The sequence below is a fragment of the Girardinichthys multiradiatus genome, chromosome 20 (genome assembly GCF_021462225.1).
Source record: "Girardinichthys multiradiatus isolate DD_20200921_A chromosome 20, DD_fGirMul_XY1, whole genome shotgun sequence".
NCBI classification, from domain to species: domain Eukaryota; kingdom Metazoa; phylum Chordata; class Actinopteri; order Cyprinodontiformes; family Goodeidae; genus Girardinichthys; species Girardinichthys multiradiatus.
Window position 1 is genome coordinate 25,942,229 of NC_061812.1, and position 123,946 is coordinate 26,066,174.

General features: G+C 39.4%; 10 protein-coding genes and 1 long non-coding RNA gene across 18 annotated transcripts; 5 read left to right on the plus strand and 6 right to left on the minus strand.

Moving 5' to 3' along the window:
• Window positions 1-12,481: 12,481 nt before the first annotated feature.
• LOC124856452 lies at window positions 12,482-17,538 on the minus strand. The gene is made up of 4 exons (XR_007035333.1): window positions 17,409-17,538; window positions 13,563-13,853; window positions 13,128-13,433; window positions 12,482-13,049 (listed from the first exon to the last, which is right to left on the minus strand). It is a non-coding gene; the product is annotated as an uncharacterized LOC124856452 (long non-coding RNA).
• Window positions 17,539-17,643: 105 nt separating this feature from the next.
• LOC124856451 (histone H1-beta, late embryonic) lies at window positions 17,644-20,289 on the plus strand. Its single transcript, XM_047346862.1, has 5 exons — window positions 17,644-17,872; window positions 19,197-19,456; window positions 19,545-19,653; window positions 19,739-19,785; window positions 19,986-20,289. The coding sequence occupies exons 1-5, from the start codon at window positions 17,779-17,781 to the stop codon at window positions 20,232-20,234; spliced, it is 759 nt and encodes a 252-aa protein (XP_047202818.1). The 5' UTR covers window positions 17,644-17,778; the 3' UTR covers window positions 20,235-20,289.
• Window positions 20,290-23,346: 3,057 nt separating this feature from the next.
• LOC124857304 lies at window positions 23,347-25,983 on the minus strand. Its single transcript, XM_047348520.1, has 4 exons — window positions 25,826-25,983; window positions 24,353-24,607; window positions 24,167-24,281; window positions 23,347-23,643 (listed from the first exon to the last, which is right to left on the minus strand). The coding sequence occupies exons 1-4, from the start codon at window positions 25,873-25,875 to the stop codon at window positions 23,365-23,367; spliced, it is 699 nt and encodes a 232-aa protein (XP_047204476.1). The 5' UTR covers window positions 25,876-25,983; the 3' UTR covers window positions 23,347-23,364.
• A 2,061-nt stretch (window positions 25,984-28,044) lies between these two features.
• On the minus strand, window positions 28,045-51,023 carry tmcc1b (transmembrane and coiled-coil domain family 1b). Of its 4 annotated transcripts, XM_047348222.1 has the most exons (9): window positions 49,588-49,684; window positions 48,673-48,730; window positions 46,999-47,156; window positions 42,718-42,761; window positions 39,990-40,764; window positions 33,975-34,394; window positions 30,651-31,135; window positions 29,421-29,556; window positions 28,045-29,347 (listed from the first exon to the last, which is right to left on the minus strand). In XM_047348222.1, the coding sequence occupies exons 5-9, from the start codon at window positions 40,587-40,589 to the stop codon at window positions 29,033-29,035; spliced, it is 1,956 nt and encodes a 651-aa protein (XP_047204178.1). In that variant the 5' UTR covers window positions 40,590-40,764; window positions 42,718-42,761; window positions 46,999-47,156; window positions 48,673-48,730; window positions 49,588-49,684; the 3' UTR covers window positions 28,045-29,032. The 4 variants fall into 4 exon arrangements, with proteins under 4 accessions (XP_047204178.1, XP_047204177.1, XP_047204179.1 ...); XM_047348221.1 differs by lacking the exons at window positions 48,673-48,730; window positions 49,588-49,684 and adding an exon at window positions 50,926-51,023; XM_047348223.1 differs by lacking the exon at window positions 48,673-48,730 and having other exon boundaries at window positions 39,990-40,252; window positions 49,588-49,734.
• Window positions 51,024-56,754: 5,731 nt separating this feature from the next.
• On the minus strand, window positions 56,755-61,081 carry LOC124857245. 2 transcript variants are annotated; one of them, XM_047348432.1, is made up of 6 exons: window positions 60,782-61,081; window positions 59,519-59,620; window positions 59,313-59,431; window positions 59,079-59,229; window positions 57,996-58,117; window positions 56,755-57,922 (listed from the first exon to the last, which is right to left on the minus strand). In XM_047348432.1, exons 1-6 carry the CDS (start codon window positions 60,813-60,815, stop codon window positions 57,848-57,850), a joined length of 603 nt encoding a protein of 200 aa, XP_047204388.1. In that variant the 5' UTR covers window positions 60,816-61,081; the 3' UTR covers window positions 56,755-57,847. The 2 variants fall into 2 exon arrangements, with proteins under 2 accessions (XP_047204388.1, XP_047204389.1); XM_047348433.1 differs by lacking the exon at window positions 57,996-58,117.
• A 1,743-nt stretch (window positions 61,082-62,824) lies between these two features.
• LOC124856433 (proline-rich transmembrane protein 3-like) lies at window positions 62,825-68,677 on the minus strand. Its single transcript, XM_047346834.1, has 3 exons — window positions 68,323-68,677; window positions 67,147-67,616; window positions 62,825-64,937 (listed from the first exon to the last, which is right to left on the minus strand). Exons 2-3 carry the CDS (start codon window positions 67,592-67,594, stop codon window positions 63,298-63,300), a joined length of 2,088 nt encoding a protein of 695 aa, XP_047202790.1. The 5' UTR covers window positions 67,595-67,616; window positions 68,323-68,677; the 3' UTR covers window positions 62,825-63,297.
• A 2,375-nt stretch (window positions 68,678-71,052) lies between these two features.
• On the plus strand, window positions 71,053-85,716 carry LOC124856947 (transcriptional regulator QRICH1-like). 2 transcript variants are annotated; one of them, XM_047347935.1, is made up of 12 exons: window positions 71,053-71,572; window positions 72,226-72,497; window positions 74,790-74,864; window positions 75,459-75,596; window positions 75,682-76,491; window positions 77,637-77,796; window positions 78,897-79,051; window positions 79,143-79,257; window positions 79,337-79,445; window positions 79,519-79,670; window positions 85,253-85,343; window positions 85,434-85,716. In XM_047347935.1, exons 2-12 carry the CDS (start codon window positions 72,237-72,239, stop codon window positions 85,621-85,623), a joined length of 2,256 nt encoding a protein of 751 aa, XP_047203891.1. In that variant the 5' UTR covers window positions 71,053-71,572; window positions 72,226-72,236; the 3' UTR covers window positions 85,624-85,716. The 2 variants fall into 2 exon arrangements, with proteins under 2 accessions (XP_047203891.1, XP_047203892.1); XM_047347936.1 differs by lacking the exon at window positions 71,053-71,572 and adding an exon at window positions 71,748-71,885.
• Window positions 85,717-86,467: 751 nt separating this feature from the next.
• LOC124856948 (mitochondrial RNA pseudouridine synthase rpusd4-like) lies at window positions 86,468-91,018 on the minus strand. Its single transcript, XM_047347937.1, has 6 exons — window positions 90,528-91,018; window positions 89,868-90,075; window positions 89,681-89,774; window positions 88,088-88,238; window positions 87,900-87,997; window positions 86,468-86,764 (listed from the first exon to the last, which is right to left on the minus strand). Exons 1-6 carry the CDS (start codon window positions 90,934-90,936, stop codon window positions 86,561-86,563), a joined length of 1,164 nt encoding a protein of 387 aa, XP_047203893.1. The 5' UTR covers window positions 90,937-91,018; the 3' UTR covers window positions 86,468-86,560.
• A 3,865-nt stretch (window positions 91,019-94,883) lies between these two features.
• On the plus strand, window positions 94,884-100,342 carry LOC124857185 (WD repeat-containing protein 82-like). Of its 2 annotated transcripts, none has more exons than XR_007035525.1 (9): window positions 94,884-95,258; window positions 95,337-95,437; window positions 95,553-95,619; window positions 96,276-96,375; window positions 96,549-96,665; window positions 96,756-96,911; window positions 98,313-98,382; window positions 99,604-99,664; window positions 99,748-99,888. XR_007035525.1 is itself a non-coding variant. In XM_047348341.1 (9 exons), exons 1-9 carry the CDS (start codon window positions 95,098-95,100, stop codon window positions 100,029-100,031), a joined length of 948 nt encoding a protein of 315 aa, XP_047204297.1. In that variant the 5' UTR covers window positions 94,888-95,097; the 3' UTR covers window positions 100,032-100,342. The 2 variants fall into 2 exon arrangements, 1 of the variants encoding a protein (XP_047204297.1); XM_047348341.1 differs by lacking the exon at window positions 99,604-99,664 and adding an exon at window positions 99,999-100,342 and having other exon boundaries at window positions 94,888-95,258; window positions 99,748-99,890.
• A 152-nt stretch (window positions 100,343-100,494) lies between these two features.
• LOC124857184 (twinfilin-2-like) lies at window positions 100,495-113,551 on the plus strand. 2 transcript variants are annotated; one of them, XM_047348338.1, is made up of 10 exons: window positions 100,495-103,600; window positions 104,202-104,279; window positions 104,370-104,548; window positions 105,251-105,346; window positions 105,442-105,546; window positions 106,951-106,992; window positions 107,089-107,214; window positions 107,351-107,501; window positions 112,682-112,803; window positions 112,892-113,551. In XM_047348338.1, the coding sequence occupies exons 1-10, from the start codon at window positions 103,576-103,578 to the stop codon at window positions 113,057-113,059; spliced, it is 1,092 nt and encodes a 363-aa protein (XP_047204294.1). In that variant the 5' UTR covers window positions 100,495-103,575; the 3' UTR covers window positions 113,060-113,551. The 2 variants fall into 2 exon arrangements, with proteins under 2 accessions (XP_047204294.1, XP_047204295.1); XM_047348339.1 differs by lacking the exon at window positions 106,951-106,992 and having other exon boundaries at window positions 105,442-105,579; window positions 107,101-107,214.
• A 3,422-nt stretch (window positions 113,552-116,973) lies between these two features.
• On the plus strand, window positions 116,974-120,764 carry LOC124856243 (cytokine-inducible SH2-containing protein-like). The gene is made up of 3 exons (XM_047346537.1): window positions 116,974-117,325; window positions 119,272-119,416; window positions 119,901-120,764. The coding sequence occupies exons 2-3, from the start codon at window positions 119,278-119,280 to the stop codon at window positions 120,398-120,400; spliced, it is 639 nt and encodes a 212-aa protein (XP_047202493.1). The 5' UTR covers window positions 116,974-117,325; window positions 119,272-119,277; the 3' UTR covers window positions 120,401-120,764.
• The last annotated feature ends 3,182 nt before the right edge of the window (window positions 120,765-123,946 follow it).

A 123,946-nucleotide genomic window follows, 5' to 3' on the forward strand; every position in this document is an offset into this window, starting at 1 on the left:
CATGAAAATAACCTGTTTGGGAAATGTCAGCAAGTTAAATTCAATCTTTATTTATATATATTGAAATAAGTTATCTATAAACTACTAATTAAGTGAGACATTTAAAAGTCATAATCAAGAAAAAGTCATACTTAATGTAAATATTTTTAATTTCAAACTGCATGTCCTTCACAGGATATATTGCACAACTGAAGCATACAGGCAGTGCGAACAAACCAAGTAATATTGTGTGTGTCTCTGTATTTATCAGCAAAAATTCACATTGATGTTGAAAGCAAGTAGAAAAGTTAACTTACCCAACAGGATGAGAAAAACTAAGCCTCCCGTCATGATGAAGACGGACTTAAACTGTTCATAAGCTTTCAGAGAATAAAGAGCCTCTGACTGAATAACGGTGAGAGTGTTGTACTTGCAGGAAAACCACAGAGAACATCAGAGTGACTCAAAGATAGAGCCCACAAACACACACACATCTTGGTCAAACGTTCCAGTACATGTTTAATATAGAGTAATTGTGCAGGTGGCTAAGACTTTCAAAAATACAAGCTCTCTTTACTTCTCTTTTTCAGTTGGTTTCTCATCTACACACAGTTTGACTCTTCTTCCTCAAAGTTAGCATGTGAATCTTTGTGTTTGCAAATAGAACTGAGAGAAACCATCATCCAGCACGTTCACATGGTGTTTTTGAATGTTCACATTCTGCTGCAATTAGCCCCCCTGTGATCCTAAACAGAATTAAGCAAGTGGAGAAAATGGGTGGACGCCTCACACGATGTGTTATCAACAGCTCCAACATAATGTTGTTTGCAACTCCTTATGCCTGTCTCTTCAGAAGTTCTGTACCGAATGGGAATAATTTTAAATCTAAATAATGTTGGACTTTAATGTAGTTTTCAACCAGTAGCTTTCAGATGTCAACTAGTTAGTAAGTGGAGTCTAGCTGTGTGTAGTATGTTCTTGTTGTTTTAGAGAATATTAGTTGCTAATCAAATGTGTGAGCATTTACACAGCAATGACCTGTTTGAAGAGTTTCAGTCAGGTTTCAGAGCTCATCATAGCACTGAAACAGCTCTGCTGAAAGTCACTAATGATATTCTTATGGCCTCAGATAATGGACTTGTGTCTGTTCTGGTTCTGTTAGATCTCAGTGCTGCATTTGATACAGTCGACCATAATATTCTCTTAAAAAGGCTGGAATATGCTGTAGGGATCAGGGGAACAGCGCTAGGCTGGTTTAAATCTTATTTGTCTGACAGATTCCAGTTTGTTCATGTAAATGATAAATCATCTTTAAACTTCAGGGTTAATTGTGGAGTACCACAGGGTTCAGTACTTGGGCCAATTCTCTTCACTATATATATGCTTCCAATAGGTCAAATTATCAGGCAGCATAGGATACATTTTCACTGTTATGCTGATGATACTCAGCTTTACTTATCCATAAATCCTGATGAACCCAACCAGTTAGATAGACTACAAGCATGTCTTGAAGACATAAAAACAAGACAAGACAGAAGTTGTCGTCTTTGGACCGGAGTCTTTAAAAAAGAAACTGCTGTCAATCACTTAACCTGGATGGCATTAAATTGACCTCCAATAATAAAGAAAAAACCTTGGTGTTATTTTTGACCAGGACATGTTGTTTAAATCCCATATTTAACAGGTTTCTAGGATTTCCTTCTTTCACCTCCAGAACATTGCCAAAATTAGAAATATCCTGTCCAGGAGTTACGCTGAAAAACTAGTCCATGCATTTGTTACTTCAAGGCTGGACTATTGTAATTGTTTACTATCAGGATGTCCACAAAATGCAGTTAAAAGTCTTTTGTTATGGTTTGCAAGATATAGGACCCTAGAATGCAGACCAGAAGGCAGCATGTCGGTAAGTAAAAATTTAACAAAAATTCACTCCAAGAAGAAGCAGGAACAAAACAATGAACGGGCAGGCAGAACAGGCAAAAAACAGACTTGGCCAGGCTGGCGAGACAGGAGTGGCATGACTACAGGACAAGAACATTTTCTGAATAATGTTTCCGCGACGAACAACTGAACAGGAGTGTATATATGGAAAGTAAACCAGGTGGAGCTAGGAGACAGATTTGTTTGAAGCAGGTGAACCAGATAAAGACAATTAATAGACAGAACAGAACGTGGCTGGAGCAAGAACAGAGATACTTGAATACAAACAAAAACTAAAACATGACCAGAAAAATAATAAACAGAAGCATGATTCAAAACCTTTGAGAGAAATATAAGAAAAACCCAAAAATCAAAAAACAAAACAACCCCAAATCATAACACCTTCAGCTGATTCAAAATGCTGCAGCAAGAGTTCTGATGAAAATTAAAAAGAGAGATCATATTTCTCCTATTTTAGCTTCCCTTCATTGGCTCCCTGTTAAATCCAGAATATAATTTAAAATTCTCCTCCTCACATATAAAGCCCTTAATGATTTAGCTCCATCATACAACAGAGATCTGATTGTTCCATATGTTCCTAACAGAGCACTTCGTTCTCAGACTGCAGATTTACTGGTGGTTCCTAGAGTCTCTAGAAGTAGAATGGGAGGCAGATCCTTTAGTTATCAGGCTCCTTTCCTGTGGAACCAGCTCCCAGTTTTAGTCCGTGAAGCAGACACCCTGTCTACTTTTAAGACTAGGCTTAAAACTTTCCTTTTTGATAAAGCTTATAGTTAGAGTGGCTTAGTTTATCCTGAGCTATCTCTGTAGTTATGCTGCTATAGGCTTAGGCTGCTGGAGGACATAATGACCACTTTCACCCCCTTCGCTACATTCACACAATACTCTCCAATTTTGCATTATTTGCTGTTATTTAAAATTTTAACTTTGTTCTCTCTCTTTTCTCTTCCTAGAAGCTTCCTAGACCAGGTGACTCTGTGACACCTGGCCTGACTCTGTGACATCTTTCTGGAGAGGGGCATCGTCCAAGCTTCTGCTGGCTACAACTTAATGCTCACCCTCTACCAATGATCCACATGGCCCTGTCTTTCAGTGTTTAACCCTTTCACTCTCCTAGACATGGCAATTGACTGAGCTTTTACTGTAACTAATTATATGTGCTCTCTTTCAGACTCTAACCTTGAAAACTGGCTCAGAGTTTATCTGTTCTTTCTTTCTAGGTGAAACGACTAAAGGAGCTACATCCATTAACATTTACTTTTCCTTCCCATAGAAAGTACTCCTGGATCAGTGCTTCTTTGTTCTCTTTGTGTCTCTGCTCTGTTCTCTCTAACCCCCAGTCGGTCGTGGCAGATGGCCGCTCACACTGAGCCTGGTTCTGCTGGAGGTTTCTTCCTGTTAAAAGGGAGTTTTTCCTCTCCACTGTCACTACATGCATGGTCAGTATGAGGGATTGCTGCAAAGTCAACGCCAGTGACTGTCCACTGTCTCTACATGCTCATCCAGGAGGAGTGAATGCTACAAGTCACTGACTCGATGCAATTTGCTGGGTTTCCTTAGACTTTTTATCCAATTTGAATAAATAAGTGAATCTGACTGCACTGTTCAATGATTAGGATTAATTGGAATGTATGTACCTGGCTTTTGTGAAGTGCCTTGAGGCAACATTTGTTGTGAATTGGCGCTATATAAATAAAACTGAATTGAATTGAATTGAATTGAATTGAATTGAATTGAATTGAACAAACAGCTTCATGAAGACCAAGCAACCACACAGACAGATCAGGGAGAAAGTTTTGATCATTTCAGAGACCACTGCTCAATCTGTTATCTGAAAATGGAAAGAGAACGGCAAAACTACATACCTACCAAGACATGACTGTCCATCTAAATGGACAAGCCAGAAAAGGAGTGAGCTAAGAGACCCATGATAACTATGGAGTAGCTGCAACGATCCGCAGCTCAGGTGGGGCACGAGTATGACATGATAACTGTTAGTTGTTCACTCCACTTTTCTGACCTTTATAGAGCAGTGACAGGAAAAAAAAACATTGTTGACAGAAACCCAACAGTCTTTTGAAGTTTGCCACAATAAATGCAGGGAACACAGTAGACATGCAGAAAGAGGCTCCTCTGATTAGCCCAGACCAACTTGAACTTTGTTGGCCCACATGCAAAAATGTTATGTATAAAGGGTATCTACCACTGCACATCACCTTGCCACCACCATGGATGGACTGTCCACTGTGAAACATGGAGGTGGTAGCATCATTGTGTGGAGATGTTTTCTTGGTCATAGTTGGTCATACTTGATGAGAATTTATCAGGAGTGGGCAACTCCAGTCCTAAAGTGTCCTCCAACTTTTAGAGGTGTCCTTGGTCTAGCACACCTGAATAAAATGGCTGAATTACTTCCTCAGTATGCAGTGAAGTTCTCCAGAGTCCTGCTAGTCATCTAATTATTTGATTCAGGTGTGTTGAAGCAGTAACACGTCTAATAGTTGCAGGACACTGGCACTTGAGTATTGGAGTTACCAACCCCTGAAATTGATGGAGCAAAATCCAGGGCAGTCCTAAAGGAAAACCGAATTAGAGACATAAAAAACATGAAATTAGGTTAGAGGTTTACCTTCCAGCAGGACAACAGCCCTAAACATACAGCCATAGCTGCAGAACAATGGTTTACAGCAAAGCATATTCATTTGTTAGAACGGCCCAGTTAAAGTTCATCTACAAATTGGACCTTATGAATAGGATGCCATCAAAGTTCATGTATATGGAAAAGTAGGCAGACAAATAATTTTGGCATTACAGTGTATGTTGTTCTAGAGACAGTGCCCAAAAAACTTGCAGTTGTAATTTTAACAAAAGTTGCTTGTCCAAAGTATTGACTAGGTGGACATGAATACAAATACACACCACACTTTTCAGATTTTTATTTTTAAAAGAATTTGAGAACCATGTATCATTTTCATTATTTGCTAATGTGTGCTGTATTATTACAGATAATCACTCATTGAGCTGTGTTATAGTAAAATAACACAATGTGCAAAATTTAAATCTGCCCTGTTCAACACTTTTGCTAGATGCTGTACCTATTTCTTTATGATCTTGGCCCTTGGTGGAAATTAAACCTGCTGCTAAACAGAAGAGGGTCACATCGCAAGCAAACTCCAAATGCTTTCTTTGCCACCAAGAATGAGAGTGTATTTCAACCTGGAAAGACTCACAAAGAGAAGACAGGGATGCAATTAGAAAAGTTTATTAGTGAATGTTTATTTATTTGGTGCTCGGACCACAGTGGAAGACTTGAATGCTGAGAATGACATCCGCTTGAATGAACATCTTAGGGTTAGATTTAGAGATATCTTCCCCCCATTGGGATCCGATCCTGGTGGTAGAGTGGAGGCCTGAGGAGATTTGGTGGAGGAGGGTCAAAGCTCACCTGCAGAACGGAGGGATCCATGGATGAAGATCTTTTAAAGTGGAGTCTTGAAGGATGATTGGCTGAGGAGAAATGCAGACTTGACGCTGATTGGTGGAACAGAGCCTCATTGAGGAGTAATTAGACGAAGCTGGCGGTGATGGTGAGTTTTCCATGTTGAATTTTTGTTTAAACTCCATGTGTAAACCTGCTTCATACTGCAGTCGATCTGTTCATATTTAAATCCATGCCAGTCTGACAAATTGTTTATAAGACTAATCAAAATACCTAGTGAGCTAAAACCTTTGTAACACATTTTACGCTGGAAGAAATTACCTAAAACATTAGCAGGAAGAAAACTAACAGGAATGTTTTGATTTCATTTTGGTTTTCCAATTACCCCTGATGACTGTAACAAATGGGATGTTTGTGAAGCACTACATACATATGTAATCAACATGTTCAACTCATTTATAGTTAATTTATTTATTATATGATCCATTTTAGTGAACAAGTAAATAAAAACTGAGTGTAAACAAAAGTGGAGTTCTGTATTCTGGATCTCCAGCAGCAGATTTATCATCACTCTGTGAAAATGAAACACAGCATTAATTCTGACTAAGAGATCACATTTATCATCATACTAGTGAGAAAGTGCATATTTGAAGTTTATTATTTTGTGCGAACAATGGCGTCATCAGGTGGCCGGTTGTGTGGCTGGTTGTGTTTGATCTGCTCAGAGTCACATTTGCTGTTTACTACATCATTAACTAGGTAAAGTGAGAACACTGTCACTCTACAAGCAGCTCAGTTAGAAAACTATATAAAAGGCAAATTAGTTCTATTGTAGAAACATAGAAAATCTGTTCCTGTGTCCCAAAACTTAAATAAAGTCAAATCCTGCTGAAACTAGGATAAACACAAAGCCTTAGAAAAAAAAAAACTTACCAAGGATGAGTTTTGCAATTGTAGGCAACAATGGTGGAGGTTTCATCACAATCAGCCTACAGATGATTAAACATTATGTCAGACAAAATAGAGGAAGAACAGTTTTACTCCAAGACACTACAGTCATTACATTTTAGAGATTTAAAAACAGAGATAATCAGCAACTCACCATACTTATCCCAGCACCTGTAAGGAACCTAAAACACAATTTAATGTTGAAAACTTTGTCCACATTACACGAGGAAAATCTCAACATGAAAATATATTTCTAAAATAATGTTCTGTTCGTTCTAAAATTAGGGGAGAAATCTAATGTTGTTTTTATCTATTTAAAGGGATCTTCCTGCAGCAGCAAATCTTTCTCTTTGCTTATAAATGAGGCTATCTCTATCAACTCTTTAGGATTTAATGCTCAGACAGCTTAAAAATATTTGGTTTTGATCAATTTCATCATTTTATTTTCCAAGTTTTGAATTGATAAAATGTTATTCCACTACATTTTTGAATTGTCCACTGCTGCCCAGACTGTGTAAAGCTTTAAAAAGATTTTAACCCTCACATGTTTTGTGGCTGTGTGAATTTATTATAAATTCCAATGGTTCATTTAAGTTAGAACAACAAATCAAATGTTTATTTATTATCTGTCGGATCAGGAAAACAAGCTTCCAACAGGTTTTCATATATCAAGTTTCAAACACTTTTCTGACATGCAGAAAGAAAGAAATCCCTTGCAAGGTTGACACAATGTACACTGCTCAAAAAATAAAGGGAACACTCAAATAACATTCTTGATCTGAATGAATGAAATATTCTCATTGAATACTTTGTTCTGTAAAAGTTAAATGTGCTGACAACAAAATCACACAAAAATCATCAATGGAAATCTAATTTATTAACCAATGGAGGCCTGGATTTGGAGTCACACGCAATTAAAGTGTAAAAACACACTACAGGCTGATCCAACTTTGATGTAATGTCCTTAAAACAAGTCATAATGAGGCTCAGTATTGTGTGTGGCCTCCACGTGTCTGTATGACCTCCCTACAACGCCTGGACATGCTCCTGATGAGATGGCGGATGGTCTCCTGAGGGATCTCCTCCCAGACCTGGACTAAAGCATCCACCAACTCCTGGTCAGTCTGTGGTGCAACGTGACGTTGGTGGATGGAGCGAGACATGATGTCCCAGATGTTCTCAATCGGATTCAGGTCTGGGGAACGGGCGGGCCAGTCCATAGCTTCAATGTCTTCATCTTGCAGGAACTGCTGACACACTCCAGCCACATGAGGTCTAGCATTGTCCTGCATTAGGAGGAACCCAGGGCCAACTGCACCAGCATATGGTCTCACAAGGGGTCTGAGAATCTCATCTCGGTACCTAATGGCAGTCAGGCTACCTCTGGTGGGCCCATGGAGGGCCATGCGGCCCTCCAAAGAAATGCCACACCACACCATTACTGACCCACTGCCAAACGGGTCTTGCTGAAGGATGTTGCAGGCAGCAGATCGCTCTCCACGGTGTCTCCAGACTCTGTCACGTCTGTCACATGTGCTCAGTGTGAACCTGCTGAAGAGCACAGGGCCCCAGTGGCAAATTTGCCAATCCTGGTGTTCTCTGGCAAATGACAAGTGTCCTGCACGGTGTTGGGCTGTAAGCACAACCCCCATTTGTGGACGTCGGGCCCTCATACCATCTTCATGGAGTCGGTTTCTAACCATTTGTGCAGACACGTGCACATTTGTGGCCTCCTGGAGGTCATTTTGCAGGGCTCTGGCAGTGCTCCTCCTGTTCCTCCTTGCACAAAGGCATAGGTAGCGGTGCTGCTGCTGGGTTGTTGTCCTCCTACGGCCTCCTCCACGTCTCCTGGTGTACTGGCCTGTCTCCTGGTAGCGCCACCAGGCTCTGGACACTACGCTAACAGACACAGCAAACCTTCTTGCCACAGCTCGCATTGATGTGCCATCCTGGATGAGCTGCACTACCTGAGCCACTTGTGTGGGTTGTAGAGTCCGTCTCATGTTACCACGAGTGTGAAAGCACCACCAACATTCAAAAGTGACCAAAACATCAGCCAGAAAGCAGAGGTACTGAGAAGTGTTCTGTGGTCTAGAAGCTACACCTGGCCTGACTCTGTGTCTACTTGTGACACCTTTCTGGAGAGGGGCATTGTCCAAGCTTCTGCTGGCAACAACTTAATGCTCACCCTCTACCAATGATCCACATGGCCCTGTCTTTTAGTGTTTAACCCTTTCTCTCTCCTAGACATGGCGATTGACTGAGCTATTACTGTGACTAACTCTCTGTGCTCTCTTTCAGACTCTAACCTTGAAAACTGGCTCTGAGTTTATCTGTTCTTTCTTTCTAGGTGAAACGACTAAAGGAGCTACATCCATTAACATTTACTTTTCCTTCCCATAGAAAGTACTCCTGGATCAGTGCTTCTTTGTTCTTTTTGTGTCTCTGCTCTGTTCTCTCAAACCCCCAGTCGGTCGTGGCAGATGGCCGCTCACACTGAGCCTGGTTCTGCTGGAGGTTTCTTCCTGTTAAAAGGGAGTTTTTCCTCTCCGCTGTCACTACATGCATGCTCAGTATGAGGGATTGCTGCAAAGTCAACGCCAGTGACTGTCCACTGTCTCTACATGCTCATCCAGGAGGAGTAAATGCTGCAAGTCACTGACTGGATGCAATCTGCTGGGTTTCCTTAGACAGAAAAACTTTTTATCCAATTTGAATAAAAAGCTAACTCTGACTGCACTGTTCAATGGTTAGGATTAATTGGAATGTATGTACCTGATTGTTGTGAAGTGCCTTGAGACGACAATGTGTTGTGAATTGGTGCTATATAAATAAACTGAATTGAATTGAATTGAATTGAATTGAAAATGAATTGAATTGGTCCCCACCTGCAGAACCACTCCTTTATTGAGTGTCTTGCTAATCACCAAAGATTTCCCCCTGTTGTCTTTTCCATTTGAACAACAGCTGTGAAATTAATTGTCAATCAGTGTTGCTTCCTAAGTGGACAGTTTGATTTCACAGAAGTTTGATTTACTTGGAGTTATATTGTGTTGTTTAAGTGTTCCCTTTATTTTTTTTGAGCAGTTTATATTGGGTAGGATTTTAAGAATGTTAGAGCAAAAATGTCTTCTTTAGCTTAGCAAATATTGAAATTAAATGTATTTTTGAACAATATAAGATTATAAGAAGAAATCTGTTTTTTAATAGGACTGAATAAATGTTTAGGAGAGTGAATGTAAAGCAGGCAATAGTAGCAGTCATGAATACACTCGCAACATCATTATTAAATTCAAATAATTCTATAACTTCTTACCTCCTAGAATGCTGTTTCTCTGTGAAAAAATAAAAGGGGAAGAAACATAAAATAAACTTATTTGCGTTAGATGTTTTAAGTTAATCAGTCCTTAAGTACTTTTTTTAAATCACGGCAGAAAACAAACTAATAAAGACATAAATGTGACCATTTCATTCTCACCAGTTCTGCAGAGACTGAAGAGAAATGTTGCTCCACACAAGATGGCACCCAAAGTCAAACCTGCTCCAACGCTCCATAAAAGCATCTCAGCATTAGAAGAGAGACATGTCCAGTGTCTACCTGCTGATATATAGGAGTTTGTTACATAACTACACAAGTCAGCTGATATGGGGCTGTGACTGCCTACCTAGTAACTCAGTGGTCTAACAGCGGTGGATTCGTAACCAGTAAGTAGTGACCAGACTTCTGGTTTGTAAACAAGCTTTATTGTTCTAGTGTTATTTTCAATCTGCTGAGCCTGCTGTGCCATCTGGAGGTCAAGTGAATGTACATTAAATATTGTCACTGGAAATACTTTGCACTGTTCTAACATATATACATTTACTATTGTAAGTATTGGTTTCAAAGGTTTTATGTTACACAAAGCTGAGATTTAGAAATGTGTCATATGATCTTAGTTGTTTTAGAGAATATTAGTGAACAAACAGGTTCATTAAGACCAAGCAACCACACAAACTGCTGAGCCTGCTGTGCCATCTGGAGGTCAACTGAACGTACATTAGATATTGTCACTGGAAATACACTCACCGGCCACTTTATTAGGTAAACCTGTCCAAATGCTCGTTAACTCAAATTTCTTATCAGCCAATTGCATGGCAGCAGCTTTATTTTCTTTGCATTCTGGCTTCTGTATAAGTTGATAATCATGCAAATAAAAAGGTGTCATTTAGTTTATACTTTGGAAAACCTTGGTGCTGCAGAAAATATCACATTTATTTTAATATTTCTGTCATCATTTTAAAAACCGTGTATTGTTTTCCTATACCTATATAGTTCTGTACTACTTTGTGTTGATTTATAACAAATCCAGTCAATTACAAAGCAGCTTGAGAAATAATCAAGGTGTTTGAATTATATCTCAAAATATTATATGTTGTAAACCATGGGTTGAGGAAATAAAGACACCTTGGCCTGTACATTTTAATTGAGTTGTTAACTCATATATATATATATATATATATATATATCATGTTGTTTTTCCACTTAAAAGGAGTGTACATTAGATTGCAGTGCAAGAAATGCCTCTTACATTTTATAGTCAAACTTAAAGTTAAAACATGAAACTGCAAAGCTTTCTTTGCACGTTTCTCAGATTAAAATGCCATAAAGCAACATTAAACTATATTAAAATAAGTTTGTTTATGTATACAGACAAATATATGTGTGTTTATATATATATATAGATTCTTCAAAATAGCCACTCTTTGCTTTGCTTACTTCTTTGGTATCTTAGCATTTTCTCTTATAGTCATAAACATAAGGAAAACCATTAAATGAGACTTTGGATCGGTAGTGTGGATTTTCATACCTGATATGGTTGAAGTGGAAACACTGGTCGTGCTCGTTGTCAGCTCTGTGGTACCTAAAAACAAAACATTATGCACCACTATGAAAACAACAATTTATTAATTGGTGGACATATTACCAAGCATTCATTTCAGAGGAAGATTTTTTTTTACAGTCAAATGTACAAATAAAAACATACCAAAATAATTAAAGCACTCAAACTGTGACGTTCTGTGATTCTCAGAATGTGAAAGTCCATTATACTGTGCCTTGCTGAAGTATTCATCCACATCGTGACCATTTTCACATGCTGTCACATTAAAGTATAACCACAAATATTAACATGATTTCTCACAACATAAAGAAAAGTTGTGCATAACTAGACAGAAAATTAAACATGGTTTTCCAAATTAAAAACAAAACATAAAGATCTAAAAACCATGGCATAACGTTATATTCAGCTCTCCTGACTCAACACTTTGTAAAACCACCCTTTGAAGCAGCTCAAGCTCCAAGACATTTAAAATATGTTGTTACCAACTTTGCACATCTAGAAACAAAACTTTGTACCTATTCTTCTTTCTTTAAATAGCTCAAGCTCAAACATACTGGATGGAGAGCATCTGTGAACAGATGAGGTTTTCATAGTGGACACGTAGTTTTCCACACCACGTAACATTGTGGTTTTGGACATATCGGCCAGAGTTTTACATTTTGTCTCCCATCTGACCTGATGACCTTATTTGATCAACAAACACAAACTAGTGTATAACTAAAAAAATATCTATTGACATCCTTTCTAATTCCTTACTAATATGTTTCTATATGGTAATTTATCTTATTCCCACCATGACATTGGTCTTGGAGGGAACTGTTTAAAGGGGAAATTGCTTTGACTAGACTGTTTAGTCTGCAACCTGCTGACAACCAACACATTTAGATACTGAGATTTAGATTTTAGTACAGATAGCAACACAATCTACTTTTTCTGAAACATAATTCATCCTTACCCTGGATGGGCAACAATTATCAAAATGAACCTGTGGTCTTCGTAAATCTTGTTGGTGTTATTCTCATCTCAGTTGTTTTTACAATACCTGGAATTAGAAAACAGATATTCTGTCAGTGTCAAGTGCAGCTAAATTAGGAATCTTTGTGTTATTTTCATAAGACTTCTTGAAAATGTAGTTATGCTTACTTAAGAGTTTTTCACAATTCATTCAAAGCTTATTGTAGTTTCTAATTAAATAAATAATAAATACACCAATCAGGCATACCATTATAACAGCTGCAAGTGCAGTGAACAAAAGTGATTATTTCTTCACCATTGCACCTGTTAGTGGGTGGAATACATTAGGGAGCAAGTCAACATTTTGTCCTCAACCTCAAGGGCCAAACAGTAATGGCTAGATGACTGGGTCGAAGCATCTCTAAAGGTGCAGCTCTTGTTGGGTTTTGCAGGTTTGGAGTGGTCAGTCTCTATTAAAATTGGCGAAAGCAACAGTGATGAACCGGTGACAGGGTGAGGGGTGGCTCGACCTCACTAATGCACGTGGAGAGTGAAGGCTGGCCCATGTGGTCAGAATAAACAGGTGAGTTATTGTAGCTCAAACTGCTGAAGAAGTTCAAATAGACTCATAAAAAGCTGTCAGATCAGTACATTACAGTTTGTTGCACATAGGGCAGCATAGCCACAGACTAATGAGAAAGCCCTTTTTCAGTACCCTGCAAAAAAATCACAAATGGTTCAGTAATGGTTCTAGGAGCTAACTTGGATTCCAAGGACTCTAATCCAGCATCTGTGGGATGGGCTGGTCAAAGAAGACTGATCCTGGAGGTTCCACCTCACAACTAACAAGACTTGAATGATCTACTGCTTACATCTTGGTGCCCGATAAACACTGCACCTTTGGGGGTCTAGAAAAGTCCATGCCTTCATTAAAAACGATCTATTCTTTAACAGTATTTATTGAATCAATGTCATGTTGGACTCACCAGGCAAGGTGTATGGATCACTACGAGGTGACAAAGATTTCCCATCACTTTCCAAACTGTAATCACAGCTGACCTCCTTCTGTTGAACTGAATGTAGATGCTTCAACAATTCATCTTCTTGTATCTCAGTCCAGCAGAACCACTGATTGGTCTCCGTCTTCCCTGTGGTTGTTGTTTTGGCTGGATGACTGGATCCTCCAAAGTACAGGTTACATGTTGTATCATGTTTCACAGATCCAGGCAGAGAGCAGATGAAGATAGCATACTGCCCCTTAAGGTATTGAACACTCATTTGTGGTTTTAGACCTAGAAAAATGTATGCAAAAGGCAAAGTAAAAAAAATTTTAAAAAGACTTTTGAAACCGAGTTCATGCTTAGATTTTTTATGAATAAAACTAAATGTGAATTTCTTTGACGAATGAAGCTGTCACTTACCTATAGTGATGTAGGATGTATCACTGTGGGGAGATGGAGAATCTACAACTCCATTTTTTACAATGTAATAACATCTCACTTCAACCACAGAGGATGAACCTTTCTTTGCCATCCTCAGCAGCTCAGTTCCTGTAAATGTGTTCATACAAGGGAATGGTGTCTGGGTTCCACTGTTCACATAGAAATGACACTTATGCACAGAAACACGAGCTGGAGCCTGACAGCTTAATGTGACTGAGTCTGTTTCTGTTATTGTTGATGAATTCACCGTCAGTTTAGCCTGAGGAAGAACTGAAACAGAGACCTAGGATCAAATATTTAGTTGCTGCATTAGAACGTAACATTACTTGTGAGAAATTACTTTTTTGATCTGTATATCAAAAGGAACTATATATTTTACTAAATCTTGTTTAAGATATTAGATCACCTAAATAGCATTAGGTAATAAATTAAACGTTGATAACACAAATGGACATGAGAAACCTCAAAAACTGACCTCGTACTTGCACTTCCTGAAAACAACCTTTTGGCATCATGTTAATAATACAAAATCATTATTTAAACTCCTAAATGTAATTAACTATCATTTCAAAGTCCGAAGATGGATAAAGTCTTAATTTGTGTAAATAACATCAATTCAAAACTCTACTAAACTGCACAAATGGACCATACAGGAAGTGAGAACGGAACAAAGAGTTGTTTTAAAATATAAAGCTGTTTTCATCAGTAGCAATTTACAAGAATGTTAAATGCGTGAAAAAATAACACCCAACAGGATGATAAAAACCAGGCGTCCTGTCATGATGAAGACAGACATAAACTGTGAACTTTCAGAGAAGATAATGAGCATCTGACTGTATGATGGTGGATGTGTCGTTCTGTTAAGTACTTGCAGGAAAACCACAGAGAACATTAGAATGAGTTCACAGACAAATTCACTCCCTGGCCAAGACAAAAAGTTGCCAACAAAAAGAAAGGTCACACTCTAATATTTCGCTGGGGCGCCTTTAGCTCTGATTACAGAATGCATTGTTTCGATAAGGTTCTGCAATGTCACAAGATTTATTTCCACCCAGTCTTGCATGAATTTTTCACCAAGATCTTGTATTGATGATGGTAAAGTCTGACCGCTGCGCAAAGCCTTCTCCAGCACATCCCAAGGATTCTCAATAGGGTTAAGGTCTGGACTCTGTGGTCACCAATTCATGTATGGAAACGATGTCTCGTGCTCCCTGAACCATTTCATAATTTAAATCTGGACTCTTTAGACCACGTGTCATTTTTCCAGTCCTCCAGTGTCCAATCTTTATGCTTCCTAGCAAACTGAGGCCTTCTTTTTTGGTTAGCATCACTGATCAGTGGTTTTCTCATCGCTATACAGCTGTTCAATCCCAATCCCTGGGGTTCCCTTTTCATTGTGCATGTGAAAACGCTCTTACTTTCACTATTACACATACCCCTGAGTTCTACTGTTTTTCTTTGATTTGATTTGGCCAAACGTTTGTAAAGCTGAGTGTGAAGCATTTTTTGTCATTTTATGGGTATGGCAGTACAGCTCCTGTATTTTTATGTCACAAATATCCCATAACTGAAGAGATTTTAAGGTGAGCCATTTTAGTAAAAGTCATAAGAAATGACCCCATGTGGTTTATTTTAAGAGCGTTTCACGGAGTCACAAATGCACAGGGAACCAAAATGATCCCTTTATAGTTGTAATTAAGAAAACGCAAATAAAATAAAAAAAAATTTATTTAAAATAATTGAAACTATTTTAAGAGGATAATAAAGAGCTCAGCTACGTTTAAACCAAGTTTGAATGTCTCACAGTAGTCAAAAATTGGTGTCATTTTAAGAAGGTGTTCACAGGAAAACCACAGCCAGCATCATAAATAACTCACTCATACCGAGCACAAAAAACACACTTTAAAATAGACCGCTCTGTTTCAACCTTATAAAACTAGCACCTCTGATGGACCACTGAGAAAATATATCTGCAGAGAGAAAAAGAAAAAGATGGCAGCTGCACGTGTCGTGTATAGGTATGTTATGAGTATAAGAAACCAAAAGACAGCGGTTTAGTTTGAGCTTTTTATACATTATAGGCTGTTCAATATGGGTTTTACATGTACACTTTTATACTCATAACTGTGCACAGAAATTGTTTGAAATTCAGTCATCTGAAAATTTACCAATGATCATATCATGCCCCGCCTTTAACCGTTTTTAACCTGGTCTCTACTGCTTTGCAGCTGTTTTTAGTCCTGGTCTTAAAAATGTGTTCAGTTTACATTTAAATAATTTGATCTGTTTAAAAATTATCTTTGTTTAATTAAAGTAATCCTAAACTGGATTCTGTAAGTAGACAAAGTCACAGTGCAAAAGAAAATTTAAAGAACTGCTACTTGTTTTGTATTAACAGTATATGTTTAATATAAAGGAAGTCATTTAGAAAAAGATTCCAATAAAAACTGTTAAACTATAATAATGTTGGGTTCTACATTCTGAGTTTTACAAGCCTGAAAAAGACAAATAAATTTACTGCAATAAAACCTAAAAGTAACAATGATCAAAAAGATTTAGCATTTTGCAAGTGAATTTCTCACATACTATAAAAGCAATTCCAATGACAGTCTCAATATCATTTTTTTCCTGTGTAACACAAATAAAAAAGTGCAGTTTGTGTCAAATATATTTTTGTTTTTTTGTGAGTCTGCAGGCAGGGACAAAACACTGACTACACTTCCCGCAGCTGCTATATTTTCACAAAATAAAATGTACACTACATACCCACCCAGACTCTTTTCTTCCTTGGGCTGCTGAGACTGGATGACTTTCTTCTCCAACATAGATTTAAAAAACCGATGAGTGTGATGAGAAAATAGTGAGGAGAGTATTAAGACCAAATAATTGATTTTTACATACCAAATATGAAGAGAAGAATGTGGTTTGGTATAAAGAAAGTAATGTGGTACTCTTGTTTTTGACTTTATATGAGTCAGTTTTGCTGTTAATTTATTTTAGAAACATTTAGAGGAACTAAATATTTTCAGAATAAAAAAACGATTTGAGAGAAAATATCACAAAATCGACTTTATCACATAGTGATGGAAAAACAATGCATACAAAATTTTCATAGAGATTTAGGTCCATGTCTGCCTTCGGCACACACATGGCTCAATGCCTATTTTCAAGAAACCCACTGCCAGGAACAAAACTCAACAATGGCATAAATTAATAATAAATAAAAATGTATTTAGAAAACTCTTTAGAAATATTGCAATGTAGGTAGGGCATCAATCTTTTTCACCAGTGTTTGGGCTTATATTACTTAATTGTTATACGTTTATAGATATTTTTATTGGCTTATATATATATATATATATATATATATATATATATATATATATATATAACAAAGAGGATCTCTGCCATGATTAATACATACTGATCACAATGAAACCGGTCAAAGTCAACAGGTGATAAAATCCAGCACATCACATATATAAAAGCACTTTCATGTTAGTCAAACTGTAAGAATGTATATTTATAAGGATATGAGCTCACAACAAAGTGGGCTAATATCTACGGTTTTCTGAAATTGGGAAGTTACCTAACGGAAACGGTGTGGAGTGAAGGGGTGCGCCTCATTTCTCACCTGGCTAGAAAACCGGTGTCTCCCCAGCATTTTGCTAGGCTGGTCAGCCAGGCATAATCTGGTCTGATTCAGAAGCCCGAATGGCGATAAAACGCATTACTTGTTTTGGTGATGAAATAAAACAAAATAGAGCTAACTTAGTAAATCTGCAAATCATAATTCATTTCATGAGCTCCAGGCTGTTAACCCACCTATTATCTATGGCTTTCCATATCTTGTTTTATGTTATCAGTGACTAATGACTTAATGAGCTCTGGGAATGTCGTCTCTGTCTCTTTTCCAGCCGCAAACTCGTTGTCTAGCATCTAAGAAGAAAATTCCTCCCACTCCGTTTCGCCAGCATTTCTGTCCAAGTCATCCACCGGCTGACTCATTAGGAATGGACCAATTCAGGCTTTAATCTGCTGACCTCAATCAGGGGTACGATGTGATTCACCTGGTCCACTGGAACCGACAGCATAAAGATGAAGCCACGCTTTTAGCTTTCCATGTTGCGTGTTTTGTTTTTTGTTTTTGTTTTTTTGTTGTTTGTTTTTGTCTCCGGTTGACTTGGCAAAAACAATGCCTCCCAAAAAACGAGCAGCAGAGTCTCCTGATCCTCAGCCTAGTTCAAACAGTGCTCCTGCAGAAGAGACGACCGGGAAGAAAATATCTGGTTTGTATAGACACAAAAGGGTAAAGTTTCAAATCTCTAATAACTGATTTGGTATGGAAGCAAATCGTTACCATATTTCAAATGAAAAAGCACTTTCAGAAATGTTTTTTCATTTTAAGAATGTGGCTGCATTGTTTGACTCAAATGAAATTAGTTATCAATAATCATATTTGCATTTTAATTTTCTTCTTCAAGACTGCTCATTCTTTCACTTAATTAAAATGAAAAAGACATTTGAGATTTATTTTTCAAAATGTACCCCAGCAAATAGATACCAAAATTCAATTTGAAATGTAAAATTTGAAAAGGAAAAAGCATTTCCAGAAATGCTTTTTCATTTTAAGAATGTGGCTGCATTATTTGACCCATAAGTAAAATTAGTAATCAATCAACCTATTTGCATTTTCTTCTTCATGACTGCACATTTTATGCCATAATCAAAAAGAAAACAAAGCAGACATTGCTTTTTCATTTTCGTGATCTGCCCGCAAAGTACTGCCCAGAACTCGAAAACGAAAAAGCATTCCGAGCTGCGGGCGCAGCAGAGTGACGTCATCAGCCGCTCTTCCGAATTGTCACTCACAGAAAATTATCAATAAATGCTTAAAAACACGCTGGATGTCCCAGGCCATGAGGCTGCCACCGGAACTACCAGTTCTGCCTGCCACTGCCACAAATTGAGCTCGGTCCTGCTGCAATTCAATCAATTTCTCGGCACGTTTGCAATGTAGACGTGCACAGCGCCCCCTACTGAACAAGATGGGTAGCTCGGTCAGCGGGGAGCTGAGGAAGAGCGGCTGATGACGTCACTCTGCTGCGCCGCTCGGAATGCTTTTTCGTTTTCGAGTTCTGGGCAGTACTTTGCGGGCAGATCACGAAAATGAAAAAGCAATGTCTGCTTTGTTTTCTTTTTGATTATGGAATAAAATGTGCAGTCGTGAAGAAGAAAATGCAAATAGGATGATTGATTACTAATTTTACTTATGGGTCAAATAATGCAGCCACATTCTTAAAATGAAAAAGCATTTATGGAAATGCTTTTTCATTTTCAAATTTTGCATTTCAAATTGAATTTTGGTATCTGTTTGCTGGGGCATATTTTGAAAAATAAATCTCAAATGTCTTTTTCATTTTAATTAAGTGAATGAGCAGTCTTGAAGAAGAAAATGCAAATAGGATGATTGATTACCAATTTCATTTATGAATCAAACAATGCAGCCACTTTCTTAAAATGAGAACATTTCTGAAAATGCTTTTTCATTTGAAATATGTTAACTATTTGCTTCCATAATTTGGAGCGGGTTTCATCACTTTCTCCTTGTAGATCCTGTGCTGGCGGTGCGCAAACTTACCCCTCATCCATCCACTGCGATCATGGTGAGAGAGTCGCTTAAAGCTTTGGATTCACGCAAAGGGGTTTCCTCCCAGGCCATACAGAGCTACATAAAGCAAAATTACCCCTCTGTGGATCTGGTGAGACTGAAGCATTTAGTCCGCAGAGCCTTGAAGAAAGGAATAGAGAGCGGGACGCTGGTGAGGCCTGCCAACGCCATCGTCACCACCGGCGCGCTGGGGAAATTTAGGGTAGGAAACCAAGATCCTAAACGTCCAATGAGAGGCGTCCAATCAAAGAACAATGCGATTTCACATTTTTCCTTCCTTGTTTTTAAAGCTTGCACCAAAAGCTAAAGAGGTGAAGCTGAAAAATGAGAACGGGGATCCAAATGTGCAAAAAGCTCCAAACGCGGCCAAAGATGGAGCCAAGAAGACCCAGACAGCAGGTATGAATTAACTAGTAAAAAGCACATCATTATAACAATGTAGACTCATGTTAACCCCCCCCCACCCCCCCTCCCCTTTTAAAAGTTGCTGCCAAAAAGAAAAAATCAGCTGAAAAGGCAAAGTCTGCAGAGGTAAGTTGAGACAACAAAACAAAGTAATATCCTTGGTAATTGATATATTTAACTACTAAACTGGATTGCCAGATCATGGCTCTTCCAATCAGTCCACACAATTTTAAAATCTTCAATTATTTGGAGCTGCTTGCACCTTTTTAGACTTTTATCCTTCCCGACTTTGGCTTCTACTGATGCCTGGCTTGTTTTTGTCATAGAAACAAAAGTCTCCAAAAACCTCTGGGGATGAGGTAGCTGCTCCTTCAAAAGTCTCTCCAGCAAAGAAGACGAAAGCTAAAAAAGCCGTGGCAACCGGTAGCGCTGACAGAAGCTCTGATTCAACCAAAAAGACTGCAAAGCCAAAAGGGGCAAATAAAGAAAAGAAGCCCCCACGCAAAGCTGCAAAGACTAGCAGTGATGCTCCTGCTTCTAAAGCAGCTGGCAAACGAGTGAAGAAGACTGCATAAAATTAGGAGCCTGTAATATTTTATATTTTTGTTTGCAATAAAACTATAGTTTTAAGTTTTGGCCTTTTCTCTGTTTGACCATTTGGCTCCTGTTTTATTCAGATGCAAATGTTGGGACATGAATCAGAACAAATGGGTCACTGTAAAGGGCAACAAATGACAAAGGATTATCAAGGTTTTAGAAGGTTAAAGGAAATGTTCTATAACAATCATACAATTAATATAGCAATAAGAAACTTTATCATCTCCCTGGGGTGAAATGAATTATGATTTCAGCAGCAGGACAGATTAAAAGTGCACCTCTAAGGTAATATTGGGAAGGACAAATGGAAACAATAACCATAAAAAGTGAACAAAAGTACAAAGCAGTACTGAATTATTTAAATATTACAGACTTTAAAATGCTTTACAAAATCTTGACAACGGTACAATCTAAACACTATATACATGGAAGGATGAGGTAAATAAGTATTTGCTGTATTGTACATGTCAGTAGCTGAAAACCAAACTGGTCATCTACAACGCTGTGGAGAAGTTCTCTGGTGTGCTGCTTCTGATCCCAGCAGGTACCAGAGCTGCTCCCATTCCTGGCTGGTGCCGGAAGCAGAGGGAACGACACATTGATCTGCTCGGGAATGCTTGTTTCACACCATGGTCCCAGAACCCAATCTATCTACCTTTCAACACTCCTCTCTTCTCCACCAGCAGGCTCTACTCCTGTTCAGTTCTGGGTTTTTTGGGGGTTTTTATTCTCCGCTTTGGTCATTTTTACCAAACTAAACCTTATTATACAAGGATATCACAGTAAAATGCAGAATTTGAATGATGAATTCATATAAAATAGATGCAGTATGAAAACAACCAGCATGGTGAGTATACATATGCAAATTTAAAATGACCATGTAAAAAAGCTACGTTCAAACCTGTTGTTTTGCAATTTACAGGTCCTTCTCAAAACATTAGCATATTGTGATAAAGTTCATTATTTTCCATAATGTCGTGATGAAAATTTAACATTCATATATTTTAGATTCATTGCACACTAACTGAAATATTTCAGGTCTTTTATTGTCTTAATACGGATGATTTTGGCATACAGCTCATGAAAACCCAAAATTCCTATCTCACAAAATTAGCATATCATTAAAAGGGTCTCTAAACGAGCTATGAACCTAATCATCTGAATCAACGAGTTAACTCTAAACACCTGCAAAAGATTCCTGAGGCCTTTAAAACTCCCAGCCTGGTTCATCACTCAAAACCCCAATCATGGGTAAGACTGCCGACCTGACTGCTGTCCAGAAGGCCATTATTGACACCCTCAAGCAAGAGGGTAAGACACAGAAAGAAATTTCTGAACAAATAGGCTGTTCCCAGAGTGCTGTATCAAGGCACCTCAGTGGGAAGTCTGTGGGAAGGAAAAAGTGTGGCAGAAAATGCTGCACAACGAGAAGAGGTGACCGGACCCTGAGGAAGATTGTGGAGAAGGGCCGATTCCAGACCTTGGGGGACCTGCGGAACCAGTGGACTGAGTCTGGAGTAGAAACATCCAGAGCCACCGTGCACAGGCGTGTGCAGGAAATGGGCTACAGGTGCCGCATTCCCCAGGTCAAGCCACTTTTGAACCAGAAACAGCGGCAGAAGCGCCTGACCTGGGCTACAGAGAAGCAGCACTGGACTGTTGCTCAGTGGTCCAAAGTACTTTTTTCAGATGAAAGCAAATTCTGCATGTCATTCGGAAATCAAGGTGCCAGAGTCTGGAGGAAGACTGGGGAGAAGGAAATGCCAAAATGTCAGAAGTCCAGTGTCAAGTACCCACAGTCAGTGATGGTCTGGGGTGCCGTGTCAGCTGCTGGTGTTGGTCCACTGTGTTTTATCAAGGGCAGGGTCAATGCAGCTAGCTATCAGGAGATTTTGGAGCACTTCATGCTTCCATCTGCTGAAAAGCTTTATGGAGATGAAGATTTCATTTTTCAGCACGACCTGGCACCTGCTCACAGTGCCAAAACCACTGGTAAATGGTTTACTGACCATGATATCACTGTGATCAATTGGCCTGCCAACTCTCCTGACCTGAACCCCATAGAGAATCTGTGGGATATTGTGAAGAAAACGTTGAGAGACTCAAGACCCAACACTCTGGATGAGCTAAAGGCCGCTATCGAAGCATCCTGGGCCTCCATAAAACCTCAGCAGTGCCACAGGCTGATTGCCTCCATGCCACGCCGCATTGAAGCAGTCATTTCTGCAAAAGGATTCCCGACCAAGTATTGAGTGCATAACTGTACATGATTATTTGAAGGTTGACGTTTTTTGTATTAAAAACACTTTTCTTTTATTGGTCGGATGAAATATGCTAATTTTGTGAGACAGGAATTTTGGGTTTTCATGAGCTGTATGCCAAAATCATCCGTATTAAGACAATAAAAGACCTGAAATATTTCAGTTAGTGTGCAATGAATCTAAAATATATGAATGTTAAATTTTCATCATGACATTATGGAAAATAATTAACTTTATCACAATATGCTAATATTTTGAGAAGGACCTGTGAGTTTTATCATGATTTACACATTTCTGAATCCTGTCTTTATTCTGTCATCAGTTAATTTCTCTCCATTGATTACTAGGAGCGCATTTGTTTCTTTTAACAACCAGTCACAACCCTTAGACAGCATCACACCTAACGGGGTCAACCACACCTACTCACTTAGGAGTTTCTGTCTCCTCGCTCAGTCGCTCTCACCAGAGAGCTGAATCAATCTTAAGCTAGGAGTCCTTGCCAGGAATTTTTAGGCTAAGATATTCGCTTTCTGACAGGACTCTGAGACCCTTTGTGAATACAGGCGCCTAAGATTACTTTCCAAAGAGCTGATAATGGCTTCCTCAGTCGTTATTGCAAACTGCATAAAGGTTCTCAAACTATATATGAACCCTTCTGTCAAATGTTCATGTTCAGTGGCTGATATAAATGTAGGAGCTTTAGGAACTAAAATAAAATTTTAGATATAGGAACTCTTAAGGATTTATTTCTAGCACCCTCTGGGACTGTGGTGAGCCTCTTTGTTTCATCCTGTCCTGTAGGTGCTGTGGTATAGCCCAGAGCTGTTAATCACACTGCTTCAAACTTTTATTTCTCATATCTTGGTAAGCTTAAGGTACAGAATAAGTCAAAGTATTCACGTAAACAACCCTGGTACTTCAACATGAGTGTGAGAAGGCCTCCTGAGAGCAGGGCAAAAAGCATGGGGCCAGATGGTTTCAGGGCCATGACAAAATGGCCCAGTGAGGACAGAGAGTTGAGCATTTTTCCAACCATGGTGTATTGAGGCCTTTTGATACTCGTCTGCTGTTGTGGTTGCTGCTGTTCAAGCTTGAGCACACGACACTGAAGACCCTCCAGCGCCTCCTACAGACAAGGAAACGTTTCACAAATTAGGAATTTGAATCACTAACGTTGTGCCTATTTTTTGCTTCAGTGTGGTGAAAATTTTAATTGATTCTAAGTTTTTGAAGTTTTTTTTTTTTTTTTTTTTTTTTTTTTTTTTCAAACATGTTTACTTTTTAAGACGACATACCATTTTACAAAAAAGGTCTTTGGCATGTGAATGGGAATAGATATTGCTACTAGTAAGCTTGCTCTCAAAACAACCATTTGTTGAATCCAGAACCTATGGAGTTCAACTGCTGTGAAAAAAGCTTCAGGTTGCCCAAGTAAATCCCAGGACCAGAGGATTCAACCAAGTAATCCATTGCCACCAGTGCAGAACTTTCCAAGTATAAACTTAAATCAAACTCCTGCTAATTAATACCATTCTGTAAATTTATAAAAAACAATGGACAAAAACATCTAACAACATGGAAGCAGTAAAGCTGTAAAAAGCATCAAAACCTTTGGCCACTGCTGTACATGCATTACCATGGAAACTTACATGAATCTCTGTTGTAGCTTCATGAACCCGATTCCCAATCATCTCCTCTTTGAAGTTCAGAGTTTCAGTCTTATAAAGTTTGAGGTCAGCAAGTTCCTTTGTTAAAACATCCTGCCTGCAAAATTATTACAGTTTATTACAAGCTGAATCAGGGTCTTTAAAAGGGTAGCAGTGACCATAAATTACCTTAAGTTTCCTTCTTCGAGGGCTTGCATTATCATAGTGTGGTCTCGGTAGTAGTTCGTTCTAAGGATTTGCAGGCAGTTCTCTAGTTGGATTTGGGTTTCTTTAAGCTCTTGGAAGTTGTCACTGTTACACATTTTTCTGGATGGCAGCTCTTCCTTACAGCGTGGCGATGAGAAACTATTGCCAATGTCTTCGTCTTCCTGGTTTTCATGAGCGTCTTTCATGGATGCAGAGTTGCTAGCTCTGCTGGACTTTCTGTGAATGAATAATAGGAGACATTATACTCCTAAACACCGACACCACAGATGTGTGCCTACAGAGAAGACCTATAGAAATCCTGTCACATAATTATGGTATATTTTAATAAAAACCAGAAATCAGAAATTCAAAAGAATTCTTCTTGCCACTCTCCCATAAAAAGTCAAATATATAATAGTTGACCTGTCAACAGCCAAATCTCTGCAGCCCCTCCAGACTTATTGGAGGGGCTTTTTGGCAGCTCCTGTGATTAATGCTCTCATTCTGCATTCGGTTAGTTTAGGCTGACAGCCATGTCTTGGTAGGTTTGCAGATGTGCCATACTCTTTTCATTTTCAGAAGATGTATTCAACATCCCTTACCTTAACCCAACTTTAAACATTTCCACAAATTTATCTTTGACCCATCTGCTGTAATTCTTGGTCTTCATGATGCCTTCAGCCAGATTTCTACAGAGACAACATGACTCTGGTTGCACAGGATTTTAATAAGGGGTCTCAGAGCAAAGAGGGGCTGAATCCAAATCCTTCCACTTCATAATTATGCACTACTTTGAGTTGGTCTAACATATAAAATCCTAATAAAATACACTGATGTTTATGGTTGCAGTGTGACAAAATGTGAACATTTTTCAAGATTATAAAAGGCTCTGTAACTGAAGCATATAATGAAAAACTGAAAAAATTATCCTGCGTCAGAACTTTAGTCGATATTTTTATTTATTTTCTTACAGGCATGACTTTCAGGAACTATTCATCAGTCTTTATAGTTTTTTAAGGCCAAACTTCCCTTTTTAACTGTATTTTTTAAACACAATGCTTTCAATGACAAGAATAAGAATTGGACAGAAAGACATTAAATAGGTAGATAGGAAACAAAAAAAGTGCACAACTATTGTAATTTTTTATTATTTCCTTTATTAGTATAATAGTGAGGTATCATCTTTATGATAATCCCTCTTGCTAAAGTCAATCTTGATTGCTTTAAAAGTGTTTATTTAAACTGCATTGAAAGAGAAATCAAAACAAATGTAACTATAACAAAAAAGTTTTTGAGGTAGCGTTCAAGAGTTTCTGTAGGACTGAACTAGTAAAATAAACTGTGGGTTCTTTATGTTTCTTTTTAGTTTTCCCTTGTTTTCCATAAAGATAACATGCATGAAAAGATAAAAATATAAAAAATTGACGTTGCTGGTCTGGCTGTATTTTTACTTACCTGGCTTTAAAGATACTTAAAAGGCTGTTGATTTTCGAAGTGTGAGACATTGCTGAGAGTTTGATTAACGTCAATAAATGAACCTGTTTCAGTGGTTAAGCTAACAGTTAACATTAGCTGCTGAAGAACTTTTTGATTCCTAACATGCAGGTTGTTGCGTTGCTAGGCAACAAATCATTTGACATTTGGATTTAAATGAAAATAAAAATGCATACAGTATTTCTGCATTTTTCAGAGTAGCTGATAGACAGTGAAGTTTCCAGAATATGTGGTGTTTGAATAGTTTAGCTGTTTCTGTTTAGCTGAAAAACATATGGAAAAGAATAATTGAAAACAAATCTTCATTAGTGCACTTCCTTCTGCACCCACAGCCACATTATTTATTTATGTGCCATCAGGGAAGAGGAAATTAATTAACAGAACAACCTGATAATTCAGTATATTCAGGAAGTCAGCTGAAATCTCTTTGGCACTTAATGTTGCTGAACCCAGACCTGACCAATTGCAGCAACCCCAGATCTTAGCACTGGCCCCACAGGCTTGAAGGCACTAAGCGTGATGGATGCATCACTTTATGCACCTCTCTTATTAGGCTGACGGGCCAATCCCTCTGGAACAGGGTGAATCTGGACTCATAGGTCCCCAAGACCTTCTTCTATTGCTCCAGAGTCCAATATTTATGCTCCCTCGCAAATTGAGCCTTTTCTTCACTAAGGGATTTTTTGTAATTTGATTTTAGCAAATGTCTAGGTGACAACAGGTACAAATGACAGATGGGTAGCACCCACCCCAAGTGCTAGTGGCGCCCCCTAGTTCATGTAATCCTGGATGAGTGAGCCTAACTCCACATTTCAGAAACTGCCTCTGATAACAAACCCTTAGGTCAGTTGGTTCAAGTGTCATTAATAGTCCAGCTTCTCTCCTCACATTTGGCAAAGGCCCAGATATTAGTGTTGCAGTAAAAAACACTAAAACTGTCCATCATACTTTTCTCTTGCTTGTAAGCTGTTGGCTGTTAAGAATTTCTTCAGATTGAAACAATAGCTACCCAACAGTCTTATCAAGACAACGCTGTTTTAAACCTACATTTGGGACGCTACGACCAGCATGTCTTTTAAGTAGCTAACTTCAGGCCGACTACCGGAGCAGATAGCCTAACTAATTAACCAACCAATATCTGCTTGTTACACCTGTGTTAATCTCTAAAGAGCAGAATTAATAAAAGAGATAATATTCGGAGTAATAGGCATTTTAAAACTCCTAAAACAATATATTATATTAGCTTGCACTAAGAATAACTGTTGCTTTCCTGTTTTACATAAAAACAAGATGTTATACATTTAGATGTTTTGTGTAAATACAGTATTTTGATGCCATAAAACCACTGTTTTTTACTCATGGTTCTACTGTGAGAATCTCCCACAGCTACTCAGTTGCTCCAATTCCCACAAGTCATACACAAGAATCCCATCATTAACTCCAAACATCTCAGTGACGGGATAATTCACTGGTACATAACACCGTTTGAAAGTTTCAGAATCATGAATCACTACATTAATTTCATTTCAATTCAAAAATACTTTATTAATCCCAAAGGGAAATTAAATGTTGTTATAGTTCATATTATGAAGGTTTCCTCGAAGAGCCGTTGTAGATGCTGATGGCTGTGGGCAGGAAGGATCTCCTGTAGCGCTCCGTCTTACAGCAGATCTGAAGAAGCCTCTGACTGAAGACACTCTGTTGTTGTAGGACAGTCTCATGAAGAGGATGCTCAGGGTTCTCCATAATGTTCTTCATTTTATGAAGAATCCGTCTTTCCACAATGATCTCCAGAGGTTCCAGAGGAGTCCCCAGATGATGGTAGAAGAGATCACACTTTCCACAACAGACTTACAGAAGATATGCAGCATCTTGCTGCAAACACCAAAGGACCTAAGCTTCCTCAAGAAGTACAGTCTGGTCTGTCCCTTCTTGTAGATGTCTTCACAGTTGCATCTCCACTCCAGTCTGTTGTCCAGGTGAACACCGAGGTATTTATACTCCTCCACGTCTTCACCGCCAAATGTCAGATTTTTTTGTTTCAGACAGATCATTAACTAGATGTATTTGTTCAACTATAAATAAAAGTGACACAAAGACAAGCTTTTTTTTTTTTTTGGTAATGTATTGTGTGATTGAGTTCTTGACAATTTCAGACAAATACAAGTTAGACCCTAATCTGAGCCTTTAAAAAACAGCAAATGTATTTATTTTTTAAATATTAAAAAACAAAATCAACTAAAATGTGTTACTATTTCAACGTCCCTAATAGAAACAGTACGGAAGCACTAAGTCTTTGAGCAATTTAGCCGCTCTTCAAGTATGTTAATTCAGTTCATAATTATTCATTCTGCAGTAAAAGAGCATCAGGAAATATGTAGCATCCAGTGGGAGGAGGAGGGGGTCAAATCTCCTGATAGTAGCATCCCGTTTGTGGTATAACCAGTGTGATCGACTCCACGAATCCAAAAGGAAACATTTTGACAACCCAAAGCTATTTGAGTCAGCAACAAATGTGATCTCAGAGCAATGATGCAGATTTGCAGGCACCTGATCTTTAGTGATCTAGCAGGAGGACTTGGTTACATAAGCTGAAATGCAGATATGATGAGAAAGAGGGGAAAAGTCAATTTAAAAAAATACATAATCACAAGACCAAAAAAAATAAAAAAAATAAAAAAACTGCAGAACAGACAGCTCCTTACAGATAAAAAGAAAACTGATCAAATTGTATTAAAAATAGCAGTGAATTCAAAACAATACCATTTGAATAAACTACAGATAAAATCTAAGGTGAAAAACAATGCAAGGTTTTCCACTTGTAAACAAATTCACTCAGAAGAGAGAAATCCAGTGTGCAGTTCTCTCAGCCCCGCCTTCAAATACGCCCTGACAGCGTGTGCTTGTGCCAACATTGCACCTGTGATAGAAAGTCCATGACAAACCTGCCAGCGTTTTATCTCCCCGTTCTTGATTTTAATCTACCAGATACAAAGTTCACAAAGTGGTAAAGTGACAAACCTCTGTTACACTCCTGAGTGTTTTAAGAGAAAGTATGATCAAGAACCGGACAATAAGACACAACCTTTTGTATATACGTCTTCCCTTTAATTGTTGATCTTCAAGCCTCAGTCTCTTTCTTCGGTAAGATTAGTTTCTCCCAGTAGGTCATCTGGGGTTTAGCAGGAAGTGATGCAGAGACTCTGAAATAGCCTCCCAGTGCCTCCAGAGGAAGGCGAGCAGGATCACCAGGAGCACCGTGGAGAGCGTGCGGCTGCGTGTTTTCATCAAGGGGACAACACAGTTGGCCACGGTGGACACAAACACCAGAAGGACAGCCATGACGGCCAGAAGTACATTGATTAGCTTTCCGAGAAGAGTCCGTGCAGTGGCGTTCTCCAGGCCCTCCAGCTGCACCACCTGCTGCTGCTGCTGCTGAAGCTCCATCTTGGATATGCGCGTCTGACAAGCCTCCAGCGCTTCCTGAAAAGTGGAAACAAAACGCGTCAGATATGTGTGATGATAAAACATCGGTGTTAAATCAAATCAAGCTTGCCTGTATGTCTCGTGCTCTTTCATAAGACTGGTAGGCAATCTTCTCCTCCATGCTTGCTAGTTCCTGTTTTAGGTTCAGGATTTCATTCTGGTGTAGTTCTGTCAAGTCATTGAGTTGTTCTTCTAGCCGTTCACACCTGCAAAAAAACAGATCAGGAACAAAATATGTTCTTATAACAGGGCAGATTTAATACAAATGTAACTTGTATTAATAAGAATATCAATTAAAAGTACATTTATTATAGTGATTCAACCCAAGAAGACCAACTAAATGTCATATTGTGGCCAACATGATCATGGTGGTCCAGCAGATGGTCACTGGCATCCACCAGAAGGACGGTAGGCCACAAAAGGTCACTGCTAAAGGAGCTGTATCCAAGCCTACTAACAGGAAGTTTAGTGGAAGGAAAAGGGGATAACTTCAACTTTGAATGGATCGTGAATCTAAGCTTATTCAAGAGTTTGGAGGAGATAAAGTGTGCACTGCAGCTGGAGTCAGTGCTTCAAGAGCCTCCACACACAGCCGTATTATGAACGTGAGCTACAGCTGTTGTGTTCATTGTTGTGAAGCCTTTCCTGAACCGGAGACCATGTCAGAAGCATTTTACCTAGGCCAAGGAGAAAAAGGATTGGACTGTTGTTCAGTGGACCAAAGTCAACCTTCAGAAGAAAGCTTCTTCTGAATTTATTCAGCAAAATCAAACGATGATGCCACACCTTAATGCAATTCATCACGTCTGATTTATCTTCCTGACAATTGTAGCAGAAATAACAGCACAGGTCTCTTTAATTTAAGTAAGTGACAATGTTTGTCTTGATACTGGCTGTTGTATTTAAACAGGATCAAGATATTATTAAAGAGAAACATCAACCAGGTTGTGCATTGAACATGGCTGCAGTTCCAACTGTAGTTTTGAAGGACTTTTTCTTTTAGCAGAATTTAGACTTATTTTGCTTTCTGACAACTAAAATTAGGACAAAAAAGGAAATTCTAGCAGTTTTTCTGGGATTGCAGCAATATTAAATCACAGGTTATGTGAATAAAGAGATCAGGAGAGAGCCAATGTAAATAAGATGATAAATTCCAGGCTGCAAATGCAACACAATGATATGTTTAATCTGCTGAGTTTGAATTCACTTAAGGATGTTTAAGTCGCAAACTGTAAATATCAACTAATTCAGTCCTAACCTGTGTAAGCTGAAATTAGAACCAGTTTAAGTGTAAACTTACCGGTATCGTTCTTCCTGCAGGGCCTCCATGATCATGGTGTAATCCCGCTGATAGTGGGATCTTAAGTTTTCAAAGGACTCCTCCAGTCGACCCTGGTTGTCCCGGAGATCATGAATCTCATGGAGTAAAGCTTCAAATCCCGAGCCTTGTGCATTATCCAGAGTATTGTCCCTGGAGCTAGGGGGGCCACCCGGGGCCCCTGGGGTGCTGTTAGCTCCGGCAGACCCAGAAGTAGCGCTCGAGCAGTCGTCCTCGCTGCCGTATCTGGGGCTGGATTGAAACTGTCCTGTTCCAAGAGGCCGTGACGCCCCTGGACAACCGCCCTCTTCTCCTTGCGTTTCTTCCAACGAGTCTTTCAGAGCTGCAATGTTGTCGGCACTCCCAAACTTGTTGCGGATGAGGGAAGCAATTTCTCTTGGCTTGGACACCACGGCTCCAGCAGCAGAATGAGTAGCTTGAGAGAAGCTGGATAGCCCCCCTGTTACCTGCGAATGGCATTGATTAAGTCAGTGTCCTGTTCATCAAGCTTATCACTGGCACTAATAAATTATTACAGACCGGTTTAAACAAATAACAGCTAAATAGCTGCATAATGGCTTCTATCAATTTCAATGGTCACTACAGTGCCAAAAATCCGAAAGATGTGGCAAAATTGAATGTGCCAGCTATTGCCTGCAAAAATGCAGTTTCTAGCATTTTTATATTAGTTTCCATAATACCAATAGATTACATTTCAAATTCTGTAATTTCCTTTCATCAAATGGACAAATATGCAGAAGGTCTGCAGCACAAACATGCTGGAGCCTGCATTAAGACAGCAATGACACTGTCAGCTTTATGAATGACTGTTAAATCTCATCTTTAACGTTATGTCTGCATGTTTGGGCTCTTATTGTACAGAGCTTTGGAAGAAGTGCCTCAGGTCCCCTGCTGTTCAAGCACTATTAAAAGGACAAAATAATGATGCACACAGCACCTCGTTTTGTGAAATCAACCGTTTCTCTGAACACAAGTACGCCTATAACGCTCGGACACAACGCTGAAAGTCAGAGAAGTTTAAGAAGCTGAGAAACATTTTCAACAGAAAAAAACACTGTTTACTAATTTAATTGGTGTTAGCTGGGAAGTACACACGTGGACAAAATCGTTGGTACCCCACAGTTAATGAAAGAAAAACCCTCAATGATCATAGAAATAACAAAGGTAATAATGAATAAAAATTCTATGAAAATGAACAAATGAAAGTCAGACATTGATTTTCAAACATGCTTCAACAGAATTATTAAAAAAAATAAACTCATGAAACAGGCCTGGACAAAAATGATGGTACCCCTGAAAATAATATGACCAAAGGGACATGATAAATCAAGGTGTGTCCATTAATTAGCATCACAGGTGTCTACATTCTTGTAATCATTCAGTGGGCCTATATACAGGTCCTTCTCAAAATATTAGCATATTGTGATAAAGTTCATTATTTTCCATAATGTCATGATGAAAATTTAACATTCATATATTTTAGATTCATTGCACACTAACTGAAATATTTCAGGTCTTTTATTGTCTTAATACGGATGATTTTGGCATACAGCTCATGAATGTTAAATTTTCATCATGACATTATGGAAAATAATGAACTTTATCACAATATGCTAATATTTTGAGAACGACCTGTATAGGGCTACAGGTAGTCACTGTGCTGTTTGGTGACATGGTTTGTACCACATTCAACATGGACCAGAGGAAGCAAAGGAAAGAGTTGTCTCTATAGATTAGAAAGAAAATTATAGACAAGCATGTTAAAGGTAAAGGTTATAAGACCATCTCCAAGCAGCTTGATGTTCCTGTGACTACAGCTGCATATATTATTCAGATATTTAAGATCCATGGGACTGTAGCCAACCTCCCTGGACGTGGCTGCAGGAGGAAAATTGAAGACAAAACAAAGAGACGGATAATACGAACGCTAACATAAGAGCTTCTTAATAGATTAAAGGTGAACTTCAAGCTCAAGGAACATCAGTGTCAGATCGCACCATCCGATGTTGTTTGAGGCAAAGTGGACTTAATGGGAGACGACCAAGGAGACCATTGTTGAAAACAAATCATAAAAAAGCCAGACTGGAATTTTCTAAACTACATGTTGACAAGCCACAAACTTCTGGGAGAATGTCCTATGAACAGATTAGACAAAAATTTTACTTTTTGGCAAGGCACATCAGCTCTATGTCTGCAGATGTAAAAACGAAGTATATAAAGAAAAGAACACTGTCCATACTGTGAAACATGAAGGAGGCTCTGTTATGTTCTGGAGCTGCTTTGCTGCATCTGGCACAGGGTGTCTTGAATCTGTGCAGGTATAATGAAATCTCAAGACTATCAAGGGATTCTAGAGAGAAATGTGCTGCCCAGTGTCAGAAAGATTGGTCTCAGTCGTGGTCATGGGTCTTGCAACAGAATAATGACCCAAAACACAGCTAAAAACACCCAAGAACGGCTAAGAGGAAAACATTGGACTATTCTGAAATGGCCTTCTATGAGCCCTGATCTAAATCCTATTGAGCATCTTTGGAAGGAGCTGAAACATGCCGTCTGGAAAAGGCAACCTTCAAACCTGAGACAACTGGAGCAGTTTGCTCATGAGGAGTGGACCAAAATACCTGCTGAGAGGTCCAGTTCTGACCTCACACTTCTCCTTGGAAAATGCTTGTGTAAAAGTTCTGTTAAATAAGGAGGCGCCCGACCATTTAAACATTTAAAAACCAAAATTAAAATCTTTAAATCAATTATAAAATGAACAGGCAGCCAGTCCAGGGAGGACAATATAGGGGTAATATGCTCACATCACCTCTTACCCATGGCCAGACTGGAAGCAGCATTTTGGACCAGCTGCAGGTGACATAGAAGAGAGCTGTCCAACCCAGCATAAAGACAGTTGTAGTGGCCCAGTCTATGGGTAATAAAAGCATGTATCACCCTTTCAAGGCCACTATAACATAGATAGGGTTTGATTTTGCTAATCAACCTGAAATAATAAAAGCTTGACTGGACCACTGCACTGAACAGTTTATCAAATTCCTGACAGCAGTTCAATCAAAAGAAGTTAAAGGTCCAACAGGATTCCTGCAACCTGAAAGCAAGTCAGTTGTGATGGTAACCATTAAAACTGGTAATGGTTTCATCCCTACTTGTCAGAATACTGTTGAAACTGCAGCCTGGCGGTCAAATCTTTCTCGTCTCTTGTTATTTGTCAACTTGGATAAAAAACAAAATGTAAATTAACCGTGTGTTGTCTTCATTGAGAAAGAAGCTCAAACATCTAACCTTGGCTCCAACACCTTTCAGACCCTGGTGCATGTCTCGAAAGACATCTTTGGGCTGGCGAGGGATGCCGTTGTGCTCCACCTCTCTGAGTTTTCGGTGGTAGTGCTCGAGCTTCCTCTGTAGCTGCTGGATGGTCTGAGCAGACTTTTGGTTCTTCTTCTCAAACACCTGTTTGATGCGTGCACTTTGCTGTTTGTCTGCGTTGTTGGCGAGCTTCAGGTACTCTGCCACATTGTCGTCACGAGCGGTTTGTTCGATCTTGATTTGTTCTGTGAGCTTCAGAATCTTCTGCTGCAGCTGGGCAATGACCTGCTTGGTGCGCTGGGGGTCCGGTGTACTGTCGACCATGTCATACCCCTCGGCACCGTAGGGCAGGGCGTTGGGTGACACAGCAGGGCCTGATCCATCGTACCGATCCGACTGTTTAGAAATAACAAACATGAATAAATTCAGATTTTCTGCAATCTTCAAAAATCCCATTAAAATCATTTACAAAAGACAAAATGTTTTCTTCGAAAACATCTAAACCATGAACATCTAAACAGGGTTCCTACATGTTTTCTTGTCTATTCCAGAGTTAGATCTCCAGAGTTCTTCGTCACCTAGATCCGTTTTAAAATAGAAAATACTTCAGTTCACCATAAATTTACAACAAGTAAACTATACTTTTTAACTTTTAAATATGGAACCTGCAAAAGCCAGAGACGGACGAACAGACGGACGGACAGATGGAAGGAAGGAAGAAAGGACACATGGAAAATACGAAAAACACAAGGAAGGAAAGAAAGGGTACAAATGAGGAAGGAAGGATGCAAGGAATGACACAGGGAAGAACAGAAAGAAAGGAGACACATAAGAGGAAGGAAGGGCAGAAGTAAGGCAGTAAGGGAAGGAGGAAGTGTAAAAGGAAGGAAGGAAGAAGACAAGAAAGTGAGGACAAAATACCAATGAAGAGAGGACACATAGAAGGAAAAAGATAGGATTCAAGAAAACAATGAAGGAAGAACACAGGAGAAAATTAGGACACAAGTACGTCACACTGGAAGGAAGGACACAAGTAAAGAATTGAGGGAAACAAGAAAGAACAGAAAAGAAGTAGATGAGAAAGCAAGGGAAGAAAGAAATGAGGAAGGGAGGACACAAGAACAGACAACTTTAAAAACAAGAGGACTGGGAATAAAGTCTTTCCTCACTTTTATAACTTTCTCTGCCATACTTACCCAGAACCTAAAAATACTGAAATCAAATCCCAAACATTTCCAGAACGCAACTCTTTATTCTTTAATGTTTTCAAATGCAAATTCAAAGCAGCAACAACACTGGCAATAAACTGCAAAACAAAAAATCTCCAGCAAAGTGACTGGTTAATAAGAAGAAATAAGAAGTAATGGTTTCCCAAGTTATAGAAGAAAAGATTTTATCTGTTGGGCACAGTCCTGCAGCAAAAGAAACTTTATACATTTTGCAAAGTCTAAGCAAAACTTAACATTTCCGCACCTTTGTGCAAAAAAAACGTAATTATGTCTAAGATGCATGTGTGAGTACACATTTACAACACTAGATGGCGCCTGTAAGATGAAAGTGACTGAAAACGTCACAACTACAAAGCAGTCAGAGCAAAATGCTGCTTGACGTGAAATAAGGAAGGAAATACAGGTCATGTCTCAGGGAGAAAAAGTGTAGAGAATTCAGATTTACTGTGACAATGATCAACTACAATCGTATGTTTGAGAATGTTACCATTGTTGTTTGGCATCAATTCATATATTTAAACATATTGAATGCAATTATTGGGCGCTGTTTAAAGGGCGAGGTGACCCAGAGCTAAAAGTTCATTTGACCTAAATGTTGTTTTTTATATTTACAAAGATCCCAATCATTTTCACTATCCTCGATCAAACCACATGATCAGCAACCTTTCATATTTGTCCCTGAGAAGATTTTATTTGTGGCCTCTTCAGTTAAATGCACAGTAAACTGGTATAATTAATGGTATCCAGTAGAGTTGTGGAGGTTTGTAGATGTTACCAGAAAGGGTTATACAGGTCCTTCTCAAAATATTAGCATATTGTGATAAAGTTCATTATTTTCTATAATGTCATGATGAAAATTTAACATTCATATATTTTAGATTCATTGCACACTAACTGAAATATTTCAGGTCTTTTATTGTCTTAATACAGATGATTTTGGCATACAGCTCATGAAAACCCAAAATTCTTATCTCACAAAATTAGCATATTTCATCCGACCAATAAAAGAAAAGTGTTTTTAATACAAAAAACGTCAACCTTCAAATAATCATGTACAGTTATGCACTCAATACTTGGTCGGGAATCCTTTTGCAGAAATGACTGCTTCAATGCGGCGTGGCATGGAGGCAATCAGCCTGTGGCACTGCTGAGGTCTTATGGAGGCCCAGGATGCTTCGATAGCGGCCTTTAGCTCATCCAGAGTGTTGGGTCTTGAGTCTCTCAACGTTCTCTTCACAATATCCCACAGAATCTCTATGGGGTTCAGGTCAGGAGAGTTGGCAGGCCAATTGAGCACAGTGATACCATGGTCAGTAAACCATTTACCAGTGGTTTGGCACTGTGAGCAGGTGCCAGGTCGTGCTGAAAAATGAAATCTTCATCTCCATAAAGCTTTTCAGCAGATGGAAGCATGAAGTGCTCCAAAATCTCCTGATAGCTAGCTGCATTGATCCTGCCCTTGATAAAACACAGTGGACCAACACCAGCAGCTGACACGGCACCCCAGACCATCACTGACTGTGGGTACTTGACACTGGACTTCTGGCATTTTGGCATTTCCTTCTCCCCAGTCTTCCTCCAGACTCTGGCACCTTGATTTCCGAATGACATGCAGAATTTGCTTTCATCCGAAAAAAGTACTTTGGACCACTGAGCAACAGTCCAGTGTTGCTTCTCTGTAGCCCAGGTCAGGCATTTCTGCAGCTGTTTCTGGTTCAAAAGTGGCTTGACCTGGGGAATGCGGCACCTGTAGCCCGTTTCCTGCACACGCCTGTGCACGGTGGCTCTGGATGTTTCTACTCCAGACTCAGCCCACTGCTTCCGCAGGTCCCCCAAGGTCTGGAATCGGTCCTTCTCCACAATCTTCCTCAGGGTCCGGTCACCTCTTCTCGTTGTGCAGCGTTTTCTGCCACACTTTTTCCTTCCCACAGACTTCCCACTGAGGTGCCTTGATACAGCACTCTGGGAACAGCCTATTCCTTCAGAAATTTCTTTCTGTGTCTTACCCTCTTGCTTGAGGGTGTCAATAGTGGCCTTCTGGACAGCAGTCAGGTCGGCAGTCTTACCCATGATTGGGGTTTTGAGTGATGAACCAGGCTGGGAGTTTTAAAGGCCTCAGGAATCTTTTGCAGGTGTTTAGAGTTAACTTGTTGATTCAGATGATTAGGTTCATAGCTCGTTTAGAGACCCTTTTAATGATATGCTAACTTTGTGAGATAGGAATTTTGGGTTTTCATGAGCTGTATGCCAAAATCATCCGTATTAAGACAATAAAAGACCTGAAATATTTCAGTTAGTGTGCAATGAATCTAAAATATATGAATGTTAAATTTTCATCATGACATTATGGAAAATAATGAACTTTATCACAATATGCTAATATTTTGAGAAGGACCTGTATAACCCTTTCTGGTAACATCTACAAACCTCCACAACTCTACTGGATACCATTAATTATACCAGTTTACTGTGCATTTAACTGAAGAGGCCACAAATAAAATCTTCTCAGGGACAAATATGAAAGGTTGCTGATCATGTGGTTTGATCGAGGATAGTGAAAATGATTGGGATCTTTGTAAATATAAAAAACAACATTTAGGTCAAATGAACTTTTAGCTCTGGGTCACCTCGCCCTTTAAACAGCGCACAATAATTGCATTCAATATGTTTAAATATATTAATTGATGCCAAACAACAATGGTAACATTCTCAAACATACGATTGTAGTTGATCATTGTCACAGTAAATCTTAATTCTCTACACTTTTTCTCCCTGAGACAATAAATGACATGATAGTTGCCATTTCTGAATTTCATGTCCTCAGCCATTTCATGCACGTACTGAAACAATGTAGTCAAGTATTTCCCTGAATTACTGACGGTAAATAGTCACAAAAATCTTTTTAATCTCACATATACAATAATTTAATTAACTGTTCATTTTTGAAGACTTTGTATTGAACCCTATTTGCATTTGTCATAGTTCTAATCGCTGGACAAGTTGATGAAATATGACAGACTTTAACCCCTGATAAAGAAAAAAAGGATAAGCAACCTCTGGATGGTAGATAATATTTATCAGAGTCATATAACCTCATGTTCATAAAGTAGACTATGAATAAATTATTCATTAATCAGTTTGCAGGCGCCGAATGATCAAACTTACAAAGGTTTCAAATGGTGAAAGGGGACAATCAGCAGCAATGATTAGTTAATAAAAATGAAGGAAAACTGTAAAATATAAACCTTTTGGAGCTCAGATATGGATAGAATGACAGCTGTATATCTGTTACTATAATCCCACTGGTTCAACCTATTATACATCTGGACAACTTCCCATCTGTAGCTGTAACTTCAAAAGTGAAATGTTTCCAGAATCCCATGTAGGAAAAGCCTTTCAGCTGTGGTATGAGTTGCTTTAGAACTGTTTTTAACCTGAGTCCGGGCAGACGTAGGTTAGGTTTAGCAGCCAGACATTGTTACTGCAATAATTTGCAGACTGTTCTGTAATTACCTCAAAACACACATCTTCTCTGAAACAAAAACAAAGCCATTGTCTGGATGCCAGTGCATATAAGTAATTAATGAGGCACTCTAACAGCAGATAGGCTCTAAAACTCTGAGCTCTTTTATAGCTGTAAACTAACTAACTGAAAACGGCCTGCTGCAAGCCGCCGAGATAAAAACGTCGATCGATAACTCATCAGCAAAACATTATTCAAATCCTAACAAAGGCTCTTTCCATGTGGAGAAAGAAGATACGGCCTAAGACTGATCGAAACCCATCCCCCAAGTTTGATGAACAATAAAGGTCTCAGTGCAGGTGAGTCAGAGAGCGTCCGGTCATCTGATGCCTTTTTGGAAATGTATCGTTTTATTTCCATTTTTGTTTAGGCTGCCGGTTAAAACCAAGCCGGTTTACCTCTAGTATCATTTCCTCATTCGAACATTCAGCGTGGCTTAAGGCAAATCGTTTGTTAGTTTACCCCTTCGAGCCTCCTCTGACCTGAAGTACACTGAGAGACCGCAAACTCTAAATTTAGAACAGCTTAAAGCACACAGTGACAAACCAGTCAAAGGCAATCTCTGACCTTCCACCACTGACAGCTCATCTCCCCACTCAGCAGTGCATCCAGGACACATCGGGACACTTTTAACATGATTTCCCAGTTCGCTTGGTTTGGGAGCTTAGGCATGAGTCACCTCTAACCTTTTATTTTTATAAGTTTAAAGAAAAAAAAGCTGAATACAACCCATTTCTTGCCTTCAGTGAACACACTCCTACAAAGCCAGTCTGATGTTTTATGCCCGGAGGCCAAGTCTTCCAGGAATAAAACATTTTAGGATTATATTTATAGGAGTTAAGATGTGTTATGATGTGTATTTTCAAAGAAAGGCATCGGTGTCTTTAGCACATACGGAGCCTTGCAAAAGTATTCATACACCTTGAAATATATATCACGGTTTGTTATATTAGAGCCAGAAATCTCAATGTGTTTTAAAGGGTTTTTATGTGATGGACAAACAGGAAATAGTGCATAACTGTGAAGTGGAACGAAAATAATGACTTTTAGTTATACGGACGAAAATGTAAAAAAGTTCAAGGGGTATGAATACTTTTTAAGGCACTGTATTTGAACATATTCAATATTTGAAGAGTTTAGTCATTGTTATTGCTCCTCTGGAGTTTTAGTCCACAGCTCATAAGGAAACATCTGAAGCTGTGAAGAATGGATTGGGGCATCTCACACTGGACCACTTACCTTGTCAGGTTCTTCAGTAGAGTGGTACCCAGAGGTCAGTAGCACGTCCACCAGGGCAGGACTGCTGGGTGTGTCTGTGGTTGAGGAGGAACGTGGGCGTCCAGCCAGCAGCAGGGCCTCATGAGTGCTCCGCCGATGGATCTGCGGGCTCCCTTTCTGAGGAGGTTCCCCAGAGCTCCCTGCTTTGCTGCGCCGGCTCTGCAGGCTGGTGCCTCGCTTCATAATGGGTGGACCTCGGATCTGCTGCAAAACCCGGCTCAGAGCTGCGGGAGGGGCGGAAGCGGCAGGATTGTCAGAATCCAAGGAAGGGGCCAAGGAGCCAGAAGCGTCCCCTACTTCTGACCCTACATCGGCAGGCTCGGAGGGAGCGGCGCTCGCGCAGGCTGGGGCGGAGTCATGTGGGGAAACGGAGGAGCGTCGGCGCTGTGGCTGGAAGAACTGCTTCAGGCCATGCCCCAACGCTCCCATGTTCTCCAGGGCATTATGGGTGATTTTGGACAAGCCGTGTTCTGACTCAGACGCCCTCCTGCCAACATCCAGCTCCGCTCGGCCTCCTGCGTCCGGCTCCTCTGGACTCTGCTCACTACTACCCTGATCCATCAGACCCCTCCAGTTTCACAGCGAGGCTCTACGTAGGGGTTGCAGGAGACTAGCTACGCCCCGTCGACACCCCCCTCTGTGAGGCCGGGTGAAAGCCGGGAAGCAGAGGGGATGCCGCTTAGTTGGTGCTTTAGAGTGGGCATGCATCTGTGGCTTGGCTCATTGTCATGCTTGTCTACCACAAAAAGGAAAGTAAAATACATTATGACATGCAGCTGTGAGGAACATAAAAAGCAGAAGCACAATGTGAGAAGAAAAAAAAACTAAGCAATAAAAACTGGGTTGACATTGACATGACCACATTTTTGCACTTCCCGTTAGCATCTATTTATTTTAAAATGTATCTAGAATTATTATTTATGATGTCAGAAAAAGACCTAACAAATGTACACAATCCTGTTAAAATGCCAGGCTATGGGGTGGACAAAATTAGACCTTAATCAGTCATTTCAGACCCTTCTACACCTTTAATGTGAAACACATCCTGTTCCATTTAACTGGAAAACAAACTAATCTGTTAGAGGGGGAGATACAAAGAAAATAACATGGTTATGAGCGTTCAGTCTTCTTCAGCTGTGGTCCATCAGGAAGCCAACCTTTGACTATATTTCCTGACTTTAACTTGCAAACGTTACTATTAATGTGCAACAATCTATCAGACTGGGAGGACATCTCTTGTCCACAGCCCTGTCTGTAGAGGGGACACCACAGATCTTCTGACAGACTCAGTTCTAGACCAATCCAAAACTTTAATTTTCTTCTCTTGAAGTAATTCATTTCTTTATTTGGATGTAAGATTAAACTTAACGTGATGCTGAAAACTGAAATCCTTCTCTGAAAAAAAAGCAACACCACAGCATGATGCTGCCACCACCATATTTCACAGCGGGTTTGGTGTTCTGTTGGTGATGCTCAATGTTGCTCTTGTGCAAAACCTTTTGGAATTGTGACCCAAATGTTCTGCTGTTGTTTAATCAGACCACAACACACTACCAGGCAAGTTTTGGGGATATTTTAGTCAGGCCTGGATGTTCTTCTTCCATTTCGTATCTCTACTACTTAGTCCAGACATCTGGAGAATAATGAAAAGTGTTGTCATATACAGAACACTTGAAGTACTTGCCAAATTCCTTCAGATACATTAGTGTTGCAGCATTTGCATGTTGCTGCTGACATTTTTGTAGCTTTCTGCCGGCTGATACCTCTGCATGATGAGATCTTTTTGATCCTTTCTGCAAACTTTTGCCTAAACGACTGAAATAACTGAATGTCAGTAAAATCCTACAAGGAAAGCTGAACTTTATTTGAGATTAATCAGACTGACTATAGATGACGGCAGGTTTCAACTCGAGGACTTTAACGAAAACACTCATTAATGTATTAGTTTATGGGCGTGCTCACTTATGCACTTATTGCAATGCTTTATTTTCTCTTGTTTTTTTTTTCATTTGAATTGCCTAAGATCTTTGCCATATTAAAAGATGATAAAAGGTTCTGAAATGATTAACCGAGGTCTCATTTTTTTCCATCACAAAAAGCTGCCGTTTTAACCAAGGTTTGCACAGTTCTGAGAGCCAGTGTGAGTCCTGGCTTTAGTTTAAAACAACGTGGCATGTCTTCAAAGTGCCAACCCAAAACATTCAAAGTCTAGAAAGTAAAATAAAATACTGTGAATAGTTTCTGAAATGTTTCTGCCATGCTCTTTGTGCTTCCCTTTGCTATTATTTCTGCAATTTTCAAGCCAAATTATTTTAGAGTCAATAAATGTACACATCTCAGAAAGTATTCAATGAATAAATTAACTAAAATCTAATGAGCAAATAAGTTAATTGCTTAAATGAAGCTAATTAAGAGACAACAAAGTGTAAAAGAAAAACTAAATAATAAAAACTATGTGCACTAAATTAAATACAAAATGGAAAAAAATCCAGTTCTCCACTGAACAAGGAGTTCCTCCATCCACAGCAGCCTCCCCTTCGCATCATCTACCTACCATAGCTACACCCTGTTATACGAAGGTTGCCTTCCAAGCAGTTTGTTTCATTTTAAACGATTTGCTTATTCCATTTCAAAATGTATTGACATATTTAGAAAGGAACCAAGAAGGAGAGAGTGTGGCAGAGCTTACCATCGGCCCAGCCTCTTCTCTTCTGACTCACAACTCAGGACAAGCTAAATGAAGCACAAACACAGACAAAAATAGATTCTTCATGCAGCAGAAAGGTAAAAACTGGCTTATAAAACCCTCCACTCATTAATGAACTGTAACAATGGACACATAAGAGTGTCAGAGCAAGCCACTTTAAAGCTGCTGACCACACCAGCACCAATGACCCCAACAGACCTTTGGGTTAAAATGTTAAGAGGCAGCAGTTAATTCCTGCTTAATGAGCATTCTTATATTACAACGGTTATTGTAGAGGACAGCACACATGATGTTCACATGAAATAACATGAAAACATAAAAAACAGACATAAGAGCTGCACTTGAAGGCTCCAACATAAAATAAACGTGAAAACATGGCGGCCACACCGCTCAGCTCATCTGCAGAACACAGACGTGGAGTAAGGATGTTAGCCTTGGAGTAATTCTTGCTTCCAGGCTGAGTTATGAGTCATCTACCTTAAAAATTAAAGATATTTATTCATTTATCCTGACTATTTGTTGCATCAGGAAGGGCATCTGGCGTAAAAACACCGCCACGCCTGTATGCAAGTTGTACTGACTTCCTGTGGTGACCCTGGCATAAAGGAGCAGCCGAAAAAGACTCCATTTGTTCTGAAACTAAACATCCAAACGACAAGGTTTTAACCCCATGATTTGGAGAGCAAGTCAGAAATCTAAATACACTCATCTTCAGCACCAGTGTCCTATTGAATTGATTCATTTAAAACCATCCCTTTGTACATGGCTTATAACTGTACATCACTGCTTTTAATAAGAACAAATGGGTGCACAGGTTTGAATTTATTATAATACTTCTTCATTATTCCATCCACTTTGTGCAATGTATCAATACCCATGACATCAAAACAGACCCCTCAGCATGATCCTACCACCGCCATGCTTTACTGCTAGAATGGTGCTCTTAGGTTTGAAAGGCTCTCCACTTTTTAATGTGGCCCTTTTCTCCAGGATGCATTTGGCTTGTCCATGTCAGTGCGCGTGCCAGTTCTGGTGCAGGTGCTTCTTTCTTTCTTGGTTTCCCTCTCAGTTTATGTAAAACTGACGTCGCTGTGAACAGTGGCAGTGGTGTTCCAGCAGTTCCCAGCTTATTATAGACTTGAGCTTTGGTGTCTCCTGGGATGTTCTTGAACATCCCAACCAATTTTATTTTATCTGAGGGTGACAACTTGGGTCAAATGGTTAAAACATGGAAGCAGTTGGGTTGTCTAACAGAATATGATCCCAAACACACATCTAAACTAGTTTTGCAATAGATGAAGCAGACGAACCTTCAACTTCTGAACCAACCCTGACCCAGACTTATTTAAAATTTGAGGACTATGCCTTAAAGCTGGATCCATAACAAAAAATGACCAATTCTGATTAGTAGTGTGGACAAATGCCCAATCAGAGGCTCGTTGCTGACAATAAAAAGCATGAGGTTTCTCTGAAACTCGCAAAGGGACATTTAAAAGAGCAATACTGGGGGTGTACATTTGCAATTTATATATTATATATATAATTTTGTCTAGAGATGTACACTATATTGCATCACATGATCAAGTTATCTGGCCTGTTGGATGGGTTTTTCACTGCCCTCGAGGCCGACACTTGACGTATATTTGTTGTGGCTGTGATGCTAAAGCTCCTAACATTTTGTGGGGACACAGTGATAGAAAAAAAGAAAGAAAAAGAGTCAATATCACAATTACATGTTTTCCTAATATCATGCAGCCCTGATTTTAACCCTGAGTAGATTAGAGAAAATAAACAATAAATTCAAACCAGCGTCACCGATTCTTGTTTTTAAAAATTGCTGAAGTCGTACGCTATATTTTCCATATATCCGCAGAACAAAATAATTCAAATGCTTCATTAAACGCCCAAAATTAATAGAACGTTTGTTCCTATGATGAGTGTATAAAACCTTCTGACTGGAACTGTGGATTTTCAGATTAGTAAATGTGTACTGACTAATGGACCACTGCAGACATTGAAAACAGCATATCATCAGTATAACCCAATTCCAAGCTTTCAACCGGCCGTGCCGTGCCGTGCCGTGCCTATGCAAGTTTGCATTAAGGGAAACTGAAACCAAAGACTGTCTGCATATGGATGCTCTATTAGCAGTGAGGATGAAGGTATGTTATGTATGCACAGAATGCCTTCTTAATCACATAATTGGTGCTCAAGTAGGTTGCATGCTTCAGTTAGACTCAAACAGGGCATGGAAAACTTTACGTGACGGGTTTCACTATCGAGTACACAGACTGCTTTCCAGTAAAACAGAAAAGTAATCCTCTGAGTCAGCACAACCATGAAGTATCATTTAACAAGCCAAGAGAGCGATTGCTCTTCTAGAAACAGAAAAACAAAGAAGTGATCCACTAATCGTGATGAGCTGTGACTCATTTGATGCTGGTCCTGCTGATGGATCGGATCACACAGCACGGAGGCGGGTTGTTGAAATGATGTCAATGTGTGTGTATGTATACACACATCGCCAACCATGCTCTCACTGAACCATTTATGTAAAGGTTGGTTAACTTGCTATTGGTGTTCTCACTACTGATTCCTAAATCAGCACACCTGGGAGCAAACCAGAGCCAAAGCGGTCAATTAATTGATTCAACCACTTTCTCTTGAACCTGTGTGTCATTTTTGGTAGCAATAGAGCACTGACACTCAGCTATGTTACGCCGTTTGTGTTAAAACGTGTTCTCTCCAAAAGGCTGCATGCAGGTTGTTGTGGCAATACATCACACTATATAGGAGGGCTGTCATTTACAGGGGCATCACAATAAAACAGAATACCTTTGAAATTTCATTAATTTCAGTAATTCATTTCTGAAAAAAAAAATGAAACGCATATATTGTATAAATAGGTTACACACTGGGTAATATATTTCATCGTCTTACTTAATTGTGATTGTTATGGCTTCCAGCTGATTAAAATCCAAAATTTAGTTTCTCTGACAACTAGAATATTCCAACAGAAGACAAAGACATGCTACGTTACGCTAAGCTATGTTACACAGTCATGGGAAAGACCGCTGACTTGACAGTTATCCAGCAGACAGCCATTGACACCCGGTACAAGTAGGGCAAGCCACAGAAGGTCATAGCTAAAGAAGCTGGCTGTTTACAGAGTGCTGTATATAATGGAAAGTTAAGCGGAAGGAAAAACTGATGAAGAGGATGTGTTTATCCCTGTTACTTGTGCACCTTTTATGATAACAGCTCTTCCCTCCACTTAATTTTCCAATACTATGCTTAAATACAGCACTCCGAAATGTCAGCGTCTTTCACAGTGACCTTTTGTGGCTTAACCGTGCTTCTGTAGGTTGTCAGTGACTGTCTGCTTGACAACCGCCACGTCAGCAGTCTTCACCATGAATGTCTAGCCCAAAACATGTCTAAATTAGAAATATTTTTTTTGCGTTCAGGGAAACTGAATTATGTATTTTTCATTAGCTGTAAGCCATAATCATCAAAATTAACAGAAGTGAAGAAAATACTGTGTGTGATGAATCTATATCGTGAGTTGGTTTTTTTAATTAAATTACTGATATCCAGTAACTTTTGAATAACATTTAAATGTATTCAGATACACCCATACCTGTGAGGGTTACCTGTAAGTGCAAACAACACTTATTAAATTGTAACAACACTAAACACAACGTTTTATGGTATAAAGCTCCAAATTTTAAGTCCAGCCATAATAAACTCTCCACACAGATGTGGAACGATATCCTGCATCTGCAGAGAAAACACAATGGCATCTGACTCCTTTAGGCTGAAGTCTAAAGTAGGTCAAACAGTATTCACCTGTCATTCTGTGCATAGAGTGCTCCAATGTCAGACCAGCTGCACAGAGTCCTGCGCAAGTGAGTTAACATTTTATTAAGTCCATTTGCACGCTAAAACTTAATTAATAAAACCATCACTTAGGATTATTTTAACTTCTCCTGTCCAGAGCATCATTGCTTGCAAATTCAGATAAATACTGGGCTTATTGTAGATATGTTTATACTGTTTAATTTGTACTGTATTGCACCGACTACGCCAAAACAAATTCCTTGTATGTCCAAAAACGTACTTGGCAATAAAGCTTTTCTGATTCTGATTCAATAATAAAACCAGATAAAATCTTTTTCTGATAAAAAGTTATTATAAAATATAAGCTGAACAAAGACAGCTATCACACATCCATAAGAGCAATGTGCTTGTTGAATAACTTACCTTCACATGTGGTCATCTGCAGCAGATCTTTGCATCTATGAACACAGGAAGAAAAAAAATGCTTAGCAGTCCAAGGCGATTTCCGGCCAGGCTTCCTCCGGGTGACAGCTCCTGAACTTCAACCCACAGTTTCCGTGGAAATTTAGAAAAATCACATGCTGTGAAACAAGAAAAAAGAAGAGGGCATTCTGTAAACTGTTTTTGTGAGAAATGTGATTGTATGTTTTCATGCACGTTATTTTTTTATTTACTCTACTGTTATCTTATGTTTTTATTACCTCCACCAAGGAGGTTAGGTATCCAGCTGAGTTTGTCTGTCTGTGTTAGCAACTTTACGTAAAAATTTTAAGTCTCTGACTGTCTTGTTCAGTATTATTTTTATTATTTGTTGGGCTAAACTGTGAGGTATTTCATCAAGCTTTTGTTGTTTTTAAATGTGCTACGCGAATTACATTTTTAATACTCAAATAAATTTATACACTGATATTTTAAATGAGAAAGTCCTAAAAATAGGCGGCTAGTCTGAAAGCTGTGTCACCAGAAGAGTGTAGGAACCTGAAGCAAATAGACTGTAATCACTATCATAGTGAAGTTATCATGGCTTTACTCTGACTTCACTGCCGTTTGATACCCCATAAGGTATCGCTAACCTCACACTAAGACCCATTTCGTTCTGTTTCATTTTGTACAGCACAGGCCTCAGAGGACTTTTAGAGTAATTAACTGTCAAATTTTAATTAATAATGCATAAATGACACACACAAGGATGCTCACTAGACATTAACCATTTGTCTGTCTGATAGAATGACAAAATGAAGTTAAAAAAAAAAAGGTCCAGTATTGAAACTGTAAAAACACTGACCAGATGTATTATAAATGATGCTGTGTTCAAGCTAAGGTTAAAGAAACCATACAGCGGTGTATTTTAGGTGAACAAACAAATGTAATAGACAATAAAAAGAACCAGTTAATGAAGGGTAGATTTCTTAAAATACAAAGTTTTCATGAGGGGGAAAAAAGACTTCCAATTCTGCTTTGAGTGTATTTTTGTTGATAACATCCCGAGAAGGACAAGAAATTAGTTGATCCAGAAGTATTAACAGACACTATAGTGTCCCTGAATGGCTTTTCTCCATAACTTAACATCTCAAAGCTTTTATAAGTATCTAAATACTTCCTGACTGAGAGAGGGTCCCCGTCTAGGTGGAGAGCGGCTAAGCTCGGAGCATCTCCTGTAACCACATTACCATAGTTTGGAATGCAATTAAAAACAGTTAAATCTGAATTATACTGCTTGTTTCATAGCGGTTAAACTTTAAAAGTCACAGACTGCCACTTGAAACTATGTGAAAATGTGCAGGTAGAATGGATTTTAAGTGAACTGTGCCAATCTTGTAACCACATAGTCACACACAGCCGCTGCAGCAGCTGCTCCTTTCAAACTTTAAATGGGATCTAATCTGCACGCTGAACAATATTCTAAGTTTAGTGGTGTTACCGGTTTTCTTGACTGTCCTAAAAATTTCCCGAGTTGCTGAAAAGGCTCCTGCAGTAAAAATAAAAGCACCTTATTGTGTATTGGAGGCATGACAGCTTTTGACATTGATTCAGAAGCATTCATGTTCAAAACAAAAAGCAAAACACAACAACGAACTGTAATCAGTTGCCTTCTACCTTATGTGATGTCACAAGATGCCTGTGTGTGGAGGTTGTTTTGGGGATGGACGATGTTCTATTTAGTATAGCAAAACAAATAAAGAAATTAATTAACAACGACATACACCTAAAGATGGTTTTATTGAATATACAGAAAAGGTCTGGGTAGTAGCTTTAGGCTGACTGACATGCACAATAAAAGATTTTACTTTCCAGTTGTGCATCTCTTTTTACTAACAAATGTATACTAATGATTACACAGTCAAGCAATAGGCCTAAAGTATGAATTTCCACAGGAGTATTTCACAAAATAAATTTAAAAAGTTTAAAAAAGAAGGGACACTGAAGGGAAAAAAAGCTAATTCGGCTTTATGTGTAGCTATATGGGCCGATGACCTCACATAAAGCAAAACGATCAAGCTAATCCGCTGGTATTACCACAGACCAGCAATTACTGATGGATTTTGACCTTGATTCTGAAACTGTTGTGATGAAAACACCCAAAACGGGGAGGAAATAAACAAAAGAAATGTATGAGTTGCCTTTTGTGATGTCACATGAGGCATGTGCACTCCCCTTGTTACTGTGGAGGTAAAACTTTAAATTGAGTAATTAATGTTTTATGACTAATCTAAATGATCTAAAGTGAGTTTGAACGCTTATACAGAAAAGCCTGAGTGGTATGCAAACCCATAGCTGTAACATGCTGGAGGGCTCTCTGTCTATAAGCCTAGTTAGTTCAATAACAGCAAAGCTCAGCAGGTGTACAGGAGCAACTAGTTTGGCTGTTGTAAGCATAAGACTTGGCATTTTTAAAACAAGGGGTTTAATCTAGTAAACACCTTACAGTGATGTAAGATGTTTTGCAAGAGTAGCTGTAAATTACAGTAAATACTCTGACATTAGCTAGAGGTAAGAACTGTGTGACATTACCTTGCTAGCCAGCGGTCGCAGGCCGGGCCCTTTAAAAACACAAAACTAGGATATATTTTCGTAGGACATTTGTACAGCTTGTATGTATTTTATGTTGTTTTTCGAAACTTTGTGGTATTTCAAATGAAAACATCGTGGTTTCAATTTAGAGGGCTTGACTGTTCAAATGATGTGTAGCATTACAAGCTAGCCTGGTGCGCTGGAGGGTGTTTACTTTACGTGACAGCGCACACCGCTGCTGTTGTGCGGGGCGAGCACATTGAATCTGCATGATGAGCTGCAAAATCAGATTAAAGGATTTATAACAGCTGCCTCTTTCATTCAGGAGACTAAACGCACGATTTGATTAATCACCAATCACTTGAAGTAAAAATGCACAAGCAAAAGTGAGCTCCTATGGTTTCTATGCCAACAGTCGTCATACCACACAGTTGTAGTTGCATTTAGTTGCTCTGGCCAACCCTAACATGATTTTAATGCTGCAGTCAAATTATGCTCACCTTGCAGTTTGACTTCACATAATTAGTGCGACCTTTATGCAGCATTTACAGCAACTCAATTACCATAGCATTTTAATATTGTATGTCTGACCATCATATTAACATATTACAAACATGCAATGAACAAAAATAACCAGGATTCCTGTAACTAAACTGAGCTACCGAGTAATAAATACGGGGATAAAAAAAACTCGTAATTAAAAAAAAAAAAATTCAACATTATTGTTAAGAGAACCTAAACAGCAAAGAAACCGGTCATCACAGGTGTGAAAATCTCGAACCTCCCGTTTAGATGGGAGGTATTGAGTAGCCATCTGTCACATACTCCCACAAGCTTTCCCGTATAACACCTTCCACTCTTCTGTTCCATTGTGGCGTTTTATTTTAACACTTTCTGAGCTTTTAACTTCATCAAAACGCTAATAAATTTAAACTATTTTAAAGAATTACAAATGAATATAGCCTGGGTGTGTGAAAGTTGAATCTTCTCAAGTTGTCACTCCATAAGCATTAATTCCGCCTCCCTTAATCACATTTAAACGCAGTTAACATCGCCCATCTTGGATCTCCTAGGTGGCAGATTGGTCCACTCAACCTGTCAGCTCCCCAGCTAAAAAAAAAAAAAAAAAAACATCGCCTCGGCTACAGCCATGGTTAGCTACAGGCAGAACATGGCACACCGCCAGGCGGCAGCGACAACAGGGTAAACAACACAAATCCACTTCCGCCCCATCCGCCCTGAGAGTATAACAACATATGGAAACGCATTTCATTCATAAAGCAGTTCGTTACAAAAAAAAAAAAAAAAAAATGTGCGTTTGAAAAGGCTTCAACTTACATGGGCGCTCAGAGGGCTGTGTTGATGACCGTTCATTTCTCTCGATGGTCGACACTCCCACGGTGACGTCAAATAGCGTGCTCGGCGTCATATATGGCAAGCAATTATAACACATAATCAAACCAATTACTTTTTTCTTGCATCAAGTAAACCCATTGCAGCGTGACGTCACGAGGGACTACAGCGTTTCCCTCTGATTAGCATCGCTATATTAAAGCAGGGCAAAAAAAAAAAAATGATGGAAACCTGAGAAATTATTGTAAAATGCTTACAAGCTGGATTCACAAGAAGTTAAGCATTTTGTTCTGCTGTTGTTTTTAATAAATGTGTTTCCTAAAGAAACAATGCATCATCTTGGTTGGCGCCTCGAGATCAGTGACAAACAAAACTATGAAAGCATTTAGATCATAATATTGCGTGTGTCAAATGGTTTTTACTACAACCCCACTTTCATTTGTTTACCGTCACCTGCTACTGATCGATGGTAGCAGTAGGTGAGGCTGGGGAGCATCCTCTCCTGCGCAAGAACTATCAGCACCGGTGCCCCACAGGGATGTGTTCTCTCCCCATTCCTCTTCTCTCAGTACACAAATGACTCATGACTTCTGAAGAACACCCCCCACAGGCTCCCCTCTCCCTTCACAACAGCACTATGTCTACCGTGAATCACTTCCAGTTCCTAGGAACCACCTTTTCTCGGTACCCGAGATGGTCCTCACACATAGACACTGTCAAAAGAAGGGCCAGCAGAGAATGTACTTCCTGCAGCAACTCATGAAGGAGCATCTGGTCATCTTCTGCACTGCCATTATTCAGTCTGTCATGTTTTCACCCATCACTGTGTGGTTTGGATCATCCACAAAACAGGACAGGTCCAAAATGCAACAAATAATTAGGTCTGCAGAGCGGATCATCAGGGCTGACCTTGTCTCCATCCAGGACTTCTACAGGTCTAGGGTCAGAAAAAAGACAGCTAACATCTCTGCAGACCTCACACATCCTGGACACTCTGATGAACCGTTAACAGTCAGAGTGCCCAGATCGATACAATGCATATTTGCACTAATTGATCCTTGTCTTCCTTTTTTAAAAACACTGTACATATTTACAAGAAAAGAAACACTTTAACTTTTATTTCCCTTTTTTAAATATTTAAATGACTTTATTGAGAGCAAGTGGAACAAAAGTCAAATTTCTTGTTTGTGTGCACAAACTTGCTGAACAAAGCTGATTCTGACTGTTTTGTTTTGTTTTCAGAATCAGTTTAATTTTACTGTTAACTTTGAAAATAAGCTCTACACCAGGAAACATTTAACACTAAATGTGTTGCACATCTTGAGCATAATTTCTTAAAACCCATTTGAGACCCAGGTAAAGGGATAGACCATATCCTATTTAAATATGGTTCTGTGAAGTTATCATCACTAAAATTCCCTCCCTGTAATAAACAGATATGATATCACAATGAATGTGATATCATATCAGCCTCATCAGAGATTGTACGTTCCTGTGATTTTCCAGATCTTGCAGTTGTGTACTAAATGGGCCAATCTCCTATGTCAACTGACTGGGTGGATCAGTTGATCAGCTGTATTGATACACCCAGTAGTTACACGGAACCTTTTTGGCAGAGAAAAATGACAATCTTAACAATAGTCTCTTAGGAAACTTCAGGCACCTCATAAATTTTAGATTCTCCTTTTAAGACCTAAATAGAGTGCCTAAAATGGTATGATAACATTGATAGTATTTACTCAAGCCATATGGGTTCCATGCAGGAGCCCCACAGTGAACCCAGGCCGTGGTACCCATCCACAGTGAGCAGAATCCATATGGGGCCGTGGATGAGCCCCTCCTAGCCGACTAGCCAAACAAAATGCAGTAAATCAAAATTCTGGGGCAATATAAAATTCAGCAACTGCCACTGTTAGAATTGCTCATTATGTAACAGTTTAAAAAGCCATTTGGAACTCAGAGCCACCTTCTGTTTCCTGCTGTATGTAGCATAGCTGATCACAACATGCTAATTGATAGACTGAGAAAATGTGTGGGATTGTCTGGTACTCTGTTAAACTGGTTCCGATTTTATTTGGCAGACAAGAACTTGTTAGTGTAATTTCATAATTGGAAATCTGGGCAAATAAAATAATTTTTGGAGCTCCTCAAGGGTCCATTCTCATCTCAACATCTGTATGATCCCCGTAGCTCATATTATAAAGTCTTACATCTCTCACCATATGCATGATGATAATACACAACTTTATATCTGTCACCACATGAACATAGCTAATTAGTCACTGAGCCACAATATCAGTGAGTGTGTGTGTCCAAATCTTCTCCAGCTAAGTAAGACAGAACCGTTTTTTGTCCCAAAAATGCAAGGATAGAGAGAAACGCTCAACCAACCTTAATGGGGCTAAAGACCACTGAGCATGCAAGAAGTCTTGGTGTAATTTTTGATTAAACCAAACCTTACTATCATCTGAAAAGCATTGTGGGAATAAAAGATCTTCTTTGAAAACAGGAACCTGAAAAACTAGTGTATGCTTTTGTTTTAAGCACATTAAATTAGTTTAATGCTGTCTCTACAGGTTTGATGCTGATCAATCAAAAAAAAAGTTGTCACATAGCTGCAGCTCTTACATGATGACCTGGCCAACTGCATGTGAATATGGATCATATCACAACAGCTTGTATATCACAGCACTGGCTTTCTGTGTGTAAAATGATTGGTTTTAAACATCTGGGATCGTATTCACAAATAATAGTCCCCTTAGAGACCTCCTATCTTAGCATAAAAATTTTTGGTAAGGACTCTTAGCTTAAAAGTAATTAGCTCATTATTTCGTTGTGTGGTTGACCCCGTTGCTAGGTCGGACGCTGTTTTCTAAGAGCTGTGATTGGTCGTTAAAAGAAACAAACAAACAAAAAACAATTGTGCTCCTAGTATGGAGAGAAAGAGAAATTAACCAATGATAGAATGTAGACTGGATTAATAAATGTGTAAATCATTATGATGATTTGGCAAAATTGAATTGTTACACAGCATCAACATGCTTGAAGATAGCTTATTTACATGCTCATCATTTTGATTGGCTTCTTATTGGGTTTACTCGCCATGCTGGTCGTTTTCATAGGAGATGGCAGCACACCAGAGAACTTCGGGGAGCGTTGTAGATGACCATATAGCCTTAGGCTGCTGACATCATGTACAATACAGCAAATACTTATTCTCCTCATTTACATCTTCCTTCTATTTAAATAGTGTTTAGATTATTGGACTTTATCTTGTCTAGAGTTTGTATTTATGTATATTTTGTTCCTAATTTGTTTTTGAAAGAATTTTACAGTATGTAAATATTTAATTAATTCTGTACTATATTGTTGGTATTTTAAACTTTTTTTTCATGGTTATTTATTATTGTTTATTATTTATCATTCCTAATAATACCTTACAAGAGGTGCACCTTTAACCTGTCCTGCCGCTGAAACTACTTAACTTCGCCCTAGGAAAGTTAAATATATTAATAATTGTATGACTGTTATAGAAGTTTATGTACTCATTTACTTGACTATCAAAGGGGTGAATCCCTGCGTGATTGAGCTGGTAGTATGAATACAGGCCCTGATATTAGTCGATAATGGTCTTGGGCCAAAATACATTCCTGAGTTGCTTGACAAATATGAACCATGTAGACCCTTCAGGTCATCAGAGACCTGCTTACTCAACGTTCCCAGGACCAGAATAAACAAGAGGCGATCGCATTTTTGTGTCTATGCTTCTCCTCTCTGGAATCAACCGTGTGAAAACCTGAGATGAGCAACTCATTAAACTCTTGGTTCTTTTAAATCAGGACTGAAAACTTTGTTTCTTTTTATGCAACACCGTCCATAGCTCAAAGGTTTATGTTATATAAATGGTTTTGCTTTATTATGTGCAAAGCACTTTGTATTATTATAAATATATTTGCCTTGCCTTTCCTTAAATTGACCAGTATCAGGTGTCATCTGTAGTCCCATTAGCAATAGCTCCTTTCACTTTAGCTACGTCAAGCTTTATTTTCATAGATTTGTGGGTTACGATAAAGCTTAAAGCTCCGTTTGTGATGAAATGTATTAACAGCGAAAACTAAGAACCATAAATAATTCTGCAGTCTAACCCAGCTTCACGACTGCAGTGGGAGCTAATGACAAATCCACTCTTTGTATCAAGCCATACCCACAGTTCCTAAAGCTTTTCAGAAAATCAGATCAAGAAAAATAATTATGACATCCAGCAGATTATCTTGTATATAAAGTCCTAGGTTGTTGAGAAAGTAATGAAATATCCTAAAGCAAGAGGTTTGTCTACCAGCCGCATGTTCCTAGTACTTACAAATATTACAAAAACATATTTCCTATTTAGAATAAGCATTGTGGGTATCAGAAACAAATGACCTTTTTATTTCCACATAAATATTAAAAGATCTTTATGAATACTTTTAAATACATTTCTGCTCGTCTTTATTACATTTATTGATGTCTTAAATTGCTTGTTGATTACTTGTTTTGAATACATGACATTCCAAACTACTTTTGTTTAATCAAAATATATTTTTTGCAGAAGTAGATTCACAATGGGAAGTTTTGGTATCAATTGTTCTAGTTTTAAAACTAAACAAAATTATGTTAGTGTTAATAATGCAGACATCTGACATGCAAGTTTCCATAATGAAACCTATACAAAGCCCAATAAATGATAGAAAAAGTGACATTTCTCCTTTAAAGAACAATGCTTTAGATAACTAAAACGCTGATTGTAGTTTGAAAGACTTGCATACTGAACAGCTGAAACATCTAAGTCTGTCCATTATATGATTAAGTGACTTGCTATATCTCCCGAATGATTCACCAAGGTGAGCAACTCAACCAGCAGGTCTACACAATGTGCATGCATGACTTTGGACTCTCTATAAAGTTTCTCTCACTGAAACATTCTGTTTGTGAATAGTAGATTACACATTTAAATGATTGCTACCTAGAGTAGTTATTAAATTTCATATATAAAGTGTAATACATTGTCAAAATTAGAATATACCAGTGGGATAGTAGATTCCAAAAGGGAAATCAAAACATTAAAAATAAGGGTAATGAATAAAAACTGCACAATGTTAAGCACTGGAACATGGAATAACAGACTGAAGATCAGGTATTGCACTTTTCAGTGTGACATTGTATTTTTAAATTTATATAAGTGTAAATACATTTCAAACCAGTAAAAGTAAAGTATTGATACATTTTTACAGGTGTATATTGTTCTGTGGAGACAAAATGGAGCATGTCGATAAAGTAATTTAAAAATAAAAAATGTTTTAAAAAGTACACAAAACCCGTCAGTTTAGTCTGGGGGATGCATATCAGACATTGATCTTAGGGAAAAGCTCACAAGCTTAGCATGTGTTTTAGAGTTGTATGAAAAATATGAATTTCTTTAGGTAATCTTTGTGGGATACAGGTTGTGTAAATATTTGAATATCACCTAGTGGTCAGCAGTCTGTATACATTTCTGTATATAAACTGGGTCAGTTTGTTTTGTACAGCGCATTAAGATGAAATTTGTTGTGAATTGGTACTATACAGATACAACTGAACTACATACAAATGTCACTTTTGATTGAAGTTCTAAGATAAATTCAATATTCTAATTTGATATGCACCTATATAGTTTTAAAGCCAAAATTTCCTGATATCTTGCCAGGCCAACAAAGAAAGCAAAAGTTACATTTTACCAGAGCATATTAGAAAACGCAAGGATTTTAAATAGGCCACACAGACCAAAGACAAAGTCAGTAGTGCACCTTCAGCCTTTATTTTCCCCCAGATGAAAATTACATTTAGTTTTAATGAATTACATTTTCTTACCAAAATGCTATTACTTTACCTTAAACGTATTCTTATTCACGAGTTCAGCTGTCCGTAGAGCATATCACAGCTTGTAGTAAGCAACAAGCTGTGAGAGACATTAAACCCATCCATGATGGTCTGGTGCCCAGTCAGCAGAACCACAGTCAGATATTTGTTAGTGTAGTTTGACTTTGATCAGGAAGGAACGGGTAAAAAGACTTCATGGCAAGGTAGAAGGGCTGATGTTCCTGCTGAACTGATGGAGCTGGGTTAAAAGGGGTCATGGACGAAGAAGGCAGAAATACAGGTATGGCAGCCTGTTTGGCAACAACATATACCGGTATAGAGGGGTGTGGTTGGTATGAAGGCTTTTCATAGGGAGGTGCCTTGGTGGCGGCTGCTGGTGCATTGTGTAACTGAGAAAGCTGATTAAAAGGAGGATACAACATGGGATACTGAAAGACCTGAGTGTGGATATGCTGTGGTTTGGATTCTGCATCATCCACAGTTTGATCCTGTGGAGATTCAGGGTATTTAGGGAATGGTAGGAAGGGATATTGAAGCATCACTGCAAACTCTGGCTGCAGGGGAAGCTGAAGCTTCTCATGCCCTGTAGGAGTAGGTGGGGTTACCACGGTCTCTGTGCTTGTTGCAGGAAGTGGCCAGGTTGTTGTTGGTGGAAAAACTCTAGGGAACACAGGGAATTCTTGGAAAAGTGGAATTTGATATTGAGGAGACTTTGGCATTTGAAGCAACTGGAGCTGATTTATGTCTGCGTTGTCATCTCCAGAAGGATGTGTTGGTAATTCAGGTCTGGGAAACTCAAAGAACTTGGGAAGTAAGGCAGGGCTCAGATTTCCAGGCATCTTTTGGTTTTCAGAGAAGTCCGCAGCCACAAAGGAAAATGGCAATGGAGCCACAATCCAAGGACTTTGTGTTGACTGCGACTCTAGGAACTGTGAAAATATTGGCAACTGAGGGTACTGAAGAGGATGCAGGGCTTTATCACTGTCACTTGAGGGTGCAGATGTTCCTGTTTTTAGCTCAGTGTTTGGTACAGGAGGACATGATGCTCAAAATCTGCCCACTGAAGAGAGAGTAAATACTCCTCATTCTGCAAAAAAGACAGTCAAAAGCAAATCTACAATTCAAATTCAATACTTGACCACAAGAGGACTTCATCATACCTTGATCTCCAAACACAAATCCTTGATGTAAGGTACGATCAGTGTCAGTTCACCAGAAGACTCATTAAAAGTCAGTTTGCAGCTGCTACATGCTGATGATAAAGGCTGCCACGTGCCAGACACTGCAACAGTTTTAACACAAGAAAATAAACCTAATATATTTTTTATAGCTACAGGGCTATGTGGAAGGATTCATTTAAATATATGTATAAAACTAAGATTATGTCCATTACTGCCAGCATTAAATATTTATCTCCTGAACAGATTCTAATTAGCAGAATAATTCTACAGTGTCTAGCAAAATGATTCATATGCCTTGAACATTTCAAACTACAACCCCAAAAATGAATGCATTTTGTTGGGATTTTATGTGAGCAACACAAACTCTTAATTTCACTTAGTCTCCAGATTGGATGGAGAACGTCAGTGAACATCAATTTTCAACTCTTCTGAGAAACATATTAAGGGCTGTAGTCCTGCTGGAAGCCGAACCTCTGCCCCAACAGGTATTCTTCAAGGATTGCCCTGGATTTAGATCCAGCCATCCATCTTCCCATCAACTCCAACCAGCTTCCCTGCTGAAGAAAAGCATCCCGACAGCATCATGCTGTTGCCATCAAGTTTAACTGGGGGGGGCTGTATTCCAGTTGATGTGCAGTGTTAGTTTTCCCACCACATATATTTTTGCATGTAGGCCAAAAAGTAAGATTTTTTTTTTGACTAGTGCATCTTCAATCACATGTTAATCGGTTACCCTACATGGCTTGCAGCAACTGCAAACAGAATTTTTTATTGCTTTACCATATCAGGTTTCCTCTTGCCACCCTTTAATAAAGGCTAGATTGAAGTATACTAACAGTATACTAAAATTAATAGTTCACCCATCATCCTTTTTGGCCGTTTCTCTGGTTTAAGCTCTCTTCAACTACCATCGCAATGCCAATACTCTGGCATCAAGAGTAGACAACTGAATTGGTCTGTGTTGGTGTATCACATAAAATACATTGAAGTTTGTGGTTGTAACCTGATAATGTTCAAGGTTTATAAATATTTTTGCGAGGCATTGTAATAAATACCACCTACCTTTTACTTTGAGTTCCTTGGCTGCCACGCCACGAATCTTCACCACCATCTTGTTTGGAAAGCAGAAAACATAGGGCAGTGGCAACATATCAGGACAGGACATGGTCATCGGTGTCCCCCATAACCGCAGCGGTAGGTAAAATCCATCCTCCAATGAAAGAAAACCAGTGGCAATGTTGGTTGTCTTTTTTAAGTCGGATCCTGTATAGACATGGCATGGAAGAAAACATATACCCGTTTGTTAACATGACAGCCCTGATAGGATGCAGCATACTGCACATCTCTGCGGGACCTCTTCACAAAAAAGCCACACGTAGAGGGCATCTGGGACAGAGGAGTAAGAGGTCTCTCACCTGTTTGACATTCAAGGAAAATATCACCTTTTTGCACACTGGTCAGCATTTCTGACACCCATACAAAACATACGACCAACCACCAACCGCTGTCGATGAGAAAATGATGAGTTCCTCTCTGTTTGACCATCTGGTTGCTGCCACAAAGCACTGATGGAGCCAGGCGCTTTAGTTTTGCCAAGTTCAATGCTGAAACACAAGTACTGATTCAGTTGAAAGTGTTGTCCATGTGCACATTGCTGTATTCATAAACCTAAATGTTATTCATTATTATTAATTTAAAAAGAAAGTAGAGATACAGTTAAATAGTTCAAAGAAAGGTGAAATCAGTTAAAGTACAAAGTTGTTGTAAAAATTGTATATCGCCATTTTTCCTTTTGCTCAATTCTTGCATGCCTGCCAGTCGCAAATAATACAGCTTTGAGAACATTTACATAAACACTAAGAGACCAAGCGATAGGTTCAGATATTCATTTGTTCAGGATAACTAAAAAACAAAAAATACACAGATTGTAAAATTTTATGACATTTTCAGCTTATTAGATTTCAGCAAACATTATTAATGTGTTGTCAAAGTTAGCATCAACAATGAACTAGGTCAAATAAACATTACACTGAATAAAAATAAATAAATAACTGTCCCTTAATTGTTGTAACCATCACAACATGGAAAATGGCATATAAATGATCTAAATAACTGGTGAGTGTTAAATGAGTCTTGCAAAACATTTGCAGAATAAAAACATCTTTCTCCTTCATTTACTCCACAGTTCATAGTACAAAAAGTGTCAGAAGGCCTATCAGGCAACTGAAATTATATTTTTGAAAGATGACCTAGTTTTCTCAAGTTTTTTAGTTTTTTGCATCATAATTGACACGAATTTTTCATATATGGTCATGTATTTATCACACTTAAGAAGAAAGATGTTAGGCATAAGAAAAAGAAAAGACAAACACATGACATACAAAATATGTTTTTTGCAATATTTTAATCCATATCGAAAGTTTTTGAAGAAATGAAGAGGTATAGAGGTCTCAGGAATGCTTGTATCAATATGATGCATTGGGAATCACAGGATTAAAACATTTTGTTTTGGTTGTAAGCTTAGTGAAAATTATTTTAAGGACCCTTATTAATCATGAGATAAATTTGCTATGCCAGTGTTCACTTCCATGCATCAATTAATTATACCCTTCTGCCAAAAAGCAAAGGTTAAATATGCACAAGCTTGATTTTTTCGTAATATCGCCACATTTTTATCACATAAAACACTACAGATTGCAAGCATTCCGTGTGAAATACGTAACTTATATATGCTGGAGAAACTTTAGTGGGCTAATAACACTCACCTTTGGTGGAATTAAAGTCTCCATCTCTTTTCATATGTATAAGTAAGCGAACCAGGTCGTGTTAAAGCCGCAGGTTTCCGGCTCAAAGCAGACCCCACCCGGCTGAGATGATGACTGCCTTGAACTGCAGGTTTTCCCACTGCTGCCTCCACTTCATCAGAGAACCAATAACACAGAATGGAGGCCCTCAGGATGACCGTCAATGCAAAGTATGACAAAATATTCCTCAAAGGCATCACCTTCGCAGATTGTATAAGGCGTTTGCTTTTGAAAAATTGAGCTATTCGCCAGGACCTCCGTAGCGTCTAATGACCTAACATATACTTTGAAATTAATTAACCAATCAGTCCGGTTCGTGACGTTTGGTTACGTCACGAACCAAACCTGTTGTGAGCAGAGCGTGAGTGATGAGGTCCATGAGGAAGGTGTTGCGGTTAGGTGCAAAACAATAATGTCAAATCCATGAAAATCTAAAGAAATAACATTATAAGAACGTTGTTCAAAAGTTCTGGGAAGATTCAGTCTGAACATCACGTATGTTTGTGATTTCTACAGAGTTTAGTTTTGCATCTGGAAACTATTTGGAATCGATACACAAAATCACTTACAAAGGAAAACGGGAAATCCTGATGCCAGGATAAACCAATTATTTGTTTTTATGTTGATATTTTTCTTAACTTTAAAAGAATTTAAAACAAAAGGAAATCCATCAATAAAATGAATTTATCGTCTTTTTATCGCACAAATTAAAGCTTACAGTTAAACGTGATGACGTTTCTCTGGGATCTTTGACTGATAAGTGTGCAAAAAAACACAAAGAAACACAATACCAAACACATAAAATAAGTGCAATTGTGTTTTATAATAATAACAATAATAATAATAATACATTATTAGTTTTCATGTAATTATTATTGTTAATATTAATATACCAGCAACCTTTTAGCATGTGCTCAATGGCACCAGTTCCAAACGTTCATGAAGAGGGTGTGAGGAGTCTCTGCGAATGTTCTATCTCCTACATGGCACTCTTTTGCTGTCATACTGCAGCTGGAGTACCACTGGAGTAACACTGCAGATGTCCAACTACAGTACACTCAAACACAGCTCACAATGTAGTGAGGATACTAGTAGGGAGCAATGTTTGTTTCAGTTTCCATATAGAGCTGGGCTATGAAGAATATAATGCTGTTAACTCTCTCAAATGCTCGGCCACTGATGCTGAATAGTGTTGTGCTCAGGTTGTGACATCAAAATCAATGATCCTCTCCTTTATTTGTCCATGTTGAGAAACCAGGTTGTTATCTATGCACCAGTCCACTAGCTGTTTGGCGTCCTCCGTGTACTTTGATTCATCAGTCCAATGAATGAGTCCCACTATTGTGGTATCATCCACAATATTAATGATCTGGTTTTACTCAAGTGGGGATACACAGTTGTGGGTTAACAGTGTTGACAGCAATGAACTGAGTACACAGCCTTGAGGGATCCCAGTGCTCAGGGGGATAGAGGCAAAAACGTTTTTTCCAATGTGGACTGACTTTGGTGTCACGGTCAGAAAATTCAGAACTGTTGAAATGCATTAAAGCATCATTTTTTTTTAACTCCCTTGTATTCTTTAAAAAACAAAAACAAAGCTACAAAACTCAAATTATAGTTTTAGAAAAAATGCTAACTTCAAAATGTAAAAATATATAGATTAATTATATTTTCTGTTGTTTCGTTTTGAACATAAACTGATGAGGAATAATGAATAAATTTTGCTCAATGAAGAGTATTAGTCCATTGTCTTCTCAGCACCAACTTCTCTTTGTTCGGAAGAGTCCTGCAATTTGCAAATCTTTTTGTCCATCTAAAATGTTTAAAATCTATGAATAGGTTGTTTAAAGAATTGTTTGAGGAGAAGAAGTGAAGGCCAAATGCTCTGAAATATTAGATGTGTGTTCAAGTCCCTGATAACACATTTGTGGCATCATATTTTCTCAAAAGAACAAGTAGATATCAAGATCTTATTAAATATATAAGAAATTGGCAATCATTAAGTTGATTTAACATCATACATTATTTAATTACTTTTATTTATTTACAAATACCACATAGAATCCTTCAAACCTTAATAACTAAACAAATCTAATGCAAAAAGTATAGAAATGTTGATGACATTTGTGGGCTTCGATAGCAAAATCCTCTGTTCTATATAACATAAACAATGTTTAACTACATGAACATGAACCTCTCACTTCACATTAATGCAAAAGACCTGAATCTGTCAATTTGTACTTTGCTCTCCTTGTAGATCATGTGTTCCAAAACAAATCCACCTCTGAAAAGACTTGGGAGAATACATCAAGATTCTAAGAATATTGGTGGTACAATGAAACCCAAATGGGCCTTTGCAAAGTTTTCAAGTCAAAATTAGACCTTAAGAAGTTGAATAGTTACACTCATTTGAACCCATCTCCTGCAATGGTTTTACAGTTCATGCAGCATGATTTTGCATTTGTAAAGACAATGGCCTAAAGATCTGTGATGTCGTCATCAGACCAGTCATTTTGAAGCATCCCTACTGAAACTTGTTCTTCCATTGGTTCATCAGCTGGAGATCCAATCCTGCTATTAAAATCTGGTGTAGCATTTACTGACTGTGCTGGCTCCTTGGCTTGGAAATGGTCTAAGGATGCAGATATGGACTCTGTATCCAACATCCACTTATAGCCGACATAGGCAGGAGGGAATGTGGTTGGTCCGCTCTCTCCATTTGTGCTCAAGCTCTGTGTCCAAGAGGGAGGGGGAGGCGTGAAGACAGCTCCAGCTACAAGCTGCCCGTGATAAAGGGCATTGTCAATGCTGAGCCTGAGGTTGATGGGAGACGGGGGCCGCATGTCGAATTCTATAAGTGAGAGAACACATTCTCGCTCACCAACTTTCTGCCACAGCAACGCAGTCTGAGAGTCAGAGCTGCTGATGCTAACAGGATCAGAACTGTGGTCTAGTTTAGAGGAAGCCTGTTTATCATCATGCATTGCATTGTTGCTGATACCCGATCTAAACATGTTATGCTTGGCGAAGTTGTTTGGCATCAAGTCATCTAAGGATTTCTCTGATTTTCTCATCAGGCCTCTCTGCATGCTGGTCAAGAACCTATTCCACAGGCTTTTTTTTTCTGCCCTAGAAATGTTATCTCTACCTTGTGAATGATTGTCTCTCACATGCCCTTTAGATGGTGTCCAGAAAATCCAAGATCCAAGAAAAAGGATAGAGAATCCCCATGCTTGCTCAAGAATTCTGGCCCAGAATTGACTAAGCCACCAACCCCAACTGAAGCGCCTCCAGTTCCCCAGGAGCCCATAAAGCCAAAGAAGACTATACATCTGAAGGCTGCAACACAGCACACCAAGGAAGGCGCACGCTGCCGTTACTCGCTTTCCAAGCCTCTCTGTTCTCTGAGAGGGAACCCACTGTGGTACAGCAGATCTGGAGAAGGGTTGTGAATGGGAAAGGGACTTAGTAAGAATTCCCAGGCAAAAAGGAACACCCCAGCAAAGAGAGATGGTCTGCAGCAAAAGAGGAAAAGCTGGGGGCAAGGTTGATGAACACAGATCAGCTAAAAGTAAGAAGGTGCAGTGGGATATACCAAGCAATCCAACCACCCCTGGGGACCGCAGTTTTAAAGGGAAAGGCATTACCTTTAACCCTCTGAGTGTGACTAGAGCGAGGACAACCTGTGCCCACAGAAGAAGCTGCAGAGGAATATTATGTAGTGCTGCCAGTGTGGCATGAGGCAGGATCTGACGGGTACCGTAAGGATCGACAAGAAGGAGAGTTGTACGCAAAGCACCTGCCATAGTGAGGAAACTATTAGAAAGCGTAAGAGCATCACAAAGGGCATGAGGAAGAGTGCACGCTCCAGCCATTCCCAAAACCGCCAGGACTGTTATCAGCATGAAAAGGCTTGCAGATCCAAAGACATGCAGCTCCCAGGCAAATGTCAGCGTGCGCCTCATGTCATCCCAGAGCAGGCTGGTGCCGTTGAAGCTGGTAAAGATAGTGCAAGGAGTGACACCGAGCACGCAAGGGCGCCCAGGTCCCAACTCGCTATGATCAGTGATTAAAGTAAATACACTGGTTTGGACTGGGAGACTGGGATGGTCTTCACCTGAAAAATAGAGAATATGTTTTAATTTTTCTACATAAGAATTGCACAAAGAATAAGTTCAACCAGTGGCCTTCACACCACCATTAGTTTAATATGCATGCCAATAAATCCTCACTGAAACTTAAAGGAGCTTTTTTCTCTTGTGGCTCCCTAACTTTGGAATACATTGCCTTTAAATATTAGACAGACATCTTTGGTTCTTGTTTTAATTGTCTTTTAAAGCACATATATTTTTAATAACGTTTGACCCGGTGTGAGCCGATATTAAATATCTATCTTATGTCTTCCTTTTATGTTTTATCTTTAATTTATCTTATTTTTTGTACAGGAGTTTGGCAAAACCTGCTTTTTTTAAAATGCACTTTATAAATAAATTGGATTTGGGTTTGAAAATTTAGTATTGTATATATGCTCCAGATTCGTCTTTCTGCGCATCTGATACTGTTGCGTACATAATTTGCTCTCCAGTTAACTTTGCAGCATGACTGTCACAACTTGGAGTCACCATATTTGTCAGACCTAGGCACATCTGCCACAAACGTTGGGTAAATGTTATACAAAAGTTGCATCATTGACCTAGTATTAAGGTTTGCTATTAGTATACAAGGACATCAACAGCATTCCTCCACACCTGTGACGTTTCACTCACTTCACCATGCCGAGCGCTAGAAGATGGCTCCAACTTTTGGCAATCTACCCTATTTTCAGAATCAGAATCAGCTTTATTGCCAAGTTCGTACATACAAACAAGGAATTTGCCTCCGGTACACTTTGCTCTTTTGTTTGTTTTTGCATTTTTAAAGAAATATGAGCTTATTTTCTTGATAATTGAGCTAATAATCATTTGACCGCTTGGGGGGACTCATAGATTGTCCATAGAGAATTTAACTTTCAGCCCATGATGGGACAGAAAAAGACAAAAATGAGGCAGGGCAGTAAAGATTAAAATCCTGCATCCTGAGGCAGTTCCACACTGTACAATTTACCTGACATACTAAACAAAACTACGTGGAATAATAACCAACATGCATACTTCACAGATGACAGGAACTAATGTTTTCACAGCATGTTATCAGTCATCTCCAACACCTATTTCCAGCAGTTGTTTTTTTAATGAATTTTAAACGGGGGATTTGACTAAACAATTACCGCTTACATACATTGTTTAAAAAGACATAAATTTTTTTCTCACTTTCTGACATAAAATCAGACTAAAAGTTTCCTCATTTAGGTCAGTTAGGATGATCAAAATTATTTATATTTGTTGAGTACCAGAATAATGACAGACATATTTTTTAGACAAACTTTAAATACATTCACATAGTGTTTAGTAGAATTGATTTTTTGTCATTTTGGCTTTCCTTCCCCTTATTACCTTATTGCTGGCATGTTGGCCTATTTTAGGGCTAGTTTTACTGTGGATATTTGCATTCTTTTACCAGCTTCAGGTAACATCTTTACAATATTTGGTTTTATTCTGGGGTAGATTTACACATTTCACACTAAGAAACAGTTCCTGAACAGTAAGATGGCTAGTCTCTCCATTGTTGTTTATTCTTATATATAATGAACACTTTAGGGCATCTGTAAAATTGTACTATTATGTAACATAATAATACTACTATATAGTAATATCAGTTTAGGTAATCTTCTGAATTTGAAGAAAGTAATGATAAAGTTGTCTAAATAACACTCTGTCATTATTCTGACAATTAGCAAATAGAAATAATTTTGGTAATCATTTTAATAGTAATAATAATAATTTTGGTAAACCTAACCAACCTAAAATATGCCTTCTGATGAGGCTCGATTGTCAGGTTAACAATACTTTTTGAAAAAAAACAACATTCAAGCAGGTATTAAACATACTTTTCATTAAGTTCACATTTCTTTAAAAATATGTTTTTATTGGTCTGGTGTAATATTCTAATGTTTAATCATCATAATTAACAGAAATAAACACCTGAAAAAATCAGTCTGTGAGTAATTAATCTGTGTAATGTGTTTCACTTAGTGAATTGAGTTACTGAAAAAAATAAACTCTCCATAACATTTTAATTTATTGAATATGACTGTAGTGTATGTAAATATCTGGTTTTAACTGTATATTACACTAACTAATCATATTATATCAGTACACTGTATATTTCATCCAATAAGAGAAGGAATAATGTGAGATTATGAGTGTTTATGTTTAAATCAAACGTACCTTTCTGAAAGCCATAATCAACATCCAAAGAAACATCCTCTGAGATCACAGTAGAGCGTGGATATCCTTTCACTGAATCTTTAGGTTTGTCTGCTCCTTGGTTGTGAGCTCCTGAGCTGTAGACATTTGGTACTGGTCTTGTGGTTAATGTTATTCTAGTTCCTGGGTGGTTTTCATTGCTCACTCGCTCAGACTCCTTTAGGATTGCAGTCTCATTGCTGAGCACCAGTAAAGTCCCCCTGTCAGTAAGTCCGCTGCCCTCCTCCAAGCTCTCTGAACGAAACATATTTTCCCTGGCTACATTTTTCAGCCTGTCTATGTTTCCAACCTTACTTAGAGGTTTCGCAGCTGAATCAGAGACACCCAATGAATGCAAAGTCTGAGTGAAGCTTCCAAGTGAAAGCAGAGATGCAGAAAGAGCAACAAGGAGGAAATATGAGAGCCCCATTTTGTTAATCTAAAGCTGAGGTCTGTGGAGACAAATAAAAAAAGGATGGGAGATTAGTTTTCTCATATTTAAGAAATTTTCATAACTATTAGTATAGTAAGTAGTATACTATTTAGAATATTTGCCAAACTGTTGACAGTAGAGAGACTTCAAAAATTAAGACTCATTTCAGGAACACATATATCCAAGATGATCATGTGCTTTAATCCTGTAATTCCCTGGGTAATCCAGAGGGTTTACACACAACATGGCATCTGTGGATAGTTAACACAGTGGAAAAAACACACATAGAGAGTAGAAAAAATGGAGGTTCACAATATGAGCCTGAACTATCGTGCCCTTTGGGTCATAAATGTTATGACACTTGCATCAATTGCAAAAAAAATCAATAATAAATGCTATAATGACTCAATCTAAATTTATTATTATTAAGTTTTCACTGTTACATGAAGAGGTACTTTGACCTTGTGATGCAACATCAATTGAGACTCAAATATAAATTTCAACACCTGAAATTTAGGTAGAATAAGATTGAATATTGAGAGTCCAAAAAAATTTGAATTGTCGATTCAATTCAACAATTATTTCATCCTTAAAAAAATGTTGTTGGAAAGTAGAAGGTACACCAGAATATTTATTTTTTACACATTTCGGTATTTACCTGCCACAACAAAATAACCTAACAACAAAAGATCCTCATAAATGCTAGATAATAACCAAAGAAGTACCTGTTGCTCCTGACAGTCATCCGTATTTCCCTTCAGGATTTCACTGGGTGTACTCCTTCTTTATTGCTGCAGGGTAACTCATTGGTTTCTAACATGCCACATAAACATCCCGCTGAACACTGATACAGAACAGAGGGTTTACAGGGACGCCCAAAGAAGTCCAACCTTGCAAGCTGATGTCTTAGTCTTCTTATTGCGCCAGCTGCTTACTTGGCCTTTTCCCATCCCCGGATGACCTGAATAACTATATTTGAATCTTAAATTTCAAAAAGGGAATCAAAATCAAAGAGACTTTTTTCGCAGAACATAATTTTTTGCTTTTTCTTGACTAATCAAATCCTGGAAAAGCGCGAACCAAATTTTTACAACGTTTGTTTGAAGGTAAATCCCTTCACGAAAGGATTACTTTAAGATCCTTACAGTGGCACCAAGTCACATGAAGTGATGATGTGAAGCCAAATCGACACGAGCACGTGCAAGAGTCAATTTATGACAGCTTGTTAGGTTATTTGTTAGATATACATATGCATTACTATATTTTAGACCTAAAATTAACTATGGACACAGGGTGATCTGTGTGCAGTGTAATAAAAAAAAATCAATAATTAATTAAGTCCTCAGTTATTGGCATGTAAGCATTACAGTGCATTAAAACTGTTTACTGTATTGAAACCATAATCATGCCACTTAAACCTTTTCACATTTCGTCATGTTCCCGCCACAAACTTTAATGTATTTTATTGGTATTTTATTTGATAAATCAACACTAAATCGGACAGTTTGAAGCACAATAATACAAATTTACAAAATTCTTTGCAAATAAAAATGTGAAACGTGGTATACATTTTCATTCAGCCCTAGTCAATGCTTTGTAAAACCACTTTTGCTGCAATTACGACTGCATGTCTTTCGGGGTATGTGTCCACCAGCTTTCTACCTCACAGAGACTTACGTTTTTGCTTTTTTCTTGGCAAAATAGTTGATGCTCAGTCAAATTGGATGAAAAGTAACTCTTAAAATCAGTTTTTAAGTCTTGCCACAGACTTGAAGTTAGTTTTTGGACTTTAACTGGGCCATTCTAACAAGTTTAGGCTTTGACCCATTGTAATCCTGGGTGTATGTTTAGGATTATTGCCCTGCTGGAATGTGAACATTGGTTCTAGTCTCAAGTCCTTTGCACTCTCTATAAAGAGTTTTTCCAGGTTCACCGTCTCTGCTGAAGAAAGGCATCCCCCTGGCATAACACTGCCGATAAACATGTTCCACTCTGGTGATGGTGTGTTCATGGTTATGTGGAGTGTTTTCAGCAACATTAAGCATGTAAACAAAATAGTCAAATTTTGTTCTCATTTGACCAGAGCACCTTCTCCCACCTGTTTGCTTTGTTCCCTAATGGCTTGTGGCTTCTGGCAATTCTCTTTGCCAATCAACCATTAAGGCCATATTTGTGAAGTGACAGACCAGTAGTTGCCCTGTCGACAGATTCGCCTTAGCTGTGGATCGCTGCTGCTCCTCCATGGACCCTTGTTTTTTGGTACGTTAGTTTAGACGGATGGACATATCTTTATAGATTTGTACTTGTGCCATTCTGTTTTATAATGTATTTTAGGATAAAACATTGAACAGTGCTTTGATAGATGTTCCAAGCATGGGATATTGTTTTCTGACCTAACCTCGCTTTAAACTTCTCCACAACCTTCTCTCGAACCTGTCTGGTGTGTTCTTTGGTCTTTGTGATGCTTTTGTTCACTAATGCTCTCAAGCAAGCTTCTGAAACCAACAAAGAGCAGCTAAATCTATACTGAGATTAAATTACACACAGGTGTACATTACTATTTAGGTGATTTCTAAAGGCAAGCGGTTGCACTGGGGTTTTAGGGGTATATGAGGAAAAGGGCAGAATATAAAACAAGTTTTTTCAAAGTGATATCAAAAAAAAAATGAATCGTCCGATCTTGCTTTTACTTCACAATTATGTTTCATTTTCTGTTCATATAAAACTGACTGACGTTGGTTGTTCTGTGGCAAATTGTGAGGGGTGTGAACACTGAAAACTGCACTGTACATAGATTCTACTACTACCATCACTTCAAAAGGAGATTTTGTAGTATCACCAGATAATCTTCGGAGAAGGCTGATTTTAACTCTTACTTGTCCAGGGAGTGACAGACTCTGCCTATTCGGAGAGCACAACTAGCTCGGTCCACCTTAAGAGCAGCACGGGGCAGGTTGTTGTGGAGCGAGCAGGGGGACGCCCTCAGTGGCTCATGCCTGGCGCTTTAAGGCAGACTGGGGAAGTTAGATTTTGTTAAAGGTATACACATTCAAATGTTTACCAGGCTCCACATTGACAAATGAGGAAAGCACTTTAACAATGACACAGTTTATAGAAGTCTGTAAATCAGTTTTTCATTGGCTTCCCGTTGAATTTTGTCACATGTGTTGGTTTAAATAACAAGCTTTCATAAACACTTATTTTAAATATTAGAGAATTAATACAAGGAAATAAATATTTATTTATTTTAATATGGTCTATTTTGATATGTGCATGTGGACACTTGATTGTAGTCCATTGTTGTACTTTTTCACTTTCACTTAGTCTCTGTGATGATACAAACAGGTATAAAACTCCCCCGCATCGTAGTCTATAAGATTTGTTCCTCATTCTTTTCCCAAAATTGGCACAGTCGTGTATTAAAACATATAGAGGCCTAGGTAATTGTATCATGCTGTACTTTGACCATCATACGGGTTTGATTCCAATTTGAGACGGACTCGCAGCTGGTTTGGTTTGGGTCCCATGACGGGAGCCCCGGGTTAGGACTGAATGACAGGCCGTTGGCTGGTGACTCACTCTGGTTGCTTTCAAAGCCTTTACTTCCGACATTTTACTGCTTTCTGGACAGCCTATGGAGGGGGTTTTCTTAAGTGGCGTAGTGTAAATTACAGAAATATTTTCTGGGATTTCGATTAGTGCTCCGCTGGGGGACAACTCACAGAGTAGCGGCAGCCCCCGGAGCCCAGCCTGTAAAATAAGCAGACGTCAGAGATTCTTCGCCCCGCTTCACCGCTGCAGTTACATTTTTATCGTGGTGTAGTCACAGCCTTTTTTGCGGGATTTCACGGCTGTGTATACGACGTTATGTAGCGTAGCGAATGGCATGCTGGTGGCAGCTGTTAGACGTTTATCGGCTTTTTAGTTTTAAACACTGTGCCTTGGCGGAAAGAAGAGGATTTCGTTTTATTTAAGGTAGCATGACAGGATCCTACAGGGTGTCGAGCTAGCTGGCTAGCATTTAGCTCAGCGGCTAGCTAGCGTCCTGTTGTTGTAATGAATGAAGGGTTGCTTTGGTGCTTGTTTAGGCCCAAACTTTGCTACTTATTTGTATAATTTACTATGCTATTTGTATTTATATTATTCCATGTCAATAACGACAAACATTTGTTAGTCAGAAAACACTCCATATGGGATGGGACGAGGCAGGGTCTTGCTAACATAAAGCTGGCATGCTAAGAGCTAGCTCAAGCGTTAAAACTGTTGATCGGCATTTAATTAAAATAAGGTAAACACATTTTTAGTGTATTAAGCCATTACTTCACAACCCTGTGAACTTAAGCCACCTAACGTATACATGCAATCGTGTGTACGAGCTAATCTGATCGTAAAGTCTTCAGAAAAAGTTAAATGTAGCGCATTAGCCTCAGTCATGTTTCCCATAATGTGCAACGCTCCTAAGCAGGATTTTAAAATATCATTTTCTATTAAGATGTTTTTCGAAATAATAGAGTCACTGCTAAGCTATTTTTTATTTTAAATTGTCCTAGATGTACGCAGAATTACAAACAGGATTTATGTTTTTTCTAATATTGTTTTTTTTTTCTTTTTAAACTTTATTATTTCAGTTCAAGTGACGATGAACGAGCAGGAGGGTGGGGTGGTCTCATTTGACGAATATGTGCGGCAGAAGGCCCGCACTGTACCTCAGCATAGAATGAAGGAGTTTCTGGAGTCCCTTGCTAAGGGCCCAGAGGTGCTGCAGGAGTTCAACCAGCAGGGTGGAGGAGGAGGCGCAGCAGCCACCACCACAACCATGGTGTACCAACAGCAGGAGGCCAACTGTGTCTACACTGACAGCACGGAGGTGGCTGGATCTCTCCTGGAGCTGGCCTGCCCAGTAAGACTCTGCTATAGTCATAGCAGCTGTTAAAGGAAATACTTTTGTAGTTATATATATATATATATTTTTTTTATTTTATTTTTATTTTTTTATGGAAAATACACGTATATACAGCGTGATTTCAGTAACCAATTTATTATTCTTTCTTAAATGGATTTGGTCATTTTGTTTGAATCTGACATTAAGCTTGATGTTTATCAGTTGTATCTAGTGCCTTAAACTCTGGAGGAAAAGCCACAATTTGCTTTTCAAAGAGAGATGTCGATTCTACTAAAAGTTAAAGGATCAAGGCAGGGCTATAATGTGTTTTACTTTTACTTATTTGCAGCTTGAATGATATTGACCAATCCAAGATGGATCAGCGTCTCCATGTATGTTCGCTGTATAAACCTATATCCACACCATTATTGCATCCTTCAGGTCATTGTTCAGTGATAACTATGCAACTAAAAACCCTCTTTGCTGGTCATGTTATCGTTCCCACCTTAAAAGTTGATTCAGTGAGATCACAGAGCTGTTTGTGCTTTCCGAACATGCAGATGTTTTCACAGACTCATAGGAGCATAGTTTATATAACTTGGTAGGTCTGACATGAAATATCTGGCTGAGCTCTGATTTGTTTGATCCTCTCGTTGGTTGTCTAAATGTATTCCATAATCTTTAATCTCTTTAATTTGTCAAAATCTTACAACCAATAAAACAAAGGGCCACTGAGACACTATGAGCATATTTTGTAACCTGACAAAAGATGTCTGATGTCTAAACATGAAAATTAAATCTCAGGGTTTAATACTACATTCACACAGGCAACAACCAGTGACATGTTTTCATAGTTTCCTGCTACTTGTTGTCTTCTGGTTGAAAAGAACCTATGTCCAACCATACATTGACCTTTTTTTCTTTTACAAAACAAAAATATAACCGGATTCAAACACAAAGTTTAACAGATTGTAATTATTTGAAACTATGAAAGGATAAATAAGTCCTACAATGTCAAATACAACCACCGATGCTGTGCGTCATCCTTAACATGGTTTCAGCTGCGTCATATTCTTCGAAACAACTTATTTCTCAGATTAGATGAACATTGGAAGTGTGCAGATGATTTTCCACTGTTGGACTCTGCTGCTGTGGTCTTTTGCTTTGCTTCAATACATTATAATTGTTCCATTCATTTTCATCCCATGATTGTTATGGCTTTGTGGCTGCCTCCTGAGGTGGATCAGAGGTGTGACGGTGATGAGTCGACATCAACCTTTGTGTCCACACCATGCAGCTGATTAAGAGGTGTAGAAAACACATGGAGATCATGGATTGAACTGTTTAAATCGGGATGTGTAATCACAGATTGTCTGTCTGATATTTTGGCCTAAATGTCATTGCCAAGCAGATGGAGGCATAGGGTAAAGCAGTTTCTTACTGTCTAATGTGTGATCCTGGTTATCCCATTTTAGTATAATAACAGTATATATGTGATATATGTTTATATATATTAAAGCTAATCGATGTCAATAAGAATTTTTTTTACCTAAAATTGGTGTCGGCATCAGCGCAGTGAATCTAATTGGACTCTTGTTCTGCTCAACCAGTAACCGAGACAGCTGCAGAAATCCCACCTGGTTTGAACAAAGTTTGATTCATTGGAAAGTCCCCCTTGCAATTAGAAAATTAAAATCCCTTGTCATCTTTAGTTTTCCAACTGACTGCTGAAGGTTTTGGGTCTGAAGTGACTTGTTTTTAAGAACTTTTCGTGATTTAACAAAAGTCTAGTTTCATCTAAAGAAACGTAAGCCCAGAGCATGATGCTGTCACCACCAAGTTTCACTGTGGTTATAGTGTTCTTTGGGTGATGCGGTGTGTCATGTTTATGTCAGACCTATTTGGCCAAAGTTCAAGTTTGGTTGCATCTGATCCAAACACATTATCCAACAAGGGTTTGGGAGATCATAGTCAGGCCTGAATGTTTTTTGGTTTGTTTTTTTTTTTTTTGATGGAAAAGCCTCTTGGTGTCAACCCTAACCCATTTGCCTTTAGCTAAAAGATTAAAATGTCAAGAAAATGTTAGTAGGACAACTGAACTTTTGTATAGTCAATCAGACTCTCTTGACTTGATGGCTGGCGTTAACCCAGGAAGACTCACTACTGGAACTAAATCATATAAATCATGAGAAAAATATCTGATGTTATTTATCTAGGTCTCTTTTTTTTTTTTTTACATCACAAAACAGGTTCTCCTGCTGCACTATTTCACATATGAATGTTTTTTGTTTTTTTGTTGTTTTTTCACAGGTCCAGGTGACCTCAACAGAGATTTCCCCCCAAATGTCTGTACATCCGGGCTCAGAACAGCAATTGCAAGTACAGGTGGGTTTATAAAGCTTTCAATTGATACATAAGCCTTAGGGCAACAAAAAAGGCTGTGTGTCGACACGTTAAAAGGGAAGTAGGTGTAGTCGAGCCGCTTACTAATGATTGGAAATTTTCAGTATCAGTTCAAAACCGAAATGAGCAGCATAGTTAAGTTGTAATGTTATTTTGTTAGTTATGTGGGCCTGTTTTACTGTGGGATTGTAAATGTGTAAATATGTAAAGCTCATGAAAATGCAAAACTCCACACAGTTAAGCAAATAAAGCTTTGATTGTCTGTTTGATGTCTGAATACTTTGTGTTTGGCTTTTAGATTTTTATTCAAATTTCATGAGACATGCAGCAGTAAAAACAGTTTCATTTAAATTTCTAAACGCCTGTTTTTTACTCCTTGTTCATAGTATTTTAAGTGTTCTTTTTTCTTTTGTATTCTTGTTGTTGGATTTGATTGGACTGCTTTCTCTCTTTTCCACTAATGTTGTATACTTCAGTTAGAAATAAAGAGGATCATGCACCAGTCTATAAAAGTTAATCGTTCCATTAGTGTAATTATTGGTGGGTCTTTAAATGTTCACCACCTCTCTGCGGCAGGTCCAGATCCAGGAACAGCCGGGCCAAACGATTGGCCATGTTCTGCAGGTGGCCTCCCCATCTCAGCAGGAGCTACAGGGAATCTCTACAGCCCACCTGGTGCAGCAGGCAGAGCTCACAGAGGAACAGCAACAGCAGGTACAGGAATCCTGTTAGTCTTGAAGATCACGTGGGTCAATAAATGTGATACGTTGCTGTTTTCTGAGCCGTCTGTGTTTTACAGATTCAGGCTCAATTGATTGCAGCTGTTGCTGGAGGTCAGCAAATCCAGCTGTCAAGTGGTGAACAAATCCAGCTACAAGGAACCCAACATATTCAACTGCCTGGGGGACAGCAGATTCAGCTTCAGGCAGGCCAACAGATTCAGCTGCAAAGTGGCCAACAGATCCAAATCCAGACCATAGAGGCCATGTCTCCTTCCCAACAGCAGGAGTCTCCAAGGGAGGGTGAGAGACGATCGGGCGCCGTGGCGACTGTTCTCCAGCCAGCTAAGAAGCGTAAGGTGGATGTTCCCCTGGCCGTTTCCTATGCTGTGCCGCAGGGGCAGCAAATGGCCACGGTTCTGACCATCCCTCAGGGGCAGCAGCAAAGCTACGTGTCCCTACGACCAGATTTGCTCACTGTTGACAGTGCTCAACTGTACAGCACTACAGGAACGATCACAGGTCCCACAGGCGAGACATGGACCATCCCTGTTTACTCCACTCCACAGCAACAGGGTGTAACACACATCGCTATACCACAGGATGCGTACAGCACAGTGCAGGTTACCACAACAACTAATGGCAAGGACAAAGTGGGCTCCAGTCCTGCGTCGAGGTCTTCAGATGGTCAAGCAGCCTCCACTGCCACCCAGGAAGAAATAGTGCAGACACTGCTGCCTGCACAGTTCATGAATGGGAATATCCATATCCCTGTGGCAGTGCAGACTGTAGGAGGGACTTACAACACTACACAGTCAGTACACATATGGGACCCCAGTCAGCAGCAAAGTCAAGGCGAAGAGGGCCAAGAGCAGCAGCTCCACCTGCAGGTTAGAAATGCATTTCTCTATTTTCATCTTCCCCCTCGTGCATAAACAGTCTTAATATGAATTCACACAACAGTCTTGACATCTAATAAATGTACATTTAATGTAAACATAATATAGTCTGTGGTTTATTACAGGTCCTTCTCAAAATATTAGCATATTGTGATAAAGTTCATTATTTTCTATAATGTAATGATGAAAATTTAATATTCATATATTTTAGATTCATTGCACACTAACTGAAATATTTCAGGTCTTTTATTGTCTTAATACGGATGATTGTGGCATACAGCTCATGAAAACCCAAAATTCCTATCTCACAGAATTAGCATATTTCATCCGACCAATAAAAGAAAAGTGTTTTTAATACAAAAAACGTCAACCTTCAAATAATCATGTACAGTTATGCACTCAATACTTGGTCGGGAATCCTTTGGCAGAAATGACTGCTTCAATGCGGCGTGGCATGGAGGCAATCAGCCTGTGGCACTGCTGAGGTTTTATGGAGGCCCAGGATGCTTCGATAGCGGCCATTAGCTCATCCAGAGTGTTGGGTCTTGAGTCTCTCAACGTTCTCTTCACAATATCCCACAGATTCTCTATGGGGTTCAGGTCAGGAGAGTTGGCAGGCCAATTGAGCACAGTGATACCATGGTCAGTAAACCATTTACCAGTGGTTTTGGCACTGTGAGCAGGTGCCAGGTCGTGCTGAAAAATGAAATCTTCATCTCCATAAAGCTTTTCAGCAGATGGAAGCATGAAGTGCTCCAAAATCTCCTGATAGCTAGCTGCATTGACCCTTTTGCAGGTGTTTAGAGTTAACTCGTTGATTCAGATGATTAGGTTCATAGCTCGTTTAGAGACCCTTTTAATGATATGCTAATTTTGTGAGATAGGAATTTTGGGTTTTCATGAGCTGTATGCCAAAATCATCCGTATTAAGACAATAAAAGACCTGAAATATTTCAGTTAGTGTGCAATGAATCTAAAATATATGAATGTTAAATTTTCATCATTACATTATGGAAAATAATTAACTTTATCACAATATGCTAATATTTTGAGAAGGACCTGTATACTCTGTGGTTATCAAGGTTAAGATTGTTCCCAGGAAGTATTTGTAAATTTTTCCTTCTGGTTCTGCACAGGCCCAAGTAGAGACTGAAGCCGACGCCGAACCGCCTGCACAGATTCTGGTTCCCATCTCTCTGAAACCAGAGGAGGGTCTGGAGGTGTGGCGCTTTTGGGCACAGAAAAAAAACGCTGAACTTAGCAAGCAGGAACAAACAAAACTTGCACCCATAGGACGTAAGTAGTTAGAGATTCAGGTGTTCCAGTAACTTTGAGTAAAAACAGTAAAAAAAATGGTCAGTTTTTCTATTTGTTTTGCTATTTAGTTGCAACAAGTAACTTCCCAAAACAATTGTCCTTGCGCCCAGGTCTCTAGTGAAATCATGAGTTATTCCTCTTTATTTGCTCCTTATACATTTCTTTACAAACATTTCCTTTTCTTCTGTATGGCAGCAGCAAATAATTGAGGCATAATGTGTTACAAATCATCTAACTATTTAAGATACAGGCAGCATACTGCATTCAGTCATTCCTCAAGGGCCAAATAGACACAGAAGGCAATCAGACACATAGACTCGAAAACAGGAATCTAATCAGATTTGCTCCACTTGATGTTTGCTGTTACATTTTTGCATCAACTTCGCGATCCACAGCTGTATCTAAAATGGCTTGGGTCCTTTCTGTGTCAAACAGAACATCTGGCAAGATTGAATCCCCTGCAACCTTACTGAAACTGAAACGTTTCCACCTTTTGTGATGTCATTGACCCAAGTACACAGAAGAACTGCCACTCTTTTTCAGCAGTGGAAATCCATACGTTATTACCAAACAGTTTTTTTATTGTCAGTGTATATTTGTTTGGGAGAAATCAACACGCAGCTTGTCAGCTGTAGCTTGAAAGCAGTGATGATAAGAGTGATGAGTGGAGCTTCTTTACTTTCAACACCTTGACTGGCTGTTTTTTTCACTGCTGGAAGTATTTCCAAAATAAATTAGGGTTTTCTGCAAGTATTGGAAATGCATATTATCCTTTGTTCAGCCAGCTTACTGGCAGTTTGCAGCAACAGGTGGGGGAGAGGCAGCTTTGCATTACATTGTGCACCACACACCTGGCGAAAACTGCAATCTATGCAACTTTTTCCTCTCTTTCCCATTTAATACTTCAACTGTAGGAACAGCTCAGTAAACTTTGGTACCAATAACTGTCCCACGCCTAGAAATAAGCTGACAGGATGATTCTGATTTTACTGTTACATCATACTTCAAGAAAAGCAGGAGCAAACCTTGTTCTGCATATTGAAACTCTTTTTGCCCCATCTTTCTGCGGATGTGCTCAGGTCGTCAGCCTCTGCGCTTCCAAGAAGACCTGGTGTCCAGCGCTGTTGCAGAGTTAAACTTGGGACTTTCCTTGATGACTACAGAGGCTCGGGGATCAGAGGAAGAAGAATTGGCACCTGATGTTCTGTATTATGTGTTCTTGTGTATACAGAAGGTTGGTACCTTCAGTCTTAAACAGAAAAGATACTAGCATGCTGTCTGAACTTCTTTGTGAATATCTGGGTTTGACGTTTTTTTTTTTGTAGTATCTGTATGAAAATGGACGTGTGGACGATATCTTCTCTGATCCGTACTACACGCGCTTTTGCGAGAGTTTACACAAACTCTTACAGGACTGGAAACCCAGCATCCATCCTTTAGGTAAGGAGTCATTGTTAAGTTTTTGTTTAATACTATAAAAAAAAAAGACTTGTCATTTTCATTTTTTTGCCCTGCTTAGGTTATATCATTCCAAGTCATGTAACCGAGGAGATGCTGTGGGAGTGTAAACAGCTTGGTGCTCATTCTCCTGCCACATTGCTTACAACACTAATGTATTTCAACACTAAGTGAGTTATCACCAATGGATTACTTGAATTCATGACTTGGGAACAGATTTTACAAATTGATGTTTCTTCGCAGGTATTTCCGCCTGATAACGCCTGAGCACCACATGAAAGTGGCTTTTTCAAAGGTGTTGAGACACTCGAGAAAGAATCCCACTAATGCCAAGGACAAGGCGACCAGCATTCGCCTTCTGAAAGTACAAAGCCAACACAGCTCCGGACAAAAAGGTGCTCAATACAGGGTTCCCACAGTCCCAAATTATGATTTCTGGTTTCACTTTAAGAATGAAAAAACCCTCCGTTTCCAGATTTTGGTCTTTTCCACTATGTTAAAGATAAAATTCAGAATTTCTTTAAAACCATTTGCTGTTTACAGTTCAAGTCTATCTTGGTTTTTAAGATAAACACTCTTAAAGAATCAAGAAAAGGACAATTTCATTGTTTTTGCTGGCTTCTAGATCCTGTACCTTCTGGGTCTTAAACTGGACCCAGGGTTCTTGAAGTGGATTTGGATTAGATGCCCAACAAATCATTAAAATTCCTTCTTTCTTGGGGGAATTTTGTTAAGTAAATGTTGTTAATCACAAGGTGTGATAATCCAGTACAGACTGTCCAGAAGCCAGAAAGCTGTCAAATAGCCCTTTTATTAAGCCGTTGACTGGGAATCCAATGTGTTGCTTCTTGATCAGTCATTCCTCCTGGATGACCATGTAGAGACAGTGGACAGTCACTGGCGTTGACTTTGCAGCAAACCCTCATACTGAGCATGCATGTTGCGACAGTGGAGAGGAAAAACTCCCTTTTAACAGGAAGAAACCTCCAGCATAACCAGAACCAGGCTCAGTGTGAGCGGCCATCTGCCACGACCGACTGGGGGTTTGAGAGAACAGAGCAGAGACACAAAGAGAACAAAGAAGTACTGATCCAGGAGTACTTTCTATGGGAAGGAAAAGTAAATGTTGATGGATGTAGCTCCTTTAGTTGTTTCACCTAGAAAGAAAGAACAGATAAACTCTGAGCCAGTTTTCAAGGATAGAGTCTGAAAGAGAGCACATAGTTTGTTACAGTTAAGCTCAGTCAATCGCCATGTCTAGGAGAGAGAAAGGGCTAAAAGACGGCTATGTGGATCATCGGTTGAGGGTGAGCATTAAGTTGTTGCCAGCAGAAGCTCTGTTGATTCCCCTCTCCAGAAAGGTGTCACAGGTAGACACAGAGTCAGGCCATGTGTAGCTTCTAGGAAGAGAATAGAGAACAAGGTTAAAAGCTGAAATAACAGCAAACAATGCAAAATTGGAGAGTAGTGTGAGAATGTAGCAAAGAGGGTGAAGGTGGTCATTATGTCCTTCAGCAGCCTAAGCCTATGGGTGTATTCACACTTGCCACTTTTGGTCCGCTTTAAACGGACCTTTAAACGGACCTTTTGTGCAGGTGTGAATACACTCAAGCGAACCCTGATCCGGACCAAACAACCGGACTGAGACCCACTTTCTGAGGTGGTCTCGGTCCGCTTCCAAACGGACTCTGGTGCGGTTCGCTTATGGTCTGAACCAGCCCCTATCCGAACCAACTACAAAAAGCGTACGTCTCTTTGGAGATAAAAAGCCACCGTAGCAAAGGTGTGTGTTGTAAGGTAATCATACCTGAAAAGCTGCGTGTTGCTTAGCAACACTGCTGGCTTGTTGCACGTAGAAAACGTCAGCGTTCAGCACGCGTTCTCCGACGGGGTTCCAACATTATAAATGCAACGTCTCAAAGTCTGTGTTGAATGAGCTGCTCTTCACCCTCACAATAATATTGCAGTTTTAATAACGACACAAATATGCAGAACAGAGATGCTGCACGCAGCACGTCTACAGATGTTTTCCTACATTTCCGGGTCTGTGCTCTGTCCCGCCCCCATGATTTCTGTCCAATGGGAACAATGATCGTCACCCGCGTGGCTTTGTTTACAAGTAATAGTTCACTTACAAAAAGTACAATGTGAAAACAAACCGCACCAAATGAAAAAAATAAAGTTTGCTTTTGGTCCGGACCAAACAAGTGGACCAAAGGACTTTCCTGGTGTGAATACACCCTATAGCAGCACAACTACAGAAATAGCTCAGGATAACCTAAGCCACTCTAGCTATAAGCTTTAAGTTTTAAGTTTGGATCAGGCCAAGTTTTAAGCCTAGCCTTAAAAGTAGACAGGGTGTCTGCCTCACGGACTAAAACTGGGAGCTGGTTCCACAGGAGAGGAGCCTGATAACTAAAGCATCTGCCTCCCATTCTACTTCTAGAGACTCTAGGAACCACCAGTAAACCTGCAGTCTGAGAACAAAGTGCTCTGTTAGGAACATATGGAACAATCAGATCTCTGATGTATGATGGAGCTAGATCATTAAGGACTTTATATGTGAGGAGGAGAATTTTAAATTCTATTCTGGATTTAACAGGGAGCCAATGAAGGGAAGCTAAAATAGGAGAAATATGATCTCTCTTTTTAATTTTCATCAGAACTCTTGCTGCAGCATTTTGAATCAGCTGAAGGCTTTTAACTGCATTTTGTGGACATCCTGATAGTAACAAATTACAATAGTCCAGCCTTGAAGTAAGAAATGCATGGACTAGTTTTTCAGCATCACTCCTGGACAGGATATTTCTACTTTTGGCAATGTTCCGGAGATGAAAGAAGGAAATCCTAGAAACCTGTTTTAATATGGGATTTAAATGACATGTCCTGGTCAAAAATAACACCAAGATTTTATACTTTATTATGGGAGGTCAATTTAATGCCATCCAGGTTAAGTGATTGACTAAGCAGTTTCTTTTTAAAGACTCCGGTCCAAAGACGACAACTTCTGTTTTGTTTGAATTTAGAAGCAGAAAATTTTAAGTCATCCCAGTTTTTTTGTCTTCAAGACATGCTTGTAGTCTATCTAACTGGTTGGGCTCATCAGGATTTATGGATAAGTAAAGCTGAGTATCATCAGCGTAACAGTGAAAATTTATTCTATGCTGCCTGATAATTTTACCTATAGGAAGCATATACACTGCTCAAAAAATAAAGGGAACACTCAAATAACATTCTTGATCTGAATGAATGAAATATTCTCATTGAATACTTTGTTCTGTATAAAGTTGAATGTGCTGACAACAAAATCACACACAAATCATCAATGGGAATCAAATGTATTAACCAATGGAGGCCTGGATTTGGAGTCACACACAAAATTAAAGTGTAAAAACACACTACAAGCTGATCCAACTTTGATGTAATGTCCTTAAAACAAGTCAAAATGAGGCTCAGTATTGTGTGTGGCCTCCACGTGACTGTATGACCTCCCTACAACGCCTGGGCATGCTCCTGATGAGATGGTGGATGGTCTCCTGAGGGATCTCCTCCCAGACCAGGACTAAAGCATCCACCAACTCCTGGACAGTCTGTGGTGCAACGTGACGTTGGTGGATGGAGCGAGACATGATGTCCCAGATGTACTCAATTGGATTCAGGTCTGGGGAACGGGCGGGCCAGTCCATAGCTTCAATGTCTTCATCTTGCAGGAACTGCTGACACACTCCAGCCACATGAGGTCTAGCATTGTCCTGCATTAGGAGGAACCCAGGGCCAACCGCACCAGCATATGGTCTCACAAGGGGTCTGAGGATCTCATCTCGGTACCTAATGGCAGTCAGGCTACCTCTGGTGGGCCCATGGAGGGCCGTGCGACCCTCCAAAGAAATGCCACCCCACACCATTACTGACCCACTGCCAAACCGGTCATGCTGAAGGATGTTGCAGGCAGCAGATCGCTCTCCACGGTGTCTCCAGACTTTGTCACATCTGTCACGTGTGCTCAGTGTGAACCTGCTTTCATCTGTGAAGAGCACAGGGCGCCAGTGGCGAATTTGCCAATCCTGGTGTTCTCTGGCAAATGCCAAGCGTCCTGCACGGTGTTGGGCTGTGAGCACAACCCCCATTTGTGGACGTCAGGCTCTCATACCATCCTCATGGAGTCTGTTTCTAACCGTTTGTGCAGACACATGCACATTTGTGGCCTGCTGGAGGTCATTTTGCAGGGCTCTGGCAGTGCTCCTCCTGTTCCTTCTTGCACAAAGGTGGAGGTAGCGGTGCTGCTGCTGGGTTGTTGCCCTCCTACGGCCTCCTCCACATCTCCTGGTGTACTGGCCTGTCTCCTGGTAGCGCCTCCAGGCTCTGGACACTACGCTGACAGACACAACAAACCTTCTTGCCACAGCTCGCATTGATGTGCCATCCTGGATGGGCTGCACTACCTGAGCCACTTGTGTGGGTTGTAGAGTCCATCTCATGCTACCACAAGTGTGAAAGCACCACCAACATTCAAAAGTGACCAAAACATCAGCCAGAAAGCAGAGGTACTGAGAAGTGGTCTGTGGTCCCCACCTGCAGAACCACTCCTTTATTGAGTGCCTTGCTAATCACTAAAGATTTCCCCGTGTTGTCTATTTCATTTGAACAACAGCTGTGAAATTGTTTGTCAATCAGTGTTGCTTCCTAAGTGGACAGTTTGATTTCACAGAAGTTTGATTTACTTGGACTTTTATTGTGTTGTTTAAGTGTTCCCTTTATTTTTTTTTCGCAGTGTGTATAGCGAAGAGAATTGGCCCAAGTACTGAACCCTGTGGTACTCCACAATTAACCCTGGAGTTTAAAGATGATTTATCATTTACATGAACAAACTGGAATCTTTCAGACAGATAAGATTTAAACCAGCCTAGCGCTGTTCCCCTGATCCCTACAGCATATTCCAGCCTTTCTAAGAGAATATTGTGGTCGACTGTATCAAATGCAGCACTGAGATCTAACAGAACCAGTACAGACACAAGTCCATTATCTGAGGCCATAAGAATATCATTAGTGACTTTCAGCAGAGCTGTTTCAGTGCTATAATGAGCTCTGAGGCCTGACTGAAACTCTTCAAACAGGTCATTGCTGTGTAAATGCTCACACATTTGATTAGCAACTATTTTCTCAAGAATTTTAGATAAGAATGGAAGATTGGATATAGGTCTGTAATTTTTCAAGTCATCTCGATCAAGCGAAGGTTTCTTAAGTAAAGGTTTAATTACAGCTACCTTAAAAGCCTGTGGTACATATCCATTTACTAATGATAGATTAATCATATCTAAAATGGGGCTGGTAATCAGAGGGAACACTTCCTTAAATAATTTGGTTGGGATTGGGTCTAACATACAAGTTGAAGGTTTAGATGAAGCTAATATTTCTGATAACTCAGGAAGCTCTGCAGGATCAAAAACTAGGTGGTGTTTTTTGTTTTTTTACACAAATTCAACAAAACTAAAAAGTGATGAAACAGATCTTCCTTTAAACATTTGCCAGGTCTAGAAAAGAAAATTTAGTGGGGGAAATATTTGTATTTCCTGACTTTCTTCCCTTTCCAAATATGTTCCTCCATCCTTTTGTCCCTCGATTAATCTATGCCTTCGGAAACGTCCTTACCATCCATTAATTTCATTCCGCTCACCAACCTATCAGTTTGTGGATCAATTTTTCCGTTATCCATCTGCTTGTCCGTCATCACAGTCCACTCGCCCATTTATCCGCTTTGCTCTCATATTTGCAGGTTTCGTTTGTAAGTTTATGCCACTGTAGAAAATCTGCCATAAATGTATAGTAAAGGTTTGACCCTTATACTTTGTTCTTTAAAATGGGCTTTAAACAGACTGGGAACTCTGGAAATGTTGACCTGGAAAAGTATGGAATTTTGACAGGAAACATGTATGAACCGTCTCATTAGCCGATTTTAACCTGCTGTGTGACGATTCAGGAACCGACGACATGTACGAGGAGCAGATTGAAGATCCTGAAAACCCTCTTCGCTGTCCCATTAAACTTTACGACTTTTACCTCTTCAAATGGTGAATTTACCTCTTCATTCCTAACATTTCACCAAGATGGAATGTTCTTTTTGTGTCTCAAAAACAAATTTATCCTTCTTTTTTCTCCAGTCCCCAAAGCGTCAAAGGGCGAAGCGACGCCTACTACATGACGCCCGAGCCCGTTGTGGCGCCAAACAGCCCAATGTGGTACTCGTCTCAGCCTCTCTCGAGTAAGCAGGTGGAGCAAATGTTGGCTCGCATCATTGTGGTCAGAGAGATCCAGGAGATCATCGGCACCTCTCCTGAAAGCTTGAGCTAAGATGGGAGGACTGGTTGGACTTGACTATGCAGCACCCATCCAGACTGTACATTATCTCTGAAGTCATCAAATAAAGCGGGGCATCTTCTGAAACAATCATTTTTTTTTTCTGAGCAGAGCATTATGGTTGCATTTGCTGGTTTCTGAGATATTTCTCATCTTAAAGAGGTGGAAGGTTATTCCTGGAGCTGTAGGACCTTTGAACATTGAGTCACCTGCGGGGTCAAGATACTTTTGAGCAGAGGTGGATGTTTTTTGTTTGTTTTTTTTGTTTTCCTTCCTGTAGACGTCTTATCGACACAATACAAAATTATTCAGTCTTTAACATCTTACGTCTCTCCAAGCTCTCACTATGATAGATTGCAACGCATAATTACAGGGATAATTGCTAAGTTTGTTTTGTATTCTGACTGCAATTTAAACAATGTATTATGTTTTAAGTCAGAACAATGTGTGCCTTTTTGTCCTTTTTTTTTTTTTTACTTGAGGCTTGTCAGTTTTCAACAGGATCCAATATTTTATGGTAGTTATTCAGTAGATTTAATCCCCCCCAAACTAGCAGTTGGAAACCGATCATACTTTGCCATCCATGGCCCATTATGTATGTGTATAGTAGGATATTAAAGAGGAGACGGTTGGAAATGTCCTTGTATCCTGACTCGTGTCAAATAATGCAGAAAAGAAATCTGCCACAAAAAAAATTAGCTTTGAGTTAAATACATTACTCATGCACATATCTGCTTTATTATGCAAACATTATATAGGTCTGTACAGTGACAGCCTTCTACCATTTCCTACAGAAAGCCTTCTGTGCTTCATAGACTCTTATAAACACAAACTCAGATTCATATTAGGTCCCCATTTAATTTAAATGGTTATTTCGTCTTTATTCAGCAGCCTTGCAATAAATGCCGGCTCTCTGTAGACACAGAAGGGATCATTTATCAGCTTTCTCCTCGGGAAATGTTAACTGCAGTCGGTTGAGTGTTTTTATGAAGTACTTGGGCAGGGGGCAGGACACGCTGATTTCAGACTGGCTGTGACCCGGCAGCACCAGCTGGCGCGCATGCAGATGAAGAGGAAGGTTCCGGCTCTTGGTCTGCTCCAGTCCGAGCTTTTTCAGCACACGTTCTGGTAAAATCTGCACAGCAAAGATGAACAATTTGGAAAATGTGGGGGGAAAAAAAGCTAGTCAGCCCTTTTTGGTATGGTGTGTATTCTACCTCCATTACTTCATGGTGCATTTAGAAGGACATTTATCAGAAAGTTAATTTATTCCTTTCATTTTAAGTTGATTACAGTTGATTACATACCTTCACTACCCAGAATTATTCAAGAATCTACTCCTGCTAATGATGATCATGGCTTACAGTTAATAAAGAAACATCAGATTCTCAAGCAATTAGAATACTAAGTCATTGCATTTCATCTGGAAATTAAGGTCCCAGAGTCTGGAGGCAGAGTGAAGCAGCACAGAATCCATGTTGCTTCAGATCTAATGTGAAGTTTCCAGTCAGCGGTGATCTGGGGAGCCATGCCATCTGCTGGTGTTGGTCCCCTGTGTTTTCTGATGTCTAGTATCAGAAAAGCTGTTCACCGTGACATTTTCCAGCACTTCATGCTTCCCTTTACTGACGAGCTTTAGGGAGATGCTGATTGTATTTTATTTTTTTTAGAAGGACTTGGCACATGAAGTACCAATATCTGCTTAATGACCGTGTCACTGTGATAGACAGGCCGGCAAACTGGCCTGATCCAAACCCTGTAGAGAATATATGGAGTATTGTTAGGAGGAAGATCTGATGCAACGACGCAGATGACCTGAAGGTCGCTATCAAAGCAACCTGGGCTTCCATTACACCTCAGCATAACCACAGGCGGATCACCATGCCACGCCAAGTATAGAGTTCATACAACGTTTTTTTATTGGGTCTTGTGTAGGATTTTGATGTTAACAGGATTCTGGGTTTTCTTTAGCTATAAGCCATTACCATCAAAATGAACAGAGATATTGGTGTGTAATGAATCTATGTTCTTAAAATTCTGAATTAAGTTAACTTTTTGATGATGTTCTAATTTTCTGAGATCTACATGTCTATTTTAAACCAAAGCTGGAAGAGAACTCGTTTAGCAGACTAGGATATGTACTAAAAATAAGTCCCAATTTGAATCCTGGAGGAGAAATTTTATCCCCAACCAGCACCCACGTCTCACTTTATTTGTGCCCATGTGTTGCGCCCTGTCTTCCCTGAAGGTAAATTACAAACATGTATCACCTGAGGGGCCAGTTTGCTCCAATGGGAATATTTGTGATCTCCGAGAATGCAACAAGCCAGAGCATATGCCATGTGTACCTGCATCTGGTGCTTCACCCCTGTGGGCGAAAGAAAATGGGGAAAGTGGGAAAACAAGACTTGAAGGACACTAAAACTGATTTGTAGGAACAAATGTAATGTTTTCTAACCAGAAAAAGGCTGGAGCTCAATGAGGCTGCAGCCGTACTTGCTGTCCAGGACTCTGTACTTGGTGACTGCAGGATGGGCTTGACGGTGGCTTCTCACTTTGGTCACGCCATCACCGGCTTCATTCATTCGGAAAATCGGACTGAGAGTCATCTGAAATGAAATGTTATGAAACTAAAGATCTTCTGTACAGCAGCAAGGTTTCCTCTCCTACGTTACAATATTTCTGTACGTTTAGTCAACAGAAATTACAGATAAACCTGTGATTAAGTATTTAATCCTGAACTAACTTCATGTGATCAAATCCACCAATAATAAGCATAATTTACTGTTTAGTTGGTGACTAAGGCCGAAACTGTTCAGGGCTGTCCTATGGAGCCAGATTAACAGCTTAGCTCCTTATGATGAGCTAAAAGTGAGAGTTTTTGGTATCAGGAATGTGGTTCCAACAGAACCCAGAAACACAGGCTAAACTTTTCCAGCTCAGGTTATAAGCTCATAAAAAGAGTTTTGGCCTAAATTGAAAGAAATGTCTTGGAATTGCAACAAAGGTTTTAGAAGCACCTGATCAATGGTAAATGAATGACAAAATTGTCAAATAAATAAAATTTAGAAATGTGATTTTCTCCAAAGGCTGCCTTCCTCAGTTAGCTGCTGATCAAACATAATAATAATAATCCAAATTTGAACACAATCCAGTGTTTATTTGGACACATCTTTATATCATTTGTTGCTCCTTCCAGCTGCTATTAGGCATAACTTCTCCACTTTTAAAGAGGTCTGGGCTCATACAGTTTAACCTGATCTCTTTAAATCTTCTGTTCTTTGCATGCTGTTCAGTGACTTAACAGCTGCCTTTTGAAATTGTCTCGGTTTGGATTACACACGGATTTTTATATTTGTTTGTTTTAATTTCCCTTCTGGGATTAATATAGTTTAATCGATCCGATCTGTAGCGAATCAGCTGATCACCTTGCGATGCATTTACACATCTAGGCGTGGTGAATACAACTTGCTAAACTCCAAACTGAACGACATGAGCATCAGAATGACAAAGAAAGGGCATTTAGATGACTTCAACGTACCATGGTTGTTAGCGCCAACTAAACTGCGATCAATCAATATCAATGGCTCAGAAGGTGAGGGAAATTTTCTCGACACCCTCAGTATCAGCTGGGCATTGTTTAAACATCGCCTCCTAGCTAAGCATTGTGACTGAACATCTCCATCCGGTTATGACCACAGTGTACCAAAACAGTTGTTTTTTAGGTAACTGGTATTATAAGAAATGTGATAAATACGCTTACAAAAATCTGTATTTTCATGCTTTTTGAACCTAAACTTACATATAGGCTACAGCATGGCATATTTAAAAATAGTTATTTGATTTTGTGAGTGGTCTGCAATTCATTATAGGACAGAACAAGGCAAAGTTCGCAGTGTATATTTAAGATTGCTAAGTGGAGTTTTGGTTTTTTTGTCGACCCAGATTAAACAGTGCCTAGTTTTTTAGCTGCTTTTGATTGCAGCTCCGATTCTTCTTCTTTACATTCTCATTAAACCAATCATCAAATATTTAGTAAAATAAGAAACACCTTAAAATGTGGCCTAGGACCTGCAACTTCTCTTTCAATGATGGGGATATCAATCAGCCCTTCAGATGGAACAGGAACACCAACTGTGATCACCCTGAGGAAGAGCAGTGAAGCTGGTAAAGACCAACACATAAGCTTCATTTCAGATGAAACATGTGGCTGCCTATAATGACATCCAACATCTTACCAATATCTCCTCTCCACTTGGTTGTTTCTGCTCAAGGCGAGGATGTGCTCCACCGCTGCTTCGCTCCTGGCCAGCAGGAGAGCTCCAGTTGAATCCTTCTCCAGAGCCAGACAGGGCAGCAGCTCAGAGTCAGTTTTCACCTTCGGTCCATCCAGCATTTTAGAGAGAACAGGAAGCACAGAGGTGATGGACGTGACTCCAGAGTCCTCTAAAAGACAAAACATCCAGCCCCACAGTGTCACATTTTTTTCAGACACATTTTAAACGTCCCAGTTATTTGCTGCTTAACAAGGAAAACTATTTTCTATATTATTAAATTCCAAATGGCAGTCTTTACAGATATACATATATAAAGATTAACCCACTTTACCATTAAATAGATAGATAGATAGATAGATAGATAGATAGATAGATAGATAGATAGATAGATAGATAGATAGATAGATAGATAGATAGATAGATAGATAGATAGATAGATATCTACTATAAGTAGAATTAAAATGAAGAATGTAAAAATCATCTGCTTGTTCAGGCAATTTAAATGTAAAAATTCTGATTATTCAAACCCTAACCTGAAAAGTACTTGTTTTAAAAGTACTTGTTTTAAAAGTACTTGTTTTAAAAGTACTTGTGAAGACAGGGTCCTGATACTTTGTTTACCTCTGACAGGTACGCCGTAGGGTTTGTTGATGATAACCACATCTTTATCCTGGTACAGCACGCTTCTATGCAGATGTTTGGCCAGCACGTTTGGATGGACGTTTTGCAGCTGCATACTGAACCGTTTCAGCTCCATCACTCTCTGCTGCAAGCCGGACGCCGGAGGCTCTGTCTGCTCCGTCTGAGTCCGAATCTTCGCCTTCTCCTGTCGGACCTTTTGGGCCAGATCAATGGCTCTCAGCCGTGGTTTCTCACCGGGGTCCGAGATCGGAGAGTGCTCCGCCGCTGGGCACTGACTCCGGCTGAGGAACCGCGCTGTGTACAGGAGCCGGCGGCAGACAGTCCGCGGTTTAACCGAAGAGAAAAGCGTGTGGTCGCCCAGAGCAGCTACTCTTGTACAGCAGCTCATTTTGGCTGTAAGTGAAGAACGCAACAACAACACGAGCCAAAAACTCAACTATTACCTCCACCGGAAACACCTTTAAATCACATCCGGGTCACACTTTTCAGAGTAAAGATATTCGGTACCACTGCTCTTCTTCCAATAAGCTGGAAAATGTAATAGAAAGGTCCCCAGAGTTGTAAATTCAAGTGGGAACTTTTGACTTGCGTCGCCTATAGAATTTTGTGATTAGCCACCTTTAAAGTTTTATTCCATGTAATCTTTAGCACACATTCCCACAACATACAACCTCCTTTAGTAAACAAGTCATTTGTTATAGAAAATGCAAGAAAATACACTGTTTTAACTCATTTGGCAAATAGTACTTTGCCTGGTCACTGGTTCTGAGACTTGCAACTGGAACACAGTTAAAATGTGTTTATGTTACCCCAAGGTCATCGGTTACCAACTTAAAACGTAATTTCAGGACAGCATGATGATGCTTACAGTTTCTCATTGTAGTCAAAGCACAGACCTCGGAATGAAATATCACCCGATTCTTAACTTATTCATGTTCCAAGGTGGGAAACAAGTAGGATTTTCAATTTGTTCTGGTGCTAACTACTTTTAGCAATACAAGCCAATACTAGGGCATTTCTCTTAATTTTATGCATTCAAACGTTCAAGAAACAGAGGTTACAAGCTACAAACTCCCGGAAACAGTTTACACCTGAAACTTTCAACACGCACAGGGCTGCTTGGTGACCTCTGACCCCCTGTCCAAGGCAAAGACGCTTGGACAAAAAACCTGTAACAAGAAAGGCCGCAAAGAGGCCATTTCCGCTCCTCAAAGACACACTGAAATTCTGTGGAAATTACAACAAAGGAACAAGAGGACTCTTGTAATGTTATTTTCTTGCCCATTTTTGGGACATATGAATAATTGTTTTCCCAGAAAAGAAAAGGGAAGCAATAATGAGTCCCATGTTGTGCCAACAATTGATTATCTGGATACAGTCCATGTGTTGGGTGGCTTCTGATCAATTTTGCCATGTAACATTGTCATAAAGACCAGAGAAACATATTTCAGCAATCTAGGGTTATGTCTGTACAAAATATATTCAACTGTTCCTCAGCAGCCACTAAGAGGAGGGTATCTGGTTTGGAAACTTCAGGGTTCCTGCTTTGCTTTTGGCAGATTACATGGTTGTGTTGGCATCTTCAAGCTATGACCTTCAGTATGCTCTTGAGTGGTTTTCATCTGTGTGAAGCAGCAGGAGGGACCAGAAATCGCTTCTTGTCCCAGAATGCCTCGGGCTGCCCTACAATAGGCTGAAGTTGTTTGCCTGGGAGAGTGATGTCTGGATGTTCCTAATGGCTCTGTTACCCGCTGCCTCAGATGAGAAGAAAACAATGGATACATAGAGGGATTTTATTTAGTTTTGAAACATGTATAGAAAAAAAAGTTAAAAATCACAAAAACCCACCAGACAAAGAGTGGTTCAAGACACCATCATGAGGACTACACAAACGAGGCACGTGACGTCACCCAGTATGGCGGAGCCGGGGTTGGGACCCGTCAGAAAGCGCCTGGTGGCTGGGTTGCTCCTCACGGGACCCAGCCGGGCCAAGCCCGAAGGAGAGACGTGAGGCCATCCCCCAGTGGGCCCACCACCTGCAGAGGGAACGAAGGTGGAGACCTCGGCGGCCCGATCCCCGGATGCTTAGGCTGGCTCTAGGGACGTGGAATGTCACCTCACTGGGGTGGAAGGAGCCTGAGCTTGTGCGGGAGGTCGAGAGATATCGACTAGAAGTAGTTGGGCTCACCTCTACGCACAGCGTGGGCTCTGGAACCCATCTCCTCGAGAGGGGCTGGACTCTCTTCTACTCTGGAGTGGCCCACAGGGAGAGGCAGAGGGCTAGGGTGGGTTTGCTTGTTGCCCCCCAGCTCAGCCGTCTCGTGTTGGGGTTTACCCCAGTGGATGAGAGGGTCGCATCCTTGCGCCTTCGGGTTGGGGACAGGTCTCTGACTGTCGTTTTGGCCTACGGGCCGGGCGGTAGTGCGGAGTACCCGGCCTTCTTGGCATCCCTTTCGGGGATGCTGGATAGTGCTCCTCCCGGGCACTGGGGGACTTCAACGCCCACGTGGGAAATGACAGTGACACCTGGAGAGACGTGATCGGGAGGAATGGCCTCCCCAATCTAAATCTGAGTGGTGTTTCGTTATTGGACTTCTGTGCTAGTCACGGATTGTCCATAATGAACACCATGTTCAAGCATAAGGGTGTCCATCAGTGCACTTGGCACCAGGACACCCTAGGCAGGAGGTCGATGATTGACTTTGTTGTCGTATCATCAGACCTTCGGCCGCATGTTTTGGACACTTGGGTGTAGAGAGGGGCTGATCTGTCCATTGATCACCACCTGGTGGTGAGTTGGATCCACTGGAAGAGGAAAAAGCCAGACAGACTTGGCAGCCGAGTGTGAAGCGGCCGGGATGAAGATCAGCTCCTCCAAGTCCGAGGCCATGGTTCTCGACTGGAAAAGTGTGTCTTGTCTTCTTCAGATTGGAGGGGAGTTCCTGCCTCAAGTGGAGGAGTTCAAGTATTTCGGGGTCTTGTTCACGAGTGAGGGAAGAATGGAGCGGGAGATTGACAGACGGATCGGTGCAGCTGCCGCAATAATGGGGGCACTGTGCCGGTCCGTTGTGGTGAAGAGAGAGCTGAGTCAAAAAGCGGAGCTCTCAATTTACCGGTCGGTCTACGTTCCTACCCTCACTTATGGCCATAAACTTTGGGTCATGACCGAAAGAACGAGATCCCGGATACAAGCGGCTGAAATGAGCTTCCTCCGTATGGTGGCCGGGCACTCCCTTAGAAATAGGGTGAGGAGCTCGGCCATCCAGGAGAGGCTCGGAGTAGAGCTGCTGCTCCTCCACATCGAGAGGAGCCAGTTGAGGTGGCTCGGGCATCTATATCGGATGCCTCCTGGACACCTTCCTTGGGAGGTGTTCCAGGCACGTCCCACCGGGAGGAGGCCCAGGACACGTCCCAGGACACGCTGGAGGGACTATGTCTCTCAGCTGGCCTGGGAACGCCTTGGGCTCCCCCTGGAGGAGCTGGAGGAGGTGTCTGGGGTATCTCTGCTGAGTCTGCTGCCCCCGCGACCCGGTCCCAGATAAAGCGGAAGATGACGACCGACCGATCACAAAAAAACATGTTACTGAACCTTTATCTGACTGATGTATTTACACTTTAAATCTGAAATGTTTCTTATTTATATGTGTATTGTTTTATGTCAACCTCTTTAATAAATCACGGCCAAAAACAATAAATTAACAAAGATATATGTAAACTTATTTAAGTTCAAATTAATGAAAAATATATATTGAAAGAAATATATATGTATATATATATATATATATATACATATATATATGTATATATATATATATATATATATATATATATATATATATGTATATATATATATATATATATATATATATATATATATATATATATATATATATATATACACATATATGTATATATATATATATATATACAAAACAACATACAAAATATACATTTTAAAGACATTTTAAAATGTCTTTAAAATGCATTTTAAAAACATTTTAATTTGTTCATAAAAAGTTTGTGTATAACTTAATTTAGGTGTTGTTAAATAATAACTGCATAAAAGCATTATTTTTATTCAAACAATTTTATTTTTCTATCTATTCTAGTCGTTTTTCTACAGAAGAAACTTTGGTGTGAAAATATTTTTTTTATTTATGTTTGTTTGAAAATGTTTTTTGTTTTTTAAAGCTGGAAGCATTTCCGGTGATTTGTCTCAAGTTCCTCCTGTCTTCATTTGGAGTGCTCATTTTATTCACATTTACTGTCCGTTTCATTGATCACATTACTGCTGGCATTGACGCCACAACACCGCCCGCGCTGTTTAGATAATAAGACACAAACCGAGTGCATACTTGTTACAAAGCTAGTGTTTGTACGTGAAGGTGTTTTACGGTGTTTTTAACCAATTCTCGAGCAATTATACGTGTTTGTCAGCGTTAATTACAAATATAATGCAACGCATTTATGATTTTAAACGTAATTAAATCAGAAAAGAAAAGACGGCGCGTATGCTTTGTTTTTATGTTTTTAATGCGCTTCTGGAGCAATGAAGATCACAGACAGCCTTTTGAGGAGTTTTAAAGTTGCCAGGACCTATCGACTGAATTCAGAGAAAGTTAATTGTGTGGACTACAGCTCAAATGGTGAACATGCAGTTTCAAGCAGCAACGACGACTGTATTGTTTTATATGACATCCAGGAGGGAAAGTAAGTGTGCAGTTCAGTGTTTTTTAAGCATAAAATGTGTAAATACACTGAATTTATTACTGTTCTGTTCTGCCCCAGGCCGTCCAGCACCCTGTACAGCAAGAAGTACGGAGTAGACCTGATCCGCTTCACACATGGGGAGGCCCATACTGTGATCTTCAGCTCCAACAAACTGGATGGTAAAAACTTATGACAGCCAGTTGACATCACAAGGCATCCAGCGCACTGTGATCAGAAGTGTAACACAAATATGGGGTGCATTCTGGAAATATGAGTTTGCTTTGTGTCTTGCAGATACAATTAGATATCTGTCGCTCACGGACAACAAGTTTATCCGATATTTCCCTGGTCACACTGCAAGGTGAGTAATGTACAATAGCCATATGATGCCTAGACAACGTATTTATACCTCTTAAATTCCTTTTGACATTTTTTTTTTCTAATTGCATCCACAAACTTATAATTCATAATTTGATTTAAGTCTGGACTTTGACTTAGCCGTTCTAATACATAAAAATACACTGCTGGGAGGTGAACCGTTCAGGATTGCCCTGTTTTTCTAACAACTCTGACCAGCTTCCCTGTCCCTGCTGAAACAAAGCATTCCCACAGCATGATACCACCACCACCATAGTTCCTTGTGGAGATGGTGTGTTGATGTGCAGTGTTAGTTTTGTTGTTTGTGTTGGTCTAAGCTTTTAATAATATACATGTGTCAGTCACAATCTACAGACACATTCCCCTTTAATAACTCTACAAGTTATTGGCTATATTAGCAAATAACAAAATAAAATAAAAATGTGTAAAATATTTATTTTGTATTTTTGTCATTAACAAATGCCATGAATAGGTTTTTTTTTTTTTGCATTTTCTGAAAACCTAACAACTTTTGCATAGTGGAGTATTTCAAAACTGGTTCTTTGCTACGTTTATTTGGCTTTATATGGACTTACAGCTCCCTCCTCAAAATGGCCTGCACTCCTCAGCAATTAACGTAAAATGTATTTCTCTAATCAGGGTAACTGCACTCTCTATGTCTCCGGTGGATGAGACTTTCATCTCTAGTTCGTTGGATAAGACGATCCGCATCTGGGATCTGCGTTCTCCCAACTGTCAAGTGAGTGCTGGCTGTGTTATCACAGTCTATTTAGCTCAATCTCCACTTTTCTTTAGAACATGCCACTCGATGTCAGTGATACAAACAAACAAAGAAAAATTAAATATGCCTAAAGGAGAATGTTTTTTTTATTAAATTTTGTTGTCTTCTGTATGTTTTCCTCTGTGTCTCAGGGTTTGACTGACCCTCTGGGAAAACCTGTGTGTTCATTTGACCCGGATGGACTGGTTTTTGCAGCAGGAGTGGAATCACAGGCCATCAAACTGTACGACATTCGGGCCTTTGACAAGGTACAAATCATTGTCAGAAGTGTGAACTGACCTTCAAAAAGCAGCTACTGGTATAACTAATGACATCGATGATCTTCCTGTTTGTATTAGGGTCCCTTTGCATGCTTTGAGGCCAGATTAAATCGGGTCTGTGACTGGACTGGACTGAAATTCAGTAACGACGGGAAGCTTATTCTCATTTGCACCAATGGAGGAGCTGTTCGCATCCTGAATGCCTTCAGTGGATCGGTGCTGCACACTTTTTCAGTAAGACACATAAACACAGAATGGCTAAACTGTATGTGTGACATTCCCAAGCAGAATCAGATTTATTCACCAAGTCTGTGCACAAAAGACAAGGAATTTGGTTCCACTTTGCTTTCAATAAAGACATTTTAAATATAATTACATAAGAAGGGAAATATTATTATAATTTTTTTTTGTAAATACTTACATATACAGTGAAAGAGAAAGACAATGTTGAATTAGTGCAAATATGTGTGGCAACGATCTGGGCACTGATTGATAAGTGTTCATCAGAGACACAGCCTGGGGAAAGATACTGTCTCTGTAACGGCTTGTTTTTTAAAATAGCGTTCTGTAGCGCCAACCTGAAGGTAAAAGTCTAAACAGTTTGTGTCCAGGATGTCTGGGGTCAGAGATTTTAGCTGCCTTTTCCTGATCCTACACCCGTACAAGTCCTGGATGGAGGGAAGGTGAGCCCCGATGATCCTCTGCAAACCTTGGGTTGCTGCAGGAAGTATAGTCTCTGCTGCGCCTTGTTTGGGTTGATGGCGTTGAAGGCTGAGATGAAGTCCACAAACAGAATCCTGGTGTACGTCCCTGGGTGGTTGAGGTGGTGCAGGATGAATTATAGTCCCAAGTTAACTGCGTCATTTGACGACCTGTTTGCCCTGTAAGCAAATTGCAGGGGGTCCGGGCGGGGGCCTCTGATGTCCTTCAAAGGATTTCATGAACGCAGATGTCAGGGGATTGGGATGATGGTGGAGCAGTTGAAGCACAAAGGAACCTCACACAGCTCAAGAGACTTGTTGAAGATTTGAATGAAGACGGGGGTGTGGGAGGTGTGAACAGCTGCTTTTTAAACCTGCAGTAGAAGTTGTCATGGGCCTCTGCCAGACAAAGATTCTGCTCATGGTGGAGGGACAGGCTCCTGTAGGCAGTTATATTTTCCAGACCAATCTAAACTGTTGCTGGGTCATTAGCTGAGAAGGTACTGTAGGTTGGAGTGAAATGAAGCAGACAATGATCAGAACGTCTCATAACAGCCACCTAATATGCATCTTTTAACGCTGTGTAGCAGTGGGCCAGTGTGTTTCCATCCCTTGTGGGACACTTACTATGCTGTCTGTTTTGTAAGATCATTGGAGCGGTTTGCACTGCTAAAATCCCCAACGACAACGATGAGTGTCTGGCTGCAAGTCTGTTATCAGCTTAGCGAGCTGCTTTTAGCCTCTGATGTGTACAACGGTCTAAACAAACAAGGAGAACTCCCTTGGTAAATAGAAAGGTTCACAGTTAATGAAAAATGACTCCAGGTGAGGGCCAAATGTCTACTGTAATATCGTGACATCAGTACAACCCCCACCCCCAAGTATGATCACTGTTATGTAGCTGGAGGTGTCATTTTTTTTTACATGATTTCAGGGCTATAACAACAGTAAGGGCATCTCCCTGGAGGCCTCCTTCACCCCAGACTCACAGTTTGTCATGATTGGTAAGCTGCAGAACATCTTTCTGTTTGGGTCTGGTCCTGTAAGATGGGGGGCATACAGGTACTTGCAAAAGTGTTTAAACATCTTGTTTTTCATTGTGTCATTTACCACCTCAGACTTCAAAGAAGGCCCCCTATAATCATCATTTTTTAAGTCTTGCCACAGATTCCTAATTGGATTTAGGTCTAGGCTTTGCGTCGAACGTTCGCCCCCAGTTTCAAGTCTTTTGCAAGTTTTCTTCCAGAATTGCACTGGGAGGATGGATGGAGCTAAATCCACCCATCCTCCCATCAGCTCTGGTCAGCAGGCAGGAACTCCTGAGCAGTGAGTAACAAAAGGATTTATAAATTAAAAAATATGCTAGACTTGCTGTCAGGAAAGGGCCATATAGCAGTACAATGTAAGAAACCAGCGATGAACAACGAGAACTTGTCAGCATATATTTCGTGAAGAGAGGAGAGGAACATGACAAATGAACCAGACAAGCAAACAGGAGTGATGTGGAGAAGCTGTTGCAGAGGGAAGCAGAGCAGCTGAAGAAGATTTTAGCCAGAGCAGAGCAGAAACTGAAATACAAGAAAATCCAGGGAAAATATCTAACAGAAAATAACTCTAGATGAATAAAGAACACCAAAAAACTAAAGAAAAAACAGAACACAGAGTAAATACTTAAGAAAGCAAGACCTAAAGAACAAAATAATCAGCAAAGAATTGGTCGAAATACATACACCAGAAAATCAAAATCCCAAACACCCTAGGATGGGGGACAGCCACTGCCATGTGTCACAATCCAGATGGTGTATTCAGTGTGATGTGCACTGTTAGTTTTCCTCCACATGATGTGTTTTGTGTGAACTAAAAGATTCCCTGTTGTTTACTTGGTTGCATCTGACCAAAGCACATTGTTCCACATGTTTACTATGTTTCCTATATGGATTGTGGCAAACCACAAAAAGGAAATTCAGCTTTCTTTCCGTGATTACCCTCCTTTATGCCACGCTTCCATAAACAACAGATTTGTAAGTGCACAATAAATAGTTGTCCTGTCCAGATTCTTGCACCTGAGCTGCGGGTTTCTGCAGCTCCTGCAGACTTACTATGGACCTTTTGGCTGTCCATCCTGTCATAGTAGGTTTGCAGCTGTGCCAAAAACTTTGAGATTTCAGATGTTGAAATGAGCGGTTCTCTGTGAGATATTGAAAGCTTGGGATGATGTTTTCTAGCCTAACCCTTTGTCCTCGACCTCTCTGGCATTGCTTGGTCTTCATGACAAAATACATTGAGGTTTGTAGTTGTAATACAACAAAAAGGTTCAATGAGTTTGACTACTTTTGGCAGGCAGTGTGTACAGAGTCTGTCTCGTGCAGGTTCAGAGGACGGACGAGTTCATGTTTGGAGCACTGAAAGTGGGATGAAGGTGGCCGTGCTGGACGGCAAACATCCAGGATCCATCAACACTCTGCAGTTTAACCCCGGATACATGACATTTGCCAGCGCCTGCACAAACATGGTGAGAGCAAACACATTTCATGACATTCACAGAGATGCACTGCTGCACAAAGTGCTTCTTACATTGCTATTCAAGTTAATCTTTACTGTTTTGATGTTTTTCCTACAGTCTTTTTGGCTCCCGTGCATTGATGACTTATAGTGGGTCCAAAACGCTTTCCCATCCAGCAGTGAAGTGGGATATCCTAATGTGTTGGACTCTTTTTGGGCACAGTTACAAACTTGTTACCAGAGTCATTCAGAAGTATTTTTAAATGCTGTTATTGTTGCATTTTTGATGTTTTGTTTGCTCCAGTATTCGGATGCTCTTGAAAAGCCTGTCACCTTTTTTTAAAATAATATTTTAACACCATTTAGGTACACCTAGTTTACAACTTTTATACCATGTCTTTGGCATGTCTTCTTCAATAAACAGTTTTTATTTAAATTTTTAATAAACTGTTTGGAAACCAATTTTGTTTTTACGATTTTTGCTATTTAATCTGTTATCATCCATCCTTCTTCAATGAAACATTTCAGAAACTCAAAAACATCAACAAAATTAACAAAAAGCACAGACAAACATCAATGAAAAGCACTAAGATGCAAAGTTTGCACGCTGCTTCGGAGTATTTTTGTGGGGTAATTCTTACATTTAAAATTAACATTTTATAGCTTAATAATATATGATACTTAATCACAAAGCTTGAGGATTTAATTAGGTTTTCCAGTTGTATACATTCATATTTAGTACAATACATAAGCCTTGTCGGTATAACATTTTACTTGACTTTTATAGTGCAGCTCAGAGGTGTCCAAACCTGTCAGGTCAAAAGTACTCGAGGGCCAAAAACTGATTTTTGTTTTTTTTTTATAAAAAATGCAGAAGTAAGTTTATCATGTCATGATTTATTTTTATAATTCATGTTTAGTTTACCTAGAATAAACTAAACATGCCTAAATAAATAAAAAGTTTTTTTTTTTCTCAAATGCCTTTATTAAATAAAAGATTTCCTAAATTATTTTGGGAGGATTGTTTTCTACTTTTGTTTAGGAATTCAATCTTGTGGCTGAGCAACACGAACAACATATGGGTCAGTCTTTCTTCAAAAACATTTGCTGTATTTAGCCAAATTTAATGGATATATGTGCCTAAGTCTGCCTCTGTGAAAACGTCGCTGATGTTTGAGGCCTTATTTACTAATAAAACTTGAGTGTTGTGTCTAAAGTTTTCTATTTTAAGAGGATTTTAATTTGTCGGTAAAAATCTTGCCATAAATGTTTTTTAAAGCAGCCATCAGCATCAGCCACTTGTGCAGGCAGGCCAACAGTTTTAAAATCTAGTCGGGGGCAACATAAAATAAAGGGCCGTAAATGGGCCCCGGGACGCACTTTGAACGCCCCTGGTGTAGCTCAATGTAGACTACGGTAGTTTGTTTAGATGGTTATAAGCTCAAAATCTGCTCTATTGGCACAAACAAGGAATCTGACTTCGGTTTCCAACCCTCACAATGTACCAACATTAGCTATAAACATATAAACTTCAGAGGAAATAAATTGGAGGAAACGCTCAGTATAAATGTGATTTTTGCACATTTCATAATTATGTCTCCCATATCGTCAGGGTGAACATTTGTATTTTCATTAGAAAAGGATTGCAAACTTGATAAAATAGAGTGGCGTTATAGAGAATATAACTTTGACCTGAAAACTGTGAAGGAACCCTGAGAATCACAGATAATGAGTTGTCTATGTGTCTATGCGCTTATTCATCTATAACTGTGTTTTCCTGAGGTAGAGGAGAGGGGTGGGAGCCATGCTGAATAATGTATACATGCTTGGGTAATGTACTCACCACAGACTGAATAATGGATGATCCCATCACAGGTAACCTCACAGGCGCACGCTTATCTTTCTCTCACCGACACCCATGTGTATGTGTATGTTTGATCAAACCACGTGTGGAAGGATGAATAAAAGAAATCAGTTGCGACAGCTTAACTGTTTACCAGTTTAATGAAACGTTCTTTAAACTTTTACTACTTTCCTCTAGCATGCTTTTATAATTTTTGTGTTAGGTGATGGTGATGGAGACATTTATACAGATATTTTATAATCTTTTGGAGCTCCTCTTACAATAGTGATGGTGTTGTGTTTCATGTTATACAGTGCCTTGCAAATGTATTGTTTCTCCTTCAGCGTTTTCACCTTTTCATACATTACAACCACATACGTCAATGTATTTTAGGAGAATTTTATGTAAAAGACCAAGACAACGTGGTACATAGTTGTAAAGAAATAATGACATTCTTGGTTCTCAAATAAAAATCTTAGTTTTTTGGTGTCCATATGACGTTACAGCTGCAAGTTTTCTACTCAAAACAACTCTTGCCAAAGGTTCTTTATTGGATTTATGTCTAAGCCATACTATCACACAAATATGCTTTGATCTGAATCACTTCCGTGTAAATCTGGTTGTACGTTTAGGGTCGTTGTCCCGCCGGAAGGTTAACCTCTGCCCCGGTCTCGATTTATTTGCAGTCTCTAATAGGTTTTCTCCCAGTGTTGCCCTGTGTGTTCATTCATTTTCCCATCAACTCTTACCGGCTTCCTTGTTTTTAAGGTCAACATTGTTTGCTCAGGTTGTTGTTTTTCTGCCACACAAAGCATTTTGCATATAGGCCAAAAAGTAACATTTTGGTCTCATCTGGCCACGGCACCTTCTTCCACATATCTGCAACTATTACATATTTTTTTATTAGAAGTGCACAACTAATAGTTGTCCTGTTAACAGATTATTTCACTTAAGCTTTGGATCTCTGCACCTCTTCCAGAGTTGCATCTGAGCCTCTGCAGACGTGCTGGACTGTTTTCATTTTCAACTGGCTAGATGAGGTCAGATGTTTATAGCTTGACATATTCCACTGGATTTTATTTATGGGTTTATTTGTGAAACATTTTTAAAATCATGTATAATTTCCCACTGAAGTTCAAGGTTGTGACAAAATGTCAAATGTAAATACTTTTGTAAGGAACTGTCTGATAAAATGCTACACTGTGAGTTTTTTTTTAAGGTTCCATGTACCTGTATCTGTCCTACTCTTCTTCATTCACTGGTCATAGGCACAAGATGTACTGACTACAGGTACATGGGAAGGGGGAACTATGTTCAAATGTAGCGATCGGATTCTTGCCTGGTGTCGCATTTCTGTGACCAGGTGCCTGGAATTTGAGATCATGCTGTTGCGTCTGCCTGATTGTCCATTCTTTGTGAAGGAGTGCTAAAATGTCATTACACGCAACACAGAAGCTGCTTCTGGAAACAAAGTTTTGACTTCTGCTGTGAACATCTCTGGATCTCCACACCAATTCAAGACAGGACAGGGAGTGACCCATTTAAGACTCTCCCACCGAGACTATTAACGCCGCTGCCATCAATACGCAAAGCGTTTTAGATCACTCATTGGGGAGGCATATCCACTGACAGGCACGTTATTACTCATTGGCCACACTTCCGCAGATTGTGTTTCAGGTGTTAAGGAGCTCCCGAGTCATCCTCCAGGCGTTTATGTCACTTGTACGTGTGGCTGCGTCTGTCTGCCATCGGAGGAGAGGCCGCTCACCTGCAGAGAGAGGACACTGAAGACCTGGACAGGGTTTCTGTTGCATGAGAGGAACAGGAGACTGTTAACACTGACTGCCAAAAGATGTCACACCAAACTGGAATTATTGGTAAGTCGGTCTTCAAATTAAAGCTTGCAGTAAATCTAAATTTAAATAAGATGATTGGTTTTTTTTTTTGGGTCATTTGCAACACTTCTGAGCAACAAGTCTGCAAATGTTTGGTAAAAATGTGAAAAACTTTTTCAGGTTGAATTCAAATGAAGTGACAAAGTCGTGCAAATATTTAAAATGTCTGCAGTTTTGATGATGAACTCAACCTTTTTTTGTTCATTCATCAGCAGTGTGCATGTATGTGTTTAATGGAGTTTACTAACTGGAGCATTAGGGGGCCTGGTTGATGGAAGTTTTCCTCTTTCTCAACCGGATCTTACATCATTTATGAGATCGGAGGGTTCAGTAACCACAGTGAGAAAAGCACTACACTAAATAAAGATTTTCTGTATTGAAATATATTTTAATTTCAGAATTTGAATTTGTTGTTGTCCAGAAACTGTCAGTGGTTGGTCGGTGTGTGAGTCCGTTTAAGTGTGTGAATACTTGGCTGTGGATCAAATTGAGTCACAGCTTCTTACTTACCAAACTCTGTCTCAGTTGCTTTCATCTGCCTATCATCTGTTTGTTTGTTTTGCATTATGTCTAATTACTGCAGCTACACCGGAGCTTAAACAGTTCCTGGCTCGAGCGAGAAGAGGTTCCATTAGAATAATGAAGATCATAATCAGCAATGGTAAACATTTCTTCCATTTCTTCCATTCCAGTAAGCCTCTTATTGAAGTTAGGTGTGCATTTTTCCAGATTTTATTCTTATCTTCTGCAGAAGAGTTGGTGTTAGATTCGTACAGAGAGCCGGTGCAGAGCTGGGACAAGGACTACGATCAGTTTCTGCTTCCTCTTCTCACGCCTCAGGAGCCCTGCTACATCCTTTACCGTCTGGATTCCCAGAATGCACAGGGATACGAGTGGATATTCATCGCTTGGTCACCTGACCAGTCACCAGTATGTCTGGAAATTAGCCTTGGTTTTATATTTTTTTGGCAGAGCCATAAACAACAGAGAGGCTGAGAGAAAATAAGCCATGTTGCACAAAAAAAAAATGTTATTTGTTTTAAATGTACTTACTTCTTTATGTTTTGCTTAGGAGCCACATGTTCTTGTAGTCTTTTAATGTGGTTCTACTCTTTGGATTTTTGCTGCTTATTCACAAATTGTGAGTTCAGTGCCTGGCCATTTTAGGATAAATGTTACAAAAGTAAAACTGGAAAAAGTTCAATGATTGCAAAAGGTCTGGCTCTTTGGAAGCAAAATATAAAGGAGCAATTGGTAGTTAATTGGTAGTCACTTTTTACATGCTAAAATTACAACAACCTTCATTTCAGTTTAATTAGTTTTGAATAAACATATATATACAAAGAAATAAAATATTTGTCAAAGAACAATATTCTTAAAAATCAAACTGAACTCATATTTCTTGACATTTTCTTTCCATTATTTTCCACATTTTCTTTCCTTATGGGGAGTTAAAGGGACCCAAAAAAGAAATAATCTCCAACCTATAATAATCTTTTTGCTAATTGTGTCCAAGCAGCAGTGTTAAACCGACGGCTTTTGCTACTTTTTTCATTTGGATTGTAATTTTATTGTAAAATGAATAAATTAGACCCTGATGGTTACAGCCGCTGTCACTGTCCTTCTGTGAAGGTGAGGCAGAAGATGATGTACGCTGCGACCCGTGCCACGCTGAAGAAAGAGTTTGGAGGAGGTCACATCAAAGACGAAATGTTTGGCACAGTCGAGGTGTGTAGAAGCCCCTCCAATGCATCCTGATAGCTCAACCGGTCGTCTCCTGATGGGTATTAATCAGCAGCCTTTTGTTGTCTTTCTTTCTGCAGGATGATTTGTGCTTTCACGGATACATGCGCCACAGATCCTCCTGCTCCTCTCCAGCTCCTCTTACAGCAGCCGAGCAGGAGCTACAACGAATTAAAGTAACAGAGGTGCTCGTGAAATCATATGCACTGTCAGAAGGTGTTACAGGGCCTTGCAAAAGTACCCACATGCCTTGGAACCTTTTCAATAAAAGTTGGTTATTGAATGTTTTTCCATTGGTTTTTTCCATTGATATTTCATTGGGCAGACCAACGCAAAGTAGTAAAGAATTGTGATGTAGAAGGAAAGCAATACATGTTTTTAGAAATACTTTACTATTAAAAATCAGAAAAATTATGTATTAAATTGTATCCATCCCCTTTCAATCTGATATCCCTAAATAAAACCTAATGCAAACAATTGTCTTCAAAGGTCAGTTTAAATACACCTCAGTTCTGTGAGGCCCCCAAGATGTGTTAGAGAACATTAGTGAGCAAATAGCATAATGAAAACCAAGCAACAACATCAGAAAAAGTTTAGGAGGAGTCAAAAGCAGGGTTAGGTTATAAAAAACTCCTAAGCTGTGAACATCTCATTATAGTCCATTATACGAAAGAGTATGGGACAACTGCAGATCTACCAACACATGGTTGTCCAGCTAAACCAGACAGTCCAGAAAAAGAAAGCATTAATCAGAAAAACAGATAATCATTAATCAGAGAATTAGAGAAGCATGATAACTCTGGAGGACCTGCAGAGTTTCAGAGTTCAGGTGAGAGAATCTGTTCATCTATTACTCATTCTCATCCCCAATTTTCTATTTATGGAAGTGTGGTGAGAAGAAAACCCTAAACACAGCATTCCCAACAATAAACGTGGTGGTTGCATCATGCTCTGGGGAGGCTTTCGTTTAGCAAGGACAGAGAAGCTGGTTAGAAATAATGGGATGAAAGATGGAACTAGAGATCAAATCATATTCGTCTGTTAGAAAGGCCCAGTCAAAGACCAGGTCTAAATTCAATTGAGAATCTATGGCAAGACTCTCAGAAGCCCTCTACTAAAATTGACTGAGCTTGAAGTATTTTGCAAAAAAGAATGAGACAAAAATCTGTCTTTAGATCTGCCAAGAAGGTAGAAACATGGCCCAAAAGACTTGCAGCTGTAAGTATTAGCCTTGAGGAGCTAAATACAAAAGCATTCTGCACTTTTCTTTTCTTTTTTAATGAATTGTTAAATAGATTGAAAATCATGCATCCTCCCTTCCACTTCATAATATCTAACTACTTTGTGCTGATCTTTCACATAAAATTCCAACAAAATGCATAAAAATTTGTGGTGGAAAAAAGCTAAAGGGTTATGAATGCCTTTAGGGGGCTGCATGTACAACGCGTGTCTTTATTGTTTGTGCTTGATGTAGTTTTTTTTTTTTTTGTTGTTGTCTGGGTAGGTTGATCTTTTTTATACAAGAATTACAAAAGTGTTTGCATTTCAGTTAATAAAAATTTAAGAAAATAATTGCTTTTTGGCTGCAGGATGAACGGAGAATAATTGGAACTCCAACAGCTCGAGCGAGGGTCTGTCAACACATCACATCTTTGCTTATTCACTCATTTTATAAATGATGCATTATGAGAGCTGATTTCATAATCGGTCTGCTCTTTTTTCTCCAGGTCACAATGGAGTTTGGTTTAGACAAGAGAGCACAGACTCTTCAGGGTCTTGCGTTTCCTTTACAAGAAGATGCCAAACGAGCTCTGCAGCAACTCAAGCAGAAACGCATCAACTACATACAGCTGGTGAGCCCAAAAACAGCGCCACTGTGTTATCAGTGGATAGCCTTTGTTCAAACTGTAGTTTTTATCTCAGTTATATGGAGTAACGCTTGTACATGATTTAGTCTCTCAGAATTTGCTTGCATATGTTGTGTTACAGAGCCTGGATGTAGAAAGAGAGACGATCGAACTGGTTCACACCAATCCGACAGAAATCCATGAGCTTCCCTTCAGGATTCCCACAGATTCCCCACGATATCACTTCTTCGTCTTCAAACATTCCCATCAAGGCCAGCTGCAGGAGGCTCTGGGTCAGTATGCGGTCAGCTCTGCTTATGGGAGATGGAAATATGCATAAAAATAAATTATGTCAGAAGTTTCAGTTTCTTTTTGCATGTTTCCACTGTTCTTTTTTTAGCAGTTTATCCTTGGTGATAAGCTACAAGTCTTGAAGCTTGGAAGGCTTCCTTGCCATCACCCTAATCTTTAGCTCCCTCCACAGGTTTTCAATCGAGTTTAAGAAGTTTTTGGCTCCACTCCAAATCCTTAATATTACTTCCAGTTAGAAGAAACATGTTGGTATAATTAAATTATTTTTAACCCAAATCTAGTTTGAATAATCTGGGCTGAACTATTTATTGACCTCTTTCTACTATTTTGTCCAGTAACATTTAAGCCGAGCTCTGTTTTTATGTTCTATATCTTTTCCAGCTACAGTTAAAAATATAAAAGTGTGCAAATGTATCATTTTGGTGAAAATGATAAATTTCCAGTGCCTCGCAGATTTTTGTGACTGATTGGACTGTTAAGAGTCACGTTAACCATGACCTTTATGAGAATGTCAGTCTTAGTGTTTCCCCACAGCTTCCTGTCCTTATGATGTGCCAACCACACACTCAGAGCTTTACAAATCAGTTCTGTTACACACTCCAACAATGAATGAAATGACTGCGTAATGCGAAAGGATGTCTTCCACTGAGTGTTTTTACTCATCTCGGACATTCCTCTCAGCTGTGCGGAGGCTTTGGTGTTTTCATTTCCTGCTGCACCTTTCAGCGGCAAAGGAGACTCAAACTGATATAGCAGCTCCAAAAAACTTTTCAGCCTGAGATCTAGGATGTTTTATATCTGACATGCTCAGCCCAAGTGTGAATCATTCTTTATAATGAGCTTTCTTAACTGAATCTGTGATACAAAAGATGTTTTTTTCTAGCCATAATTGGATTTTGATCCTAAATATTTGCTCTTAAAAAGCAATTAGAGAAGCTGAGGTTTGCTTTATGAAGTTTTTGGTACATTTTGACTGAGCTACAAAAGTTAATCAGAGTTATCCTTGATGCTGTCTAACAGTGATGTATTCAGGTAGTTTATTAAATCTTACTTAGCCTGGACTTTAGAAACAAACTCAGCTGGTTACAGTTTCTGAACAATTGCTTCAAACCCTGTTATACTCAATGCAAACTGCCTTGACTTCACTGCACTGCAGTTACTTTGGAAAACGTCCTTCACTGTGAATGGCATAACGAACACTTTCCATAGTCACCACATATGTCTTTGCAATTATGAGGCATTGTCCTGCACCTCTCACACACATTCCAGGTGTTACAACACCTTACCATAATGATCCCTAGCCCACAGTTCTTAGCAGCAACATTTGAAGATCACATCAAGTTAGCACATCACTACTGTCATGAGGAGGTTGTAAACTTGGCATGAGACAAATCCTGCTATATCCAAACCAAACCCATAGACTGCCACCACTAAAAACATGCTCCACCCAGGATCCCTGTGAGCTACCACAATCATAATGGTCCACCAAAACTTCTCATTGAGTTTTTGTGCATGCCAAACAACCCTCAGGTAACTCTCACTCTTAACACCTAAATGGGGAAACCATAGCTTTCTTATTAACAATTTGAAGACCTTGTAAAGATCTTGCATCATCCAAACCTTTGCTTGACTTTCTTCTCTCTCTCATAGCAAGGCATCTTTACAGTGTGAAAATACTTGTAGTCTTTAGCTCCTTTCAGATCATTGTTCCACAATAAATACAAAACCTCAAATCCCCACTTTGTCCTTTCACATCATACAAGTTAATCTGTCCAGATATTGGGTCCTGTGTGCTTTAAAAAATGCTGTTGAGATTGTGGGGCTAAAGGGGTGGGGCTTTTAACTGGCTGCATCCACCTGAACAATGCCTAAGATGTGTAGAGGTTTTCCTGAGGTGAAAACCCCAAAATGAATAAGCAAAAACATAAACCATCAGGACCTCCTTCAGTTTGCTTATCACTGTGGAGTTGGAGTTGAAGATGCCATCATACATCTGCTTCAACAAACCCACTGTCATCTGGACAAAGTCAGTAGCACTGTGAGGATCACGTTCTTTGATTTCTCCAGTGCATTTAATACAATCCAACCTGATTTGCTTTGTCAGAAACTCCAGAAGACTCAGGTGGAGGCCTCAACAATCTCCTGGATCAAAGACTACCTGACAAACAGACCACAGTTTTTGAGACTGAAGGGTTATGAGTCTAACCAGGTAGTCAGCAGCACAGGAGCACCACAGGGGACTGTACTCTCACCATTCCTTTTCACTCTGTACAGCTCAGACTTCCAGTACAAGACAGACTCCTGTCATCTGCAGAAATACTCAGATGATTCTGCAGTTGTGTGGTGGATCAGAGATGGACAAGAAGCTGAGTACAGGAAGGTGGTGGACCGCTTTGTGGCATGGTGTGGAAACAATCATCTCATTTTGAACATGACTAAAACAAAGGAGATGATTTTAGATTTTAACAGAAACAGGAATAGGTCAAAAACTATTTCCATCATGGGAGAAGAAGTGGAGGTGGTGCAGGAGTATAAATACCTCAGTGTTCACCTGGACAACAGACTGGAGAGGAGATGCAACTGTGAAGCCATCTACAAGAAGGGACAGAGCAGACTGTACTTCTTGAGGAAACTTAGGACCTTCAGTGTTTGCAGCAAAATGCTGCATATCTTCTATAAGTCTGTTGTGGAAAGTGTGATCTCTTCTGCCATCATCTGCTGGGGAAGCAGCATCAGAGCCACAAACTTAAAAAAGCTCAACAAGTTGATAAAAAAGGCTGGCTCTGTTCTGGGGACTCCTCTGGAACCTCTGGAGATCATTGTGGAAAGAAGGATTCTTCATAAAATGTAGAACATTATGGAGAACCCTGAGCATCTTCTTCATGAGACTGTTCTACAACAACAGAGTGTCTTCAGTCAGAGGCTTCTTCAGATGTGCTGTAAGACGGAGCGCTACAGGAGATCCTTCCTGCCCACAGCCATCAGCATCTACAATGCCTCTAAAGAAGCCTGAATAAAATGAGCTACAACAATAAATTTCCCTTTGGGTTGAATAAAGTATTTTTCAATTGATTTAATGAGTTTTCAGACACTGCGAGGGTTTATTTTCAAAAAAGCGACTGGTGACAAATCTAGCGACTTTTTTCTGTTTTATTGGAGACTTTGGTGACTTTGGTGACTTCATGTGAAATAATCATTCTGCAGTAACTGTACTCAGCGAGCAGCGAGTACTGCCGTGATCTCCTCCCACTTTCCAAGCACTGACGGGTGATCAGTCTGTAGCCTCATCATGCAAACCCCCCTGCAGTCCAAGCAGAGAGGAAACGCACTCCTCTTTCTGTGTCCTCATTGCAAATGAATCACACATGCGCAAAGCGGTTGATCGCTGAATTGCAAAGTGGGATGTACGTACAATGTAAATATGATTGCATTTATTTATATTCTAACAAGATTAATTTATGTTGTGTGGGTTCAGGCACAGTGTTGTAGTTCTAAGCACATTTATTGTTTTTCAGCCACTTTTTGTCATGCCACCATTGATATTCCTCTCTCCTACAGCCTAGATCATAATTACATGACCAAATATGCAAATTAGACGATGACCTCATCTCCCAGAGACTTTTAGGACAGCCAATAGCAACCTTCATTGCTAAGAAGTTGGCAAAAGTTTCGTTTTCAAAGCTATTTAGTGCCTTAAATTCAAGCAAGTTGTTTTGGACCATTCTCAACATATTAATATATGTTTCAGATTCTGCAGAGGACCATATTTCTCAGATCAGTTGGCCTCTGGAAGATCTTGTGTTCTCCTGCTTCTGCAGCTTTCCTTGCTTTGTATCATATCACTACATCACACTTGGTCCACAATCCAGTATTTTTTCCCCACAGTTCATAGTGGTTACAGGTTTATGACTACCTTCCAAGGTGGATCCGGCTGTAATATTGCTGAGTTGACTTTAACCCCCCTGTTCCTTGTCAGGACCTTTCAGTTGACCATGAGGCATAAAGAACTTGTGTCGATCACAGAACAAAAAGAAGATCTGAAAGCTGCTTTTATGGTATTATTTATAGATTTTCTATTTACCTTTAAGCTTCTTTCCAACTTGAGGCATTAAAGACGACTCTTGTAACAATTATGGTAAAATGTGCCTTTAGGAGTCACTTTAAATTCTGTGTAATTTCTTTAGATTATGGGTTCTCAAACTTTTGTAACTACTACCACCTTATCAGACACCAAGTTTTTCTTTTACCACCATACCAGGAATTCTCACACTTGAGGTCCAAATCTGATTTTCTCGATAAGATCAAAGGTCTGGAACAACTAGTAATGAGTAACTCCGTTTTATTACATTTGAAACAAGTTACAAGCAAATTAAATGGCATGTTATGCTTGCAATTGATTGTTTCAACCAAAGTCTCACTGATATTTGATAGTAAAGCATAATTGGCACTTTAATTTTATAATAATTTTACCTTAAACTTAACTTATTTATTTTCATTACCCATTTGTTTAAACACAAGAATAAACAAGACAAATAAATGGAACTTCAAGTGCAGCAAAACACTGAAATTAAAGCAACTAAGGTCAATGTTACTGATGCACAGTGACATTTAGACAGGAATCCTGAATCTTTCACACTCATAACTCCATGCATCTTGTCTCAGTCGAATGCATCATATTTAGAGACAATCTTTGCTATTTAGTTAATTTATTTTGGTGTCTAAATATGTGTGTCTTTTTGGTCCTGTATGGTGTTTTAAAGTGCCTTATAAATAAAGCTAGATTGTATCTATAAAAGTAAGAAGCCCTGTTGGCAAATCCTACTATTTTTCTGACTTGCAACTAGAACGTTGTGAGCTTGAGTTCGATGTTTTCTGACATCCAAGTTACATCAGAGGTAAATGAACTTCTGCTTAAAGCAAAGATCAGTGTGCATGAACTGCTCATCGTTTGGCAGGTTCATTTGCTCTACGTAATAGCTAACTAGGTTAGGATTTTGCTTGTAAATATCTCATACCAATACTTCTTCTGAGTTGCTGGATGTCATATTGGTTGTTAAAGTGAGCTAAAACGTCTATGCCAGCAACCTAAGAGTGCGACCTAACATGTGCAAGCATATATCACTATGTAAACACCATCTGATTAACTCCATGTCTCCTCCAGTGTTCATATACTCAATGCCTGGCTACACCTGCAGTATCAAGGAGCGGATGCTGTACTCTAGCTGTAAGAACAGGTTACTGGATGAGGTGGAGAGAGACTACCAACTGGAAGTCACCAAGAAGGTACAGGTCATCTCAATAAATCCATATAATCAGTAGATTTATATTCAGTAATGACCACCAATGAGTTGGTCACTATCCTCTGGTTTAGATGGAGATAGACAGCGGTGATGGTCTGACAGAAGACTTCCTGTATGAGGAGATGCACCCCATGGAGCACACCCTAAAGCAGGCCTTCGCCAAGCCCCGTGGACCTGGAGGGAAGAGGGGCAACAAACGCCTCATTAAGGAGACAGGAGAGAACGGGGAAGAAAATTAGACACTACATCCACAGATTATATGCAAGCAAATTTTTAGATAGTTTTTGAAATTATCAGTTATTTCTCTGCTACACTTCTAGCCACTACTTATTTATTTTATTCAAAGACAAAGTTTTTAAAGTGAAATTAAGTCTTTCCTAAAGTAAAACCCATAAGACACTACAGTGATGCGTCAATATGCAGATACATTTTTTCCTGTCTTTTCCGCTGTCTTCTGAAACTCCTTATGTCCAACATTGAGCCAGTGAACACATGGGGACATCATGAAGCCAAAGTTTTTACAGATCCACACCAAACGTTTGAAACTGAACATTACTGCTGAGCGTAAACTTAACATAACAGCCATTTCACCTGTTGTTAAAGTTAGTTTAGCGTTTTTCTGTGATAATTTATGTTGAAGGCCTGCTAAGATGTACAGGGCACTCCACAGTTATTGGAACCCCAGTTAAACAAGTGTAAGGAATCTTAAAATAAATTAATCTTTTATCTCAGTAGTCTTCTCTCAGTGAAAAAACCAAACCAGTAATTTAAGAACATTTATTCAGTGGAGAAACATATTTGGTATAACAATGTTGTGTCACAGAAGTGCGTTTTCCTTAGCATCTCTTCAAAAGGGGAAAGACAGGAGACTACTCCATTTAAACAAGGCAGAAGTGTGTTGCTGTTCTAAGTCACGAAGTTGTTATAGAGGTAATAATATCAATAATAAAATATAAAAATATATAACATTGTTTTCATCACATGCACCTGATGTGATTGCACTGTGATTTTAGCCAGTTCAAGCTAATTTTATTTTATATCTCCTATTAAATTATGTACATTGAAATAAATAAAATAATTGAGAAAAAATAAAATTCTCAGAAAGATATAATTTAAGAAAATGTTTAAAGCTTAAAGCAACTGGAAGTGAAAGAGGTTCTGAGTTTAACTTGCCACCATGCACATTGGGGAGGATGAGGAAGATCAAACTAAATCTCCGAAGCTCACTGCTCGAGAACTGCAGCAGGAGATCTTGGGGGTCACCAAGTCTCCATGACAACCATTAGATGCCATCTACATGCCAACCAATGGTTTGGGAGCCCTACTGAGAAAAAGCTTTTTCTCTCTTTCTATCACAATCGTAAATCGGTAGAGTTTGCTAAACATTGCCTGGGCTTTTACTGGTAAGATGAAATGAGAGTAAACTTTTCAGCAACAAACACTCCTCAATAATGTGAAACAAAGGATGAATCTGTGGAAAAACATACCTGTGATGCTGTGGGCCTGTTTTTCATTAAAAGGCCTGGGGAGTCTTAGAGGGCATGGCATGATGATGTCTTTGAAATAGCAGGAGATTTTAAATAGGAGCCACAAAGTTCATAATCAAGGATTCTTGGATTAAAATTTGGTACAAGCAACCACGCTCTGTTTGAAAAGGAAACCTTTCATGCTGTTTTTTTTTCCAGTACTTTGCACTGCTTTGATGAAATAATTGATCCGTCTCTGCTCCAGCTTTGGCCTCATTTTACCCCCCAGAAAACTGATCTAAATCACACATTTTTTGTGTGATTTGACTGAGCTAATAAAAAGCACTATGAAATTGGTGTGAAACGTCTGTTTTAAGGTGGATTATCTGTCATATTGTCAGTACTTTTATAACACTGTGAGGTTGCAGATCTACACTAAATTAGGACAAAATACAATATCTGCTGCTTCAACAGCCTCCAATTAACACTCAAATGAAGCTTGTTATAAAAATCTAATATTTTCTGTAATTCCCAGTGTTTGTATGTGTTGTTCCTGACTTCCTCCTAAATGCATGTGTGTTAGTGATATCCCAGAGTCATGCAGGGAGCAGCAGGGGTCACGGGGTTGCCTGTGTTTTCCAAGAAGGTGCTCTACCCAGAAGTCGTGTGCTGTGCTGCTTTCATGCCTCACAGGAAACAAGCCTGATGTGAACAGTTCTTCTTGGAAACAAGGCTTAGGGCTGAGCAGCAGCTTTTCAAGTGGTCATTATCTCAATACATGGGAAATACTGCCTGGGTTAAGATGAATCTTAGAAAATGGCCTGACTCGAGATAAGAAGTTAATTTCAGAGAAAACAGGAGCGACACCTCAAGCAGGAGTTTTAAGTAAGAAACAATCACTGACTGAAAGATGATAGTGAAATAATTATGGCATCTCATAAGGCACCAAAGCTTTTTCTTTACTAACAACAAACATTAAATAGACACAACTGATTGTACTGCAAAATATCAACTATAAGCGGCGATATCCTAGTTTAAAGAGCCTCATGACATAATTAAAATTGGCAGTGTTTGTGTTTCTGTTTTTACTGAACTGGAGGACAGCATGCAATGACCCTTCAGCCAGATCAAGTTACAAATATTACAGGAAGTAGTACAGTCTGACTGCAATGTAAAACTCTAAGTCCCAGTTAAATCTGCATGAACCTTTATTCCTTGAAATCCTGAGAAACAGCAATGTATGAAACATGACCCAGAAGTTATCAAAAAATGTCAGACTTATTGTCTTTGTTGACATTTCGCAAAGACCTACTGATTATTTGCAGGAACATTAAAGAAAATATTCTTATATTTATAATGGCATTATAAAAATGCATCAGATTATTCAATAAAACATTCAGATTACAGAGCTGAAAGTAAAGATTTTCCTGTATTAATATAGGCCCAGATCTGAACTCATGATGGACCCCACTACGGAGGTCTTAAAGAGTCATAAATCAATAAATGATCTCTCTGATTTCCCTAAAACTATTTATTTTATTTATAAAAACATATAATTGTTTTACTATTTAATTTATTATTCCATGGTTGCGTGCTGCAGCATTCATATTTTCGACTATTTTGACGAGAAAACGCATGTTCTCCAGCTGAACCAATCAGATGCATTAGGGCCTGCAGAGACCGTAGACATAAAAGAGTAGACTATTTTTAAAAAGCAGTTTCTAGTCAGGAATAAATTAGGCTACCCCCAAATTTATTCCCAGGTTTGCCCTGTTTAAGCCTCAGACTTTTAGTTTGGTGTGCTCCTGACTGATAAAGTGAGATTTAAAAAGGTAAAACAATTTTTTATCAGCAATTCAACTGTACAGAAAGTAGTCTACATGTGGAGGACATTCTAAGAAAACTACAACATCTCAGACCTCCAAGCAAGTCCATAGCAGACCACGAGATGCTTAAAAAAAGTCTCCAAAAATGCTAAAATGTCATCAAAGAACCTACAACAGGCTCTTCCGACTGATCACATGAAATGCATGGCTGTACAATCAGAATGAGAACATTTAACTTTAACAGGCTGTACACGCAATAAACGCTGCAACCATCACACAGCTGAAAGTAAGGGGTGGGACAAACCTTCCTCAGACTGTTATCAGTGTCACCTTCTTTTCCAGATGAATTAAACAAAGAAATAGACATTGAAATATGTGAAATTCTGTATTTAACAGGGGTTTCTTTAGTTTTTTTAGTTTTTGTTTTTTTAAAGAAGAGCCTTGGGCTGCTGATGCCTCATAGTAAAATGTCTATTGTGTAGTCTCACAACAAAAACACTTTCACACATCTTGACCTGCAAAGCTAACTTGCCACTCACAATATGGCGGCAGCTGTGACTTGAAATCCGACGCTGGCCTCTTTTCTTTTATCCATGACAACAATTTTTTTCAAGGTGCACTGCAGCACATGATCCAAGAAATAATTAAATAAATAGGCCTACTGCAAAATGTTACCTTATGTATACAATAACTATAATAGTAGATAAATGAATGAACTACATCAAATAAACTCCCATCTAATTGTAAGTACAATATGCACAAATAATGACTTATTTATACAATGCATTGTGGCACTCTTGGTATTCCATACATCTGAAGCCTCTCCAGTGAGAGCACCTCTCAGACCTGTGTTTTTGACATGAGGCGATCGTTTCTGTGTCATATGTTGACATCTGTGCAGGAAGTAGTGTGTGGTGTCCGTGTGCTGGCTTGACGGACCGCCGCGATCCGCTGGCTGCAGCCTCTCTGTCACTGCAGGCGCTGAAACACTAAACCTTTCCTGGAAACGGATTCCCCGGAACCTCCAGCTGAACCGAGCTGCTGTCTGTGCGGGAGCACTCTTCACAGAGCCCACACTGCAGCTGTGCTCTCATTTAAAAACGGGACAGAAAGCGGACCTTTTCCTGTTCAGACTGCTGGGAGCACTGAAACGTTTGTTCACTGGATTCTGATTTTTAATAGTTGAAATAATTTCCTTTCCCTCTAACTTCAGGTAAGTTTATTTCAAACAGCTTCAGAAGGTACGGACGTTTGAGTGGAACGCATGTGCTATAGTTGCTGTTATTTAGCTTATAGTCGTGCATTTTTTTCCCCTCTTGTCCTGTTGATTGCAGAAACAAACATTACACGGCTGTGGAAATAAAATTTTATTTAAATTCACATAAATTCATCATGGGCATGAATGCCATGAACATTTGGGGCTTTAATTGCAGCTTCTGGCAATTTCATACGTTTTTTCTAGAGGGGAGTTTGGAACAACACCAGGTCATAATTTTACATACAGGTTCAAGTATTTATATGGTAATATTTAAATACATGTCACCTGGCCAGTTACAGTAAGTAAGTTGTATTTTCCTTAATATTTGACCACTTTTCTTAACCAAAATGGTAAAGTTAATTTAAGTCAGTTGGTTTGCTAGGCACAGACCCAACATTTAAGCATAGTCCGCAAATTTCCATTAGTGTTTAGGTGAGGATTATTAATGTCAGCCCACACTAAAACCAGTTATGATGTGTGGTTTGATCATTGCTCTACTGGAACACCTAACTGTGTCCATGTTATAACCAGCTAGAGATCAAGTGGAAGCCTTTGAATGTATCTTCAGTTTTTGTTATTCTGTCCATTTTGTGAAATCCAACATTACCACTGATGGCAAACAGACCCTTAGCATGATGCTACCACCTCTATGTTTGACATTTGGTTTAAAAGGTTCATCTTGACTCCTCTGAGCATACTTTGTCTCATTGCGGCCCAACAGCTAAATTTGGCTTGGCTGACCATGAAGCATTTTTTTTTTTTTTACAGAAGGCTGCATATTTCAGTCGAGCTTGATGGTGTCAGTTTTGGAACAGGGATTTGTTTCATTGTCAGTCAGCTCCCAGTCAATTAAATGTCTTTCACTCTGGATGTGACTCTGGGGTTCATGCATCTTCCAATTTATGGTAGGCCTCAGTGTCTGTGATTTTTGGGTTGTTGTTGAACATCCCAACAAATTCTCTTCTATCTAAGGGTGACAGTTTGGATCAGATGGTTGAAAATGTGATTGAAACGAGGATATAACTGGCTGTTCAAACTGGGAAATTATCACAAACATAAATCAAAACTAGTGTTTTAATGAATAATGCTGGCTAACATTTCACTTCTGAAATAGCCAAGACCTTAATCGTATAAACAATTTCATGAAAACCAGTCAATTAAAATGAACTCTACTATTTCTGTTAAAAGACGGGAGATATTCAGCCCTGAATTATGGCAGGACTTCTCTGATGGCTACAAAAAGCATGTGGTTTCCCTGCAACTCCCTGAGGAACATTTAACCTAAAATTAATAGGGGACGTTGTGTATGTTTGAGCCTGTATGTATAGTTTTTATCCAGAATAGATTCAGTATCTTGAACCCATGTTTTGAAGAAGTGAAATACTGCATAATGTATTTCTTTACCCTGAATAAAGAATCATTCAAATAAATGATTAGTAAAGAAAGAAATTAATTGGACATTCATGCCCTTTATGAGTGTAGGTAAACGGCATTATGTGCTTTCTTGTTTTTTTGTGTCATTTACAAACAGACTTTAGTTTAGATTGTAATTGTTTAGATTTTGTCAGACTACGGGGTAGCTCGTTTTGAGTAATTTATTAAAATTTTGACATCGGTTCCACCCCTCCCGATTTACTAGAATATGGTCATAGCTGTTAGGGATGTTGTAACTGGCTCTTTAAAACTGCTGCTTACTAAATCTAACTATTGCCAGGGATCACAAATCCTCAACAGTATGATTTGATGGGTTAGAAGCTTTGGGAAACCAGCATGATTCAGCATAGACTCTTTGCACAAATGATGGCAAAGGCTTGGATGTTTGAAAATAAATCTGCAGAACAATAACTCAGACATGTTTCTTGATAGTAACCTTTATATTTCCTGCTCCAACCCGCTGTCAGTCAGTAATGGTTGCCCGTGCAGCGACCATTTTGCATCATGAGGAACCACAAAGTTCTTGCTACCCACAACCTTTGCCTCCAACCTGGAACCAAGCACAGGATCTCCGCTGCATCACCACCAACTTCCAGTATCTGCAGACCTCAGGTAAACCAGCACCTGAATTAGCAAGAGACCAGCTCACATCATTTAGATCATGTAAGATAAGGGTCCCAGCAAACCTGTGTATTTGGGCCGCAAATGGAGTTTGCTCAAGCTGGATCGGTACCATGAGGCAGGGCAGACACTAGGCTTCTTAAATTGGAGCCAAATGGGTTAAATAAATAAAACACATATTGGCAGGATCACTTGGGCATCCTAAGTAGGTCTTAGCTGGGTCTCAAATGAATATTTAAGAAAATCTGTACAAATTGAACAACCCAACTAGCATCCACAAAGGTCCCCTTTAAACCAGAGGTGTCCTGCATCAAATATCAAATCCCTTATGGGGCAGAGGAGTGATCTTATTCTTAATGCTGCCTCTGTAAAACTGACCAAAAAACATTTAGTATTAGTCATTATACTAACACAAATAGTGATGTTATAAAAGACATTAGCTGAGATTATTTCTAAACTATATTCCATTCTCCAGGTTGGTATTGGGGTTCGATTTCAGCAAGCCAAGCTCGGGAAGTTCTCCAGACCAAGTCTGAAGGAACATTCTTGGTGCGGGACAGCAGCCACCCTCAGTACATGCTGGCCCTGTCAGTGATGACCCGCTGTGGACCCACCAGTGTGCGCATACAGTACAACAGGGGCTGCTTCTGGTTGGACTCCATGTCCCCTCACCAGCCTCACCTACAAGCTTTCCCAGACGTTCCAAGCTTGGTCCAACACTACACCGTCTTAAGTCAGACAGCGCAGGACCTGGAATCAGTCCCTCCCCAAACTAAGCTGGACCCGATGCAGCATGCAGCCAAAGACATTGGAGTCCCTCTTAAACTGCTGCATCCGTTACATAAAATGCAGGGTTTTCCTTCTTTGCAGCACCTGGCCCGCCTTGCCATCAATAAACACACAAACTGCACTGACCAGCTGCCCCTTCCAAAGAGCTTACTGCACTTCCTGCAGAACTACCCTTTCTTCATATAAAGATCGCAGCCTGGTAGACGCAGGGGGACAAAAATACAGGGACATGGTTGGAATTACTCTCCACTGAAGCATGCTGTGGATAAGGAGCAGTTTTAGATCCTGCACAAGCAGGGAGGGAAGACAGAAATGGTCCAAGTGCAAGAAGACTCAATGTTATCTCACATAAATGAGCTCAGTCTCAATCCAGCACAGCAGCTTTTTGCCTAAAAGTGAATTTTTTGTTTATCTAGCTAATGTGAACCGTGCAGTGAATGCCCAAATGTTTTTTGTAATTCTGAGCTGCAGAAGTAAACCTGTGGATTTTAAATGGTTTGCAAAGCGGCAGACCTAAGTTTTTAATAATAAACCAAGTTATCAGAGCGTTTGAGGTTGAAGGTCTCTCATTATTTCAACATTGGAGACGAAGGTTTAAAATGGGTAGTGATCGTATTGCTGGTAGTCGTAATGCAGTACAGTGTGTAGTAAATATGTGCCATAACACTCAACTAAATTAGGACTGAGGATAACTTATGTATTTTCTGTTAGTTACAGTTTTTGCAAAAGTATTTCCAATTAAATGTTCCACATTTTTGTCAAATTTTAACCACAAACTTTTTTTTATTTTATTGGGATTTTATCTACAAGACTGACTCAAAGTTGCACACAGTTGTGAAGTGGAAAGAAAATTATGTTTTTGTTAAAAAATACAAGAAAAAATCTGAAACATGTGACAAGTATATGTATTCAGCCTCCTTTGCTCTGATCCACATCTCAGGTGGGAGAATCTGTTGAGCACTCTAAAAGTCTGACCTTTTTGGAAGTGTTGCAAGAAGAAAGTTAATGTTGAAAGAAAGCTGTGAGAAGTTCCTTTTTGCTCATTGCAATAAACCTTGTAGGACACTGCAAACATGGGAGAATGTGTCCTGGTAAAATGGGATCCTAAAGGACTTTTTGGCCTACTGCAAAACACCATGTGTGGTGGAAAACTAACACTACACATCACCCTGAACACATCATCCTCAAGGTGAAACATGGTGGTGGCAGAATCATGATGTGGTGTTGGTTTTCATCAGCAGGGACATACCCTCCTGCAAAACACCGTTAAACATACAGGCAGAGCTGCAATGCAATGGTTAGATCAAAGCATGTTCATCTGTTCAAATGGCCCAGTCAAAGTCCAGACCTCAATCCAAACAGGAATCTATGGCAAAACCTGGACGTATCCAATCTAATCTAAATTTTTCCAAAGAAGAAGGGGACAAAAATATCAGGTTCTAGATGTACAAAGCTGATGATGACACCCCCAAGATACTGCAATTGCACTGAAATGTGGTTCTTGAATGTGTTGACACAGTGAGCTGAATATTAATGCACACCACACATTTCAGATTTGTAAAAGAAATTGAAAATGTCTTTTTCCTTCCACTTCAAAATTATACACTACTTTCTGTTAATGTATTGAGTAAAATTCCAATAAAATACATTTTGTGATTGTAACGTGACAAAATGTGAAAATGTTTGCAGTGTAACAGTATTAGCAAATGACTGTAAGTAAATAGTCAAATTTTAATTAACTCTTCAATTACACAAGTACTGTGATGTATAAATGTAAAAAGATTAACAATATGTTGTTATTAAAGACGACCACCAGCAATTTCTAATAATTTTTACAGATCAAATAAAAGGACATACATCATGCATTCATGTTATAAGAATCTACAATCTGATTGGTTCCTTTTTGGAAGGAAAACAGTGTTTCCTTTCATTCTCATCTCAGCAAGGCCACTTTAACAAAGAACTGCAGCTGATAAAGAACATCTGTGAACAGACTTTTTTTTATTATTATTAATTCTCAGAAAGGCATCACCATTTAGATTTCAGAGAAATAACAAATATTCTTCCTTTTTAATGGCTCACCACTTCACTGTACAAATGAATGGGAGACATTATTGTTTTCAAGGAAATTCATCTGAGTTGGTTTCCACGAGGTTGGAGCTGAGCAACACTGAGAAAAAAGCCTCTTATCAGGATTAGAGTAAGATCTGCAGCTATTAGTAAGCTGCAGCACCGACTAAGAATCAAAAAATTCTTTCTGCTTCAATTTGCCTGAAAATAATAAATCTTTTCTTACAATTATGTGATTTGTTAATACTGAGTACAGCTTCTGAAAAATGATCACATTTCCTGTGGCTGTTCTTTTTTTGCAAATCTTCGTTGCTAAGATTTCTGAATGCATGTGTTTGATTTATGTTACTTCTTGTGGAGGAATATATAATTTAAAGGCCACTATTCTAATTGGCACAACTAGTAAAAAAAAAAGTGTAAACGGCCTTAAATAAATTAAGTTAAACAGATTTTATTGCAGTAGTAAAATCTCACAATGAAAAATATTTTAAAAATCTATATTTTTACTTCATTATATTTATTCAATTTCTGGTATTTTAAAGGGTTCATGATGCCCTGCACTCTAACAACATCCCATGGCCTTTGGAAGAGAAATAATCTCACAGCATCACAAATCCTCCAACATACTGAACAGTGAGCATGAGGTCCTTTTCCATATATTCGTACTTTGTTTCATACCAAACCCACCTGGAATATTTGTCTTGTAAAAGCTTAATCTTATTCTCAGTAGGGTTAAGCAAACTGCAAAGTTTTTTTTTTTCCTCACATGCCTCCAAAACAACCAGTTAGCATCTAGGTAGCATCTAATGCAGGGCTGTCCAAAGTCGGTCCTCAAGGGCCGGAGTCCTGCATGTTTTAGATGTTTTCCTTCTTCAGCACACCTGATTTCCATTGATGGCTGATTAATTTGGCTTTGCTAAACTGCAATCACCTGACTCAGGTGTGCTAAAACGGAGAAACATCTAAAACATGCAGGACACCGGACCTCGAAGACCGACTTTGGACACCCCTGATCTAATGACAGCCATAGCAACTTGTTGACTCAAAGATTGCATTCTTTGCTGCCGCTCTCCAAGAGTGAGCTTTGGAGTTTTTTATTTTTACCTTCTTTACTATCCTCACTGTGCCTGGTGGCAAGATAAACTTTGGTCCTCCTCCAGACTTGTTTGTCACAGTTTCCACAGTACAAATGGATGAGATGAACATTCATCTGAATGGCATGTTCTCTTGTGTGTCCTTTTCTGAAGAATAACTGTCTGTCTGTCTGTCTGTCTACAGGGGTTGGACAATGAAACTGAAACACCAGTCATTTTAGTGTTGGAGGTTTCATGGCTAAATTGGACCAGCCTGGTAGCCAGTCTTCATTGATTGCACATTGCACCAGTAAGAGCAGAGTGTGAAGGTTCAATTAGCAGGGTAAGAGCACAGTTTTGCTCAAAATATTGAAATGCACACAACATTATGGGTGACATACCAGAGTTCAAAAGAGGACAAATTGTTGGTGCAAGTCTTGCTGGCACATCTGTGACCAAGACAGCAAGTCTTTGTGATGTATCAAGAGCCACGGTATCCAGGGTAATGTCAGCATACCACCAAGAAGGACGAACCACATCCAACAGGATTAACTGTGGACGCAAGAGAAAGCTGTCTGAAAGGGATGTT

What these genes read in the sequence shown, in the direction of transcription:
- LOC124856451 (XM_047346862.1), top strand. Translation starts at nt 17,779, where the DNA reads ATGCCTCCCAAAAAACGAGCAGCAGAGTCTCCTGATCCTCAGCCTAGT. An exon ending in GACCGGGAAGAAAATATCTG is followed by an intron (nt 17,873 to 19,196) that starts GTTTGTATAGAC and finishes TTCTCCTTGTAG; the next exon opens with ATCCTGTGCTGGCGGTGCGC. An exon ending in CAAGAAGACCCAGACAGCAG is followed by an intron (nt 19,654 to 19,738) that starts GTATGAATTAAC and finishes CCCTTTTAAAAG; the next exon opens with TTGCTGCCAAAAAGAAAAAA.
- LOC124857304 (XM_047348520.1), bottom strand. Translation starts at nt 25,875, where the DNA reads ATGTCTCACACTTCGAAAATCAACAGCCTTTTAAGTATCTTTAAAGCC. An exon ending in CTCGAAGAAGGAAACTTAAG is followed by an intron (nt 24,282 to 24,352) that starts GTAATTTATGGT and finishes ATAATTTTGCAG; the next exon opens with GCAGGATGTTTTAACAAAGG. An exon ending in AAGCTACAACAGAGATTCAT is followed by an intron (nt 23,644 to 24,166) that starts GTAAGTTTCCAT and finishes CCTTGTCTGTAG; the next exon opens with GAGGCGCTGGAGGGTCTTCA.
- tmcc1b (XM_047348221.1), bottom strand. Translation starts at nt 40,589, where the DNA reads ATGGATCAGGGTAGTAGTGAGCAGAGTCCAGAGGAGCCGGACGCAGGA. An exon ending in CTGCAGGAAGAACGATACCG is followed by an intron (nt 29,557 to 30,650) that starts GTAAGTTTACAC and finishes GTTTTTTTGCAG; the next exon opens with GTGTGAACGGCTAGAAGAAC. An exon ending in AAAGAGCACGAGACATACAG is followed by an intron (nt 29,348 to 29,420) that starts GCAAGCTTGATT and finishes TCCACTTTTCAG; the next exon opens with GAAGCGCTGGAGGCTTGTCA.
- LOC124857245 (XM_047348432.1), bottom strand. Translation starts at nt 60,815, where the DNA reads ATGAAAAGAGATGGAGACTTTAATTCCACCAAAG. An exon ending in TCATTTTCTCATCGACAGCG is followed by an intron (nt 59,432 to 59,518) that starts GTTGGTGGTTGG and finishes AATGTCAAACAG; the next exon opens with GTGAGAGACCTCTTACTCCT. An exon ending in GCTGTCATGTTAACAAACGG is followed by an intron (nt 59,230 to 59,312) that starts GTATATGTTTTC and finishes TTTCTTTCATTG; the next exon opens with GAGGATGGATTTTACCTACC.
- LOC124856433 (XM_047346834.1), bottom strand. Translation starts at nt 67,594, where the DNA reads ATGGGGCTCTCATATTTCCTCCTTGTTGCTCTTTCTGCATCTCTGCTT. An exon ending in TGATTATGGCTTTCAGAAAG is followed by an intron (nt 64,938 to 67,146) that starts GTACGTTTGATT and finishes TCTATTTTTCAG; the next exon opens with GTGAAGACCATCCCAGTCTC.
- LOC124856947 (XM_047347935.1), top strand. Translation starts at nt 72,237, where the DNA reads ATGAACGAGCAGGAGGGTGGGGTGGTCTCATTTGACGAATATGTGCGG. An exon ending in AAAACTTGCACCCATAGGAC is followed by an intron (nt 77,797 to 78,896) that starts GTAAGTAGTTAG and finishes GGATGTGCTCAG; the next exon opens with GTCGTCAGCCTCTGCGCTTC. An exon ending in TGTTCTTGTGTATACAGAAG is followed by an intron (nt 79,052 to 79,142) that starts GTTGGTACCTTC and finishes TTTTTTTTGTAG; the next exon opens with TATCTGTATGAAAATGGACG.
- LOC124856948 (XM_047347937.1), bottom strand. Translation starts at nt 90,936, where the DNA reads ATGAGCTGCTGTACAAGAGTAGCTGCTCTGGGCGACCACACGCTTTTC. An exon ending in CAAGTGGAGAGGAGATATTG is followed by an intron (nt 89,775 to 89,867) that starts GTAAGATGTTGG and finishes GCTCTTCCTCAG; the next exon opens with GGTGATCACAGTTGGTGTTC. An exon ending in GTCCTAGGCCACATTTTAAG is followed by an intron (nt 88,239 to 89,680) that starts GTGTTTCTTATT and finishes ATTTCATTTCAG; the next exon opens with ATGACTCTCAGTCCGATTTT.
- LOC124857185 (XM_047348341.1), top strand. Translation starts at nt 95,098, where the DNA reads ATGAAGATCACAGACAGCCTTTTGAGGAGTTTTAAAGTTGCCAGGACC. An exon ending in TATGACATCCAGGAGGGAAA is followed by an intron (nt 95,259 to 95,336) that starts GTAAGTGTGCAG and finishes GTTCTGCCCCAG; the next exon opens with GCCGTCCAGCACCCTGTACA. An exon ending in CCAGCGCCTGCACAAACATG is followed by an intron (nt 99,891 to 99,998) that starts GTGAGAGCAAAC and finishes TTTTTCCTACAG; the next exon opens with TCTTTTTGGCTCCCGTGCAT.
- LOC124857184 (XM_047348338.1), top strand. Translation starts at nt 103,576, where the DNA reads ATGTCACACCAAACTGGAATTATTG. An exon ending in GGTCACCTGACCAGTCACCA is followed by an intron (nt 104,549 to 105,250) that starts GTATGTCTGGAA and finishes CCTTCTGTGAAG; the next exon opens with GTGAGGCAGAAGATGATGTA. An exon ending in CTCCAACAGCTCGAGCGAGG is followed by an intron (nt 106,993 to 107,088) that starts GTCTGTCAACAC and finishes TTTTTTCTCCAG; the next exon opens with GTCACAATGGAGTTTGGTTT.
- LOC124856243 (XM_047346537.1), top strand. Translation starts at nt 119,278, where the DNA reads ATGGTTGCCCGTGCAGCGACCATTTTGCATCATGAGGAACCACAAAGT. An exon ending in CCAGTATCTGCAGACCTCAG is followed by an intron (nt 119,417 to 119,900) that starts GTAAACCAGCAC and finishes TCCATTCTCCAG; the next exon opens with GTTGGTATTGGGGTTCGATT.